Source organism: Euprymna scolopes, chromosome 11, assembly GCF_053919585.1.
Source record: "Euprymna scolopes isolate OS-2025 chromosome 11, ASM5391958v1, whole genome shotgun sequence".
In the NCBI taxonomy this organism is placed as follows: Eukaryota; Metazoa; Mollusca; class Cephalopoda; order Sepiida; family Sepiolidae; genus Euprymna; species Euprymna scolopes.
In genome coordinates, this window is record NC_136492.1 from 119,675,787 (window position 1) to 119,819,965 (window position 144,179).

General features: G+C 34.5%; 2 protein-coding genes and 1 pseudogene across 4 annotated transcripts; all 3 read left to right on the forward strand.

Annotated features, from left to right (window-relative positions):
* The first annotated feature begins 15,500 nt into the window (after positions 1 to 15,500).
* On the forward strand, positions 15,501 to 97,641 carry LOC145288087 (uncharacterized). Of its 3 annotated transcripts, none has more exons than XM_080136142.1 (8): positions 15,501 to 15,812; positions 24,081 to 24,209; positions 27,546 to 27,962; positions 30,600 to 30,981; positions 34,954 to 35,121; positions 37,839 to 38,099; positions 43,667 to 44,149; positions 96,797 to 97,641. In XM_080136142.1, exons 1-8 carry the CDS (start codon positions 15,537 to 15,539, stop codon positions 97,267 to 97,269), a joined length of 2,589 nt encoding a protein of 862 aa, XP_079992268.1. In that variant the 5' UTR covers positions 15,501 to 15,536; the 3' UTR covers positions 97,270 to 97,641. The 3 variants fall into 3 exon arrangements, with proteins under 3 accessions (XP_079992268.1, XP_079992267.1, XP_079992269.1); XM_080136141.1 differs by lacking the exon at positions 96,797 to 97,641 and adding an exon at positions 66,937 to 69,144; XM_080136143.1 differs by lacking the exon at positions 96,797 to 97,641 and adding an exon at positions 45,741 to 46,467.
* Positions 97,642 to 136,380: 38,739 nt separating this feature from the next.
* Positions 136,381 to 137,172, forward strand: LOC145288199 (uncharacterized). Its single transcript, XM_080136246.1, has one exon. It carries the CDS (start codon positions 136,381 to 136,383, stop codon positions 137,170 to 137,172), a length of 792 nt encoding a protein of 263 aa, XP_079992372.1.
* A 3,828-nt stretch (positions 137,173 to 141,000) lies between these two features.
* Positions 141,001 to 141,117, forward strand: LOC145288303 (5S ribosomal RNA; annotated as a pseudogene).
* Positions 141,118 to 144,179: the final 3,062 nt, after the last annotated feature.

The following is a 144,179-nucleotide window of genomic DNA, read 5'->3' on the forward strand; positions in this document are numbered from 1 at the left end:
AACTGCTTCTGTTGTACCAGTATTCAAGAATTCTGGCGAAAGGATGGACCCATCAAATTATCGCCCCATTAGCCTCCTCCCACTTTTTGCCAAAATATTTGAGACCTTAATTAACCATGCTCTAGTCCATCATCTTACAGATGCTAAACTACTGACTGACAAACAATATGGATTTAGGCAAGCCCGTTCCACAGCAGACATCCTAACTGTGATCTCTGAACGTATATACCATTCACTGGACAACGCGGGGGAGGGCAGAGCGGTAGCTCTAGATATATCTAAGGCTTTTGACAGGGTATGGCATGAGGGTCTCCTCAGTAAAATCAGATCATACGGTATCACTGGTAGAATACTTAACATAATTAAATCCTTCTTAGATAAGAGAAAAATCCAGGTTGTCCTCGACGGTCGTACATCTAAACAATATGATATAAATGCGGGGGTACCCCAGGGTTCTATCCTTGGACCTCTATTGTTCCTGATATTCATAAATGACCTCCCCGACAACATTGCCTCTGAGATGGGTATATATGCTGATGACACTACACTCTATGGCAGGCACGACAGGAAGACGAATGAACACATTTCTAAAGAAATGGCAGAAACACTAGAGGAAGACCTCCAATCTGTAGTGGAATGGGGACAAAAGTGGTTGGTCGCGTTCAATGCTGCCAAGACTAAACTAGTTTCATTCAATAATTACAAGAAACCCTCTCTACCACCCATAGCAATGGCCAACGACTCTTTATCTGAGAGTCCATCTTTCAAACCCCTTGGCCTAACATTCACAGGAAACATGAGTTGGAACAATTACATTGAAGGCATTGCCAGGGCCGCTGCAAGAAAGGTGGGCTCTCTCTACCGTGCTAGAAAACTACTAACACCCGAAAGTATCCTGTACCTCTATAAGGCCACCATTCGCCCATGTATGGAGTATTGCTGCCACATCTGGGCTGGTGCATCTGCTACTAGTCTCTTGCTCCTTGACAAGGTTCAAAAGAGAGTCGCAAGCCTGATAGGCCCTGAACTGGCATCTAAGCTTCAGCCTCTGTCCCATCGACGAAATGTTGCATCCCTCTGCCTTTTCTACAAGTATTTTAGTGGTGAATGCTCTGACGAACTGCAATCACTTGTGCCCCCACGACGTGTGCACCCTCGACAAACCCGACAGGCTGCTAAATCCCACCCCCACACTGTAGAGGTCCCTAGATGTAAAAGATCTTTTTACTCCAATAGTTTCTTCCCCAGAACCGCTAGACTCTGGAATTCCATTCCAGGTCCCTGCTTCCCCAACAGTACTGACGTGCAGAAGTTCAAGTGTAACGTGAACCGACACCTTGCTGCCCAAATCCCTACATAGTACCCCAGTAGTTGTTGCCCCTGATAGTAGCCCCCTACACCAAAGTGGCAATTTGCCTTGTTTGGGGTGAAAATGTAATAAAAAAAAAAAAAAAGACAGTTCCTCAACTGAGGTATAAAAAGATCTATATGTGATAGGTAAATGAATGTTTTTTTTACATATTGAAATTATCCAGGAAAGTCTTCAACTGAATTAATTGAATGTTCTGAAGGAGACAAGTAAGAGTTCTTGGTTAGAAATAACCAGTCTTTTTTTCAAAGAATTAAACTATAAAAAACCCAGCGCTTACTTAGCGGGGAGATAGAAAAGGAGAATAAAAAAAGTCCATTAGGTTTGCAATCCCGTATCCACGTGGAGGAATTAATTGAGGGGTGCGCGCATGTTTAATGTCCAAACGCGGACAGGTTGATCTTGATGTTTACGCCATGGTGTTGAAAACTTCGACCTCTGCGGTCTCTACCAGGTTACTCGGACAGTTTCTGGTCTGGGCATTTGAAGTTTTACATAAAAGGTGTTCAGAGATAGGGCAAGCTTTTTCATCGGTTTGGGTCGAAAATTTTTAGGTACCAATATATAAATGTATGTATGTATGTTTGCATGTCTGCCTAAAACTTTCGACAGAAGCGACGAATTTTTACAAGATCAGTATCGTTTTGAAGTTCGACCTTTCAGACGACAAATATCGAAAAATTGGCTAAAAACATTTACATCTTCACCTTTAACTGGGCACTTTTCTACAGGGGGGGTCGCTTTTTTCGCCGATATTTTTTAAAGTCATCCTCTTCTTTTGATTGTCTAACCTTAGTTAAAACCTACGTCACTTCCGGTTTGGCAGTGGTCATAACAGTAAGGACGTCAGGTTTTTTCCCTATTTTTTTTTTTCTTCTTCATAGTACGGGTTCGAGCCTGCCTTCCTACTACCATTTTTTTTTTTTTTGCTCAACACACACATCCAAACACCCGAGCAACGCCGGGCTGAAATGCTAGTATATATATATATATATATATATATATATATATATATATATATATATATATATATATATATACATTTTTTTTTGTTCAACACTTACAAAAATACATGCAAACAATACAATTGTGACAAGGACAAAACCAATCAATGTTTACAATATTGCAATGATGGGGAATGGGAAAAACCTAACAGCCTTAAAAACACCCAAAAATGATGAAAAATAAATAAACAAATTCTTTTCATATATATTTATATCTGCATAAATATTTCTGTTTAAAAAATTTTGCCTTACCAAACTTTTCCTACAGTTTTTGGTCTACCGACGTGAAACAACATATAAGATATTTGAATCCATGTGAAACTTTATATTTCCGTTTTAGTCCAGGATAATTAATACAAAAAATGTGAAAATCTTTTAAAAAATGAAATTTGCCACCTAAAGATCAAACGACGGCATTAGGTATATGCATGAATAACGTAATAGCTATTTGTTCATGTTTTAATTTTTAGCCTTGCAGCAAACATGTCTTCATAGCTCAGTCAGTAAAGGCAGAGCAAAAAAATAAATTGTAAGCTAAACATTTTGGTTTCGATTCTTGGTAGTGTCACATGTGTCATTTTCTTTTAACCTTTTTAATCATTACTATAGATTGTGTCCAATATAGTATACTAATAAATATAAAATACTAATAAATATAAAATCTGCATTAATCAGAATATCATATTTGAGCCTATTTTACAACCGGGCAATAGCGGGTGTCCTGCTAGTATTTATATAATCTTCAAAAACCCTTCAAGTTTTAATGTAGTTTCGTTCTATAGAACCAAAGATATGCACATTTCAATATTCAATTTGGCAACAAGTATAGATATATCCATATATATATATATATATATATAGATAGATATATACCACCTTTTTATTAATTTTATAAATTCTAACTTTTTATACTTGTCCGACCGGCTCCAGGGAGGCATTCAGAAAAAAACATTTTAAAAAATTTCCTTTCTTTGTAATCTAATTGGATGAAAAGAATAACATTCTTATGACGTAAGATGCCTTAGATAACGTCCGCACGAATAACTGAAATTTCGTTTAAGAACTACCAAATTTGCGTTGGTGTGCAAAGAAAATGTACGCACAGCTGAAATGATGTTTATACATCCACGCATGCGCAACTGGGTTTTACTGTTGAGGCAGCGCGCCATTATTTTGTTTTGGAGTAGATTCGACGCGCGTGTGTCGGGGCTACGACAGTTATGCCTACTCTTTATTGTTCTTTTTGTAGGAAGTCGGTGCAGAATAAGGAATCGCATCTGTTATGAAAACTATAAAGATATGCACACAAAATATTGGTGCATACTATCTCAGCAGATACCAAAGTATCTCAGATCCATTCATGAACCTATGTCATTTATATACATAATGTATTCATTTTCTTTAAGGAAAAAAGGTGTTAAAAATGTATAAATTTTAAACTATAAGACACTCAAATGTCTATTAGGATGCTGAGGTAAAAACATTGTTTTTGATAAAATGGTTTTGGAGGAATATTTTTTGACAGCATTATCTGCTTCCCAATGTTTTAGATAAGAATAGCAATTTGTTTTATCGGGATTATTGAGACAATTTTTCTCATCTTGAGTGTTATTTTCGCGTTTCAAATGATGTTAACTCTAACCTTCAAGTGTATCTTGTCAAACTCAGAAATGTTTTTGTTGAACTCAGGAATTGGCATGTAATTTTGAACGGAACTCTTTGTTTAATCCACAAAGGTAGCATGCTCTTGTTCCGTCATGCATGCCTGTGTAGAAGTCTTAAGTAATTCACAATTGTATTCTTAGTCTTGCCTGCACTGGAGATTGAACTTTTAACCTCCAAAACAGTTTCAATTAAAACTGAATTTTACCTAGTATTTTATCTGTTATGCCACGGGTTCATGTGGACATAAATATTTTTGAGTTCTACAAGATACACCTGGAGAAGGTTGGAGATTATATCGGCTAAAACATTGTAAATATAATAGCTTTTTTTTTACCCACTCTTTCCAAACCTCTCAGCAGGCTCTGAACTCCCCCAGAAAGAGTGGGTAATACTTAACAAGGCCTGAACAGAAGTTGCGAAAACACAGGACAACCTGCAAAAGTGTGGCGATGTACAAGATGCTTGGTGTGTTTGTAGCGCTGATATGCAGACTATTGCATACATTCTCGCAGACTGCCCCCTAAGTGAGGCATGCTCCGATGTGGCCCTGAGAGATAGCTCGGACACTGCCCGACAATTAATCGAGATGGAGTAAAACGCTACGATAATGATGCATGATAAGTGTTCTAGGATTTAAAATTTTAGTAGATCGAAGATATAATCGAAGTTTTCAAATTGAAGTAGAAAAAGCAGTTGAAGATCAAAGAAACTTCCACAAACTGAAATAACAATTCCCCAACGAGTGCAAAAAATGGAGAAACAATAAAAACTACTATATTAGCTGACAAAAGTTTTTAAAAACATTAAAAAGTCAAAATATGTAGTGTGAACTAGTTTCATCTTTTCCAGAAATATAATTTAATGGACAGTTGTATTTTTTATAATGTTTTAATTTGAATCTTTTTGAAGCTGTTTTATAGTTTCAACAGGGATCATTATAAATGAAACTTCCAAGTTGTGAGTTTATCAGCGTGCGTGGTGCATCTCAACTCGTATTGTTGATTCAACTTCTTCCTATGTGTTGATAGGGATGTCCTGTTTCTTTGTTCTTGCGTCTGCTGTGCGGGCGGGAATTGCATAGGCCTATGTGGTTTTGCTCCTCGTGTTTGTTGCAGGGTAATGTCAGGAAACCGTGAAAAATGTTTGTCGAGCTCGAATTTTTTTTTTAAATTCGGTATGAAGTCGACAGCTCCATGTTTGTTTTCTGCCGAGTCTGACAAGGGTCTTCGTCATTGTAGTTCGTTGAGGTTTTTGTCGGTAGAAGTTCCCTTGTTTTTCTTTGTTGAAAAGTTAGTTTTGTTCTTTATCAAATAAAATGCGTATGTCGCTCAAAACAATTAATTTCAAAAAAAGGTAAGGTCGCCATGCTTGTTCGTTTCACGTCTCGTCGTGGTCGGTGGTTTGTTGTGAACATGTGGCATAGGAGGAAATGCGTGTTCATCTCGCGTTCAGGTGTCACCATTTTGTAGCGGTCTAGGGTATAGAAGGAAATGCGTGTTCCTCTCACGTTCGGGTGCCACCAATTTGTGGTGGTGGTGAAAAATAGGGAAAATGAATTGAATTGAGAAAGAGACAAAGTACATGTTAAATTGAATTAAACGAACTAGGATTTATTTCGTGAAGAAACAAGTGAAAGAAAAAGGTACTACACATGTTTAGTGTGGCATGCGTCTCTCGCTGTTAGCTGTTGAAAGGGAAAGTTTATTTTTTGTAAAGAGAGAGAGTTTGTGTGTGTATGAGTGTTTCGTTCAAACTCATCCATTTCATTTCATTTTAAATAAAGGGGTCACCATTTCATGTTGCGCGTGGCAAGAAAAGGAAATGGAGTAGAGGAACAAAAAATGAAATGCTAGAATAAAATAAACATGGCGTTTATTTTCTGTTGAGAAATGAAAGTCTTGGGTGTACACGTGTTTGTCGGTAGTTTAAGTTTGTTATTATAAGTAATTGACAACCAAGTTGTGGTTTTATTTGATATAGAACTTTATTACATATTTACATAGGAAGAGAGATTGAAGGTACGTGTGTAGAGGTCTACGCCATGTTGTCGAATACGATATGTATTAGGCGGTTTACATCAATATTCATACGCCATGATTTCCTTGTTACGCGTATGAAAGTAGTTCTATGATAACACTACATCCCCCTTACCAGAAGGAAGAAAAGTAGTACACATTGTTCAGACGTTTATTGTTTAAATCTGTTTGGCCTATGGATTTCACGGCCATGTCTTGTTATGTTTGGTACGTGTTTCTTAGTGTTTATTTGGTTTGAGATGCTTGTGTTAGGGAGTCCAGATTGGGATTGGGTTTGGTCACTGAAGTGAACATGTTTATGGGTTGCTTTTCCATCTGCTCTGATATGGACTCTGTTACGTCTTTTTGACGATCCATCTGGCAATTTGAGGATGTACGATCTAGGTTCTGTACATTTGCTGAGAATTGTTGCTGGTTTCCATTTTCCAGTTTGGTTATCCCACATACGTACGTGTTGTCCGGGGACAAGTGCTGGTAAGTCATGGGCTGTTTTATCGTGATAGGTTTTTTGTATATCGTGTCTGTGCTTTAGTTCTTCATGGATATGGTCACGGTTGGGAAATCTGTGATTCGTGATTTTTGCAATCAGGTTCGATTTCATGACGCGACTGTTTAGAAGTTCAGCTGGGCTTGGAAGTTTGTGGCTGATAGGCGTTGTTCTTAAACACAGTATTGCAAGGTTAATATCTCTTCCTGCTTGCTTTGCTTTGACTATTGTTCTTTTAATGGTTTGAATCTGTCGTTCAATGAAACCATTTGATTTAGGAAACCTTGGAGATGATGTGATATGATCGAATTGCCATTGTTGAGCAAATTCTTTAAATGCTTCACTGGAGTACTGTGGTCCGTTGTCACTAATAACTCTGGTGGGAATACCATGTTCTGAAAATATCTGCTTCATTGTTGATATGACCATGTTGCTTGTGGCCATGCCATTCATTTTCCGTATGATTGGGAATTTACTATAATAATCAGCAATTATGAGATATTCCTGGTCGTTACAGTGGAACAAGTCAGTGCCAACAACTTCCCATGCTCTGCTAGGGATGTCGTGTGGTTGTAACGTTTCTTTTGATTGTGCTTGGAGGTTTTCCTGGGATATTGAACACTTTTTGATCATGTTCTCAATATCAGTGTTAATTCGCTCCCAGTAGACAGTATCTCTAGCTTGCAGACGTGTCTTTTCGATACCTTGATGGCTGTAATGTAGTTGGTCCAGGATAGTTTTCTGCTAATTTTCAGGGATAATAATCCTTAAGCCTTTCATGATTATGCCATCACTGACAGATAACTCATCTCTGTATGACCAGTATGACCGAATTGTCTGTGGTACTTCCTTAATTGAGTCTGGCCATCCTGTTGTTATGGTTTCATGTAATTTGTAGAGTATTGGATCAGACTTTGTTTCCTTTTTTATTTCATTCAGGCGTTCGCTCCTGAATTTCACCAAGTCAACTCGAATATCTAAGTCGATCATGTCAGTGTTTTGAGTACTGGGGAGACGACTTAGTGTATCAGCTATAGTCATTTCTTTGCCTGGTATGTATTCTATTTGTATCTGGTATCCCTGTAATTTGGTCATCATTCGTTGTAGCCTAGGAGGTGCACTGGTCAGTGGTTTCTGTAGTATCATGACCAAGGGTTTATGGTCGGTGTGTACCTTGAACTTCCGTCCATATAGGTAGACATGATACCTGTGCACACCAAATACAATTGCTAGAAGTTCCCTTTCTATAAACGAATACTGTTGCTCGGCGTCTGTTAAAGATTTTGACGCGTATGCAATAGGTTTTTTGTTTTGCATTAATGCTGCTCCAAGTCCTTTTAAACTCGCATCAGTTTGCAGTATTGGTACTTCATTCGTGTCGAAGTATGTTAGTGTGGAGTCTTTGGTGATTATTGTTTTAAGCATCTCAAAGCATACCTTGTGATGCTCTTCCCAGAGAAAAGGTACGTCTTTTTTCAACAAGCCTCTTAATGTATGTGTCTTGTCAGCTAAATTTGGTATGAATGGTGATAAATATGTGACAAGGCCTAAGAATTCTTGTAGTTCTTTTTTGCATGTTGGATATGGCATGTCTTGTAAGTCTTTAAGTTTTTCTGGGTCTGGGCTAACACCATTTTCACTATATATCATTCCAAAGAAAGATATATTTTTTGATTTTATTTTGCATTTTGCTGAATTAAACACAAGACCATTTTTTGCAGCTACTTGCATGAGCCTGTATAAGATCTTATCATGCTCTTTGTCCGTTTTACTATAGACAACAATGTCGTCTGTAATTCCAATTGCTCCGTCAACTTGTTCGAGTATCTGGTCCATTTTCATTTGGAAAATGTCCTGGGATACACTTAACCCAAATGGTAATCTCTGGAAACAGTATCTGCCAAAAGGGGATTGGAATGTCGTTAGCAGCTGAGATTCCTGATCCAAATGTATGGACCAATAACCAGCTTTGGCATCAAGTTTAGAGAACAGTTTGGCACCTGCAAAGTGGTGTGTTAGCTCCTCCACTGTAGGGGTTGCATGGTGTGGTCTCTTTAGTGCAATGTTAAGGCGTCTTGGGTCTAGACAGATTCTCAGGCTTCCATCTTTCTTGTGTGAATAAGCTAGGCTGGAAACCCAGTCTGTTGGCTCTGTGACTTTTCTAATGATCTTGTTGCTGACCATTTTGTCTAGTTCCTGTTTTATGTTGTCCTTTAGGGCAATTGGGGTTTTTCTTGGTGGGTCAATGTGAGGTTGTACGTTTTTGCTCGTTGTTAACTTGACATGTCCAGGCATAGAGCCTATTTTGTCGAATTGATCTGGATAGATCTGTACCAAGTCTTCGATTTTGTTGATTGGTTTGACTATATTTTGTTCTTTCACCGTGCAGTGAAGAGTGACCATTTTCAGTATTTCCAGTGATGGTAATCCTAGAATTGCTGGTCCATTTACATCTACTATATAGAAGGTGCTTTCGTGCCAATCAGAGTTTGGTAGTTGCATGGTATACTGATATTGCCATAGCACTTTATTGGTGTTCCATTGTAGGCTATTAATTTTTTTTCCTTACTTTGTTTTTTTAGTTTTGGGCAGCCATCAGTAGTTAATTTCTCAGGAAACATTCTACGGAATGTAGAAATTGGTAATGTATTACCTTGGGCTCCAGTATCGACTTTAATTTGTAGTCTGTGAGTCCCGTTTCGATTAGGTAATTTTATATTTATATAAGTGAAGGCTTCATCTCTCTATGTTTGAGAGGGTGTGTTAATGGTGGAAAAAGTTAAATTTTCGAATTGTTCATTTAGTTCCTGGCTGTTGTTCCTGGATAATATATCAGTTTGGATGAAGTGTTTTTTCTTGGTCTGGTTCATGTTTAATATTTTTTGTTTTCCACGGTCTCTGTTTTGCGATCTTGACCTTGATCTTCTGTTATATAAACATACTGTTGCCCAGTGGTTATATTTTCCACACGTTTTGCATTTGGAACCAAATGCTGGGCATGCTTCACGTCGATGTTCGTGACTTTTTCCGCAATTAAGGCAGTTGTTTGTCTTTCTATTTTGTTTATATTTTTAAATTGCTTGTATGTCAGTATTGGCGCTATTGTCCTCCCTGTTATTGGTGTTTAACATCTCTCTAAGCTGTTTAATATGTACGTTTGTTGCCTCATACGTTTTACCAATTCGGATGGTTTCATCCAGTGTTAGCGTATTATCTTTTCGTAATAGTTCTTTCTGGAATTCGACAATTGGGGTACTCGCAATAATTAGTTCTATAATTCGCTGTTCTTGTTCAGTGTTGGTTAGTGAGCATTTTAACGTAAGTTGACGACATCTACTGACAAAGTCGTCTAATGTCTCATTTTATTTTTTTTTATAAGACATTAGTTTTAGTCTATTAATCCTAAAGTTTTCTTTAGGTTCTAAATGCTCCAAGAATTTATTAAAAATAGTGTCGGGAGAACGTTTTTCCTCATCTGTTAATTTCCAAGCGTTAAATTTTTTGAGACCTTCGTTGCCAGTCTTTAGCAGTATGTAATTCACTTGTTGGTCGGTTTTTATTTTGTTTATAGCAAAATATAGTTCTAACCTCTGTTTAAAAAGTTTAAATGTTTCCGCTGGATTTGGCATTTCCCAGTCCATAAACGGAATAATGTCATTATTGGTAGACATTATTATTAACGGCTATGTATTTTTTCAATAAACAGAAAATTCAATATGTCTGCCAATGTGCGAAAATCCACACGTGTTTACGGGAACACATACGATAACAACAGTTGGCAAAAATTCAAAATGTCTGCTATTGTGCAAAAATTCACACGTGTTTATAGCATATACGAGAATGACAGCAAGGTTTTATAAAATGCGCATTAATGGTAAATTAATGAAAATTGGTTTACATGCCTTGTTTTGTCTTCTGTAAACGTATTTTTCCTCTCGTGTCTGTTGGCGAAGTTTTTTTTTTTTTTTTTTTTTTTCAACTGTTATAAATGTTCGGTATCCATTTCACTGCCACCATGTCGTTAGTTTAAGTTTGTTATTATAAGTAATTGATAATCAAGTTGTGGTTTTATTTGATATAGAACTTTATTACATATTTACATAGGGAGAGAGATTGAAGGTACGTGTGTAGAGGTCTACGCCATGTTGTCGAATACGATATGTATTAGGCGGTTTACATCAATATTCATACGCCATGATTTCCTTGTTATGTGTATGAAAGTAGTTCTATGATAACACTACATGCGTATTTAAAATAAAAATAGCACAATATTTTATGTACAAGAACACGTTATGTGCAAATTTTGATAATAATTTTTAAAAATATAAGTTGTGCCAGTTGGCACAGTTTAATATTCAAATTTAAAATCATTAAATACAATTTAGGCGCGCAGTGCAATTGATTGTTTCGGCGCGTTAAAAAAATGAAAAATGACACCCACGCAAATTCCGGCGTGACCTTTATATACCAAAGGTGCGGACGTAGTTAAAGCACCCCATGTGATGTCTTCCGTCCAATGGAATTCCTCCTAGGACATATTTTAAAACTGATTTTCTAGAGCTCGTTTGGAGCCGAACAAATCATATATAAACATGCACAAACACAAAATCTATCTTTTTAGTCTCTTAGCCTTTCGAGCATTCTTTCGTCTCTTTGAACTCTTCTGACTCATTCAACGCTTTCTCATTAGGACTTGCCACGCATGCAAACATCAATTATTTCATTTCCACTGCTCCGCGCATTAATACTCTCCTTTAACAGACGAACATTAATATTGTCTCTGTTACATATTTGAACATTCAAAGAACACAAAAAAAGAGACTCTCCATCTTTCATATGAACTCAAAAAAAACTTCCGAATTGCCGGTAAATGTTTCGTTTAGGTCCACCTCCACAATTTTCTTTAAAATGACGACATTTATAGGTTTTCGACTATACTGAATACGAAAATCGCATTGAAATGTTGCAGAGATAAGTAGTTATCAAGATAGAAAAAATGCATTATGCACGGTAATTTTGGCGGCCATTTTTTTTACGCGCATGCGCGCGCCCTAAGCAATCAGAATTTTACACGAAGGAAAAAAACCAAGTACTCCCCCCCCATCCTCGAGAATGATCCACTTTTATGATATTGACAATGCCCCCCCCCACAAAAAAAATGTACGTATCCAGCATAATCGAAACTAGAAGTCGTCATTTCAAAGAAAATTACGTTAAATAAAATAGAGAAGAAATGCACTTTACAATTATGAAATTTTGCGAGTATGATGAAAAATTCTTGGTTTCGTTGTTAATCGTTAACTTGAACTATTAGGAAAATATCGCCACCACAAGAAATACGCAGTTACTTTGCAAATTATCTGCATCATTCTTTTGTATTGTCAAGTAGTTTTAAATGCTTCCTATTTCATCTCAAATATCCGTCATGCATGCGAGTGTATTTGTTTTCGCGGGTGTTTAATCTAGGCACGCGTATGAATACAACTGCGTGCGTAAATAAATACGCCCATTGTAAATAATTGTAATATTGTCCGAGTATTCTCCACAAATTTCTTTAAATTTCTGCCTCTACTATATTTACCATTATGCGAAGACGAAAATGTCATTTAACTTTTACAGAAACAAGTAATTTTGCGAGACCTATTTATTAACCCTTCGCATGCGCATGGATACACTAGTACATGCGCAAACAATTCTACAAACTAAAACGAAAATATATTCGAACTGAACTTTGACATCTCTGCAGTACATTGAAAACTTCTCCACCTTTATTATAAGCATTTCATTTTTTTTCAATTACATTTCGTGCCAACATTTTATTTTCACTCACTGACACTTTTCTACGTTTTTGTTCTATTATTTTCTTCTGTACAACTTTATCTTTGCACACCTTTTTTTTTAATTACATTTCGTGCCAACATTTTATTTTCACTCGCTGACACTTTTCTACGTTACACCCCCCCCCCACTTAAAAATGAGTGCTACCACAGATTCTTGTGACATGTGTTGTAATAAATATTTCATGACTATTTATAACTACATGTTACAAGAAGAGAAATGTAAAAGTTTCCTCCGGCGCCATGGGGTATTACCGACCAGTGTGACATGCCCCAAGTGTGAAAACCCATGTTCCTATCGGGAAGATAAGTCCCTATGGCGATGCACAAATTATTGTGTAGAACCATATAGGAAAAAAAGGAATTATTGTGGCTTCAGCATCAGCGACTGCAATGGAACATTTGTAGGGAAGACGCACATGCTGTGTTGGAAAGGCGTTCTATTCGTAAACCATTTCCTTAGCAACCGGTGGGACCACGGAACAGTAAAAGAAAATCTTGACATTTCCAGCCGTTCTGCTGTTGACTGGAGGTCTTACTGTTCTGAAGTTTGTCAGAACTGGTCGGATAACCAAGAGCCAATAGGGGGCCAAGGCATTGAGGTGGAAATTGACGAAACCTTAATCGTTCGCCGCAAGTATAACTGAGGAAGGCTTCTAAAGCAAATTTGGATTTTTGGCGGCATTGAGAGGATATCGAAACGGAATTTTGTGGTAGCATTGACAGGCCCCAATGAGCGGAGGAACGAAGAAACACTACTTCGTTTAACCAAGAAATTTGTTCTGCCAGGTTCTATAGTCTATAGCGATTCTTGGCGAGCTTATAGCAACCTCAACAAGAACGGTTATGTTCACCAGATAGTCAACCACTCTAAAAATTTCGTGGATAAAGATGACCCAACTATTCACACACAAAATATTGAGCGGCTGTGGCGAGACGTGAAGGAATGGATAAAGAGGCCTGGCATTCGAGGAGAATTTATGGAGCAGTACTTGGCAAGATATCTTTTTATAACAAGTGAGACGGACAAATCAAAACTGCTCCATAAGTTTTTTTGTCATGCTGGAAAAATGTACAGGCATGGCACAGAAAAACAGGAGTAAGGACATAAATACATCTGAAAACCGTCCGGGGGGGGGGCACATTTTGCGACGGATACAACTATCTTTAAATCTTTAAAAAAAAAAAAAAAAACTTGCTATTTTTAAGTAGTTTTAAATACTTTTTATTTAATCTCAAATATTGTGGTACTTTAAAATTCGCAACTGTCTCTTCCATTTTCCCAAAACCAACATTAATGCTTTCCTTACTGAAAGTCGCCATCTTGCATTGCAAAAGTTTAAAATGTCGTAGAAACAAAATACCAACGAATGATGCAGGCAAGTTGCAAAATAACTTTTATTGAAGTTCGAGTTTCTAAAATAATACCCAATATTCCATTTACATTTGTTCGATAATTTTTTCGATAACTTCACCCCCCCCAAAAAAAACACTTCTACTTTATAAGAATCCAATGTTGACGACTAACAATGAAACTGAACATGTTCCATCATACCCGCAAAGTCATAATTTTAAACAAAAAAAAACTTTTATAAGTGCGTATTTCTTGTGGTGGCAAGCAAATTGCAGAATTCTACAGGGTTTTTTGTATTCTAAATATTTGAACCGGGGGGGGGGGGTGATACTTGTTTTTTTTCTTTTCAGGGCGCGCGTGCATGCGCGAAAAAAAAAAAGGCCGCCAGTCTTGCGGGGGGGGGGGGGGTATCAGGGCACGCGCGTACAAAAAAAAAATGGCCGCCATCCGCGTAGAAAAATGTCCGCCATTCTGGAGGATGGGGGGGGGGAGTACTTGTTTTTTTCCTTCGTGTAAAATTCTGATTGCTTAGGGCGCGCGCGCATGCGCGTAAAAAAATAGCCGCCAAAATTACCGTGCATAATGCATTTTTTTCTATCTTGATAACTACTTATGTCTGCAACATTTCAATGCGATTTTCGTATTCAGCATAGTCGAAAACTTATAAATGTCGTCATTTTAAAGAAAATTGTGGAGGTGGACCTAAACGAAACATTTACCCCATGGTTTAAATAAGTTGTTACTTATGCACTTTTATTTTTTTTTAAATAGTATTTTCAAGTTAAATTCAAGTTTTACGATATCTTTTTTCTTAAATTGTTAGATGAAAGTACAGAATAATTACAAAACACCCTCCCCTCCCTGTGTTAAGAATGGCTTTATAAATAATAACGTAATTATTTCAGTACGGTAGCATAAGGACAAATAAGTTTTTTGAAAGTATTGCCAAAACCCGGCACTTGTACAGTTTAGTCAAAACATTAAAAAATGAAATTATCGAAAAAAGGTTATATTGCACGCATCCGTTTTGGACTGCCGAAAAAAAAATCATTTAATTTGATCGAGTATATTTTTTTTACAGCGGAAAAACACGTTCTTACGAGAGCGCGTAGCGCGTTGAATTCAGCCATTGTAAAATTTGCTGAACACGCCACGGAGAGATAACTCCATGTAAAGTGCCGACACTTCCTTCCCATCTTTAATTCGAGCTTTTCTTCCTAAAAATTGAACCTTTTGCTCGGTATCATAACAAATTGTTTTTTCGCCGTAAAAACAAAAAAAAAACAACAAAAAAAAAACTACTTGATGAAATTTTTTTTCGGAGAACTTCGTTCCATAACGGATACGTGCAATATAACCTTTTTTCGATAATTTCATTTTTTAATGTCTTGACTAAACTGTACAAGTACCCAAAACCTATTTTACTCTAAATAATTTGGATAAGGGAAATTGTAATACAGTACACTACACTAGTAATGTTCCTATTTACGATGCCTCCCCATGGGACAGAGTTGGACACCAGGGTCGTTTTTTAATGTGGAGAAAAGGAACAAAAATAAAAAGTGTCTCAGTCGTGAAGGATTTCTCCTCCACTGACAGAGAACAAGAAATTTAAGTGTAGCATCTGAAGAACAGATACTACACTTTTATCTTGTCCCGTCACTAGTAATGTTGCCAATTCAAGAAAGACTACTACTACGACGAGGTAAAAGGTCAGGATTATCTCCCTTTCCGATCATACTCTCTAACCCGGAAGTAAATAGAGAAAGCCGTCAACAATCAACATGGAGGTGCAAGAAGGTGAAAACGTTGCAGAATTTAAACAAAGATTCGATAATTTCGTGCATGAATTCACCAGTAAATCGCAGAACCATTGTATCGTGACCAGAGAGAAGGCCACCCGTATCTTAAGGGCGTTGAAGGATGACCCGAGCATTGATGATCTGCAGCTAAAATTCTACGTAAAACAAAAGCAGTTTCAGCTGAAGGATTTTCCACAATTCAAACTCCAAAATGTCTTGTGCGTTCCGACCTCCACTTCGAGGAAAAATTCATCGAGGGTAATATTAATAATAATCTACACATTTTATATATTTGTAAATCTTTCTTTTTTTAGATAAGGATTAGTAAGTTGGTTTATTCGGACTACTATTCTCATGTAAGTTCCACAACTTTAGGGCCACCGTAACGTAACGATTCTCAGTTCGCAAAAATTTCCCAAGTTCAAACTGATGTATCCTAAGATGTTGAAACGTTGATCGATCCGCGTAGACTCCTTGCAATGTTTATATAATTATATACATATTATGTTCTTTTGGAGAAATGTTAGTTTTTAGTTCATATTAACAATATACTTGAACTTAATCAATTATATATTTAGAAGAGTATAAATTTAAACTCTGTAAATCCTAATTTACAGAGTTTTTTTTTTTTTTTACATACAACTCACCGTTCACATTCGAAATGTCGACTTACTATGGTTTTCGAGTGTGCTGATAGCGAATATCACAGTTAAATTTGGGGCTGCTAAGTAGTTTACCAGATATGAAAACATTTGTTATCCAACGTAAAAGGCTATGTAATCCCTGGCAGCCATTTTATTTCACAATTGAGGAATTAGTAATGCGCATGCGTGTAACAACAGCAACAACAAACTTCCGAGCAGACGACACAAAAAAAAAAAAAAATCACTCTAACTTTCTTCAATCCTTTACAACTTTTACACCTCCAACTTCCTCATGTTAAGAACGGCTTTCGGAATAAACACCCCATTTGGGTGGGTGGAGGAATATTTGCCTTGTTGTCTGCTTCAGTTGCACGTATGCGCATTTACTAATAACTAATAACGTGAAAATTTACTAAAACAGTTTATTATTAAACAAGGAACACACAATGTACATTTAGAAATTCGTTGTTCTTCAGAGTTTCAAAGAATGTCTTCTCTTTAAAGGAAAGTTATTAGCAAAGTATTATTTATAAACTATGATTTTTCTGTTTAGTGCATAAAATGAAACTGCAAACTATAAGGTGAATCATAATTGCATAAAAGTTAATGAAAATGCAAAAATACATAGGTGAAAAAGGATATAATTCAGTTTTTGTAATCATGTCCATATGCATTTATTTTGATAAATTGATAAGTGCTTTTTCTTCTTGAGTTAAGGGCGAAACAGATTCATTGATTGATATAATACTTAAATGAATGATTTTCAAAGAAAACAGGTGCTGTCAAGAATTGTGCATGTCAAAATACTTAAAGCAATAAATAGTAAGATGGTCAATATCTTGAAATTTAGAATATACACTTTTGTTGTTTTTTTGTTTTTTTTTACACGGTGGTCACCACTTATCAAGGCCCGGAAGCCACTCAGGGATAAGGGTTATTGCAAGTACAGTACGTTAGTGTGGAGATTTGATGAAGTGTTTACTTAAGGGGCGGTTCATTAGGAATTTGTTAATGTTGGACTTGAAGACATCCAAGTTGTAGTCAGGTGGGAAGCAAGCAGACGGAACAGAGTTCCACAGTCGTGCAGTTCTAAGAAAGAAGCTTTGTTCATGGAATCCACGTTTTGATTTAGGCACAGATAAAGAGTGGGGGAAATTTTTCAGAGTGGATTCAGCTAGACGGTGTTTTTCATGAAAGATTGGCGAGGGGGGACCAGAGATTGGAGTTCAGATGAGCACCTGCCATGGAAATAACGATAAAACAAGGATAGGCTCGCAACGTCTCTTCTGTGGGAGAGAGGTTGCAGGGTAGAGAAAAGGGCATCCCCCACTAAGCCACAAAGTCTATTTTGTACTCTGTCAAGGCAGGATAGGCTGTTTTTAGCAGCTCCTGCCCAGATATGGCAGCAGTATTCCATCGTTGGACGTACTTGGCTTTTATATAGATAGAGAATTGCATCAGTAGTGAGATATTTTCTGGAGCGGTAGAAAGATCCAACCATCTTTTCTTGTTTATGTTATATGCTCTGTAATTACATTGAGCTTTATAAATTAAAGAATTGGTATAAATAAAAGGTGAAATATATTTGAAGAAACATATTTCCATATATATGTGTGTGTGTGTGTGTGTATGCGTATGTAATATCTTTGCATTGTATTTTCATGGTATCACCAATTACCAGAAGTGTTCCTGATTAACATTAATCAATTGATGTCAGTTGATTAAGTTTTGATTTATTTAAAGTTTTGATGATTGGTTATATATGAAACTGCAGTAAAGTGTTAAATGTTAGTACATTCTATTATTAATTATATAACTCTATCATATACAATATCAATCCTTTTAGTTATCAAAAGCTGTTGTCTTAATTTTGTTTTGTTTTTGAGGTTTGTATTTTTGTCTGTCCATGGCAATCTCCTATTATTATGTACCCCCCTCCCACATTATCAGATTGACAAACACTTCTGCATTTAAAACACCCGGCAAATTTAGGAAACCATTTTTAATATAAAGAGACGGGGTAGGATAGGTGAGTCTTTATTACCTCTTCCTTAACAGTGGACAGAACTCGCCTAAACTCAAAACAATTTGCAGGGGAGAGTACCATAGTGTAGAAATTTTTTACTTACCAGAACTTGATGTGAAAGAGTGAAATGATGGAATTCATTGTGGCAGTCGCTGAAGCAAGAAATCAGTAACTGCTTGATCGATTGACTTTATTGTTAAGGATCTAAGTTCATATAGAAGCGTTGATTTTTACGAAAATGAAACAAAATAAATTAAGGTTCATAAAAATTGCAACATCTTACAAAGTTGAAGAATTTACATAATTAAAAAATATTTACTGGCAGGCCACCTGGCATTGCTCGGTGGTAAAATACACTTAAATATATTTTCATTAATGCAGATTTTGTATTTATTATTATACTTTATAGGAGCCAATATATATTAATGATTTAAAAAGTTTTTAAAAAATTGACTTGTGCGCCACCATAGAGAATTGAAACCAAAACGTTTAACTTATGATTTAACTTTTCCTGAGCTATGAAGACATGTTTGCTGCAATGCTAAAAATTAAAACATGAACCAATAGCTATTACGTTACGCATGTATGTTTGCAATGCCGTCGGTCAATCTTCACCTGGCAAATTCCATTTTTGTAATTTTCACACTTTTGAACCGATTTTCCCTGGCTAAAACCCAAATATAAAGGTTCGCTGACATATGGTCCTTTACAGTTCTAGGAGGTCCATCCTCCCTTTTTCTCTTTGGGAATGGATTAGTTTATTGCTAATTGCCTTAGATGCCCTTACCGTAAAATGCTGATAGGGCTGCTCAGGCATAGGGCTCTTCCTCTCTAGCGCTGGCTATTTAAATACCTTGTGTCACATCAACCTGTCATGGGAGAAATTTGAATAACTTTACAAATATTAGTTACAAACTTAAAACTTTTATAAGAAACATTTATTATTGTCTTGGACAACATTGCTTGCTATTTGTTTTGAAAAAAACTCGAAAACATCTTGGCTTTTTGGTTAAAAGCAAAATGTAGTACTTGTTCTGATACTAATGCATGATAGACTCTTTCATTAGTTGGCAGTAGTAATGCTCTGCTAGTTAGTAATGACATAAATACCATGAATTTACTCCAATCCACTCTTGCAATCACACTAGCACCTGCTCCACCCTGTGCTCCGATAGTATTACCAAGATAACAAATATACAAAGTGCCTTCAATAAGTTTCCAGACATTTTTTGTATGTGCACTTTTATTGATAGTACATTTTTTGTATGGGCACTTTTATTGATAGTACATTTTTTGTATGGGCACTTTTATTGATAGTACATTTTTTGTATGGGCACTTTTATTGATAGTACATTTTTTGTATGGGCACTTTTATTGATAGTACATTTTTTGTATGGGCACTTTTATTGATAGTACATTTTTTGTATGGGCACTTTTATTGATAGTACATATTTTGTATGGGCACTTTTATTGATAGTGGACACATGAAACTGTAGTCGTCTTTCAAGTAATCTCCCTCACCTGCAATGCACTTGTACTGTTGCAACAACTTCTGGAAAGACCCATGGAAGTCCTCTTGTTTGAGCGTGTCAATGACCCTCATCACAGCCTCTTTCATCTCCTCAATTGTCTCATAACAACAACCTCTAAGGTTTTCCTTGACCTTAAGGAATAACGAAAAGTCACAGGTCTTGACAATAGGGGGGGGGGGTGAGGAACTGTCTTGATGCCCATCTTTGTCAAATAGTCTGTTACAAGGATAGAGCACCCTTGGATTAAACTCTACTCAAATCTTCTTCATTTTCAGTTCCTCATGAATAATTGTATATACGAGGAGCGTGCAATAAGTAATGCCCCTGACCCACTTCCCCTAGCAGTAGAGCAATGAAACTTGGCACAGTTATTAGTATTTCTCTACATAGGAACCACCCAGAGATATGCATTTCTGCCATTGTTTGATGCAGCTCTGGAGACCGTTTTTGTAGAACACCCCAGGTTGGTCCTCCAACCACAATGTGACTTTAGAAATCAAGGCTGCATCATCTGGGAAACGCTTTCCTTTCAAAAACAACTTCATGGCTGGGAAGAGGTGGAAGTCAGAGGGTGCAAGGTCAGGAAAGTAGGGAGAATGGAAAAGGATTTCATAACCACACGCACATGCTTCTGATCTGGCGACATGCGAGTTGTGGACCGAAGCGTTGTCCTTCAAGAGGAGGGTACCTTTGCTGATTTTGCCCCACCTTTTGATTTTGATAGCTTCCTTTAATTTCCTCAAAAGTGAAGCATAATAGGCTCCTGTAATTGTGGTACCCTTTGCCAGGAAATCTGTCATCACTACTCTGTCCTGGTCCCAGAAGACTGTGAGCATGACCTTGCCAGCGGAGGGCTGCAGCCTTGCCTTCTTTGGAGGTGGTGAGTCCAAGTGCTTCCTCTGCATTGACTGGGCTTTGGTCTTTGGATCATAGTGATTGACCCAGGTTTCATCCTGTGTGATCAGTCTTTTGAAAAACTTTGACTCATCTTCTTGGCACATCTCCAAATTCATCCTCAAGCACTCGACACATTCTCGCTTCTGGAATGGTGTGAGCAACCTGGGAATCCATCTGGCAGACACCTTATGCATATGCAAATTGTCATGAATGATAGTTTCCACAGACTGTACTAATCTTGACATCTTGGGCTATTTAGCGAATAGTAATGCGCCGATCTTCCAAAATGGCAACCTTAACTTGACGAACAGATGCCTCATCAGTGGCAGGTGGGCGACCAGGTCTGGGAGCTGTTTCCACAGACTTCCAGCCATGTTTGAATTCACGATGCCAGCGTTTTACAAGGTCATATGATGGGGCATTATCACCATAAGTTTCTTTCATTTCATCAAAAGTCTCCTGTGGTGTGCGTCCTTTCAAATACAAAAACCGGATCACTGCTCGACATTCAACAGGCTCCATTTCACACCTGACTCAGTTCAAACACCTGTAAAGCAGAAATCACAATTAGTTCAGAGCTGTAATTTGTCACATAACCCGTAGAGATATAAATCATTGCACATGCAAAATTTCAGCTAGATCAGACAACTGGAAGTGGGTCAAGGGCATTACTTATTGCACACCCCTCATACAGTTCCCACATTGACATCAAACTGTGCACTTATTGTCTCTATACACACACACAATGGTTCTTATCCATGAAATTCTTTATTTGGCCAATTAACTCTGGGGTTCTGACTTCCTTACTCCTCCCACTCCTTCCACACCTCTCATCATCCCTCATAGACCCCCTGCCCTCCTTGAATGTCATATGCTCGACTCATGTAAGATGATCCAAAAGCAATCTAAAGCATTTCATACATTTATGTGGCATTTTTTTCAAGTTTAAAACACAATTTTATTGCATATTGTTCTTTTAAAGTGTCTTCATGTCCAGATTGCATTTTTGAAATTCACCAGTTGTGACAATCAGGCTTTAGTAGGGTGCATTCCAATTCCTGCTGTAGCTGTTCACTTGAACCTCCTGAAATCATAAAAATTGGTCAGTCATCTCATAAGATGTATAGCAATAACATACTGACTTTTGAAGAATCTACAAGTTTAATTGCGTGTGCAAAAAAGTCTGGAAACTTATTGAAGGCACCTTATATTTTGTTTGCATCTGAGTTCTCATCCATCACCATTGTCTTCTTAAACGTAAACTGGTTATCCCTTCTAAATCTTCTCATAGTTCCTCTGCATTTCTTGCTTGCTTGTTTGCAAGTACCACAGAAAGGTAATGATGGTCAAGTGGTTAATGACATAAACTGACAACCTGGGTATTTCAAGTTCAAATCCAGTTTGTTCCACTTTCACTTATGTTGGGAACATTCTCATGGTCCTTCCCATAAGTACCCAATGTCTTTCTAGAAAGAATTCTGACTTGAAATTATCATGGAAACCAATGCCAACAATAGAATCTTTGGATTCATACAATATGATGATGATGCAAGTATCACAAAAAATTGAATTGCATTTACCTCCCTTTCCACAAACTGAGCAGAGGAAGTTTCTTATTTTGCGTTTTTTTTTTTCAAACACTATAACCATTTGATCATCACTTGGTAAAAGTCATTCTCAGACTTTTACTTTCTATGGCATTCTTCCAAGTCTTTATCTTAACAACTAAGCTTTTTATTGTTTGACATGCAAGTACTAAATCATCAGTATACAGCATCCTTTTTGGACAACGCTTATAAAACAAATGAAAAGCAACAGACACATTACTGAATCCTGATTAACTCCTACTTTAACGTTAAAGCTGTCACTAAATGTGCTGTTAATTCTCACTTGACTTTGAGGTGGACAACCTTCACCAACCATCCATTTGTCACTAGTTTATGCAAAGTTAACTAGACAATCTCGCTTGACAAAAGCTATCTCTAGATTTACAAAAGCAAAATACCGGTTCTTCTTATTGCATTTGTTTCTAGTGCTAATATTAGTGTTACTTTGCCCAAACATAACTAGTGCTAATATTAGTGTTACTTTGCCCAAACATAACTAGTGCTAGTATTAGTGTTACTTTGCCCAAACATAACTAGTGCTAATATTAGTGTTACTTTGCCCAAACATAACTAGTGCTAATATTAGTGTTACTTTGCCCAAACATAACTAGTGCTAATATTAGTGTTACTTTGCCCAAACATAACTAGTGCTAATATTAGTGTTACTTTGCCCAAACATAACTAGTGCTAATATTAGTGTTACTTTGCCCAAACATAACTAGTGCTAGTATTAGTGTTACTTTGCCCAAACATAACTAGTGCTAATATTAGTGTTACTTTGCCCAAACATAACTAGTGCTAATATTAGTGTTACTTTGCCCAAACATAACTAGTGCTAATATTAGTGTTACTTTGCCCAAACATAACTAGTGCTAGTATTAGTGTTACTTTGCCCAAACATAACTAGTGCTAATATTAGTGTTACTTTGCCCAAACATAAAGCCAAACTATGTTTCATCTATGCTTATCTAATTTCCCATTTGCTGCTTGACAATTTTTCAATCACTTTCAAAACTTAATCCATCAACTTTAAGCCTCTCTAATTACCTTTATCGTGTGCTCTTCTTTACTCTTGTTGCAATTCACAATTGCACAAAGTTCCCAGTTTTTCAAGTTATCATTGCAAATTGCTTTGAAAATTTACAGCAGTCTTTTTGTAACGTTGTCTACGGATCAACACACGTTGTGTGCAGTTTCAATCGCAAACTTCCCACTCTAATTCTGTAACCCTTTTATTTGCACAACATTTAAATTGATGTAACCTCCGACCTTCTTCAGGTATATCTTGTCCAACTCGGAAATCTTTTTGTCCAACTCGGAAATCTTTTTGTCCAACTCGGAAATCTTTTTGTCCAACTCGGAAGTCTTTTTGTCCAACTCGGAAGTCTTTTTGTCCAACTCGGAAATCTTTTTGTCCAACTCGGAAGTCTTTTTGTCCAACTCGGAAGTCTTTTTGTCCAACTCGGAAGTCTTTTTGTCCAACTCGGAAATCTTTTTGTCCAACTCGGAAGTCTTTTTGTCCAACTCGGAAATCTTTCTGTCCAACTCGGGAGTCTTTCTGTCCAACTCGGGAGTCTTTCTGTCCAAACGGTAACCTTTCTGTCCAACTCGGAGAATCTGTACTGGATTTTGGACGGAACCTTTTATTTAACCCACGGGGGTAGCATATTCTTGTTCCATCTAACATGATCTGATGGGCATTTAGCTTGTGGTCGGTAAATGCGTAATTTAAAAAAAAATCTTTTCCTTGAAGAAAATTGTTGCCTTGATTGTTTGTTGTATTTCCTGCTGCTGAAATAATTTCCTTCTTTTCTTCACAGGCAAACCTGGGAATGTTTGGAAAGTATCGTCGCGTTGCTCTGAAAGATGAATTTTTTAACATTATCTATGAAATTCACACACAAGAAGGCAGCAATAAACATCTGGCATACAAAAGCACCATACAAGAGGCAAGTGCCTTAATATTTGTATAACCATTAGAGAATGTTGTTGAAAATATTTAAACTATGATTTTATTACTTAATATGAAAAAAGCATGAAAAGTTTCTTTGTCATGTAGTTTATTGGTCTTATGGACACTATTGTAACAAAATTGATGAAGTTTTTTTCAAATCTTATCAGATCGATTCTGGTTATTAATAGGTTTAAGAGGAACTTGGGTTCAATTAATTGTATACAATGAATCTTTCAATGATTGTTGTTTTCGCATTAAATAACCCAAGTTGTGTTTATAAACCGTAAAATATACAAGGTTGAATGATAAATTTGTCGCCATAAAGAAAACAACAACACAATTTTATTTTGAAACTTTTATTGAAAACATCAATTCAGGTAATTTGATTATGTAGTAGAGCTGACATCTATTCAATGTAGCTGCCTCCAACCTCAATCACCGCCTTGATATGGCTCCGGAACTGGGAGCATGTTTTTTCCACAAGCGCTAACGTGAGTTCGGCGAATATGTGGTAGATGATAGCGATCAGGCTGGCTTTGGTATTGTGGGAGATTATGTTAGTGATGTTCTCAACACATGATTAAACAAAGTAGTTGAGCGGGTTCAGGTCAGAGGAGGAGGGGGGGCAGTGAGAGAAGGGTAAAACTTCTGAAGTTAAGCCAGGGTCTCTTTGGACTTGTGGGCCGGCGTGGAGTCCTGCTACCACATCCAGGGTCTGCCAGCAACCACCTGATTGCACGAGGGGATCATCACACTCTTCAACACATCCAGGTACACTTTGGTGTTGACTTTCAAGTCAACTTTGAAGATATGAGATAGCAAGATGTGGCCCTCACTTGAAACCACACCAAAGACAATAACCGTGGCTGCAAACTTTGTTTTCATTACCCTGGGCATGTCCCTGTTATTTGTGGCAGTCTAGCAATGCATTTTGAGGATGCTGGTAATGATCCTTGTCATAACTTAGAGCGGTAGAGAGCATGAGTTGTATAGCGGCGCATCTCCGATCTCGCTCGTTTAACAATGTGTCACTTTCAGACATGATAGAAGGTTTCTATCACTCTTGGGATTTATACACAATTAATAGATGGTTTACAACAAAAAAAAAGAAAACCGGCTTCCATCAAACGGAAATGGAATCATATTGTCTTTTCTAGGGCAACAATTTTATCATATCACTCTGTACAAACTAACTCAAACCACATCTAAACTGTTTTCTTTAGTTTCTGAATTTTTGAGATGAGGACTGATTATTCATATTATTTGGATTATTCAGTCTACTGCTTTCATCTTGAGTGCTATTCTCACAACGTTTCGAGCATTATAACCTCTGGCCTTCTTCAGGTGCATCTTGTTAAACTCAGGAATCTGCACAGAATTTTGAACAGATCTCTTTATTTAATTCACGGAAGTAGCATATTCTTGTTCTGTCAGCCATCACTAGGTAGAAGTCCTAAGTAATTTGCAATTTTATTCTTTCTATCACCCACACTGAGGATCGAAACTTCAAACTCCAGAAGAATGTCAATGACAACTAAAGTTTATCAAATACTTTATCCGTTAAACCAAGTTATTTTTTATAGCTGTTTTAAAAGGAAAAAGTGAGGATAACAGTGTAATAAAATTCAGTTCCATTGTAATCACACAAATCAAAGACAGAATATAAAAAATGGTATTGAATTGTTTTGAGGTGAGGATTGATTATCTGTATTATTCGGAGTCTTCAAACTACTGTTCTCATCTTGAGTGTTGTTTTTGCACAACGTTTCGGTTGATTTAACCTTCAAACTGATTGAACTTTAGTTCTTAGGCAACCCTAAAATACAATTGTAAATTTCTTAGGACTTCTACCCTGTCATGGCTGATGGAATGAGAGCATGCTACCCTCATGGATTAAATAAAGGGTTCCATTCGAAATTCTGTGCAGACTCATGAGTTCGACAAGATAACCTATAGAAGATTAGCGGTTATAACGGCTGAAACATTGTGCAAATAACACTAAAGATGAAAACAGCAGTTCGAAGAATTCAAACAATAGAAAACTGTAAAGGATTATCATATTAACAAACAAATTTCATTGTAAAGGATTATCATATTAACAAACAAATTTCATTGTAAAGGATTATCATATTAACAAACAAATTTCATTGTAAAGGATTATCATATTAACAAACAAATTTCATTGTAAAGGATTATCATATTAACAAACAAATTTCATTGTAAAGGATTATCATATTAACAAACAAATTTCATTGTAAAGGATTATCATATTAACAAACAAATTTCATTGTAAAGGATTATCATATTAACAAACAAATGATAATCATTTCAAAATTCCAATTCTAATGGTGAATAAATCTAAGTAATGAATTCCCAAACGTTAATAAATATATCCAAAAAGTGTTCTATCGCAACAGCAGATATAACAGTAAATTTAACATTAGTTTTGTTTTATAACAAAAATTAATCCACCAATGCAATGCAATGTCTATTTGACTCACATTCACACATAAATGTATGCTTTTTTCAAATTCTCATTCTAATTGTCGTTGTCTCTCACATTGGTGATTGCTAAGGCGGTAAGCATTGCATTTCAAATATAAAAAATAAAACAATTCAAACTTACAAAAGAAAGCACAAACTCTGTCACATCTTGTTTAAATTAGTTGTATTCTGTGTGTATGCGTGATATCATTGTGGAAAATGACCCTCCAAATGCTAACATGCACATCTTGGTTGTCTGTTAGTTGGTAAAACTCTCCGCATCTGCTCAGAGTAACAATCAGTTGTCAACTGTCTCAAACTGAAAACTGTCCAAAATCCACACAATATATCGACCTTAATTTATTCTATTTTGTCTTAGTCACTGTCACACCTGACTAATGGAAAACGACTACTTTCGCAATTGCCCCATCAGCTGTAAGTAGTTGATTGTTTGGGAACTGACCACCAACCATGAGGTGTCTTTTTGTGTCGAGAGTTCAAAAAGGTTTTGTTCCCCCACCCAATTACTTTTAACTAATCTTCATATACTTTTGTTCTGCTAAGGAACAATTTCCTCCCATTGTTATAACTTTTGCTTTTTATTTCTAACACATTTTTTCCGCCATTTTATGAATCACTTCCTAATACTCCAGGAAGGATAAGACATCGATAGTATTACTGTTATTACAACATGATAAATAAAAAGACTGCAAAAAGCAAAGCAAAACTGATTTTGTTTATTTATACAACTGGTTCTAATTTGATTAATTAATATATTATTAATGATTTAATATTTTATTAATGATTTAATATTTTATTAATTATTTAATATTTTATTTTGTTTCAGATTAATCGTCATCATGCGCACATTCCTCGAGCTGCTGTGTTAAACTTCACAAAAATGTGCCCCTTGTGTAGCCAGTCTCTTGAGGACATGGATTTATTATCAGCTGGGGATCTCTCTCAATCATCAAATGAAAATAATGATAGCTGTTTTCCAGATGAAAGCTCTCTTCTTGATATAAAGCCTGACATCCAGGCCCTTGAGGAAGCTGTTTCTCAGAGTCAGTATGCCAATAGTCAAAACCAAGATATATTTTCCTCTTTCAGTTCAACCTCTGGTCAACCACATGGATCATCTCTGCGATACTCTCCAGTACCACCACCCTCAGCCACACAGTGGAGTAATTCTCTTCATCGGAGAAATGTAGATAGTCCACTTCCAGAAATAATAGAAGCCAACCATTTCATGGCTGTAGGAAAGGTAAGTACTCATATATATATATATATATATATATATATATATATGTATATGTATGTAGTAGAGAATTAGAAGGCTATCACAATGCGAGGAATGAGATATAGTCGGTGTTGATGAGAGAAGACGAAAACAAGTGGTGATTTACAAATCAATAAGTACATATATGTCTATATATAGATATATTTATTCAATTGTATTAAGTACAAATGTCTTATTTGTTATGTCTGTGACAATATCCATTATATTTTGGGAAAACAAATCCCCCTTTTCAAATGGTGGGTGTGACAGATCAATTCAAAGCATGCCACATGATTTTTTTTTTTTAATTTAAAAATTTTTTTCCCATTTGTTTTTGTCTTCTCTCATCAACACCGACTATATCTCATTCCCCGCATTGTGATAGCCTTCTAAATCTCTACTACATACCTATCCCGCACAATGCTTCTAGCAAACTGCATATCAATTCTATATATATATATATACACACATGTGTATATGCATATGTACTTATTTAGAACTAGCTGTATTTATCTTGTGTTGCTTGAGAGTCATTTTATTTTCATGTTATTTTGGCAGGAAGAAAAAAAAGAAATAGTTATTTTAGAATATAAAGTAAGGGATCAATTTTACATATGAATTTTACACAAAATGACATATTTTCAGATAATTCTATCATTTTAGGGCAGTTAATCCAGTTTTTTATTTTGCTATGGGAGATAAATTCTATGCATTTTTGGGGTAGGTTTATTAAGAGTTAACAGTTATTTTTGGGTGTTGTTTGCTACTTTAATTAAGGGTTAGTAATAGGGTTAAAGAAGGTTCTTGGGACTTATCACTCAGACCTAGGATTAGTGGTATTTTTCCTTTTGATACCTTTTTAGCGTAACCCTTCTCTTATCCAGAAAATTTATCTAGATTTCCAATGTCTTTGAGAAAATTATGTATAAATATGGTGCAGCTATGATTAGAATTTCAATCATCAGTTTGAAATCACCATCTTGCTCAGCACGTAACTAAGAGAGAGTGCAGATGCCTCATTAATATTCACACTTTTTTCACCATTCTCACACATGAGACAATAAATATATAGCCAGTTTCCCTCTCCTTGCATTCATTATATAATCAGCAAATTCTCTGTTGGCCTGTTTACTGATTTGGAATATGTGGCTATTAGTTATTTATTGTTAAATTTAAGAGTTTACAAAAAATCAATTAAAAGTTCTTATGTAATTTTTTTTTATTTTAAATTATTCAAACTACTGTTCTTTTGCTGATGTAATCTCTGATCTTTAAGTTTCTTTTGTTAAACTCTTACTAGAATTTTCCACAAGAATCATGGATTAATGGATAAAGTACTAGATAAAACTTAGCTGTAAGTGATACTCTTGTTGAAGTTGATGATTAAATCCTCAGTACGAGCGATACTCATAATACAATTGTGACTTACTTAAGACTTCTACTCGGTCATGACTCCTGGAATAAGAGTATTCAATAAAAGGTTTCATTCCAAATTTTATGTAGATTCCCAAGTTTGTCTGAAAAAATCCAGAGTTTGACAAGTTACACCTGAAGATGTGAAAAAAACCCCATTCCAGATGAGAATAGTCATCTGACTAATCAAAATATCACAAATTATCGATCATTATTTCAAAAGGTCAGAAACATAATTTCTTATGTTCCTATTTACTTGCCTCCCCACGAGGGCACAGTTAGACATAAGGTCAGTTTTTAATGTGAGGAAAATCCAGCTCCTTGCAAAAGGTGCTCTGGATAGGAACAAAAATTAAAATTGTCTCAGTTATGAAGGATTTCTCCTCCACTGATTGAGAAAAAGTGAAGTGTAGCATCAGAACAGATACTACACTGTGATCTTATCCCAAAGGTTATTATTCATTAAGAAAATATATGAAATAAAAATAGTACAATACCTCCCAGGCAACATTGTGTAGCTACAGGTAGTTTGAATAAAAATGTGTCATTCCATCTCTAATCATTGATTTTAAACAAAATCCATCTATCACTCTTTCTGAAAAATTTCCCTAATATTATTGCTATACCAAGCTTATGAAAAATATTCAAAATATTTTTATAATAAACTTTGGTAAGGATTATCGGTACTTGTTTACACTAACTCATTTTAGGTGAAAACATTATGCACTTATCTGTGATGGCAAAATTAGTATCAATTGCAAAAATTACAAAAAAATGATCAAATAGAAAAATAATTATAAGTAAAAATAGAATTTATTGAATGAGTTTTATTGTATGTTTTAATGTGGGGGAGTTCTGCAACCAATTCAGTATGACAAACAAGGGAAATGACCCTAAACTTAAATTAAGGGTCTGCTATCCTTAAACACTATATCTGGGAACCTAATTGTGGCTAATTTTTTATTTAAAAATACTTATAGCACATCATCTACTGTATCAAGTTTCATATTTTTTTTCAGAATTTATACTAATTTCACCATGACCGGTAAGTACATAATAATGTTTTCACATGTTGGTTTAAAAGATCACCAGTGTCAACAAGCTTTGGATTATCTGTTATCTTTCTGAGAGGGTTACCCATCAGGCAGTTGAGGATTAGAGATCAAATGATCCAAATGCATTTTGGTAATCCTTGTTTTTATTTTTTAGGTGAGCATTATTGATATTCAAGAACTGCTGAGCCTTTCAACCCCTCCAAGGCGTTATACCTGCCTCGTCCACTACGTTGATGTCTGGTCCAAATACAGTGTCCTTTGGCCACTAAGACTGAAGGATATCGATGAACTGGCCTTTGGGATTGCAAAAAATGTATTTGCCTATTTTGGCTCCCCAAAACAGATTATCTATGATGCAGATTTTGATGAAGCCCAGCAGCTGGAGGAATCTCTCAAAAAATGGTCAAACCAAGTGAAAGTGACTATTGGTTTGCAGGAACCCTTAGCTTCATCAGGTCCGGTCCATTGGAAGATAGTTGAGAAACTAAAGGAACTTCTAGTTGAATCTTGGGAAGTGAAGTTGTCTAAATTACAGTGTAAGTTCTAAAGTTTAGTTATAGCAACAAAAACAAGGGTTATAGTCAGCCAACATACTTGCTAATTTCCAACATAGTGCTACCAGGGCAAATCAGTTCCTTCACTTTTATTGTTCTTCAGTAAAAATGAAATGTAATAAGTCCTCAGATGTATCTCTCCATCGTACAGTATATCGATACTCTATGGCTGACTGGGATAGCTTCCGTACATTTATATCAGATTTACCTCTGCGTTCCATGTTCAAAAAGGATATGTCCTCTAAAGTATCAGACCTGACGGAATGGTTAATTGTAGGTATGGACCGTTTCATACCCTCAAAAAAGTTCTAGCAAAAACCTAATAGCCAGCTGTGGTTCTCTCCAGAATGTGCTGCTGCCATTGAGCACAAAAATCACCTTTTCCATTGCTTCTAACATAATAGAGGACTACCAGCAACTACTGTAAAAAAATAATAAAGAATGCGAGAAAGTTATATGCTCAGTCCGTTAAGTCCAAAGTAGCTTAGCAGCGGCTTGGTTCCCACCAGTTTTGGCAAATAGCAAACAGAATCCTAAACAGAAGTATGTGCTCTATCCCAACTATCATCAATGAACCTGAGGTAATCTCGTCAGCATCAGACAAAGCCAAACTCTTTGCCAAGAACTTTGTAGCTAATTCTACCCTTTGCAACCAAGGCCGCCAACCCCCAATATTTCCTCCTGTATCAGAAAACACGCTATGTGATATACAAATATCTGTACGTGATGTTACCAAGCTAATTAAAAACCTTGATTCCAGTAAAGCAACCGGCCGTGACGGTATTCCAATTATAGTACTCAAAAAAATTTCAACCAGAACTAGCGTCCATACTTACAAAACTGTTTAAGCATTGTCTTAAGGAGAATTCCTTCCCATTACCCTTTACTTAGGCCAATAAGTCTCCTGTGCATCATGAGTAAGTTGCTGGAATCTGTGTTATATAGAGAAGTAATCAACCATCTCAGCAAAAATAACCTTAGTGATGCGCAATATGTTTCCGTTCTGCTAGATCTACAGCAAATGTACTTACAGTTATATCTCATAGGATTAGCAAATCTCTCGACAAAGGTTACCTTTCTAGGGCAATTGCTCTTGACATATCAAAGGCCTTTGATAGAGTATGGCATAAAGGTTTACTTCACAAGATCTCCAGCTACAGTAAAGCTGGAAATGTCTTCTCAATTATGAAATCATTTCTCTCTGATAGGTTCATAAGAGTAGTGGTTGATGGGCAAAAATCAGAAGCTCAAATTATTAATGCTGGAGTCCCTCAGGGGTCCATCCTGGGCCCAACTCTCTTCCTGATCTACATTAATGATCTTCCAAATCACATCCTTACATCATTCGTAGACATTTATGCTGATGATACTACTATCAATGGTAACACATCTTAGACGGTAAACGACCAAGTTCTCTCCGATTCTCTCTCCTCTGATCTTGAGCAAGTGGTACAATGGGGAAAGAGGTGGCTTGTTACTTTTAATGTATCTAAAACCAAGCTTTTATCTTTACATCATCAACGCTCTGATCCCCTCTGGCGTCTTGAGGAGGCCTCATGTTTTGACAAGTTTCTAGGCTTGACCTTTACTCCTGATCTGAAATGGAACACATACATTAAATCCGTTGCTAAGGCCGCTGGAAAAATGGTAGGATCCTTCTATAGATCCAGTAGATATCTCACTGCTGATGCAATTCTCTATATATATAAGAGCCAGGTACATCCAAGGATGGAGTACTGTTACCACATCTGGGCAGGATCTGCTAGAAAGGACTTATCCTGCCTTGATAGAGTTCAAAATAGACTTTGTAACCTCGTAGAGGATGTCCTTTTCTCTTCCCTGCCACCTCTTTCTCACAAAAGAGATGTTGCGAGTTTGTTTTTGCTTTATCGTTATTTTCATGGCAAGTGCTCGACTGAGCTCCAGTCTGTGGTCCCCTCTCGCCAAACTTTCACAAGAAACACCCATCTAGCAGAAAACACTATCAATAATTTCCCCCACTCTTTATCTGTGCCTAAACCTAAATTCTATGAACAAAACTTCTTTCTTAGAACTGCACGCCTATGGAATTGTCTTCCGTTTTCCTGCTTTCCAGCTGACTACAATATTGCTGTCTTCAATCTAATGTAAACAAGTTTTTGATGAGCCGTTCCATATAAGTTAACAAATTTACCGAATTTCCATTATAAACGATTACTATATTGTCCAATTGTCTATTGCACACTCTTTATCCCTTATCCTCGAGTGCCCTCTTGGCCTTGATAAGTGGTGATGCCTATAAACCCAGAAAACATTATTGACAAATATACAATAAAAATTAACAAAATTATACTGATAAAAATAACACAATTAGTTTATACTAGCAGTTCAGCCTAACTTTGCTCGGGCCCTATGCACTGTTCATAACTTTATGTGCATATGTGTATATATATATATATATATGTATTAAAAAGTTTGACTCATATCCAGGTAACCTACATCTAAAATTTCAAATGTTTAGACTCCAAATTGACAAAGAAGTTTGGTAGAGACTGCAAAGGTCAACTCTTTAAACTTTGATCTTTTGGCAGCCAAATTTTTGCCCAAAAACTGATTAAATGTCTGAATACTCTTTATATAAAATTTCAAATGTTTAGACCCAAAATTGGCTGAGAGGTGAAATTTTTTTTAACTTTGACCCCGATTTTGACCCCTTAACATTTATTGTTTTTGGCTCAAGTTAAAATGTTTGATCCATGTCCAAGGAACCCACATCTCAAATTTTAAGTATATAGACCCAAAATTAACAGAGGAGTTTGGTAGAATTTTCAAAACTCATATCATTGAACTGTGACCTCTTGTCAGTCAAATTTCTGTCTGAAAACCGATTAAAAAGATTTTACCGAAATCTCAATACCCCTTGTGTCAAATCTCGAGTCTGTAGACTGAAAATTTACAGAGTAGTTTGGTAGGGAAATGTACACACACAGACAGACAATTTCACTTTTATAGATATATAGATTTGGACTTTTAATAACAAAATTAAAAAATAAGTTTTATTTTATTTGAAATTTTATAAAAAGTATATGTTTATATAATTATAAAAATAAAACCTTTTTTTTTTAATTTTAAAAATCGAAGGTTTTTATTTGAATTTATATAATAAATATATGTTTATGAAAATAAAAAAGAAGATTGTTAAACTGTAATAAAAAAGACTACATGCACATATATATATATAGATATAGGGATAAGAAAAAAACAAAGTAATTGATTTACTTTGTCACTACTTCCGCCAGTTAGGAAGTATGTTAGCTGACTATAACTAAAACAAATTTTTAAACTTGACATTTTTTCATTATTTTTGATAGTAAAATATCCTGCATCAGTGGAAGTTTCTTTTTTTCTTAAATTAATAATTTAAAAAATCCAGGTAAAAAACAAATTGATGATTCTTAATAAAATATTTGCATCTTAAACATAGTCTTAAAGACATTTTGTTTGTTTGGTAATTGTCTGTATTTTTGAGATGAGGTGTTTTCATTGATTGAGATTGTCGGACTGACTTCCTCATCTTGGTTGTTATTGTCACAACGTTTCGGACGTTTTGCCCTCCGGCCTTCGTCAAGTGTTTTGTATCGAACTGGGGTTGGGTTCGAGACTCCTAACAAATGGTTCCCCAGTTTGATACAAAACACCTGACGAAGGCCGGAGGGCAAAACGGCCGAAACATTTTGTTTGTTTGTTCAGAATTTTAGTTATAGTTTTATAACAGTTGTATTCAATTAATAATTTCATAACTAAATGATACCATAATTATTAAATTTAACTTTCAAAATCATGTTTCCAAAAAAATAATTTGGTAAAACAAAACAAATAAAACACTTAGAAAAACAAAAATGAAACAATAAAAAGACTTCCTACCAATTATTCATACAATTTCGTCTGAGTTTCTAGTTTGATTTCTGTTTTCAGATATTTCTAATACAAAACTCGTGACCACACATGGACACATCTCTCCATACAAAGCAGTCACAGGCAATGATCCCCTTACTGAGGCATTTTCAGAACTTGCTGACAAATATAACAACATTCATCCAGATTGTTTACAACCTGATTTCTTATCTACAGAAATTCGAAACAGTGAGTATGCACCTCTACTGCTCTCTTTTTTTCTGCTTGGATGATTTTGTCATCATTGTCTATGACCTAATATCTCTCAATATCTTAATATCAGTAATAAGTATTATGTTTTGTCATCTTAAGGCCAGATTAATGGTTGCCTGTGCCTTTTTAAATGTTCAGAACAAGCAGATGAAACACTGTGTATGGTATTAATGCGATAATATAATTGAGAGTATGATGAAAAACCTGACACTGGAATGTGAGTATGATATACCGGGTGGAACGATAAAATTATCGCCTGAGAAAAGATGGCATGATTCCATTTCCGTTTGATGAAAACCGGTTTTCTTTTTTGTTGCAGACCATCTACTAGTTGGCCAGTTGTGTACAAATCTCAATAGTGATAGGAATCTTCTATCAAGTCTGAAAGTGACACAATGTTCAAGATCGGAGATGTGCCACTGTACAACTCATGCTCTCTACCGATCCAAGTTGTGACAACAGAACCATTGCCAGCACCCTCAAAATGCAAATCCAGATGGTTCAACACTTGAGAATACAGCTCAACAAAGTTTCCAGCCATAGTTATGGTGTGGTTTCAAGTGAAGTCAGCTTGGAAGTCAGCACCAAAGTGTATCGGGATGTGCTGAAGAGTGTGGTGATCCTCTGGTGCAATCGGTTGGCCACTAGCAGACGTTGGGTGTGGCAGCAGAACTCTGTGCCAGCCCACAAGTCCAAAGGCTCAGGCATAATTTCAAAAGGAATACTATGACTTTTTACCCTTCTCTCACTGCCCCCCCCCTGACCTGAACCCGCTGTACTACTTGATTTGGTCATACGTTGAAAACAATACCAACATAACCTCCTACAACATCAAAGCCACCCTGATCCTCGCTATCCACTGAGAATTCGCCGAGATCCTGCCGGTGCTCGTGAAAAGGGCATGCTCCCAGTTCCAAACTCATATTGGGGTTGAAGGCGGCTACATTGAATAGATGTCATCTCTACTACATAATCAGGTTACCTGAATTGACTTTTTCAATAAAAGTTTTAAAAATAAAGCTGTAGTGTTGTTACTTTAAGGCGGCAAATTGATTATTCCATGCTGTATAATATATAGATAGGATTGAAATTGCTATTTTCAGACAATGTTCACCCGGAACTGTTAAGACTCAACGCGCCTATCTACTGTGACAATAGAAAACGAGATAAGAATGCAAAAATTGGATTTATAAGACCATAAAATTCAATCCTGATTACCCTTCAGGGCCCATGATGTAGTGGATAGAGGCGTTGAGTCTCTATGGTTCCAGGTGAGCATTGTCTGAAGATAGCAGTTTCAATCTCTGGTCCCCCCTCGCCAATCTTTTACGAAAAACACCCGTCTAGCTGAAGCCACTGTCAAAAATTTTCCCCACTCTCTATCTGTGCCTAAACCTAAACGTAGATTCCATGAACACAGCTTCTTTCTTAGAACAGCACGCCAGTGGAACTCTGTTCCGTCTGCCTGTTTCCCACCTGATTACAACTTGGATGTCTTCAAATCCGACGTAAACAAATTCCTGATGAACCGTCCCCTTAAGTAGACACTTTATGAAATCTCAACACTAACGTACAACATACTGTGCATGCAATAACCCTTATCCCTGAGTGGCTTCCGGGCCTTGATAAGTGGTGACCTCCTTGTAAAAAAAAAAAAAAAAAATCCTATCCAAGAAGGCCAGAGGATTAGTTGGTCAAAATGTGATGAGACAACAACTATAGAAGGTAGTAATTACTGGGGATAAGTTACAAGATTCAGCATTTCTATCTTGTTGCAGTTAATCACCTGGAGAAGGCCAGAGGATGAGTTGGTCGAAACGTGAAACAATAAGAACTATGATGATGAGGATAACAGTCTGCAATAAGAATGAATGCACAAATTATGAAACCTCATCTTAAAAGAATTAAAAATATAAAAAAGTCCCTTTTGCTGTTAACTGACTGAATTTTGTTAAAATACTAACAACTTAGATGAATGACACCAATATTATTTAAGAATTGTTTTTTTTTTAAGTAGTTTGATTTGAAAAAATATTTTAAACATGTTCCTCTGATGATCTATGTCATGTTTAAGATGAACAAGCGAAAAAATATAACCTTTAACATATTTATATATGAACAAACTTACAGATAAAATGGTAATGTAAAGGCCGCTGGATGCATAATTATTAAAATCTGCGATTGGGATACGTTTTTTGTTCACCTCTCAAACTGTCACTGCCGACTCTGCTTTGCTTTAAGGGAGATCACTCTTTCTTATTCAGTCTATGGGAAATAACTCTATTTTTAGGTTTACATAACGAAATTTTTTTTTGTTAAGATATTTTCTAACTTTGAATTTTAATAGATTTTTATTATTTTTGATGTTACACAATACACATTTTAATTTGCATAATTCTGTTTTGGTGATGTTGCCCTCGCCCCCCCTCCTCTCTTTATAAATAAGGTCCTTACAAGAGGAACCATGTGATCCTAATGAAAGTGCTGCTATGGAATCAATATTGACTCGGTACATTGAACTGTCAGTTCATGCCAATGTCTGCTTCACTCCACAGCAACTCTCTTAATAATGTTGAAATAAAAATTTTTTTGTCTTTTTGGAGGCAGGTGGGTGTCATTCTTGCAGATTGTTGAGTTATTGAGTTGTCCCTGGAAACATGATTAAATATTATATATATATTTATTTTCTTCAGATCTACAAAATGAAACCAAGCTGAAACCTCCAAACGAACTTGCTGGCTATTCTGTTTATTCAGAATCAACTCCTACCTTATCGAACGTCTGCCACATTAATCTTAATGACAATCCTGTGATATCCTCCCCAGTTGCTACTTCCCACCAAATGGGACCAACACCAATGGCTTGTACAATTAATGTCGCATCCAATGGTCCTACAAATATGTCTAATCAACTAGAATTATCGCTCACTGATCAGAAAGTATCACACATCTCTGGTAAGTATTAATAAGAATGTGAAATTTTTTTATATTTTATGATGAACTTGTAGGGTAACAGATTAGGACCCTGTGATTTTCTAGCGAGTAGGTTAACTAGATAATTATGCAAGTTTGCACATTTAAGAGGAGGAGCTTATTAACAGACAAGCAGACAAGGGCTCCATCTATCATACTAGAAAATCGCTCACACTGGTATATCTTTACAAAGCCACAATTCACGTATGTGTGGAGTATTGTTGATAAGCTGATGCTAGTCTACTGCTAGTCTCTCCCTCTTAGACACCGTCCAAAAAAGTGTCTCATGTCTGATAGGTTCTGTACAGTCAGTCAAGCACCAATGTTTGCCCCATTGTTGCAATGTTGCATCCCTGTTTTACAAGTACTTTAATGGGATCTGCTCTGATGAACTCATAGCATTTGTGCCTCCTCATCGACCTACCCCCTACTACTGACAAGCGACAAAATCTCCCTCTTCATTGTTGAAAAACCTTAGATGTTGGAAAACCTTCTACTCTAACAGTTTCTTTGCTTGGACAGCTAAACTTTAGAATTTCTCTTCCTATTTTCTGCTTCCCTGACTGTATTAACCTGCAGGTTTAAAAATAATGCGAATAGACATCTTACTGCTCAACTCCCCACAGTCCCTTATTAGGTATGATCCCAAATAGTAGCCTCTTGTGTTCTATGTGGCAATATGCCCTGTTTGAGCTGAAAAAAAAAAAAATAGTGAGTAATATTATGTTTTTTTTTTTTTTTCAACCTCAGCAGATTTCCACTTGGATGTAATGGATTACTATTTGGGACCATAACCACAGGAACCTTATGTTATGTCTGTTCGCATTACATTTAAATGTTAGTACAGGGAAGCGGAAAACAGGGAAGGAATTTCAATATCTAGCATTTAAAGGGCAGAAAGCTTTCGAGGCTCTAAAGACATCACTACAATGAAGGGATGGGATTTTGCTGCTTATTGGATTAGTTGGGTATTTATGTCAAGAGGATACACGTGCTATGAGTTTGTCAGAGCAGAAGCCATTAAAATATTTGTAAAAAGAACATAGGGATGCAATATAGTTGTGATGAGGAAGGGGTTGGAGCTTTGTTGACAGTGTGGGACCTACTAGATTGGAGACTCTTTTAGACTCTAAGAGTGAGAGACACTAACCTAGATGTGGCCAACAGTACTCCATGCATGAGCGAGTCATAGCTTAGTAGGAGTGCTTAACACATTTATACCAAAATATTGCAGTAATTGGGATGATAAAGTGAATAATATATTTTACATGCATTGTTAAATTTATATATCACTAGCTGGATACCCGGCATTGCCCGGTTGCACAATCTGCTTAAACATATTTTAATTTATGCAGATTGCGTATGTATTATGATAGAATCAATCCTCTGTTGATTATTATATATTACGAGGAATAATTTACCCAGTGGACTAATTTTCAAAAAAAAAAAAAAATAAAAAATAATAATAATGTTATTCATCAAATTCCCTCTCTGTTTGTTTACAATATCACATCAACTGATATTTGAGCTTGACGATCTTGAAAATAATCTTTCTTCTCATAGATAAAAAGAAGAATTTTTACAGGGGAATATTTTATGTTACACCGGCCAAAGGTAAAATATTCCCCTGTAAAAATTCTTTTTATTTATAATTGAAGAAAGACTATTTTTAAGATTGGATGAATTTCTGTACAAAACATATCTAAGAAGACCGCCAGAAATATAAATTACCTTTGTGTGAAATTTGCAAAAGATAGGCTCATCCAATTCAGATCCTATAAGGAAGGAACTCACACGCACATGCATAAAGTGACTTTTATGTAATATTAGAAATAGAGATTATCAAGATTAAAGTAATCTATTTAACATTATTGGCTGTTTTGAAATATCATGTTTTCAAGCTACTCTGTAGCATTTTATGACATATATTGGGCGGGTTTTTAACAGTATTTGTAAAGTCATTATCAAAATTTTAAGTATTTAAGTATCAATTTGTTGTAATTTTTTTTGTTCTCATCTAATGCTTGACATTATATATTTTTTGAACTGAATAAATATTCTAGAGTGAGTAAAATCACTAAAACATTTCTAGATAGGTAGAAGAGTAACTTTGATAACATTTATTTGCTATTTATTTTAATGTTTGACCACTTTTTTGTGTCTTTGGATTGTAAAACAAAGGGTCCCCGGGTAGGTAGCTTCTGTAAATGTTCTAGAAAGGAATGATATGAAGGAATTTTTTTTTTTTTTTTTTTCAAAAGTTATGTTTTGTTTGTAAAACAAAAAAAAAAAATTACTATTAACATTAAGTTTTTTTTTTATTTTTTATGAAAATGTGACAAATTTGACACTTTTTTATTCTCTTGTATTTCAACATTTGTGAACAGTCTGTGATTAGTGGAAGGGGACATTTTTTTTTCTTTCTCTTTTTTTGCTATCCAACCATTATTGCAAAATTTGCCTTTTACTTGGTTTGTTTTTATAGTATAAATAAATACCCCGTTCAACTATACATTTAGAAAAAGTATTTTGCGTTACCACTTATATATAGCTTGGCTTCTGAGAGAATTAACATATGCTGCATTTACATATGCGTTATTATATTAGAGTATCTGTGATTGAGGGTTAATTCCCTTTTATACGGAATCATATTTTCTATTTAGTATTTTTTTTCGTTGGAATTGCAGGTGTCATATCTTATTTTGAGACATTGTAGTACATATAGTCATAAACCTTCCCTTAGTATTGCTTTTGGTTTTAATCCTCCATGCAAGATGAACAGTTGCCATATGTTTTGGAAAGTGCAATTTCAAATATTTGGAGATATAAACAACTTGATACATAAAACCTTTTACCAGTTTGAATGAATTTGGCATTAAATACTGCTAAAAGGGCTGATATGCCATACAACATTAAATACTGGTAAAAGGGCTGATATGCCATAAAACATTAAATACTGCTAAAAGGGCTGATATGCCATAAAACATTAAATACTGCTAAAAGGGCTGATATGCTATAAAATGTTAAATACTGGTAAAAGGGCTGATATGCCATAAAACATTAAATACTGCTAAAAGGGCTGATATGCTATAAAACATTAAATACTGCTAAAAGGGCTGATATGCTATAAAACATTAAATACTGCTAAAAGGGCTGATATGCCATAAAACATTAAATACTGCTAAAAGGTCTGATATGCCATAAAACATTAAATACTGCTAAAAGGGCTGATATGCCATAAAACATTAAATACTGCTAAAAGGGCTGATATGCCATAAAACATTAAATACTGCTAAAAGGGCTGATATGCCATAAAACATTAAATACTGCTAAAAGGGCTGATTTGCCATAAAACATTAAATACTGCTAAAAGGGCTGATATGCCATAAAACATTAAATACTGCTAAAAGGGCTGATATGCCATAAAACATTAAATACTGCTAAAAGGGCTGATATGCCATAAAACATTAAATACTGCTAAAAGGGCTGATATGCCATAAAACATTAAATACTGCTAAAAGGGCTGATATGCTATAAAACATTAAATACTGCTAAAAGGGCTGATATGCTATAAAACATTAAATACTGCTAAAAGGGCTTATATGCCATAAAACATTAAATACTGCTAAAAGGGCTGATATGCTATAAAACATTAAATACTGCTAAAAGGGCTGATATGCCATAAAACATTAAATACTGGTAAAAGGGCTGATATGCCATAAAACATTAAATACTGCTAAAAGGGCTGATATGCCATAAAACATTAAATACTGCTAAAAGGGCTGATATGCCATAAAACATTAAATACTGCTAAAAGGGCTGATATGCCATAAAACATTAAATACTGCTAAAAGGGCTGATTTGCCATAAAACATTAAATACTGCTAAAAGGGCTGATATGCCATAAAACATTAAATACTGGTAAAAGGGCTGATATGCCATAAAACATTAAATACTGCTAAAAGGGCTGATATGCTATAAAACATTAAATACTGCTGAAAGGGCTTATATGCCATAAAACATTAAATACTGCTAAAAGGGCTGATATGCTATAAAACATTAAATACTGCTAAAAGGGCTGATATGCCATAAAACATTAAATACTGCTAAAAGGGCTGATATGCCATAAAACATTAAATACTGCTAAAAGGGCTGATATGCCATTAAACATTAAATACTGGTAAAAGGGCTGATATGCCATAAAACATTAAGTACTGCTAAAAGGGCTGATATGCTATAAAACATTAAATACTGCTAAAAGGGCTGATATGCCATAAAACATTAAATACTGGTAAAAGGGCTGATATGCCATAAAACATTAAATACTGCTAAAAGGGCTGATATGCTATAAAACATTAAATACTGCTGAAAGGGCTTATATGCCATAAAACATTAAATACTGCTAAAAGGGCTGATATGCTATAAAACATTAAATACTGCTAAAAGGGCTGATATGCCATAAAACATTAAATACTGCTAAAAGGGCTGATATGCCATAAAACATTAAATACTGCTAAAAGGGCTGATATGCCATAAAACATTAAATACTGCTAAAAGGGCTGATATGCTATAAAACATTAAATACTGCTAAAAGGGCTGATATGCCATAAAACATTAAATACTGCTAAAAGGGCTGATATGCCATAAAACATTAAATACTGCTAAAAGGGCTGATATGCTATAAAACATTAAATACTGCTAAAAGGGCTGATATGCCATAAAACATTAAATACTGGTAAAAGGGCTGATATGCCATAAAACATTAAATACTGCTAAAAGGGCTGATATGCCATAAAACATTAAATACTGCTAAAAGGGCTGATATTCCATAAAATAATATATAAAATAAAACTTTTAGCAGTATTTAATGTTTTATGGCATATCAGCCCTTTTAGCAGTATTTAATGTTTTATAGCATATCAGCCCTTTTACCAGTATTTAATGTTTTATGGCATATCAGCCCTTTCAGCAGTATTTAATGTTTTATGGCATATCAGCCCTTTTAGCAGTATTTAATGTTTTATGGCATATCAGCCCTTTTACCAGTATTTAATGTTTTATGGCAAATCAGCCCTTTTAGCAGTATTTAATGTTTTATGGCATATCAGCCCTTTTAGCAGTATTTAATGTTTTATGGCATATCAGCCCTTTTAGCAGTATTTAATGTTTTATGGCATATCAGCCCTTTTAGCAGTATTTAATGTTTTATGGCATATCAGCCCTTTTAGCAGTATTTAATGTTTTAAGAATTAAGGCTGATATGCCATAAAACAAAAAAAACAATTCTCCTTTTATTTCATTGTTCCTACAACTTATAATTCCATTCACCGATTGTTTCATTATTGAAAACATACTTTGTGCAAACAAGCAAGCAAGATTATCAGTTTTAGTATTGTTTCATTTGAAAACTGCATTGGGTGGCAAAGACTGAAAAAGTAGACAATTTTCATTATTGTTTGATGATCTTGCGTAGAAATGTTTTTCAGTTGAATAATATTACAACTATACTTTTTTATTTCTTTATTTTCCACCCCTGTCTTTATTTTTAGGTTCCGCATCTTTGTCTGCTGGTCATTTTCCTTCTCCTGGGTCTCAGGTTACCACAGTTGATGTCCACCCGTCACAGCAAGAGATGTCTCCAACGGTTTCTAATAATGACAGTCGTCATAATCATTTGATTTACATTGATGATGATGATGATGATGATGATGGTAACACCATTGTCGAGTATGATACTGATGATCATGACAGAAAAAATGTCTCGTTTCTTGAAGACCCCAGTTCCACCGTTCGACCTTCTTTTGCCGAACATCCATCTACAGAACATTGTGTTGAAAATAATGACACTAAAAACGGCATCATGTTGCCAGATTTCACACCGTCTCTACAACCTGTGAACCCCCAAGTTTTTCCAACGGTGACGGACACGCAAGACAACGACACTAAGAACATCCTGTTTATGAATGATTTTGACTCGGCAAACCAACCATCGGCTTCTCAAAAAACTGAAGCAGTTGGAGTTGAGAAGTCTGGTAAGTCATACGATTTATTCCTTATGAACAAACAGGAAACGGTGTTATTTTTTTAATAAGGCTTTATACAGTTGACAAAATAAAGTATAAATTTTTAAAATTAATACCATATAGAGATTAGTAAAAAATATACTTAGGAGGTGAGCATGAACAAACATTAGTGGATTTTTAGTCATAGTCAGCTAACGTACTTCCTAACTTCCTGTGTAGTGCTACTGGAAGTGATGACAAAGCAAATCAGTTCCTTCATTTTTATTGTTCTTTCAGTATTTCTATTGTGAAGCAATTTATTTAACTAAAATATAAGAAAAGAACATTATTGAAAAGTATTCAATAAAGATAACACAATTAGTCATTATTTTCACTTTTAATAACAAAATTTAAAAATAAAAGTTTTTCGGTGATGCAAAGATAAGTGGGTCCAGCAGATGAGCCTCATTCTGACATTCGGAAAATTTAGGTTACCAACCGGTGAAGCTATCAAAAAGTAACCCTTTTGAATGAAGATGGATATAAACAATATTTTTAAAATTAATTTCTTAATTTTACATATATATATAAACATATACAAACAAAATGTAAACATATACAAACAAAATATTTTAGAAAATAATTTCTTAATTTTAAATAAAAATTGATTGTAAAGAATTTTTTTAAAAATAATTATTGAAAAATATTGCAAAGTGTTTACATAGCTGGTTCTTTGGGATAATAGGGGCGCCTGAAAGTGTTTTTTTTTTTTTTTTTTTTTTTTTAAGTTTGAAACAAGTAGTGGCTAGTTAACTTAAAACAACAAAGGTACATCGGAAATTCTTCAGAGTTTAAATGTATTGTAATGCTTTTATGGTGGTCGAAAAACGTTTTTCAGTCGCCATATTACTTCCTATTTACTTGCCTCCCCACGAGGGCAGAGTTAGACACAAGAAAAAACGAAATGGTGAAATATAAAGTTAAGCTAAAAGTAATTTTTTTTTTAAATTCAAAGAATTAAAGAAAAGAATTCAAAGAAATTTCGAACATTTCTTACTATAAGCATAATGAACAAGTGCAAATAAAAAAATAAATAATTGCAACCAAAGGCAAGATAAGTCAACGTAAAAAGGAAAACAGATTTTTTTAAACAGCAAAGTTCAAATGTTTGTTTGCATAAAGCAGTTCAACAAATTTTTTTTTTTTAATAAAAAATATTTTTGTAAATAAAACAATTCAGAGAAGTTAATTTATTTTCTATATCCATCATTCAAAGGGTTAATAATGGTAGAAGCACCGGTGTCACATGTCACATGACCCAACTGTGCAGATTTTTCAGAACGAGGCTCGTCTGTTGGACCCACTTATCTTTGCATCACCAGTTTTTATTTTATTTTAAATTTTATAAGACATAGATGTTTATGAAATTATAAAGCTAAATTTTTTTCTTTTTAGATTTAAAAAAAAAAATTTCTTTGTTTTAATTTATATAATACGAGGTGCCTTCAATAAGTTTCCAGATTTTTTGTACAGGCATTTAAAATTGTCAGAGACTCTTGAAAATTCAGTATGTTATTCCTATACATCTTGTGAAATGACTAACTAATTTTTATAATTTCAGATTCAAATGAACAGCTACAACAGAAATTGGAATACACCCTACTAAAGCCTGATTGTCACAGCTGATGAATTTAAAAAATGCAATCTGGATGTGAGGACACTTTAGAAGAATGATATGCAATAAAATTCTGTTTTGAACATGGAAAAATGCCACATAAATGTATGGAATGCTTTAGATTGTTTTTCGACCATGTTGCATGAATTGAGCATCAGTTTTTGAGTGGCATAAGAGATTCAAGGAAGGCAGGGAGTCTATGAGAGGTGTGGGAGGAGTAAGGAAGTCAGAACACCAGAATTGATTGGTCAAATAAAGAGTTTCATGTATCAGGACCATTATGTCTCTATAAACCCACAATTATTCACAAGGAACTGAAGCTGTGGAAGATTTGTGCAAAGTTTGTCCCAAGAGTGCTCTATTCTTGTCACAGACTATTTGACCAAGATGGTAATCAAGATAGTTCCTCATCCTCCAGACCTTGCTCCATGTGATTTTTTGTTTGTTCCCTAAGCTCAAAGAAAAACTTTAGAGACTGTTTTTATGAGACAATTGAGGAGTTGAAAGAGGCTGTGACTTGGGTCATTGACACGCTTACATAAGAAGACTTTGATGGGGCCTTCCAAAATTGTTGGAACAGTACAACAAGTGCATTGCAGCCAGAGGAGATTACTTTGAAATGAACTGTAGTTTCATATGTGTACTATCAATAAAGTGCCCATTCAAAAAAATCTGGAAACTTATCGAGGTCACCTTGTAAATATATGCTTATGAAAATATGAATATAAAATTATTGAAATCAAAATAACAAAATTTCAAACATCGAAAAAAAAAATGTATCCTTTACATAATGTTCCCAAAATGGCTTCGATTCTCCGCCACCACAAGAATTCTTGCAGATGACTGATTATGTTCTTTTTATCTGTATCATTTTGTTGGTTGTTTTCGTTTTACGGCATATCAACCCTTTTCAGGTTATTTAATGCCGAATCCGGTGATTTTGAAGAAAATTTTTTTAATAGAATATATTTGTTTTTTGCAAGTCAGTTTCTATTTAACCCATAGTTGGGACCCTAACAGGTACTACCACTCCGGGTCAGAGTGGACCTGGGAGCAATGGCAATTAAAGGGTGGCTCCACACTCCCCAGAGCCCGCAAGCTGGGGCCTCACCATCGGATATAGTTTAAGGTCATTATCATTTTGTTAATTTGTATTGCATACTTTTCAATCTCCTTTTTGGTCCGCTGACAAAGGAAGGATTGGACCTAGTAATTCACTTCCGTTCTTTTGTTCACACTTAATAACCAATCCTTGGATTATTTTTGAAATTTGCACAAACATTAGTCACAGCAAAACTAAATTTTTGCCAGAATGGATTTTCCGGGATAACTCTGCTTGCCCCCCTAGGGGCCATTATAGGGGTAAAATTGCCCCCAAATCGTTAATCTGTTCATTTATTTACACTTTTCTCAATAACTACTCCTTGGAATTTTTAAAAAACTTTTGCTCAAACATTAGTCATGATGAAAGTAAATTTTGCACTCGTGGAGGGGGATCCTGCATGCTCAGCTTGTTTCCTATTTCATTTCAATAAATCACTTAACCACAGAAATACTGGAGAACAATAAAGGTGGAGAAACTAATTTGCCTTGTCACCGCTTCCAGTAGCGCTTTACCCGAAGTTAGGAAGTATGTTAGCTGACTATAACTGGATTTTTGCATTCAATTTTCTTTTCCAAGAATTATAGAAGAACAATTTGTTAAATAATGCAAGATATTTGAATTTAGTATAAAAAAATTGTAACATTTGCCATGATAGTAAGAGTGCTAGCTAATGTGTAGCGAAACTAGGGTTCAATCCCCAGTTGAGTCTAAAAACTTTTAAAATGTGACTTAAAGACTTGTTGTTAAACACTCAGCATTATAACATGAGGATCAACAATAAGTGGAGTAATCCTGGGAAAGGAGTTATGCCCTTCCTTACATCTTGGTATAGCAGCTAATGAAAATAGAGCTCTCAGACACTCTCGACTACAGTTGATTGTTTTACTTTTTACTAGATCTACTTGACATTGCCAGACATTTTTTTACTTTCATTTTGGTTTTGTTTCTTTTTATTTTGTTAACTGTAGTGTTTTTACAAAATTACATAAAAAAATAGATTTTAAAAGTTGACTTTAATTACTATGTTATCATTCGGTAATCACATTGATTGAGACAATTATTATAAAAACTATAATTTTGTTAAGATAATGTTTTAATTTTGATTTATAAAATTATTAGATGTACCCAGTGTTGCCTGGTATTAAATGTGACATTTAATTCTTCAACAAAAAATGAAGTAAACGAAACGGAAAGAAACTGAGACATGCATGTTAGTATTGTTTTTTTTTTGTTAGTAAAAAAAAATACTCAAACTGATGTCAAGACCAAAACATGCAGACAGTGAGTCAAGTACTATAATCATTTGGCCAGCTTGCCATGTCTAAGAAGTGTTTTCAAACCTACTTATTCTTAAAATAAGGAAGCTGTCATGTGAATAATTCATCCATGTGCAGTCGTGAAATAACAAACTGATAAAAATCCGATGATCTCCACAAGTACCAATTTTTCAATTTTTACCCTTTAGCAACCCTTTTTTCCACATAAAAACTGATTAAAAGGTTTTCCATATGTCTGAATACCTTATATACCAAATTTCAAGTCTGTATTTCAAAAATTTGTTGAGTATATAGGTTGAGAGTTGTTTTCACACACCCACACACACTTTTTTAGATATATAAATTGGAGTTCAATAGCTTTCAAAACTTTCAATCTGTTCATCCATGAGGATTTGCTAAGGATTTTAAAGCCAGTTTAAATGAGTTTCTATTTAAAAATTTAAATGTTTCAAATTCCCTTCATATTTGAAAGGACCATGAAGTGCTGATGTAGAAATTGAAAGATAAAAAATGATTTTTTTTTTTTGTTTAAGGTATTTGATATTTTCTTAAGAAATTAATAAAAAAATAGGACTTCTTGGCAATGTCGGTTAGGTGCAACTATCATGATAAACTTTCGAACTATACTTTAATAATTATGGCGTATGGTATTACAATTTTCTCGTAATGTTATAAAAAACAGAAAGAAAGTATTGAAACAAATGAATTTTCTAATAATATAAATGAAATTTATAAAAATTTCATTATGATCCGTTTTGCTTTACTCCAAAGGAAATACTTTGTCATATTATCTGCCCTTGCTAAATGGAAAGCCATGGCAGTAATCTTGATAAGTGCATCTCGTTAATGAAGCACATATTAAATTGATATCTACTTATATTTATATTATTTACATATTTTGGTGATGCAGAAAAATAGGTGACTTGAAGTCTGCAGCAAACAGTGTTAGAAAAAAAAAATTAATGATCAAGAAATCAATAAAATATTTCATAAGGTAATATATATTTATAATACTAAAAACAAATTCAAAACAATGAAACAATAACATTTTATTTATTTCATACAAAAATAATGAAATATGATGCAAATGTTTTATCTGAAACTGTTTGTTGTGGACTTTGAGTCGTGTATTCACCCATATTGTTTGTTGTGGACTTTGAGTCATGTATTCACCCATATTCTAAATGGTTTTTCGTATTTTAGTTATTACATTCGCATTGTTTCATCAGTCGTACTTTACGGGACTAATTGCTTCCCTGTTTTTGTCATAATTCCTAATTTTTCTGAAATTCTGAATTGTTTGTTGAATTTAGGTCGAACATGATGATCTTGTTTAAAAATTAAGATTGAATACTTTCTATTATGTGGATTATTCACACAACGTTTTAGTCGATATAATCTCCCCCATTCTTCAGATGTATCTTGTTGAACTCTGGAATTTTTCTGTCGAACTTGAGAATCTGCACGGAATTTCAAATGGATCCCTTTATCTAATCTCAGTAAAATTCACTTTAAATGACATTATCTTCTGCAGGTTGGAGGTTGAGTCCTTAGTACAGGTGACACTAAGAATGCAATTGCCAATTACTTAAGACTTCTACACAGTCGTGGCTGATGGATTGAGAGCATGTTATCCCCCCCCTCCCCATTGATTCAAAATTGGAAATCCTATGTCAAGTTATTTGTCTTAGAGTAACTGATAAGCAGAAAATGACCCCCCCACACACACACACTATGATCACTTCCAGCTGAGCATCCTTTGTGAACTTCAGTGAATCATTTCTAACCATTGTTATGATGTTTTTATTTTATGTCCAACAACTTTTTAACTTTTTTATGAATCATTTCCTAACACTTTGAGGTGATGACATTTATATCATCACACTGTTATTTATTGTTTTTCAAATTATTTCCCTTTTTTTTTATTATTGATCCTATTTTTGATATTTTAACTTCATTTACATTATCATTTCTGTGCGATTTAATTCCCTATTTGAAAACAAAAACAAAATTTATTCATTGAATAAATTTTGTTTGGTGATGAAGTTGATGATGACGACTAACTCCTGGGTCTACAAAGTTTAAGTTGAGTTAGTTCTATAGCATCACTTTCACTTATGGATGTTGGCAACCTTCACATGGTCCTGTAAGTATCTGAAAGAATCGGGGAAACCAAGGTGAACAACGGAATCAAGTAATACCATGTTGATCGATAGGAATTAATGTTTTATTTTAATCATATATATTAGATAGAAATCTCTTGAACACTTGTGATTTTTTTTATTTGATTTGAACAATGCAGGGTAGCTCTGCAAGTGTTTTATAAAAACATAGCTTAAACCAGGTATGAACTCCTTCACCATCTTCAGATGAAATAACTGTTTATCTTTAATATATAGTCTGGATATAAAGTCGTTTGATTGTGATCACATGTTGATAATTTCTATCTCTACTATTATATAAAAGGAACTGGGTGGGTGTGTTTTTGTGTGTATGTGTGTGTGTGTTTCCTATAGACTTAACAATGGCTTGGCCGATTATTATGAAATTTCACACGAAGATACTTCATGTACCTGGCAGTGTTCTCAGATAGGTTTTGTATTGGAATGTCTCCAAAAAGTATCAATAATCAAAATAATCCGATGTAAAAAAGAACAGGCGATTTGACCAAAGTTAACACCTTACATAGTCTAACAACACAAATGCATTTAAGAAGTTTTATTGCCACACAAGCTGAAAGGACTGACATTAGTAGGTTTATTGATATGACAGGGGAACATTCGAAATGAATGTTTATATTTAGAACACAATTGAAGTGTGATACTTAACTTTTAATGTTAAACTTTAATTCAAGCCATTTGTTTTTAAAACGGGGGGTACCCGGCGATGCCTGGGTGTCTTAAGGTAAATCAAAACTCCGGGGGGCGGGGGTGTTAAATAATTAAAAAAAAATGTTTTGGTAGGTGAGTATGAGGATTGAACCCGTACTCTTGAGTTGGAAATTAATGTGTGAAAAAAAAAAAGTGCGACGTTAATCATTGGGCCACCGCAACATACAACGTTTGAATTTATTTATTTAACTATAAAAACAGGCGTGCGCAATAAAAGTTAACTCTGCTGCTTCCATTTGACCTAATTAAGAAGGTCAAATAGAAGTCACACAGCGTTTGGGTTTGTTTACCCAAATTTGACTGTTTTTTTCCCCCAACAGATGTTGGGGAGGGGGAAAGCAGCTCCCAATTGTCCAGATTGAATAGCAATTGTATGATATACAAGATTGATGAAAGCTGATTGCTTCTGGACGTTTCCCTGCGTGATGCCGAGAAACCTTAGCTTTGAATTAGTTTCGCTTTTTATACGAAAAAGCCGAATCAACACGTGAGAAGCCAAAATAGCAATAATTTTGTAAAAGTCGATGTAAATAAATCTAGACGCGTCGCACTTTCCCAAATCCTAGATATTATTATCTAGGACCTATATAAACAGTTGTAAGCGATCGTAACGAACCCGGGATTGTGTGCGAGAAAAGCCTTTTGAAGACATACACAAAATGGTCACACACATTTTGCTTTTTATATATATAGACTAGTAAGGGAATAGCACTCAGTTTTGCCAAGTTGTAAAACTTTCTTAAATGTATTTGAATTCATGCAAATTTCGTATTTATTATTACCGAGCCAATTCTCTCTTGAATATTATACTGTACCTAATATATAGTACTGATTTCAAAAGTTAAAAAAAATATGATTTGGATGTCATCAGCTAGAATCGAAACGGAAAACATTTAGTGCTCGAGCTGTGTCTCCTGTTGATGTTGCTATCGAGAGATAGTTAAGAAAGATTTAATGTTAAACGACTTGAAAGAAATGAATTGAATTTGGGCATGCATAGAAAGAAGTAAAAATATGTCAGCAAGTTGAAATGAACAATTTGTATTTCAGCTTGCTGATGTGTCTGATTATTCATCCAAACAAAGATTTTAATCGATTACTATTTTCTGTTAATTTCAGTGTTATGTGACAAATAGTTTATTGCTTAAATATTTACACACTGTTTTATTTATGTAGATTAAAATATTTTGAAAATTTGAGAAAACTTTTTCTCCAAATTTTATATTTTAAACTGAAAATTTTGGAAGAACAAAATCATAAAATCATTTAAATTTCTTAAAAATTCATTCTTTTTGAGAATGTTATCTTTGCAGTTCAACAGGTAATCGAATATATTAATGAGAAAAGTATTTTTTTTTAAAGACATAATAATATTAAATTTATTTCCATTTTTATTTACACATTCACAGTAAGTTAGAAAAGTCTGTCTCGATTAAACATAAAAAAAATAAACATGCATTTATTTATATGTATTCTTCATTTATATAATACTAGCGAAACTCCGGGGTGGAGGGGTTAAAAAAAAAAAAGTAAATATGAGGATTGAACCCGAACCGTTGAGGCAGAGTTGTAAATTAAAGTGTGAAAAAAAAAAACATGCGACGTTAACCATTGCCCCACCGTGAGATGCTAACGGAAACACGTTTGAATTTATTTAATTACTTGGATTTGGCAGGTGCCCGTTTTAATGAGTTAATGAGGTCAAGCTTGACTGCCGGATAGTATTCATTTACTGCGGAACGCTTTTTTTTATTTTTATTTTCCCAAGATGTTATAGGAAAAAGACTAACCCACATGCGGCGAGCGACAAATATTGAATATTTATCTTCCCGAAATCGAGCAAATTAAATAGACAGGCGAGCTTCGTTGTTAACTCTGAGATATTATGATTTATATGTGATATAAAAAGTTTTAAAAAGTTGTGAACCGACCGACCGCTTCTCTGAAAAAAGCCTTTTGTAGACATACAGAAAAAGCGAACACACATACATACATGCATACATTTTCGCTTTTATATATGTATAAATTAAAATTTCAGTCGATTATGTTTTGCTCAAATTTCATGAAATGAAACATGCGCGCGATCACATATAAACAAAAATAATTCCTATTTTACCCATTTTAAATATAAATCCAAAAACAGATTAGTAATGAAAATTTTGTGAAAATCTGACCATGAGTTGATTTTTGCTAGATTTATTCAACACATTTGTTAGCTTGCAGAAACATTGTTTTAAGATATCAATCATGTAAAAACGGTTTTAATCTCTCTTCTTCATTTTTTTATATCGAAAGAAATTTTCTTTTGAAATCATTAGCAGTTTATTTTAGGTTTCTTCTTTTAAAAGTTCTTCTTCAAAAGTTATGATGCTGATATTAACCTATATTAAAGTTTCATATGGGGAAGAGGTAAATTCTGTAGTTCACTTTGGAGGTCCCTAATGTTCATTATTGCATGTGAGCTTTCACGGCACCAAATCAACATATATGTTGTGCAGGGGTAGATATTTAAAGATGACCAGAGTTCACATTGGGGACATGTATAACGGGGTACATATTACACGAATAACGATGGTGATGACCATTCTAATGGGAAGACATATTTCATCATGACGACAACTGTGATAATTCTTGGAGGTTTCATATTAATGTGGACTGGGAGATATATGCAAGTTCTTAACACAGAGGAGGGGACATATTACTGTTGATGGATGGAGGCACATAATTGTTGATGGAGGATGGGGACACATAATCTTGGAGGGGGTTACAATGTTCGTTATAAGATGATAAAAACACATTTTACTTTTTCGTTGTAAGACAAACATAGTTGGTTTCTGTATTCTTCAACTGGCCGATCGGTGATATCAGGAATTCAGACTTGGATCTACATAGTTTACTCTTCGCCTCTAAGGGACTCCCACTCTCCAGCTAACTCTCTACCGTCAACTCTTGACTTGAACTGTAACTCATTAACTGACCTCTTACTTCGAACCCTTAGATTTCTATACTGAGAAATCTCCTTTGTTTATAACGTCATTAGTGTGATTTTCAAACATGACTAATTTTCACGTGGCTTTACATATGTTTGTCCGAACACACTTTTGGCAAACAACAGAATCCTCAATTCTAATTGTAACCTATTTTTAAACAATATATTTTAAATTTGCATTGTCGATTCTTTTAACTGACATATTTAATATTTAGATTTCTAAAAGAATGAACAACCGACTCTTTTTCCGACAGAACCAATATTTAACAATTTCTAATAGAATTAACAATGGACTTAATTTCTAACATTCCATTTTCCATTATCTTTAGCACTTGTTTAGAGGGTTCGATTCTAGCCTTATCCTAATATCATTTTCACTTATTTAGTATGTCTTCTTACAGCCCTTTCATGTAACACTATGAAGTTTTTCGTAAAAATTCAACTTATCATTTTAAAGAAATTTTGTGTATAATTAGCAGGTTGAGGAGCACTTGTTATTATAGGTAGATGCTGAATTATATAAGCCCCCTCCTCTACTCAAAAATGTATGTATATATTTATCTCAACTGAATTGAATTTTCATATATTGAATGACAAAAATTCTTTTTATGAATTAATGACATGAATTACCAAGGGGCATAACTCGAGGAAAACTGAATTATCTCCCTTACAATTTTCTTCTCATGACAACATGTGATAAAAGAATAAATTCAGTATTTTCTTTGCGTTTTAATTAATGGCGTCTTACAAAATACACACACGCACACACACACACACACACATATATGTATATGTATGTATGTATATATTTGTAGTCATCTACATACAGTCCTGTTTCATTGTATCACAACTCATCAGTGCCGCTAGACTAGCACCTCTCCCAACCCGAGGATTGAACCTAGAACCATCGTGTTGACAGGCAGCAGTTCTACCAATCAACCCACGGGAGCGGCGCCCATAAATTATCTCGCCAAATGTTTATTTAAACAAACATTTGTCCACCACTTTTACAGTGCTCTAACCGCTTGTTTATAAACAATAGTATATACATAAATATATATATATATATATATAAATTTAAAGGAGATTAGAATAATAGTCTAAAGAGCTAAGTGTATTTTAATGTAATAGTGAAATTACTAGTTTAATTAAAATACAGGAAATGCTCGTTGTAATTTAGATATATAATAAGCTCGATAGTTAAATGTCCTAGAGCTAATTCAATATTAAGTAATGTGATTTATAATTTAAAAGTTTTAAAATTTTTAAAATTTAAAAATCAAAATTTAATTAAATTAAAAATCAGTTTCACAAGAAGGAACAACAACAAAGTCAATTATCTGTACGATCGTTTCGGAAATCCGTGCTTTTTATTTGTGGTATACATGAAGTCACGTAGAATAATTATACATAGTTTTTTTGGTAAGCACGGTCTCCTCATCAGCAAATTTAGGAGGATTTCTATTGAATTGAAAAGACACCAAAAATAAACCTAGCATTAAAAGTAAGGCAGATGAATCTGAAAAATTGAAGTAAAAGGTTTGGATATAAAATTTATGAGAAATTTAATAAGGAAATTGGTATAGGTTAGAGATAGAAATGAGTAGAAAAAATATATATATTTTTGAATTTACATAATAAATTTGATTTAAAAATATATATATATATATATAATTACCTTTTGGTTTTCATTTTTTTGAAATCAGGAACTGTATTTAAAGTAGTCATTTAGATGTTTGCTATAGCTTTTTATTTTATTGAATGATGAATTTTAAAAGGGCGACGCTCGTGCAGTAAATTGTTTCCGTTAGCGTATTTTGATTTAGAGACGCCACAGTTAATATCTATAGAGAGAGAGTTTTTTTTTTTTTTTTTTTTTTTTTTTTTTTTTTTTTTGCAAGTTTTTAAGGGGAGATAATTGTCATGGCTTTATTTATTATTTGATTTACGAGTCTAAGGGCGGTAATTGGTTTAACTTAATTTATTAAAAAAAAAAAAAAAAAAAAAAAAAAAAAAAAAAAAAATCTATTTTTACTAATGAGTAATTTTTAATGATTTAAGGTGGTTTATATTTATTAAATTTAAACCAACGTTTATGATTACACGATAGAAGCTCGTGTCTTGAATTTACTAGTTTGGTTGTGCTTTTTATATCTTCATATTTTAAAATTTTTACGGTTTCTTTTGTACATAATGTACAAAATTTATCTCCTGGTTTATATGATTTGCAAGTCTCAATTATTTGCCATTTTAAGTTGAAAGAAATATTGCTATTTTTTAGTTGCCAAATATAGTTGGATAGAGTAGTTTGGTTTGATAGAGAGTTATTTTTAAAAGAATGTTTGTGCGTTGAAATTCTATGTTTTATCGTATACGAGTTAAGAAAAATAACCAGGAGACAAAAAAAGATAAAACCAAACTACAAATATTAGATAATAATATAAATAAACAACAAACTAAAACCCGCAAACGTAAGAATAGACACAAGGAGATCCTATGGTTCAACCCCCCGTATTCCAAAAACCTAGAAACAAACATAGCTAGAGAATTTTTTAAAATATTAGATAAGAACTTTAAAGCCCCCCATAGATATAATAAGATTTTCAATAAGAACACAATTAAAGTCTCTTACTCTACTATGCCTAACCTTCATCAGAAAATAATTAGCTCTAATAATAATAAAATTAATAAACTACAAAATGCAACTATACAAAATACATCGGACTGTAACTGTAGAAGAAAAAATAAATGTCCCCTACAAGGCTCATGTAAAATTAAAAATGTTATCTATAGCTGCACAGTATCAAAAACTCCAAATATACAAGAACCTATCAACAGCCATAACTCAACTACCGAATTAAATAATAACACCAACTTAAATCAATCTACCGATCAATTATTAACCAACCCACCACATTATAATCCAACAATAGACCTAACGGAAAATAATCATAATAATCAAGAGGTAATATATATTGGTTCCACATCTGGCCCAATAAAACATAGAATTTCAACGCACAAACATTCTTTTAAAAATAACTCTCTATCAAACCAAACTACTCTATCCAACTATATTTGGCAACTAAAAAATAGCAATATTTCTTTCAACTTAAAATGGCAAATAATTGAGACTTGCAAATCATATAAACCAGGAGATAAATTTTGTACATTATGTACAAAAGAAACCGTAAAAATTTTAAAATATGAAGATATAAAAAGCACAACCAAACTAGTAAATTCAAGACACGAGCTTCTATCGTGTAATCATAAACGTTGGTTTAAATTTAATAAATATAAACCACCTTAAATCATTAAAAATTACTCATTAGTAAAAATAGATTTTTTTTTTTTTTTTTTTTAATAAATTAAGTTAAACCAATTACCGCCCTTAGACTCGTAAATCAAATAATAAATAAAGCCATGACAATTATCTCCCCTTAAAAACTTGCAAAAAAAAAAAAAAAAAAAAAAAAAAAAAAAAAAAAAAACTCTCTCTCTATAGATATTAACTGTGGCGTCTCTAAATCAAAATACGCTAACGGAAACAATTTACTGCACGAGCGTCGCCCTTTTAAAATTCATCATTCAATAAAATAAAAAGCTATAGCAAACATCTAAATGACTACTTTAAATACAGTTCCTGATTTCAAAAAAATGAAAACCAAAAGGTAATTATATATATATATATATTTTTAAATCAAATTTATTATGTAAATTCAAAAATATATATATTTTTTCTACTCATTTCTATCTCTAACCTATACCAATTTCCTTATTAATTTTCTTATAAATTTTATATCCAAACCTTTTACTTCAATTTTTCAGATTCATCTGCCTTACTTTTAATGCTAGGTTTATTTTTGGTGTCTTTTCAATTCAATAGAAATCCTCCTAAATTTGCTGATGAGGAGACCGTGCTTACCAAAAAAACTATGTATAATTATTCTACGTGACTTCATGTATACCACAAATAAAAAGCACGGATTTCCGAAACGATCGTACAGATAATTGACTTTGTTGTTGTTCCTTCTTGTGAAACTGATTTTTAATTTAATTAAATTTTGATTTTTAAATTTTAAAAATTTTAAAACTTTTAAATTATAAATCACATTACTTAATATATATATATATATATATATATATATATATATACTATACATGCTATTATAATAATTATTCATTTCGATTTCATATTTTAATGATGTAAGCATTCTTGGTAATTATTATAAATGGAATTCTAATTTTATATTTTGTAAACTTATTTCATTTTTTAGTGAAAACAAGTATTAAGAAAAAAATGATTTTCTAATTTTCTGACTTTATTTAAATCAAAGGTTTTTGATGACCAGTTTAAAACTAAACTGTGGTTTAATTTGGTATTGTCAATTGGTGTTACTTCATGTCAACATTGAGAATTGTAAGCATTTACAAAGTCTTCACCAAAAGATGACTAATTTTGAAAATCTTAAAAGAAACTTTCAGTTTATTTTCACTAAAATTTTAAACATTATAAATTATAAATTCCTTATGTGTGGTCGCTTATTATCTACAGTTAAATGGATTTCTGCGTTAATCCTAAAAACTTACTTTGGGTGTTCATCCAGAATCCCTGCCCTGCCATTAAAATACAAAAATAAAGAAAAAAAATTGCATGATGTACGTGCCCATGATGTAACAAAATTATTGTACACTAAAAATCGCATCAGTTGATCAAGTAGATTTATTTTAAATAAGAAAATCAAGCGAGGATCTTAGATGCCATCCTGAAAACACTCTGAAGGAACAAGGGAGATAACTGCAAATAATTTGCAACATTTTATAAAACCATTCTTAACATGGGGAGGGGGCATCAGAAAAACTCAAATTGCTTAAATTTTTTTTTTTTTCTAAAAATTATAATTGATCATGTGATTATTCATATAGAATATTTTTTTCCATCACGAGTACGTACATCATACAGATTTGTCTTTTTTTTTTTTTTTAATGGAGAAAGTTCTGGATAAGCACCTTACTTTGTACTAAAATCATAATTTATATCAACAGATGTTTTTTTTTTTGTTTACTCCAAACAGATCATATTATCACTGCGATGTAAAGGATTACTTTGATTAGGAGACGGATTTATAGAGAGCATCCGAAATACCGGGCTGAGGATGCCTCGTTTATGTAACAAGATGTTTGTCCATGTTACGTTTAGACACTTGCATGTTGGTACAGTCGATGGAAACAGAAATTAGGAAGTGAATTCCAAAAGCAAGAACTTTGAAGAAAGAAACTATTAGAGTAGAAAGTTTTCCAGCATCCTATGGATATCTAAACTTAAGGTGTGGGATTTTGGTGCTAGTCTGGTTAGTCAAGATTATTTTCATTGAAGGGGTACAAGTGCAGTATATTAGTCTGAGCATGTCTCATAAAGTACTCATGAAAGAAGTGAAGCAACATTTTGGCAATATGACTGCAACTTACCTAATAGGTTAAACATTCTTTTTTTGTCCAAAAGAGAGAAACTAGCAGTTGCTGTACCAGCTGAGTCAACTTTGATTGCAGCTCTGGTCTTGAAAGGAAATAAGGCTGAACTCTCAATTCAGATTCTACCAGATTCTCGTCCGCACCATTCTCCTTTATGGATGTGAGACTTAGCCTGTGCAGACAAGTAATCCATACAAACTGGAGGTATTTGACCATCACTGTGTCCGATGGCAACAGTTTATCTCTGATAGTACAAATTGCACTCTCTGTAAGATCCACTCCCTCCAAAAATCTCGCCTTACCAATTGCCTTCATTGGTTTGGCCACGCCCTTTGACGACATCCAGGTGACTTCATCTGTAAAGTCATTGATCCAGCACCGTGACCAGGCTGAAGAAATGTCACAGTTGCAGTGGCTAACTCAAAACCTGGCTCAGGAGAATGAAGCAGGATGCTGAACTGATTCTAGATCCTCACCATTACAGGTCTGTCACTGAAACTTAGAATGGCTTACATTCATTATGGCTGCAACCTTGAATCGCTGTACCTGGTCAGCCAGTGTTCAGAACATGGTGAACTTGTTGGAAAGAACTCAACCAACCTATGCTGAATGCCTATGATTATGACAACCAGCTGTGGCAACAATGTTCCATGCATAACAAATAATCCATAGTTACCATATCTTGTCATATTCAAACAAAAAGTCATGATAAAAACCTGTGTTTATTGACAGAATTATGCAGGAGTGGCTAATCCTAAGTATTGCGATTTTTAAATAAACGTTTCAGGGTGATTTCTAGTTTACTTGTGTAACTTCTGAATTCGTTTTAGTATATTATCAAACTAGTAGGACCCTTGGAAATTCCACAGTATGAGGAATATATTTAATTAAAAAATTTGCTTTGATAAAGCTGATATTTTTCTGGATAATGCAAATAATTTTTTTGGACAGAAAAACCTAAAAAACACACGGCTAATATGAGTTAATCATTTTTGTGAAAACTAATGTCAATTTATATTTTCAATATAGAACTGATCTAAATGAAGTAATACTAATAAATAATCAAAGATTAATATTTTACAGCATAGCTAATACAAATAATAGAATCACATTGTAAGAGACAATCTTTAATTTATTCCTACAGGTCAACAACTATTAGCAAAAAAGTTATTTTTTACCCGTTTTTTTTTTTTTTTTTCAAATGCCCCTTTTTTACATAACGTTTCACAGACTTTTTTTCGGTGAAGAACGCTGCACGCTGAAATTACAACAAGTTCCTTTTTTGTCATTACAATAATAATCATATATTATTATAAGGATATTCAAAAATGAGGCTACATCAAAAGAAGGTCACTCATATTCTTGCCCAGGAAGGAAAATCAAAATATTACATGCTTCTTTGTTTTAGAGCAAAAATCGAAATATTGAATTTCAATTAAATAATAAACAAGATTAACATTCGAAACCATGAGTTGCTTCCCTTGTGTTTATGTTACATGTCACAAATAAATATTAAATTATGAAAATACATGTTTTATGCAATAATATTTAACTAATTGTGACCTGACAATTAACATTGCTTTTAGCTGAAATTGACATAAAAAGTTTAGTAGATATTAGTTTTTAATGAAAATCATTTTTTCGATTTTTTTTGTTCTTTTTTTATTTTAACTTGATAGTCACCACATATCAGGGCCTGAAATCCACTCGAGGATAAGGGTTAATGAATGTAAGGTGATAGTGTAGTGATCATTAATGGTGTAAAAACTCGAATAACAAAGAAGCACCGGCTATTATATACATTGAAAGTTACAAGAATTATCTGCCTTTACATAATTTGTGATTTTTTTTTTTGTTTAAATATGATCAAAAATATAGTAAACGTTAACTATTTGTTAAGTATTCTTTTTACTCAAAGAAATGATGAAATAAAAATTGTTTAGGCATAAATTTTGAAGCTCATTATACTGAAAATAGTAAATGACTATACTTTAGTAAACTACCTGAAATACTAAAATAATAACAAATCCACATGGAATAAAATTTGAATCATATTCACGCTATTTACCAACGAGTGTTAGCAACAAGTTTTAATAAGAACTTAATTTAAATAGATTTAATAAATTTTAATAAATGAATTTTATTTTTACGTCAAAATTTCTAAATTACCTCCCTTGGTTTCTTTTACACTTTTTTCATCACTTGTTCCTATTTACAATGTCTCCCCACGGGACAGAGTTAGACACCAGGGTCGTTTTTTAACGTGTAGAAAAGGAACAAAAATAAAAATTATCTCAGTCGTGAAGGATTTCTCCTCTACTGACAGAGAACAAGAAATTGAAGTATAGCATCTGAAGAACAGATACTACCCTTTGATCTTGACCCGAAGGCCAGACATAATCTTTTCGCTTATTTTAAATATAATGTATTGATCTCAGACACGTTCCGCTTGTAGAGTTACATCTATTTCTTCCCATATTTTGAAAAGTAGATTGGTTTGTATGATTTTTTTTTAAATCTCTTCATAAAAAAGTATGTAGATCTTATGAAAATTATCTCCTACTAGCTGGACCCGTGAAAATTTCACGTTTTCTTTTCTTTTTTTTATCACATACACATTATCCCATCACATATCCGTACCTTGAAACATTTACATTAACCCTTTACTGCCCTGGCCGACAAATTCACCCTGTGTACTATTTTTTTTTAAATAGTAAATGAAGAGTACGGTAGGTAAAATGTATGTAAATATGTATATACCAAAATCACGATATTAGTGCTCCAAATATTCTCAATAAATACATCTTCATTTATGTTTTATAAATATGTTTATTTAAAAATATTTTCAAAAGTTTTATTTAATTTTTAGCTTATTTATTTTTCTTTACATTTGTTTGAGAGAGAGAGAAAGAGAGGGAGCGATAGATAGATAGATAGATAGATAGATAGATAGACACACAGAGTGTGAGAGAGAGATAGAGAGAGAGAGAGAGGGAAACACAGTTTTTGTTAATTAAAAATTAAAAATGATGTGCGTCTTTAACCAGCCCGTGAATGCTCTGCATTTATGGAAACCTACCTAAGAGTTCATTATTCAAACTCATCATTCTAATATTCAAAAGTAATATGAATTGGAATAAAAATATAGAAAACATTGCCAAGGCTGCTGCAAGGAAAATGGACTACTTCTATCGATGTAGAAAATTATTCACACCTGCCAATATCCTCTCTTTCTCTACAAAGCCACCATTCGCCATGCGTTAAGTATTGTTGCCACATCTGGGCTGGTGCATCTATCACTAGTCTCTCCCTCTTAGACAGGATACAAAAAAGAGTCTCCAATCTTATAGGTTCCACATTATCAACAGGCTCCAATCCCTACCTCATCACTACAATGCTGCATCCCTGTTTACAAGTACTTTAATAAATAAAACATTTATTTGTGCTTAAACCTAATCGTACATTCCATGAACAAAGCTTCTTTCTTAGAATTGTACGCCTGTGGAACTCTCTTCTGTTTCCCTGCTTTCCAGCTGACTACAATATGGTTGTGTTCAAGTCCAACATAAACAAGTTCTGATGAACCGTCCCTTTAATCCAATTTACCAAGTTTCCACTATAAACAATGACTACGATATTGTCCCATTGACTACCGTACACTCATTAACTCTTATCCTCGAGTGGCCTCTGGGCCTTGATAATTGATGACTCCATTGTAAAAAAAGAAAAAAAAAGACATTGCTAGCCTTCATGTTGCTTATGGATGTCAAGTCGCAGAGAGTCTATCTTTCTCTTCCATTTTTTTGATGTTGACCACAGTTGAATTTTCATCAAATAACAATTACAGCAATTTAATAATAAATGCAAAATGATGTAAAAAAAAAATGTCTTGCCGTACTAGATTTTTTCATATGGCCGATATAAATAAATTCAACAGAGTACAAAAAGTTAACCAGGCTTTTTTATTCATTTCTAGCAAAGGGGTGCTTGACCTTGCCAGTCATAAAATATGTTTACTAATTTAATTCATGCAGAATTCTCTATTGAATATTATATTGTACTTAATATATAGCAATGAATTCAAAAGTTAAAAATAAAAAAATACTTGGGTGCCATCAGCTAGAATTGAAACCAAAATAATTAGCACTCCAGCCACGTTCACTACCGTTTGAGCTAACCTGACAGATAGGTAAGAAAGTTATAAAATTACTATTAGCTATGATTACACATGTGCAAACTAATAGAAATGTTGGCAAGTCGAAATGAACATTTTGTGTTTCAACTTGCCGACTTCTGTACATGTTATTCATCCATCCAAACAAAGATTTTACTCATTATAAACCATTCTTGGTGTATGATTACTATTTCCTGTTAATTTCAGTGTTATATGCCCGGTAGTTTAAGCGTTTAGCCGTTAAATATTTATGCACACAGACACACATACATATGAGGTACCTTAAATAAGTTTCCAGACTCTTTTGTACACATATTAAAAATTGTTTTAGATGCTTGAAAATTTAGTATGTTATTGTTATACAACTTATGAAATGACTGACCAATTTTTATGATTTCAGGTTCAAATAAACAGCTACAGCAGAGTTAGAATACATCCTACTAAAGCCTGATTGTCATGGTTGGTGAATTTCAAAAATGCAATTTGGACATAAGGACACTTTAGAAGAATATGTAATAGAATTCTGTTTTAAACTTGGTAAGAATGTCACAATAACATACGAAGTGCTTCAGGCTGCTTTTGGACCATCTTGCATGAATCGAGCATCAGTTTTTGAGTGGCATAAGAGATTCAAGGAATGCAGGGAGTCTAAAGGATGATGAGAGGTGTTGGAGGAGTAATGAAGTCAGAACACCAGAGTTAATTGGCCAAATAAAAAATTCCATAAAGACTGCCGTGTGTCTATAGAGACAATAAGTGCACAGTTGGATGTCAGTGTGGGAACTGTACTCACAATTATTCGCGAGGAACTGAAGATTTGGAAGATAAGCGCAAAGTTTATCCCAAGGGAGCTCAAAGAAGATCAGAAAGAAAGACGTTGTCAACACAACAGGGAGATGGTCGAGCTGATCAAATCAGGTCCTGCAGTTCTTGATGTTCTGGTGACTTGCGATGAAAGCTGGATCTAGGACCCAGAGACCAAGAGAATTCCTAGTGGAAGCATGCTGACTCTCCTAGACCCAAGAAAGCCAGACGGAGCAAATCCACCTAGAAACATGATAATCTCTCTTTTTTTTTTTTTTTGACAGCGCGCGCATGATCTCTATGCACTTGGTTGCCACTGGGAAAACAGTCAACAAGGAATATTGCATTGAGATTTTAGGGAATTCAAAAAGAGATTCCACCGGAAAAGGCTAGCATTCTTCAAATCAGGTCCGTGGCATTCCCACCAGGACTATGCAGCAGTCCACAATTCCATCCTTGTCACAGACCAAGATGGGCATGAAAACAGTTCCTCACCCTCCTTATAGTTCAGACCTTGCTCCCTGTGACTTTTCATTATTCCCTAAGCTCAAGGAAAACCTTAAAAGCTGTCATTATGACACAATTGAGGAGATGAAAGAGGCTGTAACGAGGATTGACACGCTCACACAAGAGAACTTCCATAGTGACATTCAGAATTTGTTGGAATGATACAAGTGCATTGCAGCCGAAGGAGATTACTTTGAAAGAGTTTCATGTATGTACTATTAATAAAAGTGCTTATATGAAGAAAGTCTGGAAACTTATTAAAGACACCTCGTACATCTACTGTTCAATATATATAGATTCATTTTTACTATCACTCTTTAATTTGAAATAGAATTTTCATTAATGAACGTTGTGATTGGATATTCATTTTTATTTTCATTTTATTATTATCATATAATAAATATATATATATAATATATATTATTTATTTATTATATTATTAATGGCCATCTGCCTAGTAAATAGGCACTCTCTCATTGCATGAGAAGAGGAATGAACTAAATTCTCTTTTTTACTAAGATTAAGACATGAGTTAAAGGGAAATGATTATATAAAAAGTATTAAGAATTACCTCCCTTTAAAATATAACTGTACAATTGAATGACTGAAATGTACTTAGTGCCACATACGGCCGAAAGTACAAAGAAGAACACAGAAAGAGTAGACGTTACTTTACTTTCACACACACCCATGAACAAAAAAGCACCGTTTTATTTTTTAATAGTCAGTGTTTTGGGTAGTTATTCTTAGATTCTTGATACAGTGTATTTCTTTATTTTTTAATGCACTTCATACACACAATAGTATCACTTATGGTATTTCAATAATTTCTTCATCTATCATTATTTACAATGAAATGGATTTCGGTATTACTCCAAGCAACTTCTTGATATTAAACTAATGTTTTAGTAAAACAAAAAAATTAAAAGTTATATCAAGTTAACTAGTAAATGAAACACAATTCAACAATGGAGTTATGAAATATTGTAGAAGATGGCAAGGGAGATAAGTATGTGTTCGTATTTTTAAAAAAGGGACGTAATCCATCCCACCGTTATTTTTACTTATTTTATTTTGTATATGCTTGGTTTTATGTAAAAATAAGTTGTTTGGACTAATGTTGAAACCAATTTCTTTTTGTAAATAACAAATAGCATCAGTAGATTACTTTTATTGGCTACCATTTTAAACTAGAACAGCACAAAAAGCATATTGTTTTAATGTTTATGTGCTTTGAGTATATAATTTTCAGAAATTTACAATTTCTGAAACGAGAAACTAAAGTATCCATTCCCCTAAAATTGGATGGTTGAAACAAATATTGTGCTTCTTTCATGATCGTAGCTTATTATAAATAAGCGTCCAAAGTTATTTCAAAATTATGTGAAATTTTCTGATTTTCTTTCCTTTGTTTTAGCTCAATGGCTCCTAAGAAAAATACTGTATTTTTGGTTTGGGAGAACAAATAAACAATAATACTTGACTATGATATTTAAACTTTAATTATAGCCAGAAGTTACTTTTAAATTAAGATTTAAAATATATTAAATCACATTGAGATTTTCGCATAAACCTCACTGTAAGACATTTCTTGTTTTTATTGTTTTATATAAAAACTGTCCTAAATTTGTGTTGTGAATGTGGAAAATTTGAAAATATATTTGAAGTTATAAAATTGGTGAATAGAAAGTAATTTCTGGCAAGAATTGAAGTTCACCCATTTAAAAATCGAGCAAAATGGTTTATTTGTATTATTAAACCAAATTTAAATCTTTATTTCTTGACGAGCCACTGAGATAGAAAAGAACTGTTATTTTCAAAGTGTAAAATGAATATATTTTGGTCTTTTCTAATTAAATGTGCACTCTATCTCGAAAACTTATATGAGCCCCACTTCTGATTGACCCTTATTTGAATCTTTTGTAGTGTCTGTACTAGACAACTTACCCAGGCTAGCACAAAGCTTCAGCTTTCCACCTGCGGTTGATAATCAGGATGAAGCTGGGCGCTTCTCCAACCCTACTGACCTGGAAACATCCCTGGCAACATCATTAGCGGACTGCGGCCTGCCATACTTCAACAAATCTGCACAGCATGTAATAGACAAGTACAGGCTAAGAGCCAAAATTCTGAACTCTACACAAATGAAGGCAATTCGTTGCGGCAATACAGAAGGGAGGCTAAACCATGCAAAATTAAAGGTTTATCCTCAACAACAGCAACAACCATCCTCGTTGGCGCTATCCACGATTTCAAAATTACAGCCAAAACAACGAATTCTTTACGGCATCACTTCTGCCAATTCCACTCGAGGTGACCAATCTGCGACAGCATCAGTATACAGGCTGAAATCCCAGGCAGCACTGAACAGTGGTCCTGACCTGGAGGACAAACGTAAAGAGTACTGGCGCCGGATGAAGCAACGGGCCAGAGCTCGGCTGTCACAGGAAGAGCGGGAAATAATCAACGAGCGAAGAAGGCAGAAATATGCAGAGCGGAAAAGGTTTGGAAATGAATCGGACCATAACCATTTGGTTTTGGGCGATACTTCTTTTCAGGCTCCTTTTGGAAAACGTGTTTAGCAAGTAGCACCGCATCATTAATTATTTGAAGTACCAGTTGATTTGGTTTAGTGTCAGAGCAGAAATGACATTCTTCATACAGTATCTTTGTGGGAGTCAACAGTTATTTAAATATCACCTATTTATTATGGATTACAACAATTTGTTATGAGTGCATTCTGAAAAAAGTTGAAGGAATAAAAAGTTTTGTTTGCATAGAAGACTGTTTTTCTTGTGAAGATATAACAATGAATCTGCATCGGTCAAGTGATAAATGGCTAATTTAATTTGGTAGAAACTATATCTTTTGAAAAACATCACAAAAAGACTCTGGAATAAAGACAGACTCTATTTATAAAAAATAATGTTATATGAAGAAACATTTACTTAGCAATCATATGGACAGTTCTAAGTGATTTTAACACCTATCTTTTTAAACACTTCATCATGTTAATATGAATGATATCGAAATGCCAAGAAAAAAAGGATAAAAACAATATTTGGTTTTACGTTTCGAGATTTTTTGAGATGAAAATTTATAATTTGGGTTATACGGACTACTATTTTCATCTCGGATATTATTCTTACAACATTTTAGCCAATGTGACATCAAACTATCTTCAGGTGCAAGTTTTGTTATGAATATAACAAGCCAAATGAGGACATGGTTTGAAATATGTAAATAAAAATCGACTTTCACACGAAAAATTTCATCAAGTAACAATCAATCTGATTGTGGTCAATGACGACCTGGATTATTCCGTCAGTTGTTGCTGTTTATATTGTTGTAATGAAATGTGTTTGTTATGAAATATAGCAATTTGGTGCTAGTGTATTAAAAAAAAAACTGAAAACAAAAACAATAAATTAATATTTGAAGCAAGAAACTTTATATATGCATGCTTGATGTAACAAAATACATTATAAACAGTTTGTCATTCAATAAAGATAACAGATTCATTACATGATAAATCTGCGTTGGCAGGTACAATTATGTTTGTAAAAAGAACTTTCATACTAAAAGAATGTTGATAAAGTTGTTAATCATATAAAATCCATGTAAACACATGAACTTTATCCAACAGTGAAATTGGAAATGAAGTTGTTAATAACACGGACTGAAATTCTAGATGTGCCAGGTTCGAATCCCAAATCCACATCTAGCCTTGTGTCTAACCTTCTGGAAACCATAATTCATCAGACGAATATTGTTATAACTTAATAAACTAGGTACGGGCAAAATGAATGCCGATGCTGAAAATGTATGAACATTTTGACCCCCTCCCCCTCCCTTTACTTAAAAAATCACCAAAAATCAAGAAATTAACCAATTTTAATGAAATTTTCAGTATTTATCAACTAATGATATAATGAACTAATTATTTTTATTTATATCTGAGTGGAAATGTATTATTTTGTTTAAACAAAAAATACCTTTACTAAAGTTATGGTTTTCAGTAGTAAATAAAAAACGCAAGAATTTATTTTTGCTTTTTTTATATAAATAAAGCATCGTAATTTGTAACAATAAAAATGAAATAAAATAATTTTTACAGTAACATTATGAAAAAAGCCCCTAAAGTCTATATTAATGAATTTGATATAACTCGAAGAAAAATGAATTTCTCAAACTACCGATATTACCATTGAATTAAGCATTGTTTATTTAATATTTTCACACAAAAATAATTATAATTGCAAAAAATATTTCTACTCTTTTTTGTAAGTTACAGGTTTTGCATAATTTTTATACGCAAGATTTTAATAATTTCCTTGCTCGCAAAAATGTGAAACTTTCGGTGGAGCATAATTTTTATATAATATTGAACAATAATTAAAAAAAAAATTAATGTAAAAACAGGAACATAGAAAAATAATTAAATTAAAAAATGGAAACATTTATACAAACGTTCAGAATAGGAATGTACGGATGCATGTCTGGAAGAAAAAGAAAACTATCACACCCCTTCCTCCCTTGTAATTACATGACGTCATTTTCACAGTCTTTCGACTGCCTGAAATTTTGGGCCTTCATATATTCCATGTTTACAAAATGTTAGTTTGTTGCATTTTGCGAACGGCAGAATCACTCGGTTTTCTGCTAATTAATTTATGTATTGTACAAACAAGGTGTTTTTTTTTTTTAATTTAATTCAATATCTTATGATTTTACTAATTATCTTTGAAATAGACCCAGAAAACTAATATTTATTTTTTAAATGATTTTCACAATCAATTTATTTAACTTAAAAATTTAGCTGAATTGGATAGCTTGCCATGAAAACATTTTTCATAACATTTTTTTTTCACGTGTACAAATATTTTTTCCTTTTGGAAATTAAGTTTAGTCTTTAATCTTTCAAATACAATCAAAAAGTAGTCGGAAACCTACAAAAAAATTATGATAAATCGGCTTTCAAAACTAGGTCCCCCATTTTTTTCCGCCCATTTTTGCCTGTACCTATTAAGTACAATTGAGCATGACAGTAAAATTATGACAGGTTCATAAGTTGATAGTTGGTCAATACCAGCTGGGTTGCTTAGGTGAAAAGGTTTAATGTTGAGAAACACAAACCCAGGACTTTACGTTGCAAGTGAAACAATCGCATTTGTGAGTGATTTTTTTTTTTCCCAAATGGCAACTAGAAATAATAAAATGCTTATCTTTTGGCGATTGTATTTCTTTCACTAACAATCTTCTAAAGTTCATTACTGAATGAAAAATATCTTTTTAGCCTTTTTATTTTTTTTCATAAAACAAGCAAAGTCAAATTATTTAAACAATAAAAGTTTAATAGAACAATATTTTTTTTTGAACAAAGCCTGTTTAAAAACAATAGAGAAATTAGAATGTTTATACATTCAAGTCTCAACATAAAATTCAGTGTATATTTAGAATTACACTTATTAAAAAAAAAATACAGAGAAACCTTTATGTACATTCTTGTCATGGAATGATGTCATATTCCAAAAATCACATTGGTTTGACTATTAACTTTTCTATTTGGCTAGTAATCAAAAGTATTTAGTTGTCAAAGGTCAACTAAAATAAATTTGTCCATAGAGCTCTGAAACCTTAAAGGAACCAAGATATTCAACATGAATAATGATGTGTCTTATTGCATCTCAATATATTTCATGAAATAAAATCTTCCTTAATTTTTTGCAGAGCACTACTGGAAGCAGTGACAAGGCAAATCACTTCCTTTGTTTTTTGTTTTTTTTCTCTCATGCCAATATCTCCTCTTTTTTTTATTATGTTTTAGTGAAAACCACTTTTTGTTATTTTGATTTTAATAATTTCATAACATATTTATGACAAAATTTCAAATAAAAAACTTTTTTTAATAATTCTATAAACATATATTTCTTATAAAATTTTAAATGAAATATAAACTTAAAATTTTTAATTTTGTTATTAGAAGTGTAAGTAATGACTAATTGTGTTATTTTTAAGTGTATAATTTTGTTAATTTTTATTGTATACTTTTCAATAATGTCCTCTTTTATATTTTACCTTAATAAATCGCTTCAAAATACAAATACTGAATAATAAAAAAGCAAAGGAAAAGATTTGCCTTGTCACCGCTTCTGGTAGTGCTCCGCAGAAAATTAGGGAGGACGTTAGTTGACTATTACCAACCATTGAATATATAATTTTACAGTCATGTTCAGATTGAATTTACATTCTAACATTACTGTTCTAGTACATGTGAATTGGAATGCAGAAGCATAGATCCAGTTTTGTTGGCTGTTGAAAGGAACAGGTTTAGTGTATCACCATGCATGACATCACCCAAACTCCATATAAAGAAAACTTGTATTTGCAAGTTAACATATTTTTAGAAGAATAATTTTGGTTTATATATCGTACAAAACATTTATAAAATATGTGTGTGGAATAAGGTGATAAGCAAGGAAACAAACTTGAATAATCGGTCCACTTCCCAAACATTTATCAGTGTTCTGACACCCTGCTTTCAAACAAGGCATGCTGTCACTAATACATAAAGCGGCTACTGGTAATTATGGGCCAAATTTAAGTAGAGAATTGTGCTGCAAAATTCTTGTTTACATTACATTTAAATTTCTACATGTTGGTAAAGCTGGGGGAAAACAGGGAGTAGAGAAGGAATTCCAAATTCAAGTAGTTTGAAGAAAGAAACTCTTAGAGAAGAAAGTTTGGAAGCATCAGAGGACGTTTAAAGTTAAAAGCAGGGATCTTGCTGCTTCTTAGGTTTGTTGGGGATCTTTACGTTAAGGGGGACACAATTACAGCAAGTTCATCAGAGCATATTCTGTTAAACTACTTTTTTTTGATCTGAAATGAAACACATGCATCAAATCTGTTGCCAAGTTTACTGGAAAAATGGTTGGATCATTTTACTGCTCCAGTAGGCGTCTCACTGCTGATGCAATCCTCTATCTGTATAAGAGCCAAATATGTTTGAAAGTGGAGTGCTGTTGCCGCATCTTGGAAAGAGCTGCTCGGTGCACTCTGTCTTGCCTTGATAGAGTTTAAAACCAGCTTCAAAACTTAGTAGGTGATGCCCTTTTCATGTGATGCTTTTTCCCTGCATCCTCTTCCCCACAGAAAAAATATTGTGAACTTGTCTCTGCTCTATCATTATTTTCATGGCAAGTGCTCATCTATGTTCCAATCTATGATCCCCTCTTGCTAAACTTTCACAAAAAACACATGACTAGTTATAACCACTATCCAAAAAGTTTCTCCCACTCTATCTGTGCCTAAATCTAAATGCAAATTCCATAAACAAAGTTTCTTTCCTAGAACTGCCTGCCTATGAAACACTGTTTCACTGGCCTACTTCCCGGCCGTTTACAATATGGTAGCTTTCAAGTCCAATGTAAACAAGTTCTTGTTGAACCGTCCCCTTAAATAATCCAAATTCTACCCAATCTACACCATTAACCATTACTAAACTGCCACCTTACATTCATCAACCCTTATCCTTGAGTGGCCTTCAGACCTTGATAAATGGTGCTCTCCTTGTAAAAGAACAAAGAATAAACATGAGGATGCAACACTGGCATAGCGCCAGAGGCTAGAGCTTGGTAGACTATGGAATCTATTAGGGTAGTTACTCTTTTTTTGGTATCTTTCTAAAAAGAAGATATTATAGATTGGTGCATCAGCCCAGATGTGGCAACAATACTCCATGCATAGGTGATTTGTAGACATTATCATCATATCGGATGAATCTGAAGATTCTATTGTTTGCATTGGTTTCCCCAATATTTTGCTCGTGAGAATTCTTTCTAGGAAGATATTGGGTACCACGTGAATGTTACCAACATCCTAAATGAAAATAATTTAGTGGAACAAACTGGATTTGAACTTGGAATACCCGTGTTGTCAGGTCATGTCATTAACCACTTAGCCACTATAGAGATATTTTTTGTTTTTATTGATGTTTCATCCCAAACAAGGCCCAGGTTCACTTATTCGCAAAGTGTTCCTATTTGGGATTAGATTTGCAGGGATACTATTTATGGAGTTGGGTAGTGAGATGTCTGTTCACATTACACTTGAATTTTTGCATTGTCAGTACAGTTAGAGAAACAGGGGCTGGGGATGGAATTCCAAAGTGCAGCAGTCCAAGGGGGAAAAGCTATTCGAGTAGAAGACTTTATAGCATCTAGGGATCTCTACAGTGTAAGCGTAGGATTTTGTTGCTTGTCAGGGGCGTTGTTGTCGAGGAGGTACTCATGCTCGGAGTTCGTCAAAGCACTTGCCATTGAAATACTTGTAAAACAGACACAAGGATGCCACGTTTCGGCGGTAGTTGATAATTCAGGATCTATTAGCTTGGTGACTCTTTTTTTTAATCCTGTCCAGGAGCGAGAGGCTAGTGGCAGATGCACCAGCCCAGATGTGGCAAGAATACTCCATGCATGGGTGAACCATGGTCTTGTAGCTATACAGGATACTCCCAGATGTGAGTAGCCTTTTAGCATGATAGAGTGAGCTGACCTTCCTCACAGCAGCCTTGGCAATTGCCTCAATGTATTTGTTCCAATTCATGTTGTCTGGGAATGTTAACTCTAGGAGCATGAAGGAAGTACTTTCAGGCAGTGTATCATAAGCCATGGCAACAGATGTGAGAAGTGTTTTAACCTATCTTCTTTGCAGCAGACTTGGCAGTATCTTCTATGTATTCGTAAACATGTTACCTGTAGATATTAGGCCACATAGTTTGAATGTTGAACTCTCAGACAGAGTTCTATTAGTTATGGCAATCAGTGGTTCTTAAGGTTTCTTATAATTGTCAAAAAGAAAAGAAGCATGAAATTTAACCATCAAGTTCTAGATCCTATTCACTTACATAGAGGATATCATTTTCTAAGGAGTCAGCCATTGCCTTAATTATGTATGCATTTGATTTGACCCCCTATCTAGAATAGAGCGTGGTGCCATCAGCAAATGTACCCATCTTGAACGTGATTGTATTTTATGAAAATCAGGAATAATAAAGTTCCAAGTTTGAATCCTAGGGCATACCTGCATTAATGTAATATTGTTTTGATGTCTGACCCTTTAGGACGACTTGAGTCTTTCTTTTAGTTGAGAAGGATTTTATTATATTAAATACTAATTCTGTAATACAGTACAAATTATTCTTGAAGACTTTCATGCCAGTCATTGTCAAAGGCTTTGGATACATCAACGATTCGTAACTAAGTTTCATCTTGTTTATCCGGTGTATGGTATATGTGTTCAGAGATGATTGTTAGCATATCCGCAGCAAAACATGATTTCCTAAATGTATACAGTTGATCAGAAAATTTTGCAATTTCGAGATGATTGTCTATCGCTAGATAGATTAATGATTCAATGAGCAGGAGGACACTAATGGGGAGGGAATTTTGCTGGTTAGTTCTTGAAAACTGGTATTACAAACAATTTTCCAGCTATAAGTGCAGCAAGATTTAGCAAAACATTAGATGTAAAGTTTGGAGAGGATGCAGGTTAGCTCAGCAAAGCTTTTTTTTTTTATTACTATAGCAGGGATAAGATTAAGCGCACATACGTTGTAGGTGTGAATGTTTTATGATATTCATGACATGAGAAGTGATGATGATCAGATCATCTATCGTGTTTCTGTCTGTAGTGGGAGATTTAGGAGGAAGTTACTAGTGGAATCCAAGTGGGAGTTTACAGTGAACCACTGGGCAAAAAGTTCAGCCTTATCTGTTTTCATGCAAGTAGCATTATTGTGGTTGCATAGTGCGGGAATTATTAATTGTTCATTATTTGCCAAACCATTTTAGATTTTCCAGAAATTGTGAGTTCCTAACTTCTGTGACTGAATGTGTTTCTGGTCATCTCAATATATCTACATTTAGTTGTGGCTATTATAATCTTATAATGGTTGCTTGATGCTATAAATTTTTGTACTTGTAGTTGACTTTTGGCAGTTCAAGCAGCAAAATGACTACTGTTTGTGTGCAATAGCATCTGTACACCTCCTGTAGATGACCATTCGTTTGCGTTTTTTTTTAAATTTGTATGTAATATATATATATACATATATATATAATTTCTGTGGAAATATTCTTTATTCACTTATATTTCCTTTTTATATATACCAATCCTTATTTAAGAAGCTCAATGTAATTACAGAGTATATAATGAATGAATGACAAAAGTCTATTTTCTAAATTTCATGATGTTGACCATCTTATAATTTATTCTTTTAATTCAGTTGGCACTTACAATTATTGACAATATTTGTTTCGTCGCACAAAATCAATCACGTAATTATTATATCAATCAGTGAATCTATTTTGCCCTTAATTCATCAGAAGAAATAGCAACAATCAATCCATTAAAGGAAATAAAATGCGTTTGGACATGAGTAAAGAATCCGAAATTGGAAGAGAAGTTGTAAATACCTTGTTACCCCATTATATATATATATATATATATATAACATCCCTCTTGAGAAAGTCCACATAAGGCGGGCAAAATGTCAAGCCTCTAGTTCTCTCTGCCTCTATTTTAATCTCCTATCGTTGGATTTTATCCATTTTTAATAATCATTATATATATATATATATTTCTTGTAAGTAAATGCAAGTTAGTTTTGATTTTAAAAAAAAAAATCTTATTCCAAGATTCCAAGATGAATTTAAAAATATGCGTTGTATTGTTTTGTTTAGTTTGGTGAAGGTAGGAGTGGGTGTCGAGTGAAGTCAAATATGGTGTCCGGCAAAACCCATTCTTTTCAACTGTCAGTTTAATTGCAATGCAGTAAACTTCGTCTAAAGAAGATTTTCTTAAAAGACAATTAAAAAAAAAACTGAACAATTTTGATTTTTTTTTATAAGCTGTTTTGCACTTTTGTATATATTCACATTTGTTGAACGACATTCATTAAAAAAAAATGTTTAGAATCTCATTTTATACATCAATTTCTTCACTGTTTATCAATCTATCAATTTCAAAGAAGAAACACTAACTGAAAGTTTCATAGAATTCATTATTTATATAAATTTTTAAAACCTGATACATCTCATGTCACATTTCATCATTTTGTTATATATAATTTCAATAAAATCCTTATGTAATAAAAATATTGTGTTCATTTATTGGTTCTATGATTATAAAACCTGACTTCTGTTTTTTGTAAGGTTTGTAACTAATCTATTTTATTTTATGACTTATGATAACTTGGTCATACCATGCTATTAACTCTCTTTTCTGGCTCAATCAGTATATTAATTCTTGTAAACACAAACTTTAAATTTAATGAGTGACACCATTTGTTTCTCTCTGCTATCTTTTTATCTCATTGCCTAATTTTTCTTATTTTCTGACTGTTCCTGTTGTTTGCTTCAATGTGTCTGTTTTATATCTCTATTAATGGTTGAAAAAAAAGTAACATTTAAAATGTTGATCCTCAATCCTTACTAGTTTGAACTCTAACATGGACTTGTGTAATCTATGTCAAAGTAAATGAAATTTTATTTAATTTATTAAAAGTGTACCTTATATATCAGATATGAATTGAGAAAAGAAACTAGCTTAAAAGCAAATTGGTGATATTATGAACATGCCCTTTTGTATTCATGTTGTGTTAGGCCAAAGTTTTTTGTCGATCCAGTCAGTGCTGCAACAAAAAATTGTCATACCAAGCAAAACCATAATTCTAGTTTAAAAACAAATAATAAATGTTTATTTATTTTTTTTTTAGAACATTACAAATGGTACCCATTAAATGGCAGAATTACAGTATGAGATTTTTGCCTGACCAAATCAAAACACATAAATGCTACTAACATGAGTATCCAGCCCAGTGTCTTCAAGCTTCTACCTACTAAGAGAGGCATATTGGCCCAACCATCTAGGAACTCTCAGGAAAACCAACTGCTTTAAACACCCAGTTCCCACTCCCACTCTTCTTCCTCCTGAAGACTAATTATGATCGCCTTTCCTTCCCATCTCTTGAAATTTTTTTACCGCTAATTGATTCTGGCCTTTTGTTAGTGGTCACAATTCGAACTCCTGGAAGTTGCTCACTTGAAATATCCATCAAAGATAACATCTAGACGGTCTGCATTCATGGGCGTTTATCTACAAATAACCCTGGACATTGCTTTTCTCACAAAGGCCAATTGCAGCATGACTTTCTCATTCAATGAGGTACTTATTTTTTCAAACAAAGAAAATATGTCTTGGGTAGTTAGACTCTGGTCAGAGATATTTTCAGTTCTCTTTGGCTCTACTTCTTCTTTTAGCCAAGTATCTATCACTGCAGCATCTTTGTTCATATGTATCAACAAACATGCAGTGCATGTTTACAACGTCATAGACATAAAATGTTTTCAGTGGTTAAAATAAACACAAAATGCCTCAGCAGAAGGAGGCATGGCTATATGTTAATGCACAGGCAACATGCTAGAATAAGTATAACCACAGGAGGTTTAAGATGGTGCATGCTAGGAGAGATGTATACACATGAAGTTGCCAGGGGTGTAGCTGTCCAAAATGTTATATATCCAGTCCAATTCTTGATCCGAGCAGAGAGATTGTTTAGAAATTCAACCATTGATTTGTTTCTCATCGATTCGTGTGTGCACAAAACCAATCTCTCACCTAATTTACCTATTTTGATCACAACTCAAACAGTAAAGGAAACAATTACTGTATATATGCATGTATATAAGTTGATCTTGTGTATAAGTCAATGCGCATCTTAAGACCAAAAATTGTGTCATTTTAGGAATTACCTGTGAATAAGTTGACTGTAGATTCTAGACAAGTTAAATGGTTCATCTCCTGGCTCTTTCTTGCACAGATAATTTCCTTTTTAATGTTTCTTTTCTTTTTTTATGTAAGACGTTATAAACTGTCTCTCGCCATTCGCGGGTGATAATACATGCATTTATGCAAATGTAGTCTATTTGATTTTCATATATAGAACCAACCCGCTACATACTTACATGCAACGAACACAAATGTTGCTAATCAGATATTCTGATCAATGACATGCTGTAGATTCCAGGCCCAGTTACTGATTCAGACATAATTTTATGTCATGTATCATTATAATGTAAACGCATAAATTGCATGAGCTGTAATATACTGTAATAATGTGAACGCATGCATTAAGTGCCGTTAAATGGTTTCATTAAATAGTTAGAACTTGTTAACTTAGGGGAGAACAACATATCGTAAACACTACATTTCCTAACCTACTAAAAAAACATTGATATGATCACCGAATACATCATATTGAACTTAGGCCTATAGCCACATCTAGAGAGTGAACATTGCGAGAGCTATTTCAATTATTATTAAGCCTCCCACTGAAAAACCGTGCATGGGCTTACATGCTGGCAAACACATTGCAATGGAGTTCGTAAAGAAACATGATTAATTACTGGGATTACTGGTATATACATAGTACACAAACAAAATGGCATTTTCTATGCTATGATCGAGGGCAGAGTCGCTCTTTAACAACATTATTTGTGTTTTTACTTGGCTTTTTAGAAACAAAACCTTTTTTAGGTTACATTTCAATAAGTAAAACTATAAAAAATAAAATCGTTCTGGTGTTACAAGCTGTTTTTGTATGGGAGTCACCACTTAGCAAAGCCTGAAAGCCACCCAATAAAGCTTAATGAGTGTCTGGTCACTGAGACAACAGCATATTAATAGTTAGTGGTGGAAATAAATTATTTGAGGGGAGGATCTCAATAAAAACTTGTTTACATTGGACTTGAAGGTGACCATACTGTAGTCAGCTGCAAAGCAGGGCAGCAGAAGAGAGTTCCACAGGTGGGCAGTTCTAGGAAAGAAGCTTTAGATTTCAGCACAGATAGAGAGTGCAGAGAAATTGTTGATAGTTCTTGTAGCTAGAAAAGTGTATTTTGTGAAAGTTTGGCAAAGGAGGACAATAGATTGCAGCTTAGACAAGCACTTGCCATGAAAATAGCGATTAAGTAGAGACAGGCTTGTAACGTCTCTTCTGTGGGAAAGAGGTTGTAGGGAAGAAAAAAGGGCTTCAATTATTACTGTTTTTTGGGGTAATTGTGCCAAGTCTGGGGGTAATTGCGTCAACTAGCTAAAAGTGCTCTTTTGGCAATCACGCATATAGATATGACTTTTTTTTAGTTGGCAGAAATACCCCCGGATTTGGCACAATTACCCCAAAGTATGTTATGTTTTGAAAAATACTGTTGCTCTTTTCTCATTTGAAAAATATTAATTTCACTTTGATGTGACTGTTTTCTCCTTGATTTTATTCATTTATCAACATTTAAATTTACTTGGACTTTATCAATAAAAGTGAAAGTCTGTGTGAGAAAACATTTCTCAACCTATATACTCAACGAATTTTTGATTTACAAACTTGAAATTTGGTATATAGAGTATTCAGACATGTGGAAAATTTTTTAATTGGTTTTCACCCAGAAAAAGGGCTGCTAAGGAGTCAAAATTGAAAAATTGGTATATGGAGATGATCAAATTTTTATCTGTTTTCACCTGTTTCACGACTGCGCATATGCAGTCGTGAAACATGACAGATTACTTATGTTAAGTATAAGTCTTTTTGAAATTACTTTTTAAAGATCATGTTAAGCTGGGCTAATAGTTATCGTACTTGACTCACTGTCTTTAGGTTTTGGTTTCGATCTCAGCTCGAGTATTTTCTTAGTTACAAAAGTGAACTGTTTAAAAAAAATATAATACATGCACATGTCTTAGTTACTTTGTTTTTTTACTTCATTTTTTTTCTTTTTAAAGGAATTTAAAGTTACGTTTAATACCTGGTATTTCTGTTTATAATAAATAAGAAATCTGCATGAATTAGAAGATAATATTTATGCATATTTTACGACTGGGCAACGCCGGGCAGTCTGCTAGTGCATAAATATTATTTAAATTAAATTATTGTTTTTATCTTTATGTTGTTGTCTTTTATTTTTACTATTTTGAAGTGATGAAAAAATAGATATCAAAATATTTAAAAGATAATTTACTTTGTTTCATGAAATTTGATATTTCTACGTAGGATGGATATTGAATGTAAATTCATTCTTGGAAAAGAAAAATGTAGTTCCAAGTAAAAAAGAATGGCAGCATAAATCCGGTTAGAGAAGCTTTGAATTAATCCAGTCATGATCAGCAGAAACAGTGATGTTCTCGTTTTTACATGGAAAGATATTACTGATGAATTTTAGTCATCTGTACTATTTAGATTCTTCAGACTACTGTTCTCATCTTAAATGTCATTTCCACAAAGAACCTGTGGCATAGTAATTCAATTGTAAAAGTGATATTCTCCTGAAGGTTGATGGTTCAATTCTCACGGTGGGCAACCATATTGTTACAAGCTGTTTTTTTTTTTTATAGGAGTCACCACTTAGCAAAGCTTGAAAGCCACCCAGTAAAGGTTAATGAGTGTCTGGTCACTGAGACAACAGCATATTAATAGTTAGTGGTGGAAATGAATTATTTGAGGGGAGGGTCTCCATAAAAACTTGTTTACATTGGACTTGAAGACGGCCATATTGTAGTCAGCTGCAAAGCAGGCCAGCAGAAGAGAGTTCCACAGGTGGGCAGTTCTAGGAAAGAAGCTTTAGATTTCGGATGTTGGCGGTTACATCGACCAAAATGTTGTGGAAATGACACTCAAAATGCGAACAGTAATCTGAAGAGTCCAAATAATACAAATAACTAATCCTCATCTCAAAAATTCAGAAACGTAAAATTCAATCATTTTATAAAGCTGCTCTGGCATCTGATTGGCTCTTTCTTATCACACATGGTTATAAATAGAATCGCCCAAATTTATGGCATCATATCTTTACATTATGCCAAAAATATTGCGTTTCAATCTAATTCAATCTGTTCTTCTCCAATTGTTACGGTGATGATTTTGACATGTTACGATTGCATGATTATTGATTACTTCTATTGTTAACAATATGCAGCATTGGGTCGGTATCACCAGTCGTTAATAAATTTGTTCACAACTTTTGGATACAGTGATGACTCATGACTGTAAGTAGTCACACACTTTTGCCTTTCTTGACTCTACTATCACATCAACTAGGCAAACAGCGGCTGCGATTAGAAGGTGAATAAGATCAATATGGTCCGCGTTCTTCCATCTTAGCTGATCTCTGTGGTCCCGATGGGAAATACATGTGAACACGAAGGGACGTATCTATCAATTGATGGTGAGAACCATCCTTCTCTATGGCTGTGAGACGTGGCCTATGAGTGTGGCAGATTTGCACAAACAGGAAATTTTTGACAACGACTGTCTTTGCAACATTCTGATACGCCACCATTCTACTTTTTTCCCCCCTTTTTATTAAGCCATGGTCATAAAATGATTAGCAATAGACAGAGCCTTCTAAGTTAATTAGGGAATACATAAAACTTCAAGTCTATTGCCAAGGTCGCTGGAAAAATGATAGGATCCTTCTACCGCTCCAGAAGATATCTCATTGCTAATGCAATTCTCTATTTATGTAAAAAGCAAAGTACGTCCAAGGATGAAGTACTGTTACCACATCTGGGCAGGAGCTGCTAAAAACACTCTATCCTGCCTTGACAGAGTACAAAATAGGCTTCGTGGCTTAGTGAGGGATGCCCTTTTCTCTCCCACAGGAGAGACGTTGCGAGCCTGTCTTTGTTTTATTGTTACGTCCATGGCAGGTGCTCGTCTGAGCTCCAATTCCTAGTCCCCCCCCTCGCCAATCTTTCACGAAAAACACCCGTCTAGTTGAAACCACTGTCAAAAATTTTCCCCACTCTTTATCTGTGCCAAAACCAAAACGTAGATTCCATGAACAAAGCTTCTTTCTTAGAAGTGTATGCCTGTGGAATTCTGTTCCGTCTGCCTGTTTCCCACCTGACTACAACTTGGATGCCTTCAAGTCCAACATAAACAAATTCCTGATGAACCACCCCCTCAAGTAAGATACTTTATCAAATCTCAACATTAACATACTGTACACGCAATAACCCTTATCCCCAAGTGGCTTCTGGGCCTTGATAAGTGGTGACCACCTTGTAAAAAAAAACAAAAAAAACTTAGGAGCATCATGATAATTAGCTAATGCAGAACTTTGAAAATGTGACAGTGATACATGTTCATTCACACAATTGTGAGGCAGCACGTTGAGGACTGTAGAACTCAAGTTCAAGTAGTTACATACTACCTACACTTATATATCTATTTTTTTTCATTTGAATTGCAGAAATTCAAATACTTTAATTAAAGTTGTTTTTTTTTTGTAAAATCTATTTGAAAATAAATACAGTATATAAGAAGGATGTAAGAGATAGTTGAACTATGATTTATAGAAATGAATAAACCTTTTAAATGCTTATTACACACATTTCTCTTGATTGATTTTTTGTGTATATTGATGTGAAATTTCCACTACTTATGTATACCCATTAACCCTTATCCTCAAGTGACCTCCGGGCCTTGATAAGTGGTGACTCCTTTGTAAAAAAAAAAAAAAAAAAAAAAAAAAAAAAACTACACTTATATATCTATTTTTTTTCATTTGAATTACAGAAATTCAAATACTTTAATTAAAGTTGTTTTTTTGTAAAATCTATTTGAAAATAAATATAGTATATAAAAAGGATGTAAAAAAATCTAAACTATGATTTATAGAAATGAATAAACAAAGCTTTTAAATGGTCATTACACATATTTCTCTCTTGATCAATTATTTGTGTATATTGATGTTAAATCTTGATGGCGTATCTTCATTTTCTCTTCCTATCAATGCCGATGTTCCTCAGGGCTCTATTCTAGGTCCAATTTTTTTTTACTTCACCCGAAACAAGGCGTACTGTCACTAAAATATGAATAATATGGCACAATCATGCGAACACACCAAAGTTAAACAACGCAGAGATTGGCCAGTACCAAATGGGTGACCATTTAGGAAGGCGAGGCACTGTATGTACCGCGAGATAAAATACCAAGTTGGAAACTGGCGCAATCTATTCTTCTCTCGAGGGTAGATGGGCCTCTCTTAAGCCATGGTAGGCAATCCGTCTAGGATGGCGTCACGATAAAAAATAGCCTTGATAGCCCTAGCTAAGCATCAAGTATTCAGCAACGGACAAGATTTGAATTAAACTACAAACTCGTGTGGTGAGTTCGATCTTGGCTGGAGCTGCATGTTACTTTTTTTTTTAAGACATGAAGGGGCTACTGTTAATTAGGGGCAAGATTTAAGTAGAGAATTGTGCAGGAAGATTCTTGTTTACATTACATTTAAATTTCTACACGCTGGTACAGTCGAGGAAAACGGGGAGTAGAAAAGGAATTCCAAAGGCAAGAAGTTTGAAGAAAGAAATTATTAAAGAAAGTTTGGAAGCATTTGAAGACATTTAAAATTAAAAGCTGAGATTTTGCTGCTTCTTAGGTTTATCAGGGATATTTACGTTAAGGGGACACAAGTACAGCAAGTTCATTGGAGCACATTCTGTTGAAATACTTTTTCTTGATCTGAAATGGATGTATACATCAAATCTGTTGCCAAGATTATTCAAAAATGGATCATTTTACTGCTTTAGTAGGTATCTCATTGCCAATACAATCGCCTGTCTGTATAAGAGCCAAGTACATCCTAAAATGGAGTACTGTTGCTACATCTGGGCAGGAGCTGTTAGGTGCACCTTAGCTTGCCTTGATAGAGTTCAAAACTGGCTTCAAATTATAGTAGGTGATGCCCTTTTTTCCCTGCAACCTCTTTCCTACAGAAGAGATGTTGCAAGCCTGTCTCTGCTCTATCATTATTTTCATGGCAAGTGCTCATCTGAACTTCAATCTATGCCCCCCCCCCTTGCCAGACTTTCTTAAAAATCACTATTTCACCCACTCTCTATCTGTGCCTAAATCTAAATGCAGATTCCATAAACAAAGCTTCTTTCCTAAAATTGCCTGCTTGTGGAACACTGTTCCACTGGTCTGCTTCTTGGCCAATTACAATATGATAGCTTTCAAGTCGAATGTAAACAAGTTCTTGTTGAGCCGTCCCCTTATATAATCCAAATTCTATCCAATCTATATATCATGATTACTAACCTACCAAATTACAGGCCCTGTCGGTGGGGCATTAGAATATGCCGACTGTCCCCCTCCAGAGGGTAAAAGTCTCTCAATGGGGGTCCTGGATATGACCTTAAACTATATCCAGTGGTGAGGCCCTAGCTTGCGGGCTTTGGGGAGTGTGGAGCCACCCTTTAATTACCATTGCTCCCAGGTCCACTCTGACCCGGAGTGGTAGTACCTGTTAGGGTTCCAACTATGGGTTAAATAGAAACCGACTTGAAAACAACAAATATATTCTATTAAAAATTTTTTCTTCAAAATCTTTGGATTTGGCATTAAATAACCCGAAAAGGGTTGATATGCTGTAAAACAAAAACAACCAACCAACCAACCAACTTACATTTATTAACCCTTATCCTCAAGTGGCCTTTGGGCCTTGATAAGTGGTGATTCCTTTGTAAAAACAAAAACAAAAATAAAAAAGATAAATGATCTTCCAAAGAATATTATTCAGAAAATGAACATTTCTACTGATGACTGCATCGTATATTTATAGTATTGCTTCTAGCGCATCTTTCTTGAATCAGTTGAAATATGCAATTAATCTGAAAGTTGATCTAGATTCTATTATGGATTGGAGTAAGAAATGGATTGTTTTGTTTAATCCTGTTAAAATTCAACTACTGTTCTTCAATTGTAGGTGTGTCCCTTTTCTTTCTGAGATTCTTATGAATTGCTCTGCTCTGCTCTCAATGAGAAATTGACTCTAAAACTTCTAAGTCTTTCTTTCTCATCAAATCTTTCTTGGAGTCCATATATATATATATATATATTTTTACACAGGCATCACCACATTATCAAGGCCAAGAGGCCACTCGAGGATAAGGGTTAAAGAGTGTACAGTAGAAATTGGACAATATAGTAATCATTAGTAATGGAAATTCGGTAAATTTGTTAACTTATATGGAACGGCTCATCAAGAACTTGTTTACGTTAGACTTGCTGACTACAATATGGTTGTCTTCCGGAAAGCAGGAAAACGGAAGACAATTCCACAGGCGTGCAGTTCTAAGAAAGAAGCTTTGTTCATGGAATTTACATTTAGGTTTAGGCACAGATAAAGAGTGGGGGGAATTATTGATAGTGTTTTCAGCTAGACGAGTGTTTCTTGTGAAAGTTTGGCGAGGGGGGACCATAGACTGAAGCTCAGTCAAACACTTTCCATGAAAATAACGAAATCCATTGCTCTCTCTGCTTTTTGTAAAATTAGTTCTCTCTATCGCTCTAAACACTTTTTCACACCCAAGGCTATTCTCTATCTCTACAAATTATCAGACCATATATGGAATATTCTTGTCATATTTGGGCTGGTGAATCTGTGTCCCTTTCGAAGGTTCTTGATAAATTTCAGAAACATGTCTGTAATTTGATTCACCCCACGTTTTCTTCTACATCGCAACCAGACGTGATGTTGCTAGTCTCTGTCTTTTCTACAAATACTATTATGGCATGGTATTATGGTTTTCCTCAAAATTTCTTGCTCTATTCCCTGCTTCCTTTGTTCCAGCTCGTTTGACTCTTTGATCTAATGGTCTTCATCAATTCATTGTTTTAATACCTCATCGTAATACAGCTTTCTATTCCAATAGCTTCTTTCCAAGGACTACAAGGTTCTGGAACTCTCTTCCTGCTCACTGTTTTCCTCCTATGTACAGCCTTGGTCTTTTCAAGATTAAGCTCAATAGGCATCACCTGTCTTTGCAATAATCAACTTTCGTTCCTCTTAGCGCTTTACATTAAATGGCTCCATGCCTTGTCAAGCGATTTTCCAAAAAAATGTCTGTTGAATTCTTAATTTCAATTTTTAATTAATAAATACTTATGCAAAAAACTTGTAATTCAAATAAAATATTTATTACTCTTAAAGCAAAATATTTGAACTTTGTGATTTTTGTTATTTCCAAAAAAAAAATTAAGATAATACTTGAAGCAAATTGTACAATAGTTGAAAAACATGCTATGCATAAATCTACCACCTATAGCAATGGCCAACGACTCTTTATCTGAGAGTACATCTTTCAAACTCCTTGGCCTAACGTTCACAGGAAACATGAGGAAACAAGAAAAATTACATTGAAGGCATTGCCAGGGCCGCTGCAAGAAAGGTGGGCTCTCTCTACTGTGCTAGAAAACTACTAACACCCGAAAGTATCCTGTACCTCTATAAGGCCACCATTCGCCCATGTATGGAGTATTGCTGTCACATCTGGGCTGGTGCATCTGCTACTAGTCTCTCGCTCCTTGACAAGGTTCAAAAGAGAGTCGCAAACCTGATAGGCCCTGAACTGGCATCTAAGCTTCAGCCTCTGTCCCATCGACGAAATGTTGCATCTCTCTGCCTTTTCTACAAGTATTTTAGTGGTGAATGCTCTGACGAACTGCAATCACTTGTTCCCCCACGACGTGAGCACCCTCGACAAACCCGACAGGCTGCTAAATCCCACCCCCACACTGTAGAGATCCCTAGATGTAAAAGATCTTTTTACTCCAATAGTTTCTTCCCCAGAACCGCTAGACTCTGGAATTCTATTCCAGGTCCCTGCTTCCCCAACAGTACTGACGTGCAGAAGTTCAAGTGTAACGTGAACCGACACCTTTCTGCCCAAATCCCTACATAGTACCCCAGTAGTTGTTGCCCCTGATAGTAGCCCCCTACACCAAAGTGGCAATTTGCCTTGTTTGGGGTGAAAATGTAATTAAAAAAAAAAAAAAAAATCTGCAAGAACTCAGAAATTCAGATGCAATGAATTAAAAAACGAGAAATGTTAAATTTGTTTTTAAGTTGAAAAAAAAAAAAAATGAAAATCATCATCATCATCAACATCATCATCATCAGCATTGCACGACGTGTGTTAGAGAAAAAAAAAGTCTCTAACTGAACAAGTCCTGCACTATCCACCAAACTCCTTCCTGTCCTGTTGTTACTATATTGTATCCCTTGACTTGTTTTATATGTACTGAAACATTTCAATGAAAAAAAAAACATTAAATGAACCACTCACACAAAACAAGGCACAGTGCCACTTGGATGTAAAGGGCTACAATTTGGGACAAAATTTGCAAGGATACTGTGTAGGGAGTTGAGCAGCAAAATTTCTGTTCACATTACACTTGAACTTCAGCATGTCAGTACAATCAAGGAAGCAGGGATCTGGGAGGGAATTCCAAAGTCTAGCAGCTTAAGGGAAGAAACTATTTGAGTAGAAAACTTTACGGCATCTAGGAATCTCTAAAGTGTAGGCGTGGGATTAGTCGAGGTTATTTATGTTGAGGAAGCACAAGGACTTGGAATTCATTGGAGATTTATTTATATAGTCTATTTAAAAAAAAAATTAAATAGGTTGATAATGTTAATTTGTTTATAAAAAAAATTCCAAAAGTATTTTGTCAACTAATAGCGAACTAATGCAAATGACCTTGTTTTAAAGGAGAAATAAATCTTTAGTTGGATCACTATTTTCAGTCGGTTAAAAGAGTCATTTTGGAACATCACATCTTCCATTGAGTATAAAAAGCGTTATACACTTGTGTGATTATTTTTGTTGTTATAATCCAGGATGTTTACAAACGTCTGCAGCTGATCCTTCCACCATTGTACAGGGTGACCCAAGAAAAACGGACCCCCAACTCTAATGAGGCCCCGTTTCTTAGTATTTTGTCCGAATGAAATGAACCTTTGGTCATAACTAGTTTATTATATTCAAAACATCACATCAAAACACAAGGGTCTTTGGCCTTTTTTTCTCCGTTCTACAGCATATGTTCTAGATGGCCTCCATTTAGCTTTTGTTTTTTTGGGGGTCACCCTGTAATTGTGAAATTCAGTCTGATTATAAAACCCATGGACATTAAAAGTTTTTAAAACAGAAAAAAAACTATGCACGCCTGTAAGAAAGAGTGAAACCTACAGACAAATAGATATACAGATAAATTGCCGCCTTATGCTTAACTGCATTGTATGCAATACACTTCATGGTAGCAAGTGACATTTCTTGTCCACTTGCTTTGCTTGTCAGCCAGGAAAAAGATTGAGTCTCCCTCCTCCCACCATTTACATGCTTTCCTCATCCTATCAGTTTCCTCCTTTTTTTTCACTAAAAATGTTAACTCATTAATCAATCAAGCACTAGTCCATCACTTTCTATTCTGACTGACAGCATGGATTTAGGCAAGCCCATTCTACTGCGAATATCCTAACTGTCATCTCTGAAGCATATAACATGCTCTGGATAGGGCAGGGGAAGCTGGACTTGTAACTCTTGATATATCAAAAGCCTTTCGTAATGTCTGGCATGAAAGAGTTCTCATGAAAATGAAAGTGTATGGTATTATTGAATGGATAGTTAATATAATCAGATCCTTTTTAGATGAGAGAAAAACCTATGTTGTCCTCGGATCGATGTACAGCTTGATATTAATGTGAGTGTTCCTCAGTAGTTGATCCTTGAACCTTTATTATTCCTCATATTCACAAACGACCTATATTTGCTGCCGATAACATGCTCTGTAACAGATGTAAATGACGGGGAAAAATCGAATATACACACATTCAAGATTGGGACCTTAGGAAATGACATCCAGTGTGTAGTGAAATGGAGCCATAAATGGATGGTAAGATTTAATGCTAAAAGACTAAGCTCTGTGCTCTGACAAATTTGTAGCACATGTGTTCCATCGATGTTAATACCCCAGACTAATCCGACAAACAGAAAAATCTTACCCCATTTGCTATTGAAAGCTTCTTAGTCTAATTGTTCTTCCCTCGAACTGCTAAACTATAGAATTTCCTTTTTCTTTTCTGGACCATATAGAAATTAAAATGTAATGCAAACAAATATCTTGCTGTTCAACTTCTCTTGTAAGCATGGTCCATAGAGTAGGCCCTTGCATCTAAATTGAAATAAGTCTTATTTGGAGTGAATCATAGTAAAAGGAAAAACATTTTTAGGTTACCATTCAAACCTCTACATCTAGACCTCCCAACCCTTGTTAACTAACAATGTAAAAAAATATAACTAGAAAGATCGACTTGTGTAATCGATGCACATTGTTCCTCATGTTTTATGTTTGCAAAAATCTATGCACACCTCACACAAGTTTTGATGGTGATTCGAAAATTAAAAAAAAAAAACCCTCTGTGACTAAATATTTAGAAATTTAAAAAGAATCGAAATCAATATTGGTATTGAAATCAGAAAAGATATTGGAATCGTTCATCATTAATACTTATGTCGAGGAGGCACAGATGCAGTAAGTTTATCGGAGCACATTCTGTGAAAGTAGTTGTAAAACAAGCGTAGAGATGGTGATGAGACAGAGGTTGGAGCTTGGTGAACAGTGCATGAACTATTAAATTAGAAATTGTCTTTTGCATCCTGTCCAAGAGGGAGGAACTCGTGCAGCAGCCCAGATGTGCTAACAATACTTCATGTCTTGTGCAAATAGTTGCAACAGGTGTAAGAAGTTTTCTAGTCAGGTAGGAGGAACCACTTTCTTTGCAGCAGACTTGGCAGTGTCAGTGAGCTTTATGCATGTTTCTTTATGTTTGTTAAGTGTCCTGTTGGAGATGATTCTTTGGTGAATATTTTTATTTTATGGCAAATTTAAAAAAAAAAATTTTCTTTTTTAATAATCTCTTGGATACTACCAGAAACTTTTGGTAAAAGAAAGGTTGATATTAAAAACTGTAAAAATATCCTTTTGAATAAAAATAATTATAAATGCTTTATGGGGAATATCAGTATTGTATTGCTGTGAAAGTTTTTTGGTATAATAATGTTGACAGTCTTGTAACATACGCAAAAAACTTGCTGGATGAATAAGTTGTGCCTTGTATAATTTTTTAGCTTCTGTTTTTGCATTGTTTTTGCATTGTACTATATGTTAACCATCAGAATGTAGAGACGTGTAATGCTTAGCTGCTGCTGATGACAGGGATGATGACATTTACAGAATTAAAGGTAGATATTAAAGTATATTGAGAAGGTACAAAATCTCTCTACTATTATATAAAAAGAACTTTGTGTGTGTGTTCATTCCCTATGGACTCAAAAACGGTTAGGTCGATTTTTATGAAATTTTACATGAAGGTACTTTATGTGCCTGTCAGCGTTCTTAGATAGATTTTGTATTGGAATATCTCTGATAAGTATCGATAATCAAAATAATCCAATGAAAGAAAGAACAGGCGATTTTGACCAAAGTTAACATCTTACACAGCCTAACATCACAAGTGCATGTGAGGAGCTTTATTACTACACAAGCTCAAAAGGATCAACATGTGAAATCAACAGTAGGTTCTTTACTCTAACAGAGGTGCGTTCAAAATGAATTTTTCTGTTTAGAGCACAATTGAAAAATGTTACTTTACTTTTGCAGTTTAAACTTTAATTCAATTTTTTTATATATAAAAATGTAATTCTTGGTTCGTTCAAAGTCGATAGAATCATATTTCTACATTACCAATTTAATTGAAATTTTCAGAAAATTTATCTGTAAAGTCAAGGAATGTTTGCATGTTATTAAAATAAATTAAGATCGTTAAGATCGCAAATTATAAAATTATATTAAATAAAATAAAAATATTTTTCGTAACTGCGAGACTGTCCACCATTTCATTTCTGGTAGAAATGAGCCTTTCACGTGCACCACACGTTGACGACTTTCGAATTACAACATTTAATTATCTAATTAAAAGATGGGTAATAAAAAAAAAAATCCCTATTTTAAAATCGTATATATATATTTTTTTGTACAATAACCTTACAATTGAATAAAAAAAACATATCATAAAACTTTAATTAAACTTGGAAATACGATTTAAAAAAATAGCGCGGATCGATAAGTGCGCTAGCACCATTTGTTTATCTTAATTTTTTATTTTTAAAAGCTTTTCTGGCGAAGCCTACCTAAAATAAATTTGTCTAATTCTTAATTTCTTATGTTATGGGGGGGGGGGGGGGGGGAGAAGGTAAATATGAAGAATTACTCCACCCTCGAAAATTCCTTTAAAATTACCACTCTTATAGGTTTTCGGGGTCGCTGAAAACGAAAATAACGTTTATAATTGAGGCAAACGAAGTTTCCAAGATATGAAGAAATGTTAGTTTAAAAAAATGAAGAATCACTTTTCCATAGTAATTTAACGTTAAATGATCACCCACTTTGTGGTCACGATTTTTTTTTGGGGGGGGGCTTTCTTTCTACCCTTGGAAAATCCTTTAAAATGACCTGTTTAAATTGGTTGGAGGGGCAGGGGGTGTTTTGGCGGCCGCAGCTTCCCCCCCCCCATCCCCGAAAAATGCCCCTCTCTCAGGTGGCCAGAAAGTGGGTGCTCATTCTAAGTTAAATTTACATTGAAAAGTGATCACCCATTTTTCGAAAAAGTAATTTCTTTATATCATGAAAACTTTCTTTTTGCAACGGAAACGGTTTGCAGATTTCTTTTTTACACTGAAATCTACAATAAAATATTTCGTTATATACGAACATGAGACGGGCCTTAAAGTAAAATAATACTGGATTTTTGGGGCAGATTTGCCGTTTAGTTGTATAATATCTTCAAACCAGGTAATCACTAAAAGGGACTCTTAAAAGTCGTCACCTGTATCGAGCAAAAGTTTAAAACCACTGATTATATGTCAGCCTACGTCATAATAACATATATTGAGTGAGTTCCCAACAGCTCATTTTCCCAAAATTTCCCCAAACTTAACATGTTCGATACAGTCTGCCGGCATTTGTATTTTTGCAAATATACCGATAAACACTGGATGTTTTTGAACCGATTAAACATTATACATTACATAAAAACACTACAAACTTATCCAGTTAGGTAGAACATTTACTTTTCTTGCCTTTGATAACATTTAATTGTCATATATTTATTTTTTGACGACTTCTTTGTATCTGTGTTTAGTAATACAAACCCTTTTCATTTAATGTAACGTTTAGTCGGCTCGAAAAACAGTGTTTATCGGTGTATTTGAAAGATACAAATGGTGGCGGACACTGTTGATTACGTTAAGTTTGAGAAAGTGAGTTAAAACTAAAAAACTATACAAAATACTGTCACAAACCCACTCATTATGTCAGCCTATGTCATGGTAACATATATTTGGTGGGTTTTTGACACTGTATCGTATAGTTTTTAGTTTTCAACTTACTTTCCCAAACTTAACATATTCAACAGAGTCTGCAACCATTTCTGTTTTTGCAGCCGATTAAACATTTTACATTACATAAAAACACTAAACAATTATCCAGTTAGGTAGAAACGTAACTTACCTTACTTTTGCTTTCATTTATTTGTTTTTGGACAACTTTTTCGAATCTGTGTACAGTAACCCCCCTCCCCCATCACTCAAATATTAATTACTAACTCACATTTTTGTATGCAGAAAAAAAACAAAAAAAACATTTAGTGTTTCAACATTTTTGCTACGTTCAGCTTTATCCACTGATTGTTGGTCGAGCTCAAGCCATGATTGACGGTAATCCCGAGGATCAGGATCCAATTCTGCAAGAGTACCATTTTTTTCATTTTTGTCTTTTTTTTTTACTTTTTGGAGTGGATTGCTGTACTAAGAATATAAGAAACATGCATTTTCTCTTTTTATTAGAATTTTCCATTACACCAAATTGAGCCACAGCAACGCATGGCAGGGTACAGCTAGTTATATATAAAAACTTTTATAAAACAGCAGTAGGTTCTCTACAGTACAGTGTAGACTCAGGTTGACAAGAAAGTTCTTGCAGTTTTTAACTTTTAAATTCAGATGAGCATATCTCGGCTCAAACAAAACTTTATTGACTGAAATAAGCGTCATCAGAAGCAACATAACTTTGCCAATGCAAAACAAGTAATGTAAAAATCTTGCGTTCTGGTGGTGATGAAGTCACTGAAAGCTTCTTTGATATCGCTTAGGCTTTTCTTATGCAGAAAGTTTTCGAGATGCTTGAAGTAGTTGGTAGGTGAGAGGTCTGGAGAGTATGGCAAATGAGACAGAATTTTGCAGCCCAATTTGTTCAACTTTAGCAGGGTCAGTTTAGCAATGTGCGGTCGGGCATTGTTAGGGAGGAGAATTGAACCTTTTCTATTGACTAATGCTGGGTGTTGTCAAAGTTTCTGATGCATTTCACAAGTCACAACCCAGTCGGGAAACGGCTTGTTCTTGTTGCGTAATAAAAGGGAAGATGACACGTCTGGTTTTTGTTCAATTTGTGAAGCACCCATTTATCAAGATTTTTGTCTTTCCAATTTCTCTTAAGTGGTTGGAAATCGTTATATGCATTATGTCTAATTCAGAGGCAAGTTCTCAAACAGCTGTGTGTGGATTGGCTTTGACTAAGGTTCTTAATTGATCAATGTCAACATCTGATAGCCGACCACCCTACTCATCACCTTGAAGACTCATTGACACCACAAAATTTCTTAAACCACCATTGTGCTGTGTGTTCAGTTGTGGTTCCTAGGCCAAACACTTTGTTGATATCGCATGCTGTTTCAGCAGCTTTTTAACCTAGAATTGAAATAAAAAACTTGTGTGAGTTTGCTATTTTCCATCTTGTATTCAATGTTCTGAAAAGAAGACATGATTGTATTAAAACGATTGTAATTTAAACGATTAGATAGAGCAAAAACCGCTTTTTAAAATGATATATATAAAAAGAAGATATTATAACAAAAACTTATTTGAAATCAAAATTAAGAATTCTGCAAGAACCTTCTTGTCAACCTAATACAATGTATTGTGGACTAAATCACTGCGAGATGCATGTAAAGCTACCGCCTGGCGCACCACGATTATTCTCCAACTAAAACAGGCAAATTTTGTGGCAATTTGATTGAAAAATGGGCAATTTCACTAATTTCGATGACAATAACAATATGAGTGTGTGAAACATTCATTGATCAAAGTAAGGTCTCCTTGCTAGTCTATCATAAGTAGATGATAGGAGGTGAAGATGTATAAAGAAAATATATTATGAACAGGTAAAAGTTAGAATAAAGAAATGTATTAGTAGAATGTAGAAAATATGAGAAATTAGTAAATATATTATACGAATGTAGAAATGAACTATGTGAATATATCAAAAGTAAATGTAGTATGAGTATGTACAAGGAGCAAGCAATGTAGTACGAGAAGCAAGCAATGTAGTATGAGAATGTACGAAAAGCAAGCAATGTAGTACGAGAATATACGAGAAGCAAGCAATGTGGTACAAGAATATATGAAAAGCAAGCAATGCAATACGAGAATGTACGAAAAGCAAGCAATGTAGTACAAGAATGTACGAAAAGCAAGCAATGTAGTACAAGAATGTAGAAATCTATTATGGGAATTTTACATTTTTTGGTAAGGAAAGAAAAAATATTTGACATTTTCTGAAATTTTAAGTGTATCACTTCGAGACTATTTAGCTGAATAATACTCACTCAGAATTAGTTGTGGGTTTTACACCATAAACTCCAGGTGGCACTTGGACCTGGAGCATCAAGTCATTGTGATGTTCTTCAAAATACATCTAAAAACACCAGTTTCATCCTGCAGGTATGTTTCGTTTGTTTCTCAACTGCACCCCACGTATGAAAGACAACTTCTTATCAAAGACAGAACTTGGACGTTTACATCAGTCTATTATTGGTTCTTCGTTTTCATTCATATTCCAAATACATCATTATGCAGCTTGTGGATGTTTCCAAAATACATTTTGGTATCTTCGTTTTTTGAAAATTTAAAACCGTATTTGTTAGTTGATTGGCTGATTTTATTCAAACACAAATTCACTCTGTTCTCTTTTTGTGGTGCATATGTTTTCATTTATTGCATACTAAAAAATCATCTGGGTACAGTGTGCGATTCCAGAATGAGAATTTTTGCAATATTATTTATTTTAATAAACGTCTTTCAGATTTCTAGTCTGATCATCCTTCGTTTTTGTAAAGTAAGAGAAGGATGATGAATTGTAGGCTGGCAACTCAGACAAATTATTTTCAAAATTGTAATCGGGTTTCAGGACCAAAAGAAGGATTACTTACCAGTTCCGAGTTGAGTAGAATTCATTCATTATTCCGAAACATTAATCCCAAATCAGTTTCAATGAAATAATTTAGTAAACAATCAGTGTCCAGAAAACATTAATTATGAACAATCCTTTTGGCTAGGATTAAATTGTAGTATCTGTTCTGATTACTTTCATCTTTTCTGTCCTCATTCTAGACTGAGTTATTTTTATTTTTGTTCTAATCAACCATGCCCCCTTTATGGGGGAGCTTGATTTTCCTACATATTAAAAATCTGATTTTGTGTCTAATTGTGCCCTTGTGGCAAGTAAAGAGGAACATTAATTAAAAGTCATCAGAAATTTGGATTCAAACAAATGTAATGATGAGAAAACTATTTAGAAACCATTTTTCTGAATTGTTAAGATGAGGAGTTATTATTTGGATTATTTCGATTATTTCGACTACTGTTCTCATCTTTGGTTTTTTAGAAAAAGCGTGAACTCGAATTAGTAGAAAACAAAATATTTTTCTTGTAGATTTCGGTGTGCTGAATAAAAAAAAAAAAACTAGAAAAAAAATATGGTTACAAAAAAGAAAACAACAAAAACAAAAAAAACTTGTACTTACACCTAACAATTATACGGTTAAAAAATCTTTTCGTGAAAAAAAACCCAAAAATCTTTCTGTTGATAAATATTTTGCAAAAAAAAAAAAAAAATTAAATACTAAAATAAATAAACATATTTTCATTTTTCAGGGTAGATTTTTTTTTATTATTTTTGATTTTTTTTCATTGGTATTTTTTTTTCATTAGTCTGCGTCTGTTACAATGCTCAGCTGACACTGATGATTGCTGGTCTCGCCCAATCCATGCTTGATGGGAATTCATGAGAATTCGGATAAATTATGCAAGAGTACCAAACCAAGATAAGAACAGTAGTCTAAACAATCCAAATCTTATATATAAAAGGTTATGTGTCTGTCTGTCTGTCTCCACTTTTTCAAACTCTATCTCCTCCGAAAGTAAAAGATGTAGAGCGGAGCGCGCCTCAAATGATTGGATTTTTTATAGACCATTCTTTTATGGGTCTTTAGCTGGTTAAAATAGTTTGTAAGGGGTCTAAAGTAGGTCAGAATTGAAAAAAATCGTTGTATATTTTGTACATTCGTCTTAGTTTATTTTTAATATTTAATTGGTTCATATGGGTGTCACCTTGGCACAGTGGTAATGTTACCAGATTTGAATGCTACAGTTTCGGTTTCAATACTAGCTAATGGCACCCAAATGCTTTCTTTTTTAATTTTGAATTCATGATTCTATAATAATATATATGAAATCTGGACAAATTAAAATATTGTATTTAAGCTTATTTAAAACCCATACAAAGCTCCCCACCCCACTAGTAATATGTATTCAGAAAACAGTTATCACCATCAGTACTTAAAAATGTGAGTGATAAGTATTTTTCTCTCAACATTATCATCCAAATCCATTATGTGTGTGTGTGTGTGTGTGTGTGTGCGAGTGCTTTTGTTAGTGTCTTTTATAGCTTTTTAAACAATTCTTTTATTCCTTTCATTTTGTTTTCCAGTGGCTTTTTGGACTGCTTACAACCAAAGCAGAAATCCATTTAGTGGACAGCACCAAACCCCATCACTAACGGCAGACTATACCAAAAAACTATCATCCACAGAAAGAATGCGACTTTACCGTGCCCGACTACGGCAGGATCCTGAACTGTATGCCCAGTACAAAGCAAGAGAATGTCAACGGAAGAGGATAGTTCGGGCTCGCAGCCGGGAGAAAAAGAAACGTGCCATACTAGAGAAATTTGGTAATAAGGTTGCAAAATTAAACTTTCAGAGATTTACAGAGAGAAACTGCGCCCAAGATTATTGTGAAAATCAAATTGGGCCAGTTGAGGCCTTTGCTTCAACTGGTCAGGAATTTAGACAGAGTGATAACTTTACGAATAATGATTTTCTCCAACCAAAGAATTCTTTACTTGTTCCAGCAGATACCTCTCAGATCGAAGAAAAATTATTCCCGTTCTCTGTAACCTAACATCTTAACTGATGAATGTTGTCAATAATGGCAGAGAATATTTCTCGCATGAACTTATTTACAGATTGTGATTTGTTATCTGTATCTTGCTTCTGTTTGTAACATTTTGGTCTTTGTACACCCCAGCCTTATCGAGGTGTTTTTTTTTTCACCATTGACAACCTGAGAATTTCAAATTAGACTATTATTTAATCTGCAGTGAGCGTGAAGATCGTGAGTTCAGTCCCTCATAAAAAATATGTTCTTTTAAAACAATTTCTACGTTCTAATAAGACAATCTCATAATTCTTTTTCTAACTACTCATAACACGTTTTCTCATATAAAAATTATCTACATATTGGGTTGACCAAAAAGTTTTTTTTTTTTTTAAAGTCATCATTCCCACCTATGCAAGATTGTTGTATATTTCCATGCGTTAAATCTTGTATTTGGTGGTGCAAGTATGTTGATGTCAGTATGTAATAAGCCTTCAAACAGATAAGTTTTTACATTCTTGCTTGTATGGCGATACTTGAAAAAAATGGATGATCGAGCCGATCACTACTGACATCTAATTTGCTTTTTTACTACAAAAAGAAAAAAAGAGCTACAGGAACTTGAATAATACAGAACAGGTGTGCTAGAAATGGTTTATTTGATTCTAAAAAGGAAATAAAGTGCAATAAATACATTGTATAAACTCATGGTGGATATTTAGCAGGTAACCCCAGGAAGAGAGCCATTCGATGGGTTGTACACAAACACAGATAAATTCCATATAAGAAGTGCAAAACTTTCCACTATTATCTATTGGAAATGAATAATTTGACCCAGAATATGTCAGAAGATATCGGTCAAAGGATTCAAGACAATGAACAATGGGAAATATTAAACATTCCAGGGTGAAAGAATGTTTATATAAATCGACACAAACAAAAAGCGAGCAGTCAGTCACAGAGCGAGGACAAGCTGACACATTTTCTTCCCTGCCAAACATCCACACTCCTGCCATGCACCTTCACTGACGTCAACACCTGTCATAAAAAAATCCAAAACTGTTGTCAGTTTAAATAAAAAAAAATGTTATTTATAGACCAGCTGTGTTGTGTTCACTGTCAGTGTGTATACATTGTAGACCAATGAGAAAAGTAGATTTTGCAATTATATACACTGAAAAGCACATTTGAACAACTGGCTGCAGTGAATATATAAAACTCAGTTTATTGATGTTTCAGTTCCTCTAAAAAACAATTTTTTGTTCAACCTAATACATCTGTAAATACTCATAATGCCTTCTCCAGTTTCTATTAAAACATCTATTACTTTTTGTAATATATACTTGTAAAGAAAAATAAATGAATTGACTGATAAACTACATTTGAATAACTGGATTATAACAGATTATAAGAGTCAGTCAATCACTGCAGATAAAATAAGTGTTCACATTGAAAATTCCAGAAGGCAAGAAAAAGCATCTGAAGAAGGCTGAAATGTAGAGTTGTTAAAAGATTCTAAACATGAAAAATATGATAAGGTTTTAAAATAGTTTGTTAATTATAATTTTACCAAACATTGATGGCATCCATCTTTGTTTTACTTTTATTTACCTTAAATCTCAGAAAGCAAACTAGATACAAGGTGTTGTGAAGTTTGAACACATTGGATTATTCAATATTTGTTTTCATTTAATAATGCAAAAAAAAAAAACATTGGATTATTCAATATTTTTTTTCATTTAATCATGCAAAAAAACACATTGGATTATTCAATATTTTTTTCATTTAATCATGCAAAAAAAAAACACATTGGATTATTCAATATTTTTTTCATTTAATCATGCAAAAAAAAAAACACATTGGATTATTCAATATTTTTTTTCATTTAATCATGCAAAAAAAAAAACACATTGGATTATTCAATATTTTTTTCATTTAATCATGCAAAAAAAAACACATTGGATTATTCAATATTTTTTTTCATTTAATCATGCAAAAAAAAAACCCACATTGGATTATTCAATATTTTTTTTCATTTAATCATGCAAAAAAAAAAAAACATTAGATTATTCAATATTTTTTTCATTTAATCATGCAAAAAAAAAAAAAAACATTGGATTATTCAATATTTTTTTCATTTAATCATGCAAAAAAAAACACATTGGATTATTCAATATTTTTTTCATTTAATCATGCAAAAAAAACATTGGATTATTCAATATTTTTTTCATTTAATCATGCAAAAAAAAACATTGGATTATTCAATATTTTTTTCATTTAATCATGCAAAACAAAAAAAACACATTGGATTATTCAATATTTTTTTCATTTAATCATGCAAAAAAAACATTGGATTATTCAATATTTTTTTCATTTAATCATGCAAAACAAAAAAAACACATTGGATTATTCAATATTTTTTTCATTTAATCATGCAAAAAAAACATTGGATTATTCAATATTTTTTTCATTTAATCATGCAAAACAAAAAAAAAACATTGGATTATTCAATATTTTTTTCATTTAATCATGCAAAAAAAAACCATTGGATTATTCAATATTTTTTTCATTTAATCATGCAAAAAAAAACATTGGATTATTCAATATTTTTTTCATTTAATCATGCAAAAAAAAATACAATTCTTTTAACTTATTACAAAAGTAAGCAATTGGCTGATTGACATTTTCTCTAATTGGTTTTTGTAATCATTTTGAATGCACTTATAGTTTATCAGATCTTTGTCTTTTGATTTTTTTTTCTTGAATATAGTATCAGAGAAAATGTTCTGAAGAAAAATCACAGATTCAATACAATTGACTTAAATTTGTCAAAATGAATTTATTGCCGTAAGTTAATGAAAATTTTGCAAAATGCATCAACATGTTTTGTAAATGATAGAAATCATATTAAAGATGTTATTTGAATAAAAACTTACCTGTGTTCAAACATTACAGTAAACCTATATAATTGTTATTAATGCAAGCTGTAATGCCAGCAACTTGGGTTCAATTCATTGTATTAAGATGTTGTGATGTTCATGTGCTTGCTAATAGATTGTTCCCAAAGTTATCTGGTTTATAAGTGAAATAATGGTTAGTGTGTTGTCATAACAAATCAATCAATTAATGAAAACTGGCATTTTCTTGTAGCATATCAGCATAGAAAAAATGAAACAAATCAGAACATAAGTAAATTAAGATCAGCATGCAAGTATCAGGTTGGAAAGTTTTTTTTTGTCATGGAACGGTCGCAATCTCTCTATGGATGATCTTTTTTTATAGCGCCGCAGCTATTCAAAGTTTTTGTGCACACACTCTTTCTTCAAGCTGCGAGTCTACGTGTTTGTGAGTGCATACTTATTTTTATGCATGGGTATATGAGCATATATATATGTGCATGTGTGTGTATATGTGTATATATAAATATATAATGTAATATATAGAATTATATATATATATATATAAATATATAATGTATGTATATATAATGTATGTATATATATATAATGTACTGTATGTATGTATATATATATATATAATGTAATATATATATATTTATATACATTACATATATATATATTATATATATATATACATACATTATGTTATATATATATATATATACATACATACATTACGTTATATATATATATATATACATTACATTATATATATATATATATATATATATATATATATATATATATATATTAGTAGAATATTTAATAATTGACTGAAGAGAGGCAATTATTTGAAGAGAAGTAAAACTGAGATGTTAAAATCATCCAAAAAGGAGAAGCTGCATACATTGTCCATTAACTCATCTGTAAGTAGAAGATGAGTTGGTAGAATGTGTGTGTACATATATATATATATATATATATATATATATATATATATGTGTTGATGTATGTGTCTGTGTATGTATACATGTGGGTATATATTTATTTGTGTGTATATATAGATAATATTTTATTGATTACACTAGACATTTTATGTCTATTTAATCTGTTGATCATTCAAGTCAATATTTTAGCAAATTTATTAAATAAAATTGTTTTACAAAAACAAAACATGTCTTCATCTTTCCATTAAATTTTGGTTTTCTTTCAGAGGAATTTTAAAACGTCATCTGATCAAATATGGAATACACACTTGTGCCTCCTTAGCATACATACTCTTGACTAACCTGTCAAGCAGTAAAATCCCACCCCTTTACTGTTGAGATCCATAGATGTTTTCATCTTGTGTCTTATTTGCTTAGTGTTTCACATGATGTAACTTCCAACCTTCTTCCGGTGTTTCTTATCCAATTCAAGAATCTGTGTGGAGTTTTTATAAAGTATTAGTTGAAATTCAATTGTAAGTGACATTAATCTGAAGGCTGAAGGTTCAATCCTCAGTGCGGGTTATACTAAGAGATCACAATTGCGAAATAAAACTTTTACCTAGTCATGGCTGACTGAACAAGAACATGCTAACAGCATGGATTAAATAAAGGGTTCTGTTTGAAATTCTATGTGCATTCCTGAGTTTGACAAAATAAATTGAGGAAGATCAGAGGTTCCAATGGCTGAAATGTATGTAAATAAAACAGAAGATGAGAACAGTAGTTTGAATAATTCAAATCATTAACTTTTATCTAAAAAAGGCAGTAACGTAATTTTTGTTTGTTTGCATATTAAATGTTTTTGATAGTTGGAGGAAGGGCAAATTCGGATGGTGAGAACAAGGTGGGGTGAAGTGATGGAGAGAGAGGGGATAATAGGAGTAGCAGCAGCAACTAAAAAGGAGAGTAGAAAGATGACATAAATAAAGATGAAAAGAAAAACTTAAAAATTACATAATATTCTAAACCTGATAATATGGAGTTCAGGAGTGGGAGCAGACGTATACAGGTTAACATTTAGTGCTGAGTAGACTGGAATTACATATATAGGATGTCTTAAAAGTCATGATAAAATCACTTCAAAACTGATTCTGATAATCCAATCAGTTAATGTTTATTTCTTGGTTTACAGTAAGAGAAGGTTCTTCTGTAGTTGCTGTTTGTTGTTGTTGTTGTTGTTGTTGTTGAGCATCGTTCATGATGATGATTTTTGTTGGCATTCATTTGCCTAGTATCTTTCTATTTAGAATTCTTTCTAGAAGGATATCAAGTACTTACAGGAAGGACCACGTGGAGGTTGTCAACATCACTAAGTGAATGTATTTCTGTGGAAAAAACTGGAATCGAACTTGGCACACTCAGATTGTCAGTCCGTGTTGTTAACCACTTAGCCATCGTCATCTCCCTGTTGTTGTGTTTGAACCCGATTCATTCGTTTCATATGAATCAGATGATTACCGTTGGTATTCGTTTCCCTGATATCTTTCTAATTAGAATTATTTCTAGGAAGACATAAGGTACTTTTATGGGACAAAACATAAACAGCAATTCTTCCTCCTTTTTCAGAAATATCACTCATTGAATGTGAGAACTAAAGGACAAAATGAGGAGTTTATTATAAACAACCTTGAAATTGCTGATTGATTACAGTGAGTACAGTGGATTAGAGTGAAGTAAAATGTTACAGAAGATTTTTTTTGTTTTGAAAGTCAAAGTTCTCAGAAATCAAGGGACCCGTTTTTGGGGCTATATTTGAGTGTTGCATTGTGGTCGGACTCCCATGCTCAGGTCAAGCAACTGACCTCTGACTTCCTTCGGAAACTGTGGCTCGTGATGTCTAGTCATCCGGGAGACCTCCACATTAATTCTCAACGCCTCTATGTAGAATTCTGCTGAAAGCAAAAAGCAAAGCTTGCATGCGCCGAAAGAAAGCCAGACAATCAGGGTTTTCTATCCACTAAAAATTAATTTCACAAAAATTACAGATCTTTTTTACATATATACAATGTTCAGTTACTAACACATTTTAAGTTCACAAATCTCTCTCTTTCGTCACTGGATTACTAGTCAGGATTGGGGAGAGGCAGAGAGGGGGGTTGTCAGGCATCAGGAGCTGGTTCTTCCAGACCCAAATTGCGTGTGTACAGTTCAGCAATAGTCTAGAGTTTTGCAATCTGAGACCAAAATGAAATCATCTTCACACGACCTGGGAGGTCAACCCTTGTCAATTTCCTTGCTTAGAACCCAGGACACCTGGGCCGGGGTTCTCCAGGCCAGACTAATGTCATTGTCCCTTATTCTAACATTTCCTGTCATTTGTTTTCAAACAATAAAATATATATCTGGCTTTGGCAATAAAACAAAATATATATCTATATATTTTAATTCAAGTATTTTTGATATCTGCCATTGTCCGGGATTCAATGAGACAATCTTAGCATATTTACGCGGTTTTTCTCAGGTGTCAGGGGGGTCTCAACCTCAATGGGGAGCAAATCGCCCCCTCAAGATGATCACGTTACAGCATTCAATTCTCTTTCATCTTTCAAATGTTAAACAAAGAAATGAATACCATTAATTTTACTAGTTTACTGTATCATAGTACATTTTTCTTGTAGTTTATTTGTCTTTTCAGATTTCAGAACAAGAATTCATCTAATCTGGTGGAGTGTCAAGTTTAGTACTGTTACTATATAACTAACATCATTTGAAGAAAGTGCATCATTCCTTCTATAAACCAGTGTTGTGTAATCATAATTAGGGGAACTTATTTTGGCCGTGAATAATTTATATTATATTGAATACTGGAAGATGTACGTGTTATTGCCCGGTATTAAACATAATGTTAAATTCCTTAAACAAAAATGAAGTAAAATAAACAATAAAAGAAACTGAGACACACGCATGCAAGTATTATGTTCTTTCTAAACAGTTCACTTCTTGTAACTAAAAAAAAAATACTTGAGCTGAGATTGGAACCAAAACCTAAAGACAGTGAGTCAAGTACGATATCCATTAGACCAGCTTACCACAGTCTTTAAAAAGCGTTTTCAAATCTTGTGAAACAGGTGACAAATAGATAAAAACCCATTGATCCCCCTCCGTACCAATTTTTTTTAAATTTTGACTCCTTAGTAGCACTTTTTCCAGTTTTTTTCACATCTGAAAACCCTATATATCAAATTTCATGTCTGTAAATAAAAAATTTGGTGAGTAAGTAGGTTGAGAAGAGTCCTCAGACACATACATTCTCACTTTTATAGATATATAGATTTAGCCAAGGTTTACTTGTATGGAAATTATCCTCATGATAGGTTGTCCTGATAAAACCATGTACATAAAGACCTTAAGCATTTGAGGATGATGTCTCGTAGGCATTCAAATTTACTCCTGGATTCTTGATCAGGATTTCATTTGATGTCTTGCTCTATTTTTGCAAACTTTTACTAGTGATAGCAAAACAGCAGCACCTTTTATTGAACAACGAACTGTGGCTGGGATTTTAAGCTGCTTATGTTTTTTTGTTAGTACATATGAGTCTTGGACTTCTTTCATTAAAGCCTGATAAATGACCCTGATTAACCTCTGTCATGACGGGTGTGCCACTTACAGAAATAGGAAAGTTTACGCCATTGTTTGCATCTCCCTATTTGGTATATAAACAGGTTGATGGCTCTTTTTTATCCTGGATGGTGGCCTGCCAGTATTTTGGTTTTTATTCATATTTTTATACGAGTTCTTCATTGCTTAGTGCTTTTTTAGTTCTTATTTAAAGCTGCTCTCTATTAATAGTCTGCAACTCGAGGGGGCGTGCTGGATGGCTTGAGGAGACAGAACATCATTTTTGAAAAAAAAATATTTGGTTAGGGTTTATTTCTAATGAGAAGTACTCTTATATCAGGGTCTTTGACAAATATCTTTACAGAAAGATCGAAGATTCTGGTGTGTAGATTAGAGTTAATAAGTGTCGGCGATAGTTATTGAAACCATCATAAATGAGGCAGGTATTGTAATATGCATGATTAAACTTAGGAGTCTATGAGAATGAGGTTGAATTTAGTATCAAGAATGTTTGCATCATAATTGTCTGGGAAAGTAGAAAATTTGAAAATGCTATTGCGTATCCTTTCATAATCAACACTGGATACTTTTCCGTAGAATTTATTTAAGACAACATTTTTTCTTTTCTACTTTTCTTCACCTCAAACAAGGCCCATTGCTTGTGAGATGCAAACAGCTACTGTGATTAGGGGACAGATTTACAGGGAGCATTATTAATGGGGAGTTATGTAACAATTTAAATTTCTGCATATTAGTACAGCCGGGCGAGTAGGAATGGAATTCCAAAAAGTAATTACGTTGAGGAAAGAAACTATTAAAGCAGAAAGTTATCCAGCATCTGGGACCCTCTTTTGTGAGGGAGTAAGATTTTGCTATTTGTAGAATAATCAAAAGAACTGTGTTAGTCAATAACACACAACAACAACAACAATAATAAGGGTCCAGCTTATGCACAAGACAGACACCAGATTGAGCTGGACTGAGGGCTTGTATTTATGTACAAGCATATCCAATCAGGTGATTCAGCCAATTACAATCCAAAGAATAGACTGGCCCATGTGTGCACAATGGAATCTCCCATTGTGCCATAAATAGTTCTCCTCTTTCATGAGAGGTAACTTTAGTCTTTGTCAAGTTATCCACAACTTGAACACTGACCGAAAGTCCACTACACAATCCAACATGGCGCTACGAACAGGATTTGAGACAGAAGATTGGGAAGACTATTTCCTCAAAGCAGGCATTGCTGCCGATTCCGCCAAGAGCTACGCTGCAACTTTTGTGAAGGAAAAACTGAGGAAAGAAAACCTTCAAGTAATGGATCGAGCCATGCTAAGAGAATTGGGAATCACAACAATGGGAGAAGCTCTGTCTATCCTTCGACAAGCCAAGGAGCCCGCTACTCAGACCACCTATGCTAAGGCACCAGCTGCCAGGCCTCCCCAACTTCATCTCGAAATGACCCCTCAACAATTCAGAAAATTTCGGATTGACTGGGAAGTATTCACCAGAATAACGGACATGCCAACTTCTCAGGCCAATACCCAGTTATACAGTTGCGCTGATGAATCCGTTCAAAACGCAATCATAAATACGTACCCTAAGTTCTTCACCACCAACCCAGACAAGCTACTAGAGATGACAGAAGCATTGGTAACTCAAAAATCAAATCCCATGGTCCATCGGATGACATTTGCATCTATATCACAGCATGAAGATGAACCCATCCAACAATACCTTGTTCGTCTTAGGTTCACGGCCATAGACTGTAATTTCTCATGCCCCAACTGCGATCACGACCTGTCCGACATTTACATCAAGGACCAATTTATCAAAGGGATATCGAATGATACGCTTCAGACCAGTCTACTGGCAAAAGCCGGGTTGCTAAAAACTCTCAACCAAAATATTTGTCATGCTGAGGCATTTGAGTCTGCACTACGGGACCAAACCGCAATGACTGATACCTCAGACATAGCTACAGTCTGGATGTCAGTGTATCGCAAAAAAAACAAAAACAATGCTGTACGGACTAGCAGAGGCAATATTCGCAATAGCTCTACTGCTACTCACAACGATAACATTACTGATAAAGAATCCCGTCAAACCTGCATAGGTTGCGGTAGTCACCAACACGGTACTCCAAGGACAAGTGCCTGCCATTTAACATGTCTGGCATGGAATCAAATGTGCAACACTTGTGGGAAACTTAACCATTTCTCAGCAGTGTGCCAGACAAAGAAATATCACCCGGCAGTGATAAAGAGTTTTGAAGACCAAGAAGCTCCCATGAATACACTCATGGCCCATATCACATTCGATCAAATGAGGGGCACCATTATGACTACAGAAGGTGATCTGTTAACTGAAATAAATGCATCAGTAATCCCATTCTCACCAAAACCAGATCCCAGACAAGCTGTCAATATCCCTAGGAGTTGTAGTACAACGCTAAAGGTTTTTCCCGACAGTGGTGCCGCCATTTGTCTTGGGGGACCAAAGCATTTAATCAAAATGGGCCTCACAGAGATTAGTCTTGTCCAATCAAGAAAGATCATACAAACAGTTGGAGGTTTCACACTCATGTGTCAGGGTTGGCTACCAGTTGAGTTTGTGGTCAGAGGGAAAACAACTAAACAAGCCCTCTATATATGCAAGGGCATACAACGGCTTTATCTCAGCAGAGCAGCCTGCATCGATGTGGGAATATTGCACAAACATTTTCCAAACCCTTTAGCAGACGTACATGAAGAGGTAGACACCGAGTCTAAAAAGTGTGTAGATCAATTGCCAAATCACCCCAAAAACCTCCCTTTTCCCGCAACAGAAGATAGCATAGGCAAACTTAAGAGCTGGCTCCTAGAAAAGTTTGCCAAAACGACATTCAACAAAGATGGGATATTTCCAGCCATGTCCGGCCCAGCTGCCCACATTCACCTCAAAGAGGGAGCAATTCCTAAAGCCAGGCATAACCCAATTCCTGTACCCTTCCACTTCAAGGAACCAGTAAGACAAGCCCTTTGGAAGGATGTAGAAAAAGGTATCATAGATCCAGTACCCGTGGGTATGCCTACTGATTGGTGCAGTACTATGGTAATAACTGCCAAAAAGAATGGTAATCCACGGAGAACAATAGATTACCAACACCTTAATGCGAGAAACCCACCATACTGGGTCACCATTCCAGTTGGCACTGCAAGTGCCACCTAGAACAAAGAAAACAGTCCTAGACGCTGTTGATGGATACCACTTGATTCTCTTAGACAAAGAATCTCAACCATTAACCACCTTCATAACTGAGTGGGGAAGATACATGTATCTTAGGATGCCTCAAGGATATGTCGCATCTGGGGATGCTTACACTCGCAGATACGATGAGATAATAAAAGATATCCCACGCAAGGTGAAGATAGTAGACGATACCCTGCTATATGACTCTAGCATTGAGGGAGCCTTTTATCATACCTTCGATTTTCTGCTCCAATGTGCTAAGAATGGAATTGTGCTCAACACCGACAAATTCCAATTCTGTCAGGATGTCGTACAATTTGGAGGCCTCCAGATAACTTCTTCAGGACTGACCCCTTCTGAGTCCATGATACAAGCGATACAGGATTTTCCAGTCCCAAGGACAATTACTGATGCCAGATCATGGTTTGGGCTTGTCAACCAAGTAGCCTCGGCATATTCACTGGGTCCAGTTATGGTGCCTTTTCAGGACCTCGTCAAACAATACTTCAAATTTGGTTGGAATCAAAACCTTGAAGACGCATTCAAAGATTCCAAGCGAGTTATAATTCAACTAGTCCAGAAGGGGGTAGCAACATTTGACAAAGACAGAGCAACTTGCCTTGCTCCAGATTGGAGCAAAGAAGGAATGGGCTTCCTACTCCTACAAAAACATTGCCAATGTACCATGGAAAAAGCCCCAATCTGCTGTTCCGAAGGTTGGCATCTGATATATGCCGGCAGCAGATTTTGCACGGATGCTGAGCGCAGATACGCACCAATAGAGGGTGAGGCAGCAGCAATAGCATGGGCATTGGAGAAATGCCGTATGTTCGTCATGGGTTCTCCAAACATCATAGTGGTCACAGACCATGAACCTCTAAAGGGGATATTTGGCGATTGTGATCTGAGCAAGATCCAAAACCCCCGGCTCTTTAGACTAAAGAAAAAGACCCTGAGATACAGATTTACCATACAGCATTGCTCTGGGAAGTGGCACAGAGGCCCTGATGCAGTTTTCCGCCACCCAGTGGCGATGGTGCAAGCCCTCCTCGATGTATTTCCAACAAAACCCTCTCAAATGGATATACTGGAGTCGAACAACATAAGCAACATAACAGAATCAACAGCCTTAATAGCAACATTTGCAGACAGCAGTAATATAGCCATGATATCACCAGACCTAATTCGTTCAGCAGGTCGTGGCGATCAACAATATAACAAATTAATAGACACAATACAGCAAGGCTTCCCAAAAACACGTAATCTCACTGCGCCCGAAATCCGTGAGTATTGGGAGGTGAGGCACCACCTTAGCACTGACAATGGTCTAGTATTGTTGGATCGAAGGATCGTCATCCCCAAAACACAACGAAAAAAGGTCCTACACTGCCTGTATTCTGCACACCAAGGAGTAGTCGGCATGAAAGCACGTGCCAACGAATCGGTGTACTGGCCAGGGATGGATGCATCAATCCGCAGTATTAGGGCAAATTGCATGGTATGCTCAACCATCGCACCTAGTCAACCAAGGGAGCCTATCATTCTAACATGGTCCCCAGAGTGGCCATTCCAACAAATCATGGATATTTTTTGTGTTGGAGATCACACATACCTTGCCTGCACAGATAGGCTAACTGGTTGGCTAATTTTATACCGCCTAGAATCAGGTCACACTACTACAACCAAATTGATGTCCATATGCCGACAACTGTTCCAAACATATGGTGCGCCAGAAGAACTCAGCACCGATGGCGGCCCACCTTTCACTTCCAGCACGTTCCAAGAATTTCTGAAAACATGGTGTGTTAGGCACAGATTATCTTCTGTTGCGTATCCCCAATCCAATGGCAGGGCAGAGCTCGCAGTAAAAACTGCAAAGAGGATTGTGAAAGGAAACACAGGCCCCCACGGTTCCTTGGACAATGACAGTGTTGCCCGGGCCATCTTGCAGTATCGGAATACCCCAATCCAAAGCATTGGCATATCACCGGCTCAATTATTACTTCACCGTCGACTACGTGACTCCATCCCTTCACAGCCAATCCTCTACAAGCCTAATCCTGAATGGGTGTCAGCGGCACAACATCGCGAGGAAATGCTCCACACCGCAATGCAAAAATAGTAGAAAGATACAATAAATATACCCACAACCTTCCACCGTTACAAGCTGGTGACACTGTAGCCATCCAAAATCCAGTCAATCGCAGATGGAACACAACGGGCAAAATCATCAGTTCCCTACCAGATTGACAATATCGAATCAGGGTTAACGGATCCAGAAGGATCACACTTAGGAACCGCCGTTTCCTCAGAAAATGCGAACTTAAGCCTGCACCAACCCCAATACCAAGTGCAGCACTAGGACCAACAATTCCCTCAAGCGATACTACATTCTTGCATCTCCCACTATCTCCCTGTAATAGCACATACACAGCAACCAAACCCCAACAACAAACCACACATATATCCCCACGCTTTCGATCAAGGATTCCCCGAGTTCTTTCTAGGTTACTACCACACAACAAACTAGGCCTAAAAGAGAGATACACCTCTCACACAACCCAGCCTACTCGTGGGGGGGGAAGAGGGGAGATGTAGAATAATCAAAAGAACTGTGTTAGTCAATAACACACAACAACAACAACAATAATAATAATAGTAGCAACACTTACCAAGGGTCCAGCTTAAGCACAAGACAGAAACCAGATTGAGCTGGACTGAGGGCTTGTATTTATGTACAAGCATATCCAATCAGGTGATTCAGCCAATCACAATCCAAAGAATAGACTGGCCCATGTGTGCACAATGGAATCTCCCATTGTGCCATAAATAGTTCTCTTCTTTCATGAGAAGTAACTTTAGTCTTTGTCAAGTTATCCACAACTTGAACGCTGACCGAAAGTCCACTACACAATCAAACAGTTGGGAGTATTTATGTTGAGGAGGGGGGGTCCAAGTGAAGTAAGTTCGCCTAATAAAAGTGATGATGGAAAGGAGGGGCTCCATTTTTAGAATTTTTTTATTTAGGTCAATCATCGATTAAACTATTAAATCAAATTGTATTTTTAAAAAACTTCGACATTTATCTGATAGTTAGAGAAGCATTAAATTTTTACAAATTCAATATTCTCTTTTAAATATTTATTCTCGGATTTAAAGAATGAAATAATATATCATGATTTCAAATAGAATTTAAATACTATATTGGGAAATTCATAAAAAAAATGCTGTGATGCTATTAACATCCAACCCTCCTTCAAAATATTAGGAAGTAAAATAAAAAAAATAGGAAAAATTATAACAAAAAGAAGAAACAAGTTGATCAGAAGAACAAAGGCAGAGAAAATAAGGTTAGTAGAAAGACAATAGGGTAGCTTTTTTGTTTTTTTACAAAGGAATCACCACTTATCAAGGCACAGAGACCACTCGAGGATAAGGCTTAAAGAGTATACAGTAGTCAATGGGACAATATACTAATCGTTAATAGTGTAAATTTGGTAAATTGGATTACTTAAGTGCAACGGCTCATCAAGAACTTGTTTACATTGGACTTGAAGACGACCATATTGTAGTCAGCTGGAAATCAGGCAAATGGAAGACAGTTACACAGGTGTGCAGTTCTAAGAAAGAAGCTTTATTCATGGAATCTACGTTTAGGTTTGGGAACAGATAAAGAGTAAGGGAATTTATTGATAGTGTTTTTAGTTCGACGAGTGTTTCTTGTGAATGTTTGGCTAGGGGGGAACCATAGATTGGAGCGCAGATAAGCACTTGCTATGAACATAATGATAAAGCAGAGACAGGCTCGCAATGTCTCTTCTGTGAGAAAGAGGTTGCAGTGAAGAGAAAAGGGCATCCCCTATTAGGCTACAAAGTCTTTTTTGAACTGTCAAGGCAGGATAAGGTCTTTCTAGCAGCTCCTGCCCAGATATGGCAACAATACTCCATCCTTGGACATACCTGGCTCTTATATAGGTAGAGAATTGCATCAGCAGGTAGATATCTACTGGATCGATGGAAGGATCCTACCATTTATAGTTTCACTATAGTTGGTTCACTAAGGGACACAAAGGTCGGCTAAAATAGGATTGTTAATCAACGTGTGGTGGACAAAGGACCAGAAAAAAGGTCGATATATTTAGAGTTAGTTTACAGACAGTTTTTTGTGAGCAAGACTGAGTTCTGCTACAGTTTTATGACAAGAGATAATTTATGGACAGTCTTGAGTTTGCAACAGTTAAAGACAATCTTAAGTTTAGGACAGTTGAAGGTAGGTTGTGACCCAGAGCAGATCGAGATGAACCAACGTCAACTAACAACTTCAACATTAGACTAAGATGTAGACATTAGCGTGAATTGTTTTCAGTGATAGTGCCATACACGTACCCAGAATGCAATTAATAATTACAGAATGTGTCAGAACTTGTGTTGTCTATTTTTTCCCTAGTGCTTTACATTTTTATACTTGTGCACCACTGTGCTTGCCCCCTTGACATTCACAAATGTGAAAGATGCTAACACGGTCAGAATAGAAAATTAAAAAAAATGAAAACCACGGAAACAGTATTGGGATGGATGATTGCTGTTGAGCAGGGGAGCACACATAGTGTAACAATTCATTGTGATAAGATTCACAATCTATTATTTTTTTTATTGGAAAACAAAAACAAAATTGGAAAAATAACAATTTATGTGACTGTATTCTTGACCTTTGGATGAATTGCTAAATCTAAATTACATATAGAATTTAACAAGTTTTTCTTTTTCCTTTTTTACAAGGGAGGCACTACTTATCAAGGCCCGAAGGCCACTCGAGGATAAGGGTTAATGAATGTAAGGTGGTAGTGTTTTGAACTCATCAAGATAGGATAGGGGATTCCAATCAGCTCCTGACCAGATATAGCAACAGTACTCCATTTAAGGGGGTACCGTCGGCTCATATACGAATGGAGGATTGTATCGGCAGCGAAATGCCGTAGAATGAGTCAACCATTTTTCCAGCGATTTTGTATGTTCCATTTCAGATCAAGTCCGATAAGTTTGTGAAAACATAGTGCTTTCCCCACACGAGGGCCATTCATTTCAATTGGGGCCTGATAGTGGTAATCATTTTCCCAGGGTGAACAACAGACTTGCAAGATAAGATTTTCACCCGACCAAACTGAAATATATAAGTCCCATTAACACAGTCACTTCAGCTAAGAACCCCAAGCACCCATCTCGCACATTGGTACATCTGAGTGGCAGCTAACTGCATTCTCTAGCTTTTAATTCCTGCTCCCCCACCAGAAGACCGGCTTTGACTCCCCATTCCCATCTCCTAGAATCTTTTCACCTTCGACTAATGTTGGCTTTTGCTAGTGGCCATCATTTGATCAGCCATAAGCTGACTATTCGAGATACGATTATGATGAAAAGAGATAAGCTTTTGCTGTGAAGACAGGACAAAAATCAATACTAAACTCGACTCGAGAGTGGAGACTTGTTTTTTGTTGTGCGGCTCATCAAGAGAATGGCCTGCTACTAATCATCACAACAGACCAGATTAGAACTACTGTAATAAAGTCACATACACAATACTTATTTCTTTTTCTCACATCCAAAAACAAAGGGATCATTACTACAATCATCAGCACACACTAGATCAGAACTATAACAAGCAATACACACATGCTATAACTATGCAATTCCTACAGCTATATACCTCGAAAACAGAGCTATTAAACCTGATATAGTGATATGGAACAAGAAAGAGAAAGAAGCAACCTTAATAGAAGTTAATGTCTCCAATGATGCTGGGTTAAACAGAGATGAAAAGGGAAAAGATAACGAAATACCAAAGGTTTTATGTACAACATGAAAAGAAACTGGAATCTTGGGAAGATCTCTATCATTCCAGTAATTATAGGAGCAATTGAACCCATGAAAAAGAATTTCAAAAACAACCTGACAAATATACATGGTGAACCAAGTGCAAGAGAGATTCAAATAATTGCACTTAAAGGGTTAAGGGGACAGTTAGCATCTTAAAAAGATCTCTCGGTCGGAATATATGAGATAGTGTGTGGATGTCTGTCATCCAGTAGGATGCCCCATCCCCAGCTTGAGCAAACTTATTAGAAAATTGAAAAAAAAAATAGAGAGGAGATGGTATAGTCAGACACATATATTTACTGACTTGTACACAAGAATGTCATTTATGCACACATACTGACTCTTATGTTTGTGCAAAATATTTAATTGTCCAGTGAATGTCACTCATGCAAATGCATCGGTTTGTATGCAACAATCATTTTCTTTTTCAAGTGTTCCAAAAAAGGAGACACCTCTGCAATTACGCATCTTGCTTACCTACACATACAAATCCATGAGTGCATACTGCTACGTGATTGTTCCACTCTTGTTTGAAATAAAATAAATATCTGATTGAATTGAGAATCATGCTGACAGCGATCTATTTGAGAAAAATGATGTCCAAGATTTTCTGCAAATAAGCCCCTTTTGAGTTGAGACTGTCTAGCTGTTATCTCGAGTAGTCAACTTCTGGGTGGTTGAATTGTGACCATTAACAAACGCCAGAATTAATCAATGGTGAAAAGATTCCAAGGAATGGGAAGAAAGGCGAGTCAATACAGGGTTATTGTTTGATTCAGTCAGTGTTACAACAAAATTTTCTCATCCCAAACAAATAATAGATTATTTTTTGGAGATTACAAGTGGTAATCATTTTCCCAGGGTGAACAACAGACTTGCAAGATAAGATTTTCGCCCGAATAAACTGAAATATATAAGTCCCATTAACACAGTCACTTCAGCTAAGAACCCCAAGCACCCATCTTGCACATTGCTACATCTGAGTGGCGGCCAACTGCGTCCTCTAGCTTTTAATTCCTTCTCCCCCACCAGAAGACCGGCTTTGACTCCTCATTCCCATTTCCTAGAATCTTTTCACCTTTGACTAATGCTGGCTTTTGCTAGTGGCCACCATTTGACCAGCCAGAAGCTGACTATTCGAGATATCCACTTGAGATAATGGCTAAACAATCTCCATTCAAAAGGGATAATCTGCAGATAATCTTGCACATCACTTTTCTCAAATAGTGTGATATGGTTGAACCACGGCCGTTAAGTGCTAGGAAGAAAGAAAACAAAAGATAAATAACAAAAGAAATGGAGAACGGAGTTTATTAGTAAGCAAAAGACAGTAAGGTAGACAAAAGAAACAGCATGGGATTGTTGGTCAGGGTGTGACAAACGACTATAACAAAATAATCAAACGGTAGACTTGTAGATATTTTTGGATTTGGTTTTCGGGTATTTACAATTGATGATGAGTTTTACTTGACTTGTGGGCCTATGTGCTTCACTCAACAGCCACTGATGTGAGCAACAATGACAATATGGCCAGAACTAGAACGAGGAAGGATGAAGGAAAATTTACGGCACATGATGTCTGGTGTTGGCGATTTATCGGTGTGATCACATGATGTTACAATAGATCAGTATCAGCATGACTCCCCATTCAATGAGATATTTATTTTGTTTCTTTTTCAAAAAAAGAAAAGTTTCCAAATTCTACAACAAATTCCTGGCTGAATCTTGCTTCCCTAATAGCTGGAAGATGGCCCCTGTGGTACCAGTGTACAAGAATTCTGGTGAAAGGACTGACCCTCTCAATCATTATCCTATCAGTCTCCTTTCTATCTTCACTAAAATCTTTGAGATGTTAATCAATTAAGCATTGGCTCACCACCTCGCAAAAGCTTATCTTCTCTCTGACAAAAGTATGGATTTAGGCAATGTTGTTCTACTACAGATATTTTAACAGTCATCTCTGAACGCATATAGCATGCACTGATTAAGGTGGAGGAAGCCAGGGCTGTAGTACAAAGTGCTGCTAATGAAAATTAAATTGGACATTTTTTTTTTTTTTTTTTACATAGTGATCACCACTTATCAAGGCCCGGAAGCCACTCAGGGATAAGGGTTATTGCAAGTACATTACGTTAGTGTGGAGATTTGATGAAGTGTTTACTTAAGGGGGCGGTTCATTAGGAATTTGTTAACGTTGGACTTGAACACATCCAAGTTGTAGTCAGGTGGGAAGCAGGCAGACGGAACAGAGTTCCACAGGCGTGCAGTTCTAAGAAAGAAGCTTTGTTCATGGAATCCACGTTTTGATTTAGGCACAGATATAGAGTGGGGGAAATTTTTCACAGTGGATTCAGCTAGACGGGTGTTTTTCGTGAAAGATTGGCGAAGGGGGACCAGAGATTGGAGTTCAGAGGAGCACCTGCCATGGAAATAACGATAAAACAAGGCTCGCAACATCTCTTCTGTGGGAGAGAGGTTGCAGGGTAGAGAAAAGGGCATCCCCCACTAAGCCACAAAGTCTATTTTGTACTCTGTCAAGGCAGGAAAGGCTGTTTTTAGCAGCTCCTGCCCAGATATGGCAACAGTATTCCATCCTTGGACGTACTTGGCTTTTATATAGATAGAGAATTGCATCAGTAGTGAGATATCTTCTGGAGCGGTAGAAGGATCCCACCATCTTTCCAGCGACCTTGGCAACAGACTTGATGTACGTGTTCCATTTCAGATCAGGAGTAAAGGTCAAACCCAGAAGCTTGTCAAAACACGGGGCCTCACCCAGACGAGAGCCATCCATCACAATTGATGACAGATGGGGATCAGAGCGTTGATGATGTAAGGATATACTAAATATAATTAGATCATTCTTAAATAATAGGATCATCCAGGTTGTCATTGATGGACGTACATCCAAACATCATAGCATTAATGTTGAAGTGCCTCAGGGGTCAACTCTTGGACTACTCTTATTCTTGGTATTCATTAACGACTTCTCTGATAATATTGTGTCCAGGATGGGTATATTTGCTGATAATACAATGATCTATAACATGTATGAGTGAAGAACGGATATACATAAATCTAAGACAATGGCAGAATCCTTAGAAAATGACCCCCAGACTGTAGCGGAATGGAACTGTAAATGGATGGTAGCATTTAATGCTAGTAAGACTAAGCTGCTCTCTTTTAACAATTACAATAAGCTTTTCCAACCACCAATATCCATGAAAAATAACACCCTATCTGAGAATTCTTCCTTCAAACTCCTCGGCTTAACATTCACAGGCAATATGAACTGGACAAATACATAGACACTTTGATCCCACTGCGACATAATTTCTAAATGTACTATGTAGAAAGTTGAGCAGCAAGATGTCTGTTTACTTTACACTTGAACTTCTGCATTTCAGTACAGTCAAGGAAGCAGGAATCCGGAAGGGAATTCCAAAGTCTCGCAGTCGTAGGGAAGAAACTATTGGAGTAGAAGGCTTTCTTACATTTAGGAATTTCTATTGTATAGGGGTGGGATCTTACTGCTTGTTGGGTTTAAATTAAAATACTTGTAAAACAAGCAAAGGGATGCAAAATTTTGTCGATGCTGAGCTGATAACACGGCATCTATTAGGTAGGCACTTCTCTTTTAAATCCTGTCTAACAGGGAGAGACTAGTAGCAGATGCACCAGCCCAAAACTCCATACATAGGCGGATGGTGGAGTTGTAGAAATACTCTCAGGCATAAGTAACTTTCTAGCATGGTAGAGAGAGCACATGTTCTTTGCAGCAGTCTTAGCAATGCTGTCAAGGTATCTGTTCCAATTCACGTTCCCCGTGAATGTTAAGTCAAGGAGTTTCAGGTAATGTATCATTAGCCATACTATTAGTGGTTGAGCAGGTTTTTTGTAGTTATTAAAGGATAGAACTTTAGTTTTAGCAGCATTGAATGTAACTATCCATTTTTCCCCCATTCCATTACAGACTGAAGGTGTTCCTTTAGTGTTTCTTCCATTGCCTTGGATTATATGTTCATTCGTTTTCCCCTCATGTCTGTTATAGAGCATAGTGTCTTCAGCAAATATACTCATCTCAGAGACAATTTTATCAGGGAGGCCATATATATATATATATATATATATATATATATATATATATATATATATATATATATATATATTTCATGAGGTTACTTGCATGGCAACTGACAAGGCTAATCTGCTTGTCAGTCGGTTTGCCTCAAACTCCACACTGAACTCGGTACACCACTCCCTCCCTGATGTTCCTCTGCGAACAGACGCCACACTAGACGATTTGAAAATCACCCCTTCTCAGATACATGCTATTATAAAAAACCTAGACACCTCAAAAGCATGTGGATCAGATCTCATCCCGGCTGTGCTATTAAAAAAATGTTCTGCCGAGGTTGCTCCAGTTCTCTCCAAAATTTACAATAAATGCCTTAACGAATCTTGCTTTCCCGACTGAAGGAAAACCACCTCTGTGGTACCAGTCTTCAAGAATTCTGGTGAAAGAACTGACCCACTAAATTATTGCCCCATTAGCCTCCTCCCGCTTTTCGCCAAAATATTTGAGTTCTTAGTTAATCAAGCCCTAGTCCAGCACCTAACAGCTGCTAAACTCCTGACTGACAAACAATATGGATTCAGGCAAGCCCGTTCAACAGCAGATATCTTAACTGTAGTTTCTGAACGTATATACCGTTCATTGGACAAAACAGGGGAGGGTAGAGCGGTAGCCCTTGATATATCTAAGGCTTTTGACAGGGTATGGCACGATGGTCTTCTAAGGAAAATTAGATCATATGGAATCACTGGAAGAATTCATAATGTAATTAAATCCTTCTTAAGTAAGAGAAAAATCCAAGTTGTCCTCGACGGTCGTACATCTAAACAATATGACATAAATGCGGGAGTACCTCAGGGGTCTATCCTTGGACCTCTATAATTGCTGGTATTCATAAATGACCTCCCTGATAAAATTGTTTCGGAGATGGGTATATTTGCCGATAACACCACTCTCTATAATAGATATGAGGGGAAAACAAATGAACACATATCCAAGGAAATGGCAGAAACACTAGAGGATGACCTCCAATCTGTAGTGGAATGGGGACAAAAATTGATGGTCACATTCAATGCTGCTAAGACTAAACTTGTTTCCTTCAATAACTACAAGAAACCTTCTCTACCACCAATAGCAATGGCCAAGAACACATTGCCTGAAAGTACTTCTTTTAAACTCCTCGGTCTAACGTTTACAGGGAATATGAACTGGAATAATTACATTGAGAGCATTGCCAAGGCTACTGCAAGGAAGGTTGGCTCGCTCTACCATGCTAGAAAACTACTTACGCCTGACAGTATCCTATACCTCTATAAGGCGACCATTCGCCCATGTATGGAGTACTGTTGTCACATCTGGGCTGGTGCATCTCCTGCTTGTCTCTTGCTCCTGGACAGGTTTCAAAAGAGAGTTGCCAACCTGATAGGTCCTGAACTGTCATCTGGGCTTCAACCTCTGTCCCATCGACGAGATGTTGCATCCCTCTGCCTGTTCTACAAATACTTTAATGGTGAATGCTCTGAGGAACTGCAATCACTTGTACCTCCCCGACGTAACTACCCCCGACAAACTCAACAAGCTACTAAGTCTCATCCCTTGAGAGTAGAAATCCCTAGGTGCAAGAAAGCCTTTTACTCCAATAGTTTCTTCCCCAGAACTGCGGGTCTTTGGAACTCCCTTCCGGGATTCTGCTTTCCCAACTGCACTGATATGCAGAAGTTCAAGTGTAATGTTAACAAACATCTTTCTGCTCATCTCCCTTCATAATGACCCTGCTAATTAAGTCCCTGATAGTAGCCCCCTGCTTCAAAGTGGCACTGTGCCTTGTTTGGGGTGAAAATTGAATAATAAAAAAAATAAAATAAAATATATATATATATATATATATCAGGAATAATAAAGGTCCAAAAATCAACCTCTGAGGTACACCTGCATTTATATCATATTGTTTTGACACACGACCATCAAAGACAACCTGGATTCTTTTACTTAAGAAGGATTTAATTTATGTTAAGTTTTTGTCCAATAATACCATAGCATCTGATTTTCATAAGAATAAAATCATGCCATAACTTGTCAAAAGCCTTATCCTCCCTTGCTTCATCCAGTGCATAGTACATATGTTCAGCGATTACAGTTAGGATATCTGCAATAGAATGGGTTTACCTAAATCCATACTGTTGGTTGGGCAGAAGTTCAGCAGCTGAGGTGGTGGACTAAAGCTTGATTAATTATGAACTCAAATATTTTGGCAAAAACAGGGAGGAAGCTAATGGGGTGATAATTTTATGGGTCAGTTATTTTGCCAGAATTCTTGTAAACTGGTACCAGAGAAACAATTTTTTTAGCAGGCAGGAAAGCAAGATTCATTAAGGCATTTGTTGAAAAGTTTGGAGAGAACAAAAACAACCTCAGTGCAGCATTTTTCTAATAGTACAGCAGGGATGAGATCAGGTCCACATGCATTTGAGATGCCTAGGTTTTTTATGATATGTACTTGAGAAGGGTTGATTTTCAGATGATCTAATGTGGTTTCTGTCCACAGAGGAAAATCTGGGAGGGAGTGGTTTGCTGGGTCAAATTATTATTTACTACACTGTTATAGATTTGCCATGAGTCACAGGTTGCTAATTTTTGCGCTTCAATGCGTTTTCTGGTGGTTTTGGTATATTCTCCCCTGACTGTGGCTATTTCCTTCTTACAATTACTTCTAGCTTCTATATACTTTTGTCTATTTGTACAGAATTTATGTCGGATATGTCTGCAGTATGCATGTTGCCTTTGAGAAATGGCAGCTCCGCAAATAGAAGTAAACCATTGGGGAGAGTGGGGGTTCGCTATAGAACTTTCGTTTGGGAACATGTGCTTCAATTGCCGTTTTGAACCCTTCACTAGGAAGAGAAAAGATATTTCCTCAATGGAGCATCTCTGATGTGATCCCTGATGGCATCCCAGTCAGCTTTATTGCAGTCAGCTTTATCTTGTCATTTTGAGCAGTAGCTCTTCAACTTGGGATCAAGAGTTTAGGATGATGTCTATCATAATCACAGCATGATCAGCATTTCCGAGAGGGCAATGCTCAGGAACTGTGGTCAGGAATAGATCTAAAAGTGAGGCTTGCTAGTCCTTACGATTTGAGAGACAGATCGGGTACCTTACTGTCTGTGTCAAGGAATAGCATATATAAAAGTTATGTGTGATGTTACCAGCTGTGTCTGTAGTTAGAGAAGCCAAGACAATTACTATAGTGGGCATTAAGGAAAGTGCTACATCTATGTCATAGTTGTGATTAATTAAAGTACAGTACAGGGAGAACGATAAAGAAAGTATAAGTAGCTAATGTTATGCTGTAAACTTTGTCTAAATCACATGAAGACTCAGTCGTCTGATTCTAGTTTAGATTCCCTAGTCATGGGGAGATTGTCACGAATATGGATTGCAATTCCATGCATACGACTATCAGAGTCCTTATGACAAAGGGGAAGATAATCAGACATGTTAAAGTGGTTAGAGTGCAAGTTAGTTTCACTTAGTGCTAAGATATCTGGGGAGTTTGCTAGGAGAAATGATTCTACTTCATCTTAAGGGAGGAGGCAAAGCATTGTTCAAGTGCACATCTGACTTAATCGTTATTTTGGATTGAGCTGTCATTTTTATAATTTAAGTTTAGGGTGAGAGGTGCTAGGCAAAGTGGATATGCATTGACACTATCATGCAGCACAGTTGCAACACAGCCGACTCCTCATCCTCAGGAATGTGGCCTTGGGAATGCCCACTGGAGATGAATGCAGGGTCCCTTTCCATGTGCGACATGGCACTACAATTATGCTGATATTATATAACTGATGATATAGAGCAGCTCCTCTAAGCACTACAAAAGAATCAGGGCCCCTGTACTGTCAGTTGGAATACAACAGCCAGACAAACTGTCAAAGTGGTACCCTCAAACCTGTCAGACAAAAGTGGTCCAGTCTAATCATGTTAGCACACATGGTAAACAAGCACCCCCAAGTAGCCCAGTTTAAGGGGTAGGGAATGAGGCAGCTGTGAGGGACGGCATTCATTGGAAACAAAGCCAAGCACTGAACATCTCTAATGAGTCCCTGTGATCGCACCTCTTCTCCTTGCTAATGGGCAAAGAAGGAATATGAAAGCTGGGTGATAGACAGAGCCTACCTACTCCTTAAGCAATTTAGGTTTGCAAACCAGTGATTTGATAGAGTCACCAGCTCTAGGGAGGTTGTCGACCAGGACTGAGGAGGCCTCCCTCCCCTGTTTAGTGCCAAGATATATGAGGTTAGTGGTACAGGTTTGAGATTGGAGTTTTCCTACTCCTAGATGGATAACCTGACGAGATCTACGAGTCCATCAGCACCAAAAAGGTTTGCCCCTGCACCTGATATCAAAGCCAGGTATTTCTATGCTGCTGCATGGATAGTTAGAGTTAATCAAGTTAGTATTAAAGGTAGTTAGTATCTGCTATGAATTTACCCTCTTCAAAGTAAGATTAAGATTGGAAGATGTGGTTATAAACACATTATGAGTTAAAATGTAGATTTAAGGTTAGTATCTACAAGAGTAAAACGAGCATTTAATATGGTTTGTGGATTAATAAATACATTGGAAAAAGTATCGTATGAGATAGGGTACACTTCAAAATGAGCTTTGAAGTTCAGATTTTAGTTTTCATGCAGAGACAATCACCAGTATTTTTGCCCATCTAAGAGAGAAAGAAAATATAGAGTTTCTACTTAATATAACTTTAGGTAGAAGTCCAAACTATGGCTAGTAAGTATCCATCTTATAGATAATCTCTCTCTCTCTCTCTCTCTCTCTCTCTCTCTCTCTCTCTCTATATATATATATATATATATATATATATATATATATATATATATATTATAGACAATACATGTCTACTAACATAGATAACTATAGCTGTTTAGTATTGATTTTAAAATTTCTGCCTTATAAGGTTTGGAATAAAAGATAAAATCCTTATGCGATGTATGCAAATTTATAGCAGCTTGGGAAGAAAAAAAGAGATGATCTAACCCACAAGAATACCGCCTTAATATAAATTAAGATATACAGGAATTAGGTTAGGATTCAGAATTATAAGAATTTATGTTTATCATGCAAAACAGACCACAGCAGTCGTCTTGGAGGCATAGTGACGAGCCCTTTTAAATCGATATTTAGAAAAGAAATGTTGCAGTTATTCTAGTATCGTACATAAGGGATCATATACTTACAGCAAGTATAAGCCTTATGTTTAAGCACACAAATAGTCAAAGAATGATAACTTAGAAGTTGAAAAGAGTGAAGAAGTATCAGACAATTAATAGCACAAAATAAAAGTTGAGGTAAATAATCAATAACTTTACAATACTTAGTAAGAAAGCAAGAAATAAGAAGAGATTTGCCTTTCACGAATGTTTTGGTTATATGTTGCGGTTAGCATTATAGGCAGCTATGTTTTTACTTGTTTTCAGTCTGTAGTCAGTACTTAAGCATCTCAGCAGGGGGGTCTTTTCGTGGATTTTTGGAAATTTATATATATACTAGCCTGGGTTTCCGACGTTACCCGGGTGTTTGGAGGTGTGTGTTGAGCAAAAGAAAAAAAAAAGAAAGTGGTAGTAGGCGGGCAGGCTCGAACCCGTGATGCGAAAGTGGAAAAGAAAATCTGACGTCTTACCGCTACTCCATGATGCGACCGGAAGTTTGGAACGTTAAAATTAGACAAAGTCAATCCAACCGAGACAAAGCCTTGCAAAAAATGGCTCGACCCCTCCTTGTAGAAAACTGCCCAGTTGAGGGTGAAGGAATCAATGTTTTTAGACTATTTTTCGATATTTGTCGTTCGAGACGTGTAACTTCAAAATAATATCGATCTCGTGAAAATCCGTCACCTCTGTCGAAAGTTTTAGGCAGACATACATAGATACATACATACATACATACATACATTTAAACAGACAAATAAGATTGAGATTATAGATTTTATTAGGATGGAAAGTTTAATATAAGTACATTATGCAACAACTCTACAATAACGGCCTAAACAATCCAAATGAACATAAGTAGCATTTAAGCAAAACCAGGTATAGAATTCAGATATTAAGTATCATACTTAATTAAAGTTCTTTTAGGTCCTGAAGTTTAAAAAATAGCAATCTCCCTTACAATAAATACGACAGTGTAATTATGTATTGGCATGGGGAGTAGACTCATTATTTTGTATTGATTTGGATTAGAGGATTAGTGGTTTGAAAACTGTGGTTGAAGAACAAATAAAAAATACAGTATTGATGCATTATCAAAATACAAGGATGTAGTTAAGTATTGAATTAAGACGATGTAAGATGATGTACAATGCAGGAAAAATATAGGCAGCGTTCTTGGGGTCAGATAGCTGTCCATTTTCATATTTGAAATAATTTATCCTTCTTTTTGGGGCGACGGATTTTAATGGCAGACATTCAAGACATCGAAGAAAAAAAAAAGGATGGCTATTTTTAGAACACATTTGTCAGAAGAGAAGATTTCAAGACCTCAAAATGAAAACGATTTAAAATGTTGAGAATTTAAATCAATAGGAAATATAAAAAAAATTTAAGTCAATAGGAATAAAAAAATTAAAAAAAATAAAAAATTTAAATCAATAGGAAATATAAAAAAATGCCATACACTTGTTTGCAATAGTTAGAACGGGTGGATTTCAGAAAATGAAAAAATGGCTGATCTTTTATCCCGGAAAATTTCAATTTACGTGTGTTCTTCCGTTAATGGCCAGTGCTAAAATGAAAGACTTGTCTGCATACCATGAGCATGTCCTGTACTTAACAGGTCAATAGGGTGGGGTGGGGGCAATCTCTCAGTAGGATTCTGTATTTTTATTCTTTTCTATTTTCTCTCTCTAACCCTCTTTCTCGCTACCCTCTCTCTCTCTCTCTAACGATCTATCACTAACAAATTAGTTTCCGGTACGTAGAAAGTTCTTTTAGGTTAAGTGTGTATCTTATTCAGTGTATCTTAAATACTATGTGACTAATCCCTCTGTCCATCAATATGTTTTGACCAGGCAACGCCGGGTATATACAGCTAGTATATATATATATATATATATATATATATATATATATATATATATATATATATATATATATATATATTAGCTGTATATACCCGGCGTTGCATAATCTCGTTAACACACTGGTTCTCACCAGGTCACCGAAGTTAAGCAACAATGAGTCTGGCCAGTACTAGATAGATAAGCATTTAAGAAGGCTAGGCGCTGTGTGTACTGCGCTGAAATGTAGAAATTTCCAGGTTGGTATCTGGAGGTGCGTTTAATTCACTTTGAGAGATGCACTCCGAGTCTTCATTAAGACATGCATCTAGGAGAAGGAACTCTGATGTAAAACCTGACGTATCTGTCTGCCCTGTCTTGTAGCAATCATTGCACCGACAAAGATTTGCATTTGTACCAAAAACTGTGGTTCTGCACAAAGTCGTCATCGCCATCAACAAATCATCTGTCATCTGTGTGGATTTCTAAGCAATTTAGTTGCTGTGGCATATGTCCAAATCGACGGAAGTGTCCATCATATATATATATATATATATATATATATATATATATATATATATATATATATATATATATATATATATATATATATATATATAATTTGACTTACTCTTTTCTTTTCCTGTGCAAAGCAAGTATTTGTACTACTTAGATTGTGTGCTGCATATATGATGCCTGCTATTTGCTATGTATTTTTCAGACCCAAAACTTGATTGGTGGGTACTACACATACCAAGTAACAAGACGTCAGTTTATCTTTTAAGTTTTATACACATAGGATATTTTATTAAACATTCTAGCATATAATAAATTAACATAATGAACATTGGAAACTATAAAAAAACTTGAAGCATGAAAAAGTTTTTTTTTCCCAGAATTACTGTATTCAGCATTAAATAATTCGAAAAGGGTTGATATGCCGTAAAACAAAACAACAAATCAAACCAAATATGATTTAATATGATTTCATTTTTAGGAACCTGACTCACAGAACTTTGTTACTAAATCATGCCCTTCGGAGATTTCCATTTTTTTTTATATGGCTCGAGGAAATGGTTTCATCTATTTTTTTTTTCTGCTGGTGTAATGTTCCCACACATGAGTCCTGAACTTGGCGGTCATCACGATCCTGCCTTCCAGCAAGACAACAAAGAAAAATGTCACTTTCCTAAAAATCCGCCCCGTCCGATTAGTATGTGCTTCTTTCACATGTTTCGTGGAAAAAAAAGATATGCCACGAGGTAACCTTAATTTGCAATTTTATCACGATCGGTGTGTGTTGCTTTCATATCTTTCGTTAGGGCGAAATTGAATTCTTTCGCTTCTTTAAACAAAGAACTTTACAGACTCTACAGAAAAAAAAGTTACTTACGCCTTCCGGCTTTGCAAACGTTTTATTGCATGTTGAAAAGTCAACCATTATTGTGTTTTTCTTTTTTACGTTGGCAACGCAACCGTTACCGCTATTGATTTTTTAAACTCGAGAAATTGTATAACAAACAATCGTACCGAATACATGACTTTCAATTTGTCATCTACAAGACCTGTTCTCATTTGTCTTTTTAATTTTGCTTTTATTAATTTTAGCATGAACAATTTTATTAAGTCGACACGGAGGAAGGAAATCACAGCTTAAAATTCGAGACAAACCTTCTAGTAGTTAAAAGCAGATTCAATTTTGTTGCAAAATCTCTCACGAAAATATTTACATAAGATATTAGATTGACGCTTTATTTTGACAAGGCTGATTAAAAATAAAATTTAGGAATGTATTTAAAATAGATTTTACTAAGTGCTTTTTCTTTAAGTTAATGAGTTTATATAATATGGGAAGTGACGATCGATTAATATTTATTGGGACACGTGGAAACATAACTTACACAACGAATACTGCCATGTAAAGAGTATGGATAAGTCAATAAATGCCCCATAAGTAGGGAAGAGAGAGGAGTTCGTATATGAAATATAGGATGAATATCATGTTTATAATGAAAAAGATCATATATGAGAATGTTTTTACGTACATGGGTGTGGAAGTCAGTCTTTATCTATGTGTATGTAGACATGTCTGTGTGTCACGTGCGTTGGCGTAGCCATGTTGGAATCTTTGAAACTTCTAGCCATACCCCAGGGCAAGACAGCCCAAGTGTGGTGGTGATGGTGGTTGTTTGGTTGTGTCTAAAGAGAAAAGATCAAGAGTTGAAAAAAAAAAAACAACAACAAAAAAAAAACAAAAACAAAAAACGCAGCGGAATTAATCAGCTTTCTGTGTGATTCATTGACAGCAAAGAGAAAGAGTCTAGTTGGCACTCCCTTTTATCAACGGTGGTATGTACCCAGCTCGCATGAGAGATAGTTATTGGACAGGCCAGAAAGGAAGTTAAATGCTTGCATCAATCAGTGCCGAGCTTAAAAATTAAGCACAGATTCAAACATTCTAATGGCAGCTCGTTTTAGCGGTGTTGTTTTTACTTCTGACGTTGTTGTCGAATCTCATTCGTTTCTTTCGTATGCTTATTGTTGGCATTCGTTTCCCTGATATCTTTCTAGTTAGAATTATTTTTAGAAAAACATCAAGTACTTACGGGAGAGACCATGTGACGGCTACCAACACTGCTAAGTGAAAGTGGTTCTATAGAATGAACTGGATTCGAACTCGGCACCTCCCGGTTGCCAGTCTGTGTCATTAACCACTTAGTCAACATCACCCTGCTGTTGCCGTTGTTATGGTCCATTGTAGTCGCAGATGCTATTACAAAGGCCATACCATAAAAGGGAAGAAAATTCATGGCGCTTCTTTGCAAATAAACAATGTTTATTGAATTGCGTGCTGCCATTTTTATTTAATTAAACGAGAATTTAATATTTTGTTAGCTCCTGTCTGGTTATGCCCATTAGACCCCATTCAGTGTAGACAAATTCTCTCTTCAACAACTGTAACATTTATAGAAAGCTTTCAGTGAATGAAAGTAAAAATCAATTCGTCATGAAAAGATTTTTATTAGTATACAGTTTTATTAAATCTGTATCATTCAAACACTACCGTGTTTGAATATATGGTTAACTGGCAGTTTTAGTCATTTCGAACTGCTTTTAAGCTTCATCGCTCACTCATTTTTCGACCAAATTTCGAACAATTATTACAGTCTATAGATCACTTTCTCAGCTATATTGTGAAAAAAAAAAAGTAAATTTTCGTTCAGTAAAACAAAAGTTATGATGAATTTTCTGGTGTTCAAAATCATAAAAATATGTAAGGAGGTAAGCGATGCTTTTTATGACTGGTTTCCATAGCAACCACGTCGCTTCAGCAATTACTGTTGTTACTAATTCACTGCTGACGCGAAAAGAGAAGTAACAAGTGAAACAGAGAGAATGAAAGCATGAAATGGAGATAATTGGAGAATTTTATTGAAAGCAGACGAGTGCCGTACATTGTTATTACATGTGTTTATGGGGGCAAAAAAATAAGACTGAAATTAAACAAAGAACAAGTGAATTTACTGGAAGCCTGGAAAAATCATGGATTACAATAAAAAAAAAATGCGAGCATGAAAAGTAATATGATTAAGCTTAAACATAGAAAAGTAAAGGACTAGTTGTTAAAACGGGAAAAGAAAAGGACACAATATTCTAAGAAAAAACATAATAAATTTATAATTTAAAATATTGCAGCATTAATAATTTTTTTAAATTCAATTTATATTATTATATAATCAATACTTAATGCTGCATCAATATAATATAATGGTAGTGACTAGGATCATCATTGCTTAACTTTGATGATCTGGAGTGCGTTATAATTATAACAATGTAAATTAATTTTAGTGATTGACTCAGGAATCAAATTTCAATTACAAAAGGCAAGCTAAATATTTAAGTGTAAACAGAGCTTATATATATTTTTTTTCAAGAAAATCTGATTTGTTGATCGTAAAAAACAGATCTTATCATCAAAATCATGAATCATGGGAAAAATATAGGGATCACAATCTGTAAAAAACATAAAAAAGTTTAGAAATCTGTCCATAATTCATCCCAAAAGAACATGTGATAATAGTTTCACGATCATATTTAAAAGTAAAAAACATACAGGATACAATTAAAACAAAACTTTAAGAAAAACGTAATAAAGTTTTTTACTTCTTCCATAATGATGTCACAAAATAGTCAGCAATTAATATATATCTATATATATCTATAAAAGTGAAAATGTGTGTGTGCAGACACTTATTAACCTATATACTCAACGAATTTTCATATACAGACTTGAAATTTGGTATATAGGGTATTCAGATATGTGGAAATCTTTTTAATTTGTTTTCATCCAGAAAAAAGAGCAGCTAAGAGGTGAAAAAAAAAAAACGGTAATTGGGTGTGTGTAGGGCGGTCATCAGATTTTTATCGGTTTGTCAACTGTTTCATGAATGCGTATGTGTGAGTCGTTCACATAACAGAATAATTATGTTAAGAATAAGTTGGTTTGAAACCACTTTTAAAAAATCGTGTCATACTGGCCGAATGGTTATCGTACTTGACTCTCTTTAGGTTTTGGTTTCGATCTCCGCTCGAGTATTTACTTTTATAAGTGAATGTTTAGAAAAACCATAATACTCGCATGCACATGTCTCATTCTAAGTATAAATTAAAATGTAATATGCATAAAATGTAATATGCATATTTTTTGACAGGGAAATTCCGGGCCGTCTGCTAGTATATTTATTTCTTCACTGTTCTTTTTTTTAAACTTTTAGCAACTTCACCCTATAGCTAACTTGCAGTTTCATTTAATACTTTATAACCAAAATCTGATTCCGCATTTTGCTAATTCCTCCCCTCTGATGAGATGGAAAGTATTTCTTTTGAAACTCTGCGGATTAAGGGCAATCATTTGTTTGTGTTTCCTTTTTGAAAATTAAATATATTTTTAACTCTTGTCAAAGTGTTTTTAACATGTTTTATTAACTCTTTGCTTATATATATATATATATATATATATATATATATATATATATATATATATATATATATATATATATATATATATATATAGTGCAACATTTTGTTGGAAATTCAAAGACTCACGTTTTCGTTTTTATAACCTTCGTTTATTTCCTGGATTTTTTCCATTACAGCTGTTTCCTTGATGAGTTGGCAATTTTACGATTTATGTTTCCATAAAAATATCCTGTCCCCACCAACTTCTTCAGATGTTTATCCATTAAATTTTTACAACAAAAGGTATATTTTTAACATATATATGTATATGTATGTGTGTGTGTGTGTGTGTGTGTGTGTGTGTGTGTGTGTGTGTGTGAGAGAGTGTGTGGTGTTTTTTATAGGTAGCAAACTTTAAATTGACAACTATTTTCTTAAATTGCAGACTATCAGTTAGTTGAAAACTATCAGTTATTTTGATTTCAGATGGGTTTGGCAATTCATCATAAAGAGACTGACATCCGAGCAAATGATGCGATGAATGTACTAAAAGAAATATTTGATAAATGAACAATTTCACGAAATGGACCTGTCTTAACTTCAAGCCAAATCATGCCAAATTAATGGCGAAACATGAGTCATGTGAGTTCACAATCTGCACCAAGAGGAAGATGCGACTCATGATATCATTTAAAAAATTTGCACAACATACAATAAAATATTACCAAAGAAAAGGGGTTCTTACCAAACTTCATAACAAAACAACAAATTACATAAGATACACAAATCAAATTAGATAAGAAATGGCATCGACATACAAAAATAGCGAATCCCTATTATCTTACATTTAAACTCAAAGTAGTCATTATCATCATATCGAATGAATCCAAAGATTCTACTGTTGGCATTGGTTTCCTTGATATATTTCTAGTCAGAATTCTTTCTAGAAAGACATTTGTACTTACAGGAGGGACCACATGAAGGTTGCCAACATTCTAAGTGAAAGTGATTTTTATGAAACGAACTAGATTCGAGCTTGTAACACCCAGGTTGTCAGTTCATCTCATTAACCACTTGACCATCGTCACCTTCCAACCCAGTAGTAGAACTAGTTTACCAAACAAGTTTACTTAATAATTTAGTAAACATCCTTTTACAGCCGTTTACTAAATAAGTCAAGAACTACATAAGAGATAACATTCACTTCCTAAGTTCTTTACAACAGACAGCAGATTCAGGGACAATGCTAGTTACATTTGAGATTAACAACTTATACAGTAACATACCTCCACAAGTTAGGTAAATGAGCAGTCAGTACTATTCTAGGTTGACAAAAGACTCAAAAATATTACATGTCGAGATTTACCAAAAAATTCATCATCCATAGCAGATACTTTATTCTTAATAATAACTCTTTCTAGTTTAATAACGAAAACCACATTAAAACCTCAGGTACAGTAATGGGAATGAAATGGCAGCAACATATGCCATCTTAACATTGTGACGGCCAATAACTGCCGGCGTCTACTATGCTACTGACGTAAATAAAATCTATCGGCAAGAGTAAAATATTTATTTTATTAATGTCTGCGTCTCGAGTAACAGGATCCAGTTCAACTACGGACCAGATTAAATTTCTTATTGAAAAGTTGTCACCACAGGCAGCATTTAACTAATGTATTTAAATTTCGCTACAAAATGTTTCGCTTAACAGTTTTCAAGGGAGATAAGTACACATCTATATAAATACGATTTACTCCCCTTTGTAAAAAAAAAAAAAAAAATATAGGACTAAATATTCTTATGTCGGGTTATTCGAAAGAATTACGCAGAATACATACGTTACACACTAATCATCACCTCACTTATTTTCTAAGATTAGATGGTCACAAACTTGATTCAACTCTTTTCCAGCAAAAAGAGAATCTGACTTTCTTGTATTTTTATTTAGTTCAGATTACGTGGAAGGTGTGTTGCAGAGGTCCAATCGTTTATGGTGACGATTTTGGCGCTTGTGTGAATTTGGTGATCTTTAGGTACCGCCAACGCGGTACAGTTTTAACCCCCCCCCTATATGTAACACGATGTAATTGTAATTTAATTTAATGTTATCGTCCTAACTTTTTTACCATTTAAAAGAAAAAGCTTCAAATAAACTGCTAATATTTAAAAAAAATCTTTTTACAACGTACAAAAATAATGAAAATGCGAGACAAAAATCGTGTTTACATTATCGACGCTTTATGTAGTGACGTTTTTGAAGCCGTTCACACACCCATGTTTTAAAAATCTAGTAAAAATCAAATAATAGTCATATTTTCTTGAAATTTTCGATATTTATTTATTATTAAATAAACCTGCATAATAAAAGTAGGTTTCGTAAAATATATTAGAGGAAATATATTTTTATTAGGTGTTCTACCCCACCCCCTATATTTCATGGTCTGAAAACTAAACATAATAATTGTGGGTCGATAAAAGTTTCAAAATTTTTTAAAGCTGAAAAGATCAAATAATTAAAAAATAATAATTTATATATATATATATATATATATATATATATATATATATATATATATATATATATATATATATATATATATATCTATCTATCTATCTATCTATCTATCTATATATATATATATATATATATATATATATATATATATATATATATTATTTTTAAAATGTAATTATCCACTGACACATGTTTCGTCGTCTACGACTCAAAATCCTGTTATGATTTCACATACCTCAAAGTTGTAAATAAAATTGGACATAAAATCAATATTATGTTTAAAAAAAAACTAACACTTTTTTTGCTAATTTTTTTCTAGGTAACATATTTATTCCAATGACGACGACGACGACGACGACGACTCTAAAATATAATTATTTTAAAAAAGCTTTAAATGATATTAAATTCAAATATTACGCAATATGAAGTTTAAATGGATTTTTTAATAACAGATTTCCAATAATAAAAAAAATATATTCATATAAAAGAATATAAGACTATTGAGACAATAAAAATTGTAAATCCAAAATCGGCCTTAAAAAATTCGTTTTAATTTTATTATTCAAATTGATAGAGGGTGGTCCTTATGTTTGGCGCTTTTTTTTCCCCGAAAATGTATGGAGGCTTGTAAGGAACATTGTCGTTAAATACATGTGTCAACAGAAGACGTTAAAATTAATTTTATTAACTCTAATCTGTGTAGTTCGTTAATAAAAATGTATTTGTTTTACAAAAGGTGAGTTTTATATTATTTTTTACCCATAGCAAAAAAACAAAAAACAAAATAAAAATGTTAGTTCATTAACAATTATAACGCGAACGCTTATCCATAGAAATTAAAACAAACACACGAAATTATGACGTCACTATTAATATGTGTAATACTGACGTTTTACACATCGCCGTAGAGGGGTACCTAGTAATATTTTAAAGCAACACATTTCAGGCAGAAACATTATTATTATGTACTTACGTATCATGTCGTAATTAGAATGAATTTAAAAAAAATTACGAATAATTACCGAACAAAACGTGATGTATTTGTTATATATATATATATATATATATATATATATATATATATATATATATATATATATATATATATATATAACAAGGATATTTACTGCATGATTTTTTTTTTTTTTTTACACAGTGATTACCACTTATCAAGGCCCGGAAGCCACTTAGGGATAAGGGTTATTGCAAGTACATTACGTTAGTGTGGAGATTTGATGAAGTGTTTACTTAAGGGGGCGGGTCATAAACTGATAAATTGATTGTTTGAAGGACTTCCGTTTACTGCGAACCAGAAGAGCCACTTCCTGTAATGGCGTCCTGACGAAATAAACATGCTTGCTTTCTCAGATTTCTATCTCTTCGTGTCATCTCTTTCTCCAGTCATCCTGGTTTCTACTTATGTGCCTCTATCAACTAAGCACCTAATCTTATGGTAATACGCTTCATTTTATCTTCATCTAGCTTGTAACTTTAATATAAGACACATTTACAACCACGTGTTCGAATAACATAACATGGTATCAGAAGTGGCCTAACGTATCCACACTATCATCTACATACACTTACATACTACAAGCAGAATGGACTCTCACTTTATTCCCCCACCTCCGCCAAATTTCTCATCTGAAAATCTTTCCGAAGAATGGAAAGAATTCAAACAAGACCTGAAAATATACCTAACTGCCACGGAAAAGCTAGGAAAAAGTGACGAGGTAAAAACAAGCATTCTTCTTCAATGCCTCGGAAAACAGGGCCGGAAAATATACAGAAGCTTTGCTTTTCAGTCCGAGGAAGACAGCTCCAATTTCTCAACAGTCTTCAAAAAATTTGAAGAACATTGTAATCCCTGGAAAATGTAACTCTCTCCCGTTTCCAATTTCTTACGACGCGTCAGGATGACGCAGATCCATGTGACGAGTTTGTCACCAAAATAAAAACATTAAGCCAGGAATGTGAATTTAGTGAACTCGCTGACAGCCTAATACAGGACATAATAATAATAGGCACGAACGAACCTCGTATGCAGGAAAAAACTTCTTGCAGAATCCAACCTGACCCAGGAAAAGGCCATAAAAGCAGGTCGAACAGCCGAGCTAACCAAATAAAGAATGGGTGTTCTACAAAGGGACTTAAAGTCGGTACATTTGACTAAAAAGAATCCAGAAAAAAAAAAAATATAGAACAAGCACCCAGAAGCGAGTGTAACCCGTCAGACCCTAACTACAGTAACGAAAAAATAAAAAACTGTAAGTACTGCTCTTTTTCACATTTTCGTGGAAACTGCCCAGCATGCGGTCAGACCTGCAATAAATGCAAAAAAAAAAAAAATCATTTTGCCAGTAGATGCATGGCCAAAAGATCGGTCCACAAAATCTATCAAGAACACAACGAGGCATCTTCTACAGATGAAGATTTATCTGAAAATTATGTGGACTGTATCTCAGCCACATCTTTACCAACAAAAAAGGAAAAAGTAACTAACAGTCACAAGGTCATCAATGCCCTATCAGAAGATTGGAATGTTGGTTCTGCCCGTCAATGGAACTAACATACAATTCAAAATAGACTCAGGCAGTCAAGTCAACATTCTACCTATTAGAGACTACTATAGGTTGTCTAATCGACCAGAAATAAAACCTACCAAAACATCGCTCTCTGCCTATAACAACACGGCGATACCAGTCCAGGGCAAATGTGTTGCTCAACTAACTAGACATAACTGCAAATATCATGTTACAATTTATAGTGGCGAATATAAATGCTCCCATACTCGGGTTAAAGGCCTGCACTAGTCTCAACCTTATAAAAAAAATATGTGAAGTAAATACTAGCACAGTAGACTTCCTTTCAGATTTTAAGGACTGTTTTGGAGAACTTGGCCCATTTCCTGGCACTCATCATATCACAATGGATCCAGAAGTTAAGCCAGTCATAAACCCTCCACGCAAAATTCCCTTTTTATTAAAGAAAAAATTAGAAACAGAGCTGAAAAGCATGATCGAGTTGGGAGTCATAACACCAGTAACCGAACCAACAGAATGGGTATCGTCACTGGTAGTAGTGGAAAAGCTCAACGGTTCCCTTCGAGTATGCCTTGATCCAAGGAATCTCAACAAGGCTATAAAAAGAGAGCACTATAGGCTCCCAACAGCATCAGACATCATTCACGAAATGGCAGGTGCTAAATTCTTCATCAAGCTCGATGCATCAAAGGCTTTCTGGCAGATCAAAGTTGATGAAGAAAGCTCAAAACTCCTTACCTTCAACTCACCCTGTGGTCGCTACAGATTTAAACGTCTCCCATATGGAATACACAGTGCCAGTGAAATATGTCACACAAAAAATAGCAGGCATCATCGAAAACATCGAAGGATGCAGAAATTCACAGGACGACATCATCATTTGGGCGGACACTCAAGAACGTCTGCAAAACAGAACGATTGAAATCCTGAACACCATAAGGAAATCCGGCATGAAATTAAATCAATCCAAATGCCAGTTAAACATTACTGATTAGCATTTCTAGGCCACACCATATCCAGCCGTGGAGTTGAACCGGATGTAAACAAATGCAGAGCCGTCAGAAACATGTCAGATCCAACAAATAAAACCGAACTTCAGCGCTGCCTAGGGATTCATCCCCAACTTATCAAATGAAACTGCACCTCTTCGCCTCTTGTTGGAAAAAGACAACATGTGGTCTTTCGATAAACCACAAGAAGAAGCCCTCCAACGACTAAAAGATTTGGTCATGCAGAGTCCAACATTAAAATACTTTGACCCAACACTTCCAATCATAGTCTCTTCAGACGCATCAACTCTAGGTCTTGGAGCCATGTTGGAACAAAATCACAATAATAATTGGGCTCCAGTGGCATTTGCTAGCTGATCTCTCACATCTACGGAAAAAAAATTATTTCCCCCTTGAACTGGAAATGCTGTCCATAGTATTTGCCTGTGAACATTTCCACGAATTCTTATATGGACAACACCTTGTAATTAATAACGATCATAAGCCTCTCAAAACTATTGTCACAAAGCAAATTGTTAAAACTCAACCCAGAGTACAACACTTCTTATTACGCTTATGTAAGTATGACTTTGAAATTGAATATACTAAAGGAAAATTAATGTATGTTGTGGACACTCTCAACCGTGCAGCACAGAAATGCAATACACCAGAAATCCCGGACAAAGAAATGAATCTATTTGTCCACTCCATAATGTCCTCAATGCCTATCAGTGACGGACGTCGACAACAGCTGTCAACTGAGACAGCTAAAGATGAAACATTGCAACAGCTACAACAGCAAATCATGGAAGGATGGCCAGATCATCGACACAACCTAAACAGTTGCCTCCACCCATATTTCAACTTCAGGCATGAACTCACTTCCCAGGAAGGACTTCTATTAAAGGGCCAACAAATTATTGTCTCAACTAATATGCGAGCAGATATGCGCAAGATTTTGCATCAGGCACACTTGGAAATTGAAGAAACTAAATCCAATGCCAGACAACAAAGTTCAGAGTCAGAGATACCACATGATATTCCTGACCAATCCTGGGATAAGGTTGGCACAGATCTCTTCAGACTGCGTGGGAAAGATTACGTCATGGTAGTGGATTACCACTCAAAATTTTTTGAATTTAGCCATCTCATTGACACAAGGGCCTCAATAGTAATAACTCGAACAAAACACATCATGGAATACCTAAACTGGTAATCTGCGACAATGGTCCTCAATTCACATCGCATGAATACAAAAAATTTGCCACTAAATGGGACTTCTCTCATGTAACAAGCAGCCCAGAATACCCACAATCCAACGGTTTAGTGGAGAGAAGGATTCAAACAGTGAAGAAAACATTGCGCAAATGTTTCCAAACTGGCTCTACTAACCTTATGCACAACACCGGGCAGAAACAACTCTTCTTCACCAGCGGCAAAACTAATGAATTGCCAAATCAGAACACTCCTACCAGTCATGAGAAACCATGGTCATGAACCATGCATATTGCCCTTTAATGAGAGACAAAAAGCGAAACCAGACAACAGCAAACAGCGAAATCTCACCCCACTAAAGATAGGGGATCATGTCCGAGTGCACGATGGTAGAACTTGGTTCAGGAAAGGCAAGGTCATAAAACATTGCCACCAACCAAGATCTTATTTGGTATTAATGAAAAATGGCATAACCATACGCCAAAACCGCAAACATCTACTGCTAATACCTCGGTCAAAGATACCAGCAACACTACCTTATCTTGACACAATATTCAACTCATCTGAGCAGGATCATAAACCAAGAACAGAAGCAGCAAACTCAGCAACCCCAGAAGCAGGTCGTCGATCAAGATCAGGACGACTTATACATCAACCCAGATGGATGCAAGACTACACAAGTTAGAACCCGGCTTTCATCATCAAAGAACTGGGAAAGGGGGGGGGAATGTTATATATATATATATATATATATATATATATATATATAACAAGGACATTTACTGCATAATTGTTTGAAGGACTTCCGTTTACTGCGGACCGGAAGAGCCACTTCCTGTAATGGCATCCTGACGAAATAAACATGCTTGCTTTCTCAGATTTCTATCTCTTCGTGCCATCTCTTTCTCCAGTCATCCTGGTTTCTACTTATGTACTTATGTGCCTCTATCAACTAAGCACCTCTTCTTATGGTAAGACGCTTCATTTTATCTTCATCTAGCTTGTAACTTTAATATTAAGACACATTTACGACCACGTGTTCGAACAACATAACAGTATTTAAACAAAAAGACCATCCAAAAAAACGAAACAAAAGGAAAAAAAAACAAAAAAAACAAACAAAAACAAAATAAAACAAAACAAAACAAACAAAGCAGAAAAAAACCCCCAAAAAACAAAACAAAGCAAAAAAAAAAAAAAATCTGCAATTATATTTTGAGATTTTTTATTTAAAAATGTCGGACATTTAATTTAAATCAAGAATTATCACCCTTGTTTGTCATACTTAATTGGTCGTACGTACAACTCTTCAACGTTAAAACATACGATAAAACTTGTTGTGGTGTGGTGGATATATTATACATATTCCCCAGTCGTTAGGAAATATAGGAAAAATGAATTGAATTGAGAAAGAAACGAACAACGCGTTTATTGAATTAAACAAACTAGAATTTATTTCGTGAAGAAACAAATAAAGTGAAAGCGTACAGCACATGTTTAGTTTGGCGTGCGTCTCTCGCTGTTAACTGGTGAGAAGGAAAGTCTATTGTTGTACCTATTTACTATGTCTCCCCACGGGATAGAGTTAGACACCAGGGTTGTTTTTTAACGTGGAGAAAGGGTACAAAAATAAAAAATTGTCTCAGTTGTGAAGGACTGATCCTCCACCAAAAGAGAGCAAGAAATGGAAGTGCAGCATCTGAAGAACAGATACTACACTTTGATCTTGAGAAAGTCAATCTAGTTTGGCGTGCGTCTCTCGCTGTTAGCTGGTGAGAGGGAAAGTCTATTGTTGCAGAGAGAGAGAGAGAGAGAAAGAGAAAATCAATCTAGGCCATGGAGATAGAAAGCGTGTAAGGTGTACGTACTGTCTGTTGACTCTTGCTCCACACATAGTAACAGGTGACGTGGCGCACGCACCCCGAAAGGAAGCGAATGGTCCGTTGACCATAGCTCGGGAGCTGAGTCGAAAAGAAGGAAACCAGGTCAGGTCTCTTGCTTTTATAGTTGTTTCCGGTGGTCTTTTGTGCATGTGTGGATTTCCTTTAAAGGGGAAGTGACGTTGCCCTTGTGTGTGTACGTGTGCGCATATCTGTGCGTACATATGTGTACGTTAGCGTGTGTGTGTATGCACGTGAATGTGAGTTTATGTACGCGAACATGAATATATCTACGTGTGTGTACGTGCGCGTGTATGTTTGTGTGTGCGTATGTGTATGACAAGAAAAATGGCTTAAGATGTGAATGCATGTTTTTGTGCAAGACTAGAAGGGCTCATACAAACTCGATAATTCTATAAATTCTATTTTTTACTTGCAAATATTTTTCTATTGTATCATTTTTCGTAAATCAAAATTAAAAAAACCTTGTCTAGAATATTATATTCAGTTTATTGGAAAGAGCATAAAATTTTACATTGAACCTGAAAATATTGTAAAAATTGAACCAATAGAAAAATTTTGATAGATTTTTAAAGTGAAAAAATTGAAAAAGAATACTCGTAAAATTAAATTGATTTCATTACGTAAACAAAATGGCTGCATGAAGGCTCGCAGGCACTTGGTAAACACTGTTCTTTAAAAAAATAAAAAATAATATTTCTATTATTTTTTAAACGACTTTAATAGTTTATTTCCATAAAGAAAATAAACAAACACACGTTAAAAAGAGAAATTATGAGTTTTTTTAATATTTTATTCGCAGTTTTTTTGTTAGGGGTGTCAAAAATTCCCCAAAGATTCTGGCACACCTCGTGAACGGCTTAAAAAAATCGTCACTACAGAGGAAAGTTGTTTTTAAAGCGTCGATAATGTAAACACGATTTTTGTCTCGCATTTTCATTATTTTTGTATGCTGTAAATTTAAAAAAAAAAAAATTAGCAGTTTATTTGAAGCTTTTTATTTTTAATGGTAAAAAAGTTTGGATGATAACATTAAATTAAATTACAATTACATCGTGTTACATATAGGTGTGGGGAGGGGGGGGGTTAAAACTGTGGCGCGCGTTGGAGGTACCTAGAGATCGTATAATCTAATAATCAGTTTTTACATGTTTTTTTTTCAACACTTTTTAAAAATAATTCTATCTATCCATTTATCTCCCTATTTATTTTCCTCCCCACGACGGCAAAACGAACTGCAAGCACTTGTACCCCCTCGGCGTAGATGTAAGAAAACCTTCTACTCTAATAGTTTATTCCCCAGAACTGCTAGACTTTGGAACTCCCTTCCAGGATTCTGCTTTCCCAACTGTACTGACATGCAGAAGTTAAGTTTAAGTAAACAGACATCTTGCTACAGTCTCGCTTCATAATACCCCTTCAGCTTATGTCCCCAATAGTAGCCCTCTATTTCAAAGAGACGCTGTGCCTTGTTTGGGGTAAAAAAAAACAAACAAACAAAACTATGTTGATTTTGTAATGTAGCGAACATCGAGCTATATATCACTTACCTTTCAAAGAGTACTATTAAAAACAAAGGTCGAAAAGTTCCCAATTGCTTTACTTTGTATCAAGGGAAATAACTGTACATAATATTCTGAGTTATGTCCCTTGATTAGTTTGAGCACTTTTAATAGTCTGCAATGAGTAAATAATCTAATCGCACAAGGCGTTTAATATGAAAAATTGGCTTTTTAAAAAAAATTGGAAGGAGCATAGTGAATCACCACAGACATTGGCATGTTCGTCTGTACAAATAGATTTAAATTGATATGGCAATAACAGATAGTCACCAGTCGTCACCAGTCATTTTTTTTTTTTTTTTTTTAGTAATAGACGATTTTTTAATTAAAAACATTTTTTTTTTATTAAGGTATGTGTATATGTTTATATACAGCACAATCACGTTTGCACACCGGTTCTCATTCGATCACCGAAGTTAAACAATGTTGAGCCTGGCTAGTACCAGATGAGTGACCATTTAGGAATTCTAGGTGCTGTATGTGCTCTCCGCTTATCTCGGCATTGTTTCCACTCGTCCTGAACCTCCACGCAGCTGGTATTTAACAATGCTGACTCAGGAGAGGCGTAGTTGGAGATTGTACAACTCTTGTCACAAAAATTCCTCGTGCAGGCAGCCGTACAGTGGGTATCCACACTCTGTCAAAACTGAAGAATGAATTCTGAAATACAGCCGCTGGACGAAAAAAGAATCAAAATATAGGCTATATTAAGAGTTAGTTTTGATCGGTTTGATGTAAAGGTGTAAAAGGGAAGGGGGTAAAAGCCCTTTGTAAGTTTTCTTTTTTTGTGAAATCTTAACAATAGATAATTGACATCGATTAATAAATATTCCCCAAATGACAGATTCTTTGGTGTTGTTGAAAGGATTTTAGAAAGTGTAACATTCACAGGAAATATGAACTGAAGCAAATACATTGAGGATATTGCAAAGGCTGCTACAAGGAACGTGGGCTCCCTCTATCATGCTAGAAGACTACTCACACCTAAGAGTATCCTCCACCTCTACAAGGCCACCATTTTCCCATGCATGGGGTATAGTTACCACATTTGGGCTGATGCATCTCCCATTAGTCTCTCCCTCTTGGATAGGATCTAAAAAAAGAGTTTTCAATTTAACAGGTCCCACTTTGTCAACTAAGCTCCAACTCCTGTCCCATCGCTGCAATGCTGCATTCCTGTGTCTTTTTTACAATTATTTTAATGGAATGTGCTCTGATGAACTCATTGCACGTGTGCCCCCTCAGCATACATATCCCTGACAAACCCGCTTAGTAGCAAAATCATGCCCTTTCATTGTTGAGGTCTCTAAATGCCAGAAAGCTTTCTACTCTAATTGCTTCTTTTCTCGAACAGCTAGACTTTGGAATTCCCTGTCTGCTTCCTGCTTCACTGACTCTACTGATATGCAGAAATTCAAATCTAACTTAACCCAACATCTTGTTAATATTTCCAAACCATGGTTCCAATTAGTAGCCTCTTACATCAAAGTGACAATATGCCTTGTTTTGAGTGAAGGTGAGTAAAAACAAAAAAAAATGAGTACAACCTTTCACTTGCAAATCATATCAGATTTGCATTGATTATGATCCATAGTTATTAGACAGCAATTAAACTCAATTATCTAAATTGCAATTTATTCATAAAACCTTTAAATTAGAGACATTTCCTAGAATCAAAATCATGCAATGAATTTTGCTCAAAATTAGAATAAGGATTTACTCATAAGTTGTAGTTTCTTTATACATTGTGGCCCACTTAAAAGTAGCCCACACTCTAATTTTTCTCTAATCAATTTTTTTTTTTCAGATTAAGCTTCCAAATTTCTTAAAAAATAACATTTAAAATTTTTTTAAATATGGTGTTTTCGCTACAGCAGAGAATAATTATTGTATAATGCTACAGCAGAGAATAATGATTGTATAATCCAACGGGTTATTTAAACAATAAAAAATGTTCATCCTCTCTTCTACATTTCTGGGCTACTTTTAAGTAGGCCACTCTGTATCTTGACTTTATTCTTCGTAAGGGGAGATAACAATATTTTGTTCGAGGAATTAATTTTACACACTCTATATTCTAGTTGCATATTATTATTATTATTATTATTATTATTATTATTATTATTATTATTATTATTATTATTATTATTATTATTATTATTATTATTATTATTATTATTATTATTATTATTATTATTATTATTATTATTATTATTATTATTATTATTATTATTATTATTATTATTATTATTATTATTATTATTATTATTATTATTATTATTATTATTATTATTATTATTATTATTATTATTATTATTATTATTATTATTATTATTATTATTATTATTATTATTATTATTATTATTATTATTATTATTATTATTATTATTATTATTATTATTATTATTATTATTATTATTATTATTATTATTATTATTATTATTATTATTATTATTATTATTATTATTATTATTATTATTATTATTATTATTATTATTATTATTATTATTATTATTATTATTATTATTATTATTATTATTATTATTATTATTATTATTATTATTATTATTATTATTATTATTATTATTATTATTATTATTATTATTATTATTATTATTATTATTATTATTATTATTATTATTATTATTATTATTATTATTATTATTATTATTATTATTATTATTATTATTATTATTATTATTATTATTATTATTATTATTATTATTAAGAAGAAGAAGAAGAAGAAGAAGAAGAAGAAGAAGAAGAAGAAGAGAGAGAGAGAGAGAGAGAGGTCTTTTTATACTGAACTGAAGAGTAGTAATTATTTTTTATTCATTAATAACAGTTGATTTTCTACTGTTGTCAAATGCGTGGTAAACTATACCGTATAATCAAAGCAACTAATTGAAGTAAAAAACTTATATATAAAAAAAAAATGCAGTTTTACTTAAATAACAAATAAGCTTTACAATATATATATATATATATATATATATATATATATATATATATATATATATAAATCATAGTTAAGGAATTTAAAATTTGTGATTTGAAAAAGTTAAGTTTCAAATATAGAAATTTGATTGTATGCAAGACAAAGAATACAGTATAGTAAAATATATTTCCTTAAGCCATGAGTTTTCGATGTTTATACATCTCCTCGGAGGATTTGCACACCAGTAGATTTATTGTATTTCATTATTCTGAATAATTATATATATATATATATATATATATATATATATATATATATATATATATATATATATAGTCATTATCTATCTATCTATCTATCTATCTATATATATATATATATATATATATACTATATATATATATAGTCATTAACATGCAGTACTGTTTCGTTGTATCACCACTCATCAGTGCAGCTAGACTAGCACCTTTTCCTACATTGAACCTACAATAATCGTGTTAATAGGTTCTATCCACCGGACCATGGGATCGATGCTCGCAAATGACCTAAAAGAATTTCCATTTAAATAAACACTCGCCCACTGCTTTTACAGTGCTCGAGTTGCTTG

Excerpts from the sequence above, each read along its gene's own strand:
- LOC145288087 (XM_080136141.1), top strand. The coding sequence starts at position 15,537 with ATGGAGGTGCAAGAAGGTGAAAACGTTGCAGAATTTAAACAAAGATTC. Across the intron at positions 15,813-24,080 it reads CGAGGAAAAATTCATCGAGG|GCAAACCTGGGAATGTTTGG; the intron begins GTAATATTAATA and ends TTTTCTTCACAG. Across the intron at positions 35,122-37,838 it reads ATCTACAGAAATTCGAAACA|ATCTACAAAATGAAACCAAG; the intron begins GTGAGTATGCAC and ends TATTTTCTTCAG.
- LOC145288199 (XM_080136246.1), top strand. The coding sequence starts at position 136,381 with ATGCTGTCCATAGTATTTGCCTGTGAACATTTCCACGAATTCTTATAT.